We start from the raw sequence: 138938 nt of genomic DNA, 5'->3' as shown, positions 1-138938 counted from the left end.
GTTGGGGTTCTCGGTTACAAACTCGGCCATACGTGCTACGGCCTCTTCGTTTGCGGGCTGAGTCCTTGGGGGCTCTTGCCCTTCTGAAATATCTTCTTGTTGGGCTGCATTGCTTTGCTCAGCACCAATGGCGAGAGCTTTTCTGCTCTTCGAACGCGTAGGCTTCATATTTTGGTATCTTTACGTTCCCACAGACGGCGCCAATTGAAGAAGTCGTTTTTGTCCTGCTGGAGTGGATAACCCGAGCCGGAGAAGACCTCTTATCCTAGGTGGTTGACTCAGACGAGGTCACCTGCTCAAATTGTAAGAGGGACTAAAGTCCCCGGTGTAACTCCGAAGCTTAAGTCAGTTCGGGAGTGAAGTAGTAATGAGTATAGAGAAGACTAGTATGCCTTTACCAGAAATTTGGCCGTCCCCTCTTCTTAGTAGATACTCGGGGGTATTTATAGGGGGTTCTTTGGGAAGAGGGACTGTCATCATGGGTCCCTCAAGATCTGAGACGGTCAGTGCATCTGGTGGATTGGACGGCTCTCTACGAGAAGGTTCGATGGGACATCCGCCAGTTTCAGGCGGCGTGTGTCAGAGTAGCTGTCCATCAGATGTCAGGCGTATCAGGTGTCAGCTCCCATCTTTCGTAGGCGTCCATCAATCAGATGTCACCTCGGCTAATGACCTGAAGACTTAGCCCGAAGTGGTACACATGCTTTGACGTCCTCAATGAGCATTGTGCCGAGGTGGGACCTCGGGAGGAATCAGAGCACGAGGCTCTGGTTATCCGAGCCGAAATGACCATCTTCAGATACCAAAGCCAAAAAAAAAAAAATGACATTAATAAAACTGGCACTTGTTTTTCTTTCTTTCCTTTTTTTTTTGGGGGCCCGTTAGGATAAAACTTGGACTGCTTCAAGTTGAGAAGATTTACTCCGACTACAGTATCGCTTTTGGAGTTAAAAAAGAATAAAAGAGAGAGAAGAGGAGGGGGGAGGGGGGAAGAAGGATAATTAAATTTTATCCATCCAAGAGAACATCAGAAACCAGATATCTGCTGCTGCTGAGTTTAGTGTTAAAGACGAATAGAAGAAGAAGATGATGATGATGAGGCAAGGGCTTGTGGCATGGAGCCCTTATCCTCGGTCTATGTGTTCTCCCTCATCTTTGCAGACAACTAAAGCCCACCGTTTGCAGCCTACTTTCTTGACTGTCTCAGCAAGATTGCAAGATGGGGTTGCCCAGCACCAAATCACCTGCAAGTACGACATCAACATTGCTCGCCAGCTGCTCACTATCAGTCACAGGGTAGTTATCCCTTTTTTAATCCCAATAAAACTCTTCATTTAGGAGCCATTGATGAGCATTTCTTACCCTGGACCAGTCTTTACTTAGTATTAGCAGCTCAAGCACACAAACACACTGCCAGAATCATTACCGGAACCTCGCCGAGTCCGAATTGCTGATATAGCGTAAAGGAACTAAGAAAGATTTAAGGGATTACAAGTACTAGCACTATATGGTGCAGATACCATCCAAATTTAAGCGACAATATTTTTATTTCTAGAGTTGAGACCCACTCTGTTGTGCGAAAATCTTTAGGTTCCGTACGAAAGATCGGTTCTTGGGAAACATTTCCTTGTACTACTAGATTGCATACCACAGGGCAGAGAGGTCTTGTGATATTTAATACGGTATAATTGGTCGCAGGACTTCCTCTGAATCCACTTTTTTACTACTTGTGTTGGATTATGCGCTTTCACCTTTTTGTATATTCACAATTCTTATGTTCTCTAGGAATTGATAAGTTTCCCCGAGCAAATACTGCAAGCTCACATTCTTTGTTAACGAAAAAAATTCACATTATGACCCACATCTGTAAAAATGCAAAAGGTTTCATCGCCTATTCAGTTTCTTGAGTAAATCTGCCGTCTTTCCTCAGACTTGTGGCGTGAAGCTCTGATCCCAACATTTTAGGTTTGGTTCAATATTGTGGAGAACTCATAATGAAAATGACTCAGTCTTCTTCAAGAGACTGCATATAAACGGTTGCAGCATCAGATTGTGCAATCTCTACCATATAAGGAACTCATTGCCTTTTTTGCCTTTAGGGATGAAATGCAAATCAATGTGCACCTTGCTGAACATGGTATTACCCTGGTGTTCCCTGCTTAGTCTCACCAAGCTGCAATTTGCAATTTGAAATTGTAGATGCGAATCATAAGAAAGAGCCTTCTTTGGCAATGATGATTTTGTAAACGTACTCATTTGTTATCGATTTGGCAGGAAATGATGTTTCTAAGAGTCCCAGTGATGGCCCTTATTGCCACTGATGCCTTGATGTACTTTGCACCTTTGGAAGCTATCGCAGAAACTTGTGAGGCAGACAATTCAATACTCAATATGAATATGCCCTTGCTGCTTTTTGTTGCCCTTATCGGTGCCACAGTTGGAGGTAAGTTGCCCTTGCTGCTTTTTGTTGCAGATTCTAGTTTTATCCTTCACTTGATTACCTGTTAGGTGGAAATTTTTATGGTCTTAGGAATCTCTGCAGTACTTCTCTTAACATCTACACTTCCAAACTGTAAGCATTTTTTAGGCACTCAAACTTGAGGTCTAAAACTGTGGCTATGTTGATTAAAATGGGCTTAGGATTCTAGAATAGCATCCGAAAAGCATGGAAATGGGCTGCTAGGTGAGCGCCAAGGGAGGCTTTGGAGACTGCTAATTTCCTAACCTGCCCAGTCCTCATCACAGTTCCACACATAATTTGTTGATTTGGAAGTTCTTTTAGTTCATTCTGCATAATTTTCCAGGATTACTTGCGCGACAAAGGAGAGGAGAATTACAGCGCCTGAACGAACAGCTCCGGCAGATTAATGCAGCTTTAAGAAGGCAGGCTAAGATTGAATCATATGCGCCCAATTTGAGTTATGCTCCTGTTGGTGGAAGGATACCAGAGAGTGAAGTTATTGTTGACTCAAGGAAGCAGGAGCTGATCGCCTGCCTGAAAAATGGGAAGAATTTTTTGAGAAATCAAGATCCAGATAAGGCATTTGCAGAGTTTAAGTCTGCTCTTGAGCTTGCTCAGAATCTGAAGGACCCAATAGAGGAAAAGAAGGCTGCTAGAGGCTTAGGTATACCATCTTCATATTTTTTTGAATCAATATTTTGTCCCAAGAATGATTAGTGGCAAGACATTCCATGGGATAACATACAGGTATATATACTGTTTGTCTTGCATCTTAACTGAAACTAACACAGCATGCATGGATGCACCTCATCCCTTTGGCTGAGAATTCAGTGTAGGCATTCAATTAATGCATATACTTCGTGCATGTATGGTAATAATTCTATGCCAAAATTTTACCTTTAATCTTCCATTAATCTGGATTACCCATTTCAGACATGGGCTGATTAGTGATCTTTTGATGTGACAATTGGTTTATATCCCAACATCTCCCACCCCCAAAGGAAAAAGTCATTTGAGGCCTGTCCAAATGGAATGCTGCTCGTGTTCTTCACATTTTCTTGTATGTGTTTTTTAGGGGCATCATTGCAAAGGCAGGGTAAGTACCGGGAAGCAATCAAATATCATTCTATGGTTCTGGCCATTTCGCACAGAGAAGGTGAGGAATCTGGAAACACAGAAGCTTATGGAGCCATAGCTGATTGTTACACTGAGCTTGGTGATTTGGAGAGAGCCGCAAAATTCTATGACCAATACATAGCGAGGCTAGAAACGGACTGAATGTCCACATTTGTTCAGATGATGTTGGATATTCATTCAGTGATCACCATTTTCCTAGTAGCGTGATCCTTTGAAATTTACATAGAATTTATGGCTAGGCAATTGATGGTGAGAAAAAATGGTTAGCCAAGGTGACTTTGTTTTAGACATCTGCAGACTCTAGAGCTTGAAAAACAGACTGGAGTAAAATCACCCAACAAATAATGATGCAGGTAGAGAAAAGTATCTCGTAAATTGTAATCCTTCCCTGATGAGGATTGGTGAAATAATTTTGTATCTATGTTCATCATTCCTGTCCACTGATAGACCCCTCTCCCGCCGGAATTGGCAAATTAAACACTTTTGATAAAGATCTCTTTATAAAGTATTCAAGAAAAATTTTAAATTTTTCAAAAAGGTCTTGTCATTAATCAAAATTGGTCTTCATGCGAAAACTTGATTCTACGAAGTTCCCCTCGTGTCGGTTGTAGACAGCAGAATTCCGCTTGTTTTGTGGACTTATTTATTCAAGCCCGGACCAAAATAATGATTGGCAATGAAATGCGGATTGAAAAATAATTTTGCTCAACAAATTTAGATTTTTCATAAACACCTTCTGAACGAACTTGTTAGACTCCATAGATAATTGGCGACTTTAAATAAAATTAGCTGTAAATGGAAAATCCTTCAGTATAAAGCTACGGGTCTGCCTCGTTGATCTCAAACCCAAACCAAGAAAACGAGAGAGCGAGAGAGAGAGTCCAGTGGTCGGATGCATGGTTTCGGCTATTGGGCTATGTGACCATTGTGATTGTTACGCGGTCAGAAACGCCAACCAGGTGAACGCAACTGCCTGAAGAAAGATTTTTTTCCCATGCTCGCGTGATTTTTTTTTTTTTTTTGTTGACACGATAGTTTCTAGGGATAATTTCAGATACCTCCCCTAAGGTTTCTGACAGTTTCACTCCCTTCCCCTGTGGTTTCAATAATACCACAAACCTCCCTTAAAACTAGATAGGCAATGCCAAAATAGGCCCAATTTAAAAATACAAACAATAAAAAATTAGTAGCTGGAGAGAGAAACAAGTGTATACCACAAATGCCCTCATTATCTTGCATTAATGAACTAATCTCATGTGAAGAAAAAACAGGGAAAAGAATGAAACTTGAGGGGGTGTAAGTGAGACCAATGCATTCATTAAGGTCTGAACGTTAGTAGTGAACAAAATGGAAGGCAATGGCTCTTTCTGGCAGAGCATGTTGTTTTGTCAAGCGAGCACATAATTGAAGAACGACCTGCATAACCAAAGCTGGTACATGCTGTTTTATCAAGTCACAAGCAATAATCAATACATTACCACAATCTTCCATCGTCAAAAAGCCTGTAGGTTTTCCAAATGTTTTCTCAAAGATGGTGCTACTTTCTTTATCCTGCAAAAGAGGAGTGGATTTTTTCTCAGCAACATCTTCCAGAACTGGAGATGCAACATGTTCCTCTGATGAGTCAGGTATTGGTCCTGCTGCAGTCTCTTCTGTACTTTCACGAGAGATTCTGGGCCTGGATTGCAACAAATTATCCAGGATTAGAAGTAAAGCACTAATACATTTCGGGCTCAAAATCTCATTTCCTGAAGTAGTCCTTGCTTTGAAGTTCATCAAGATATCAATTGCCAATGGGACAATGCCACTCTGCACAGCAATTTGTCGAGCATTTTCATCTTCAGATAAAATCAATGCTAAAGTATGTGAAACCATGCACAATGCACTATTATCCTTTGAGAATTCCATGGGGCACTGCTTTAGCTGCTTTACAAGATAAGGAATCACCCGATCACGGTCTTCTCCTTTGTTCCTATTGCAAAGAGTCACAAGCAAATCTGTCAACTGGAAAGCCATTGAATCACTACTGTGAAACAACTTCATTGTTGCAGCAAGGATGTCATCAACAGAAGGGGTCTTAATTTGTTCCTCTTCTGCCAAAACATCCACTGATTTTTCAGTGTTATCGACTTTAGATGCTTTTGAGGAATTTCCTAGAGATAAAGCAAGTGCACGAGCCAATTCATCATCCTCCAGCACAGGATCTTCAGCATGACTAAATAACCATTCCATAGCCATTTCGACACTATTAGTTTCCACTCTTCTTAATGTCTCCTCAGCTCTTGCTCTTAAGAACCCCATCTTAACAATGGTAGCAATGGTAGCTTCATCAGGTGGTGGAGCCACCAAACGTTGGTTTGTATTCCCTAACAACCCACTACGATTTTGTTTAACATCAGCAACACCAAAATATACATGAGTGATTAGTGAAATAATAGAAGTTATAAAAACTGGATTACAATTTGGAAACAAAGGGTGATTCCAGATAGGAACTATCGCATCCAGAACCTGAGACTGCAGCATACGAACAAACACTTCAGGGTCCTTAGGAACAGGAAACAACCCAATAGACATACCAACTGCAACAGGTTGCACAAGCAGCTGTGCCTGGGATGCTGAGGTTGGAGACAACAGCAAAGAAGAATTGATAAAATATTCAAGAAGGCGACAATAACTCTGCAATGTATCAAGCAGCCATGAACTGTGAGACAATTTGCCTTCCTCCTGTAAGACAATCATAAAAAGTTACAAGTAACTCTTGGGATCTACCTTAGCCACTCTTGCTTTTCTTCCCATAAAATGGAGCACAATATCATGAACATCAGTGATAACCATCCTACAATAAACAATCATAAGCTACTGAAGTTACTGAAGTTACAATATTAGTTATTGAAGTTACAGAAAATATTAGCTACAATATTAACCATCTTGCAACATTGGTTGCTGAAGTTACAGAGCAAGCATAAGCTTTCTAAGTACTAAGGTTTGGCATCTAACTATATCAAACAACCCAAGTCAGACGAGAAATTTAGAATCAAGTAAGCATAATCTGGTAGAGGCTTAGCAAACCAAGTCACATGACAAACCAGAAAATCATAAGCAAACATGTATCAAGCTTACACAAACAACAACCAAATCATCATAAGCTGCCAATATCATATTGAAACAGAGTACGAAATCTTAAACACTTACCTAGTAAAATTTTCTTAATGAGCTAAGAGACTCTTCAGTTTGTTTGCCAAGACCTTTGTTTGCCAAGAGCTTTCTTAACGAGAATCAAGAGCTTTGTTTGCCAACCTTCAACCTCAGTTGCTATATCTCAATAATGGCGGGAACAAAGTAAGTTTCTTGCTTCTATATGCACCGTGCCTATCAAGCTGTTATGTCTGATAATGGCGCCTAAGTTTGGCACCATTTTGCTGAAGGGCCCTTTCTATATTGGTTGTTAGGACTCTAATTTTTCGTTAATTACATTAATTGTGTTTATAACTAACTTAACTAAATTTTTCTAGATAATCACGAAATATTAACAAACTTGTGAGGGTATTTAAGTCTTTTTGGCACCAATGACGTAAGAAATGGGACCTCACAATCTGACAAGGGAGGTTTGTGATATTATTGAAACCACAGGGGAGGGGAGTGAAACTGTCAGAAACCTCAGGGGAGGTATATGAAATTATCCCTAGTTTCTATATCATACTTACTCCTACTCTATTCTAAAGGGGAGGGGTGGGCTTAAATGGACCAAGAAAGATTCTAAAAGGAATTGAACCACTATTGAATCCAATCGGTGTCTTTGCACTCGTTGATAAAATTTTTAGAAAATTAATGTAAGTCAAGGGATTTGATGTCTTGACCTGCATTTGAGGGGTGGCCAACTACTCTAAGGATCCGTTTGGTTGGACTGAAAATATTTTCCCTAGGAAAATATTTTCTGTGAGGACCCGCAAATTTTCTACATTTTTCCTCAAAAATGCCTTTTATTTGAAAATTATTATTTATTAAAGCTCTACTATCTAATTGTTCAACTATAAGTGCAGATGAACCTAGAAAATAGGGTTTTCCGCTTCGGTTTCATGACTTGAGCAAAATTAGGGTTTTTCGATTTTTCCGCCGGATGAATTTTCGGTACTGGCCGAGGATCAATTTGATGATTAAAAGTGACTTTTAAGTGAGAAATAATATGTGATTAGGAGCAATGATAAAAAGTTAGTGAGTTGAAAGTAAAAAACCCTGGTACGCGCGATTTAAGAGAAAACGCGTCACACCGACGTGTACCGCGTACTACCGATTGAACCACCACTTGATCACCACTTTCTTGCCATACAAGTTTATCATTAATGGAGCAAAATATCTTCCCCCTCTTAGCCCTCCTATTGGCCGAAAATTAGAGATTAGAAATGCAACAAGAGAGAGAAAAATTTGTGGTCAAGATTAGTCCAAGTGTTAGCCAAACTTGTGGCTAGAATTAATCCTTAGCTTTCCAACCTTCTTATAACACAAGCTTAGCTTAATTCCCTCCATTAATTCTGCATCTTGGCCGAAATAAGAGAGAGAGAGAGAGAGACAAAGAGAGTTCATCTCATTCTCCTTCATTTCTTCTCCAAATCTTGAAAAGTTTCTTCTATTCGCGCAAATCTACTCCGATTAAGTTGTTATCTAGCACAAAGGCTACCTACCGGTGTAATTTTCTTGAGGAACAAAGGCCTTGAACACTTGTTTCTAGTCTCCTTGGAAAGGTATACATGCTGGAACCTTGACTCTCCGATTAAATTCACGATTAGTCGCTAAATATGTCACATATGGTTGTATTATTGAGGTATGTGGTGAAATAGAGGCTTGGGTCATGATTTTCCATTTTATTGGAATATTTTTCAGCTTTCCTATGATTTTTCTAGTGCTTAAAATTTGGGGCTTTGATGTTTAAAGTTTAATATGGGAAGTTAAGATGGTGAAGCAAGCCAAAAATAAAGAAATTAGCATTTGATTTCAAGAATTTCCAGATTTCAGGGACTTGAAAATTCAGTTCTGCCCGTTTCTATATCACCTAGTTAGAGGCCGATTTTGGCTTGGAATAAAACATGAAAGTTGTAGAGAATGATATTTTATAGTTGCCCACAAAATTTCAGCTCAATCGGAGCAACGTAGGTTGTGAAAAGTCCAAAATACCCTCACTGTTTTAAAAATTTCCCAGCAGTCCGTTTCATCAGTTAAGTCCAGTTTATCACGTTTTTTGACTAGTATTCATTCTGATTTAGCTTTTTGCCAAAACATGAAAGTTGTAGTATTCTGAATTATCTTTCAAATGCCTCTAAGAAAACCTGATTCGGACTTATGTACTCTGAGATATGTCCATTACAGTGTAATGTATTTAAACAGCCGACGAATTGATTTCTGGTTTAGTAATTTGAGAATTTGACCAAGTTACATTAGAAACTGGACTAAGTGACCTTCATGAACATTTTAGCCCTGTGTCTTAGCTTCGAAACGGCATAAGTTGCGTCTTAATCCGATAAGCGTAGCCTCGGATAAGTTATTTCCGCTTTCATACGTCAAATCTGTCTTTTGCTAAATTGAATTTCTGCACTTGTTATTTCTGTATTTCTTATTCTTATGATATTGTGAGCCTATGGAACGGCTCTTGACTTGAATTGCTTATGTGTGATGTTGGGTTGTGGTTGAGGAAAAATAATGAAGCCAAAATGGCTGGAAAATTAGGTAAAAACAAAGGGCATGCTGCCCAAATTTTCGCCCGAAAGCTAAGGTTTATTTGAACTTGTAAAATACTATGACCGTTTTTCCATCTTAAAAACATGATCCTTCTTCAATTGGAAACTCCAAATGTTTACTTACTCTTACCAAATAAAGAGGAGTAGTTTAGGATTTTCTTGAGTATTTTGTCCTCTCTTTTTCATGAATTTCATTAAGACAATTAGTCTATAATATCTACTTGAATATAAGATAAGTTTCAACCACATAAACGATTCCGAAAACGGTATTTCCTAGTCTATCTAGTTGGATTTTGATTTGTCTTTAGTTCAAGTGTTTCCATTAGAAAATTTTATAACCCTTTTGAGTTGGTTTTATGTGTGGTCTATGAAACCCTAGTTATTTTTATCCACGAGTCCAAATGTCCACGTTCTACTTTAAAGTCTTTTTATACGTTCTACTCATCATGCGACGAGTCTCTTTGATTGCACCTAATTGGTTGTGACAAATGAGTGGTAATATTCTTTTCATTTAATCTTAGGTTTTCTCGGTGACTAAAGATAATATCCGGAAGGATATTTTGCACGTTGTTGTGCGTAAATAGGTGAGTGTTCTATATACCCATTGTTTTCTGTGACTACCTGATTACTTGACTATCTGTTTACTCGATTTCCAATTTATGTGATTACGTGATATCCGTGAATTACATGCTCCCATGAAATCAATTTGTATTGCTTACGTGCTAAGTGTCCACTTGATTACTTAATTATCATGAATCACATGCTATATGAAGTTGTCCATCATTGTTAGGCGAGTGTGTACTTTACCTCATTCGACCTATTCAATTGATGAATTTTACCATTTACCGTTTACCGATTTACTTGGTTAGTTGTGCATGTTGTAAGCTCTAAGCTGAACTTGGGCCCCGCCTCGGTTACCGACCTACTCGAGCCAGGACTGGGCTCGGTCGGGTAGGTTGGAACCCTGGACAACCGTCGGTATACTCGAGTATTACCACTGGAGGGATAAGGTGATGGCCAGTCAACCGTGGGGATTCGGAAGTTATAAGGTGCAGAGGACCGACAAAGTTCCACCGGAACACCGTATCCTTCAGTATATGGTTACCGTGTATCACGATAATTGTTCCATGCTAAAATGCCAACATGAAATCATGTGTTATACCTGTGATATGCTCCATACCTGTAATAAGTCCCAACCACTCATGAACTATACATAAGGTTTTCTGGATTAATTGTTATTACATGACTAATGTTCCTTGTTTAATTACTTGTTTATGTATATAGAACCTCACTGGGCTTTTTAGCTCATACCACGTCAATTGTTTTCCTTAGCAGGGGAAGGCGAGCAAGGACGAGAGTTCTGTATAGTCTAGTTGATCTAGTTCTTTGGCCTTGTAATGGTTCTCGCCCTAGTGCTTGGCACGGGCTGGTTGTATGAGGAATGAGAACCCTTGTATATTCGATGGTTGTACTTGAATGGTAAAAACTTTGAAGACTTCTGGTGAGTAGAAGTTTCTTATCTTTTACTTGAGCATCTATGTATATATTAAGTTGAAGTGGATGGGTTACTTATTGTCTATGGATGTACGCACGTGATACGAGTGACTGAGTCCTGGCGAGAGCTGGGCAGGCGACCCGCCGAACCCTGGGGTACGCCCTAGGGGGAGGTGGGGCCGTCACAGGTGGTATCAGAGCTTAGGCTTCAGATTTTTGTAGTGTATCCTAGGCTTAAAGTTTGGGATGCCGGACTGTGGGATTTGATTTGATTTGAAAGGTAAGCAATTGAGGGATAAAACCTATAGCTGCTTCGCGTGGTCTTTGCGCGGAGTGAGCCTGGACTAAGTGGTGAATAAGTATGAAGGATTAAGTGTCCGTTCGAGCATAAGTTATGGATCATAAATGTTATCGGCCTTAAATCTTTCTCATGGTATCTGAGGACCATAGATAGGTACGTCAGGTAGGAATTTCGATTGTAGATAGTTTACTCTTGGGACTGCAGCTCGAGATGTGAATTATCTTATTTCGGATTCTCGTGCCCGAGTACTCCAGAGTTGAGGCGATGCTAGCTACTAGGTACTTGAGACTTGTATTTTGGAATATGAACAGGCTTTGTCCGACCAAAATGAATATAAGAAATCTACGGACATCTAGTGACTAGGAAGTGACGTGAGAGACCGGACGGGGTCATCTTAGCTGAGTCTGGAAAATATTGTAACCCAAAAGATCCTTGTGGTGAGATTGAAATGATTCTTAGTACGTGATCAACTTTTGAGAACTATTTTTGATCTGATTAGTGCGAGTTGGAATTTCGAGGTCGAAATTCTTTTAAGGGGGAGAGGGTGTGAGGACCCGCAAATTTTCTACATTTTTCCTCAAAAATGCCTTTTATTTGAAAATTATTATTTATTAAAGCTCTACTATCTAATTGTTCAACTATAAGTGCAGATGAACCTAGAAAATAGGGTTTTCCGCTTCGGTTTCATGACTTGAGCAAAATTAGGGTTTTTCGATTTTTCCGCCGGATGAATTTTCGGTACTGGCCGAGGATCAATTTGATGATTAAAAGTGACTTTTAAGTGAGAAATAATATGTGATTAGGAGCAATGATAAAAAGTTAGTGAGTTGAAAGTAAAAAAACCTGGTACGCGCGATTTAAGAGAAAACGCGTCACACCGACGTGTACCGCGTACTACCGATTGAACCACCACTTGATCACCACTTTCTTGCCATACAAGTTTATCATTAATGGAGCAAAATATCTTCCCCCTCTTAGCCCTCCTATTGGCCGAAAATTAGAGATTAGAAATGCAACAAGAGAGAGAAAAAATTTGTGGTCAAGATTAGTCCAAGTGTTAGCCAAACTTGTGGCTAGAATTAATCCTTAGCTTTCCAACCTTCTTATAACACAAGCTTAGCTTAATTCCCTCCATTAATTCTGCATCTTGGCCGAAATAAGAGAGAGAGAGAGAGAGACAAAGAGAGTTCATCTCATTCTCCTTCATTTCTTCTCCAAATCTTGAAAAGTTTCTTCTATTCGCGCAAATCTACTCCGATTAAGTTGTTATCTAGCACAAAGGCTACCTACCGGTGTAATTTTCTTGAGGAACAAAGGCCTTGAACACTTGTTTCTAGTCTCCTTGGAAAGGTATACATGCTGGAACCTTGACTCTCCGATTAAATTCACGATTAGTCGCTAAATATGTCACATATGGTTGTATTATTGAGGTATGTGGTGAAATAGAGGCTTGGGTCATGATTTTCCATTTTATTGGAATATTTTTCAGCTTTCCTATGATTTTTCTAGTGCTTAAAATTTGGGGCTTTGATGTTTAAAGTTTAATATGGGAAGTTAAGATGGTGAAGCAAGCCAAAAATAAAGAAATTAGCATTTGATTTCAAGAATTTCCAGATTTCAGGGACTTGAAAATTCAGTTCTGCCCGTTTCTATATCACCTAGTTAGAGGCCGATTTTGGCTTGGCATAAAACATGAAAGTTGTAGAGAATGATATTTTATAGTTGCCCACAAAATTTCAGCTCAATCGGAGCAACGTAGGTTGTGAAAAGTCCAAAATACCCTCACTGTTTTAAAAATTTCCCAGCAGTCCGTTTCATCAGTTAAGTCCAGTTTATCACGTTTTTTGACTAGTATTCATTCTGATTTAGCTTTTTGCCAAAACATGAAAGTTGTAGTATTCTGAATTATCTTTCAAATGCCTCTAAGAAAACCTGATTCGGACTTATGTACTCTGAGATATGTCCATTACAGTGTAATGTATTTAAACAGCCGACGAATTGATTTCTGGTTTAGTAATTTGAGAATTTGACCAAGTTACATTAGAAACTGGACTAAGTGACCTTCATGAACATTTTAGCCCTGTGTCTTAGCTTCGAAACGGCATAAGTTGCGTCTTAATCCGATAAGCGTAGCCTCGGATAAGTTATTTCCGCTTTCATACGTCAAATCTGTCTTTTGCTAAATTGAATTTCTGCACTTGTTATTTCTGTATTTCTTATTCTTATGATATTGTGAGCCTATGGAACGGCTCTTGACTTGAATTGCTTATGTGTGATGTTGGGTTGTGGTTGAGGAAAAATAATGAAGCCAAAATGGCTGGAAAATTAGGTAAAAACAAAGGGCATGCTGCCCAAATTTTCGCCCGAAAGCTAAGGTTTATTTGAACTTGTAAAATACTATGACCGTTTTTCCATCTTAAAAACATGATCCTTCTTCAATTGGAAACTCCAAATGTTTACTTACTCTTACCAAATAAAGAGGAGTAGTTTAGGATTTTCTTGAGTATTTTGTCCTCTCTTTTTCATGAATTTCATTAAGACAATTAGTCTATAATATCTACTTGAATATAAGATAAGTTTCAACCACATAAACGATTCCGAAAACGGTATTTCCTAGTCTATCTAGTTGGATTTTGATTTGTCTTTAGTTCAAGTGTTTCCATTAGAAAATTTTATAACCCTTTTGAGTTGGTTTTATGTGTGGTCTATGAAACCCTAGTTATTTTTATCCACGAGTCCAAATGTCCACATTCTACTTTAAAGTCTTTTTATACGTTTTACTCATCATGCGACGAGTCTCTTTGATTGCACCTAATTGGTTGTGACAAATGAGTGGTAATATTCTTTTCATTTAATCTTAGGTTTTCTCGGTGACTAAAGATAATATCCGGAAGGATATTTTGCACGTTGTTGTGCGTAAATAGGTGAGTGTTCTATATACCCATTGTTTTCTGTGACTACCTGATTACTTGACTATCTGTTTACTCGATTTCCAATTTATGTGATTACGTGATATCCGTGAATTACATGCTCCCATGAAATCAATCTGTATTGCTTACGTGCTAAGTGTCCACTTGATTACTTAATTATCATGAATCACATGCTATATGAAGTTGTCCATCATTGTTAGGCGAGTGTGTACTTTACCTCATTCGACCTATTCAATTGATGAATTTTACCATTTACCGTTTACCGATTTACTTGGTTAGTTGTGCATGTTGTAAGCTCTAAGCTGAACTTGGGCCCCGCCTCGGTTACCGACCTACTCGAGCCAGGACTGGGCTCGGTCGGGTAGGTTGGAACCCTGGACAACCGTCGGTATACTCGAGTATTACCACTGGAGGGATAAGGTGATGGCCAGTCAACCGTGGGGATTCGGAAGTTATAAGGTGCAGAGGACCGACAAAGTTCCACCGGAACACCGTATCCTTCAGTATATGGTTACCGTGTATCACGATAATTGTTCCATGCTAAAATGCCAACATGAAATCATGTGTTATACCTGTGATATGCTCCATACCTGTAATAAGTCCCAACCACTCATGAACTATACATAAGGTTTTCTGGATTAATTGTTATTACATGACTAATGTTCCTTGTTTAATTACTTGTTTATGTATATAGAACCTCACTGGGCTTTTTAGCTCATACCACGTCAATTGTTTTCCTTAGCAGGGGAAGGCGAGCAAGGACGAGAGTTCTGTATAGTCTAGTTGATCTAGTTCTTTGGCCTTGTAATGGTTCTCACCCTAGTGCTTGGCACGGGCTGGTTGTATGAGGAATGAGAACCCTTGTATATTCGATGGTTGTATTTGAATGGTAAAAACTTTGAAGACTTCTGGTGAGTAGAAGTTTCTTATCTTTTACTTGAGCATCTATGTATATATTAAGTTGAAGTGGATGGGTTACTTATTGTCTATGGATGTACGCACGTGATACGAGTGACTGAGTCCTGGCGAGAGCTGGGCAGGCGACCCGCCGAACCCTGGGGTACGCCCTAGGGGGAGGTGGGGCCGTCACATTTTCCATCGAAGTCATTTTTCTGGAAAATCACTTCCTTCCCCATAATTTTCCAGTGTTTGGTTATTAAGTGAAAATATTTTCCGAATTCATTTTTTTATAATTTTCCGGTGTTTGGTTTGCCAATGAAAATATTTTTTGATATGTTTGTTGATATATTGCAAATATTTTTCTACTCTCAAAACATTCATTTCATTACATTACAATTTAATTTTAGTTTCTATCCATTATAATCATATTATCATTTTTATAAAATATTTATTCATATTACACCATGAATTCTTAAATTTTCCAACTCGAATTGGTAATAATCTGGAACAATTCAATATATACAGAGGCAAATATATGCCAAAATATAAAATATTGCTCAACAAAAACGAAAATCACATCTCCAAATGGAAAACGGTCCCAAAAATAGCAAAAGAACCAATTTTTCTCCAAAAAAACTTCTAAAAAGCAAGACTCACTGTATATCTAGATTTTTCTGTATCTTCATAGATGTTTTTGTGTGAGAATGTAGAGAAAAGGAATAAGATAGCAAAAGATAAAAAAGAGGGAAAGGTCGCCAACCATTATTACTTAAATTCTTGGCGGTTCACCGTTCACGCAAGGCATTATACGATTCATACTCCAGAAATATCAGTAGACTTGTGCCAAAGGAAAATCCTTCGTCGTTACATGATGCTTCCTGCTGATGATGGCATTGATGCAAAGGAGCAAACTGATCACCTGTTGGCTTCCCGAATGTGGAAGCATGGAAAGAAGCAACGAAACAAATGAGCCCCGAAGGCAAACATGCATCCAAAAGTTCCACCCCTCATTTCTCTTCGAACTTGAGGTAGAAGTAGAACACCGTAAGCAGGATTTGGCACCATGTATTGCTGATAGGAAGTAGTGCTAGCAGCAGCTAGAATTGTAGGATCTTGCGGTCTGGGTTGTGGAACCGAATCGAAGTCTTGTGAACCAAATGTGGGATCTTGAACTTGAGCTGGGTTTGATGAGGTAAATGAGATAAACTCAGAGTTTGCATAGACGGTGTCTTGAGCGTCGTGATCGTACTCAACCCATGATGATGAAGATGATGATGTTGGTAATAGTGGGGCAGAGGGCTCATACGGCGGACAGTAATATTGGTACTGACAATGGCATGGTGGTGGTGGTGGGTTATCAATGAACAATGCCTTCTTCTTCTTCTTCTTCTGCTTTCTTGACCAGAACTTGAGCTTCTTCACGGCCTTCATCATCTTCATGGCTGGCCTTCTTGTTTTTCGTGGAGAAAATGAAAAAAGTCCACTGGTGCTGTATTGTTCAGCGGAATCTTATAAGTTGATTTATTCAAATAGAAGAGATAATTTGGCTGTGGCAAAGTACGGATCTGGAAGTGGAAGCGAGATTTGATAGTCACTTGACAAAGCATTCAAAGACAGAGAAGTTAAAAAACTTCTACAACTCTCACCAGCTCCTTTTTCATGAGTCATGAAGCCGTCGGAAATTAACTTCAGGAAAATTGTTGTGGAACTCATTTTCCACCCGGTGGCGTGAAAACATTTTCCAGCTGAAATAATTTTCCAACCTCTTTTGCTTCCAAACACCAGAAATTCTGGAAAACTTTTTCAGGAAAATATTTTCAGTCTAAACAAACATACCCTAAAAGTAGTTGGTTTTCCATACTCGAGTGATCAATCAAGGAGGGTTGTCAAGTCTTCTTTACTGTCAAAGTACAAATTTAAGTTGAGAGTGGAAACAGTGCGAAAGGATAAAAAGAAAAAAGAGAAATAGTTCAAGATCTATATTAATTAATTCAATCAGTCTTGATTAATCAATAATGAGATTAGTATCTTTAACGATTGTATTGTAGCCATAGCGCAAAGGTACTGATATTAGATACAGTTTTAATATAGATGCAGCATTCGAAAATGAACAAGTATCTAAAATATTGTGAGCATACATGCATTTCAAGTCAACCATTTACCTTAAATGGCCATTTCAAGATTTTTCAAGTCTGACAGCAATTTACCTGACAAATGATGAATTACAAGGCTTTGGGGCAGGGTTACAACGTCCTGAGCGAATATTAATGTGCTGGTTGTCCTTTTCCGCATTAATTCTACATTGACTATAACGGGTGAGTTATTTATCGATTTTGATAAAAAAGACTATAACCCGGGGGGAGGGGGTGTTCGGCTCTGGCATCAACCGTTGATCGTTTCATCTGTGTCCATTCTATACAGAAGGTCAAAATTGGAGTTCTCTACCGGGTTCCGACCCACAACAGATCTTCTGTCCCACATTTTGTGCCACTTTTTATTATATTGTTGTTTCTCCTACATAAACATCATGTTTTAGTTCTTTTTGTTTCCTAAAAATCCAATAACTATTAATTGAGTAATATACAAAATTTAACAAATTCAAAATATCAAAATGCATAAAAAATGAGATTTTTTATGAATTTTCTGCTGTATTTTTAAATTTTCTATTATATATTGCTTTTTGAAGGTGTTGTATTTATTTTTTACTTAATTAATAGTTATTGGATCTTTAGGAAACAAAAAGGAACTAAAACATGATGTTTATGTTGGAGAAATAGCAATATACTAAAAAGTGGCACAGAGTGTGAGACAGAAGATCCGTTGCGATCCCGATCCGCGACCGCAGAGGATTGGTTGATAGATCGAGCGGCCAAGATCAACTCATTCAAAGTCAACGATCAAGATCAACTTGAGTTCGAATGGATCAAGATCAGCTATTATAACCGTCCTCCTGCAGGTGGACTTGTCATTGGTAGAGTATCACATCCTTCCTTCTCCACCTTTTATCAACACGATTTGCCATAATCTGGTTGCATGCTGCGAATTACAAAAAAAAAAAAAAAAAAAAAAAAGGAAAAGAAAAAAGAGGAAAAGGATTTATGGACTTAACAGATGTTTGACAAAGCAGAAGACGTGGCTCTAAGCTTTACAAGTTCGCTTACCGAGTTTTGTATGCTTCGGAGTAGGTTTTCATTATAGGTGGCAAAGAACCTAAATTGTTCTCAAACATACAGATATTTATACTCTAAGCTGACTCATTATTAAGTGTATCTCTTACCTCTTACATTCTTAAAAAAATAATATTCAAACCTTTTTCCTGAATTTCAATCCTAAACTCCAATAGGACCTGCCACAAAAGGATGTAGTTTTCATGCTATTATTGCTAGCTTTAATAGCCCAAATGGACGAAAAGGCTATATGTGGAGTATATACTTTTAGAAGTTTTAAAATGAGACCATACATTTAGCTGTTGGGAGGACGAATAAAATACAGATACGAAAGATAAATTGAGAGCAACATGTAATTTTCTGTGGGGGTGGAGAGACACTAGTACTAAGAGCAAGAGGGAAGTTGTTGGTTCCAGCCAAAAGAAGTTGCCAGTTCCCACAAGATAGCCGCGGTAATTTCATGCCCTCAAGTTTCATTTTGTCAAACTGTACATAATGAGTAGTAACTTTTACAGAAGTGGGGAAAAAAAAGAGAAAAAGAAAAGAAAACTTAGTACATAAAAGTAAAAGGAAGAGATCCAGCCCCCACGCCATATCCCTCCAGGGCCTCCACTCAAATTCAAAGCAGATTCTCTCACACAGACGCAAATAACAAAAATTAAGATTCCTGAATGAAATTAAAAGATGGTCAAGGCTAGCGAATAAAAGACGTACGAGCACCTCTCTAAAGAAAACCAGAGAAAGCAAAAGCTGATAAGAAGAGTATCTGTTTTGGTCTCTTTTATGTTCCCCCTCCTCTTATGCATTTGGGTCTCAATTAATGTCTTGTTCCCTTTTCTTTTTTTTTTTTGTTTATTTCTTTCTTTGTTTTTTCACCACGGTATCAGTTACCACCTCCATATGGGCCTACCACTTCCGTCTCCCCTTTTGACTGAAAACAATCGCTGAATTTTGGTACAGCAGTAGTATGTATGTATCTGGTTCTGGTCTCATTTTAAAACTCTCTAAGCCAGGGTCCCACTGTCCCGTACGTTTTTTCAGGTTAATTCATATTTGCCTCGTACCATGACAGCTGAAAATGTGAACGGCAGACATTCCTACTTCACTTTATGTTGTGGCTTTTTCTGCTTCTGCATCCGTTACAGAGTACATAATTTGGGCACCACAGGATTGGTGATTTGCTTATATGACTGGTGAAGACTGAAGAGGAGGAGCAGAAGAAAATTATTACAGGATCTGCTTGAACTGAAAGCCTTCTTGGTCACCACGGTCAATTTGGTTGAACCAACCAAGGCGAGCATGTGGGCATGGTATTGGTAGGAAAAGATCATTTCCCCCAACGCCTGATGTATTGCTAGCATAAGATTAGTATGGTATGACCAATGGGGAAAAAGTTTAAAACGGAAGTCCCAGAACCATCTCTTTCTCTTGGTCTTGCTTACCTTTTCTTTTTCCGTCTCCTCAATAAATAATCAGCAACTGCCTTTTCTCTGTCTTCCTGCTCTTTCTGTCTATCTCTCTCTCTCTCTCCTCGTCGAGCGATCCATGTCAATCGGGAACATGAATAAGAGAGTTGGTTTCAGCCCTGATGTCAACGATAAGCAACCGGTAATCAGGAAGCAGTACTCTAACAAAGAACGCTCTGGATACCGCAGTATTAAAGTTAGCGGGGGGAGCAAGGAGAGAGTCCATGCTGCTACTCAGGGGACCTGGACTAGTTTCAGAGTTCCCGAAAGCTCTTCGTCATCAGGATTCTCAGCCGTGAGATTTGCAAAGCGCGTTGGAGCCAACGTTGCCCAGGCTCTTCGTTTCATCTCCTGCCGGAAGAAGTGTTCGTGCAAAGTGTCTTCGGCGGCTAGTTTAACTTTAGCAAGATCACGGTCCTATGCAGAGACACTTGATGATTCTCAGCGGGCTGAAGCTATTGAGGACTGCATTGAGTTCTTCAATTCATCATCTTCCTTGCAAAGATCCAATTCAGTTGCAAGCTCTTGCTAAATACTTTTGTCTGCTTTAATTGCGCGCGCTCTAGTATTGTGGATGAAACTGATTTGTTTGTATGAGTAGGAAAGCTGCCCGTTTTACCAGTTACCACCTGAAAAGGGTTAATGTATAGAAAAACCAGGACATAGTCATAGAAAGATCATCCTCACATCGACTAGTGCCAATTCCAGTGTTCTTGTTGTAAACAGATTTTCCAGCTAGAAATGGCTCAGATGATGGTTCGTTTGCGCACAGGCCACAGGTAACGAGCTAGAGCCTAGAGGTAGGAGGTAGGAGGTAGGAGATATATTTGTCAGATACATACGTGCATTTACTGAAAACCATGATTGTCATTAGGCGAACTTTCCTCTGCTTTTGTCTTATAAATTCTTCGTCTTTGATGAAACCTTTTCCCAGATTTTAATGCTTATTTGTTCATCTTTCACCTTAAATGTACGGATAAACCCCATATCTAGGCCAATTGAGATCCTCCATTTTCTTCTTAGTGGTAACTCAGTGCCGCTCGTAAAATTATATTAAGTATCTAATTAATTTAAATTACCACGTAATATTTAATTTCAACTTAAATTAATTGAACACTTGCATCGAATGAAAGAGTGACACCTAATGAGCTGACGCTGATTAACTGGCACCGAGCATCTAATTTGTATCTAGGCAGCTTTGATGAATATTTGCATCCGGTGGGGAAAGCAAACATTCCTCCGGAGCAACTTTCTCAGGAGTCCCCTAAGCTGTGTCATATTCAGCAATAATTTAGTCCAGTTGCCCAGACACACATCCTCCATATATTCATCCCAAAAGGAAAAGGAATCACTCGATTGCTGCAATTGCCTATCCCACGGCTGGTACCTCGGTTAATCTTCGCTATGTTCCTCGTTACTCTTTAGTTGTGGGATGCCTTCAGTAAAGGTCAAGACTGCAATTTACAAATCCATTCTGGGAAATGCAGCAGCTCACTGACGATGACAAATCTAGCCCAATATTGTCTCGTGTTCATGTCTGGTCCGGTTAAAAATTGACGTATCACTGGTGGTATTAAATTATTAATCTTACGTTTTAGCTATTGAAAAGTTAAACTGGAAAATCGAATCAACCTTCTGAGTCCCGACCCAGCAGAAGAAAAAGAAATAATCAAATCAATCATCCGCAGCCAGTCAAAATTAAAAAGGGAGAAGAACTAAACAAACCCATATTTCACCATTTACCCACTACCACCATACTTGCCAATACCTCGATAAACAATCTCAAACCGATGCGCATCTTACTGACTTTTGTTTAGACTCTGAAGCAGGAATACGTATAATTTCCAACAGAAGTCTTCAATTATCTCGCTGCAGTAGACACATCTCCAGATCAAAACAGTACTTTTTTTTTGGGAGGGGGGCAAAAAAATTGAGCTTACACAAGAATTCCGTAAATTCCTATAACCTACTTGTTAAACAAGTTTGAGTTTAACAGTCATGCATCACGTTGAGTTTCTCCATGTCTCGAATTCCCTGACTTAAAGCTTTCTTCATGTCAAGCGCTCTCTTGTATGGTGGTGCTATGGGAGGTTGTACAGGATCCAAACTCCGATACTTTCCATCTGCAACTTTGGGCAGTGGATAAGAACGATCCGAGTCGTACCCATTTAGGTCTCCACATGCCAGAAACGGGATGTACACCTTGTTTGGACCTTCCAACCATCCACTGCTGCAATCTGTAAAGCAACATGCATTAATAAAAGAATCTGTAATACCCACAAAATCGCATTTGCAACCAGTATTTCCATCTAGGGCCGAGACAAGGGGATGTCTAAGGAGGCATCTACTATTCCTGAAACAATAGAGAGTTTGCCACAAGGAATAACGTCCTTCAGCCCGCTTTCAGTTAAAAGCACCCCAACTACATTTAGAGTAACAAAACTAGCAGCAACATATGGAAAAGAACAAGACGAAAATATTCACTCCCACACACACAGATCCACAAATGCCCAAGTGCACACAAATGGCCAAGCCAATTGATTATATACTCTTTTTTTTTTTTTCATTTTGAGCAATTGATTTGATACAGGAGCTCTGTAACAGCTCAAGTACATGTACACAGACAGAATAGTAAGCAAAAATGGTTATGTTAATCAAGTCATGATTACCTAGATCATCCGCACCAGATGGACTCCCAACCTTTTCAAGGAGGCGATGCAGATCCTTCTCATTAAATCCTTCAGGAGGAGAGTAATTCTCACAAACAGCAAATGCCTCTGCGTTCAACCAAACACAAGCACAATTCAGTTCTTTTCTTCACACAGCTTTTGTCTTGTGAATTTAACCTCATAAATACTACCTTCCCTGTAACCGTTGATTGCTTGGACAACACTTAATAACTGATAAACCACCAAATCTTAAGATACATGACAAAACCCACATAATGAAAGGTCCCAAAAAATCACAAGGACCATAAAAGTTGACAGCACGAATGTTTGCCAGAGAACATATATTGGAAGGCTAACTGTTTGAAATTCTAACCAAATGGTATAGTTTATCAAGCTACAGCTTATATTGTCTATAAAGCTTGTGATGATATTTTCACAAAATATTTGAAAGTTATCTGCTCTCACCAACAGTGATCATAACTCTATGGTGGTACATGCTGATACAGAATATCAAAGAAATACAAAAGAACAAAGTTAAACATCTACCTATACTTGAGTTCCGGCTACTTTTTGGTTTTGCAAAGGTCACTTCAGTGAAAAAAAGTTTTAACTGACAATAGAGCAGGCTTGTGTCCTTTCCTCGAAATATCTTGGCAATGAACTTTCCACCTTCCTTCAGTATGTGGGTTACAATTGTCAGACCCTGCAAACAAGTTTTGACACCTCATGTTGTCACTGTGAACACAAAGTGAGAAACAAAAGAAAAAGAGAAAAGCATCTGCAAATATCCACAAATAATGGTCAAAACAACTAATTGTTAGTATAGTAATACAACAAACCAAAGTTTCAAAATTTTTCAGTAAGGATAAAAGTAAAGATCCATAGTCTGGAAAAGCAATTCAAGACTAACTGCAAGTATGAGTTGAGACTGAACGAATTCATCCATGTCGTGAAGACCAGTAACTGCAACATATGAAACAGAACACTTAGATATATGACAATACACGACATAGCAAAGAAGACAGCAGCCCACAAGTTAAAATCGCTTTTTTATGCTCACCATCAGGGGCACCATCACAGACAACCAGGTCAGCTTTGCATCCATCAAAATGTCTGATAACCTAAAGAGAAAAAATAAATGTTGTTGGTGATGCCTGCCTACCTTAACTCTCTTCATAAATAATATAACAAAGGATCAGATGCTAGCATTCAAAGAGACTGAATGAACACATCTTGCCGTGAATGGACAATGACAGCAAGCAAGAAAAAATTGACTCTCTATTCAATTAAAATTATAAAAACACATTTATTTAAGACAACTGTGAAGTTAACACAACCAGAAAGGGGTGGACAGAGGATTAGAATATTAATCCAGGTCACAGGTGTATTTACTTGAGAAGACTCTGAACTTAACACTGTCGGAAGGAGATCAAAGAGGAGATCTGTAATGACAAGATGTGGACTTTCTTGGCATGTTCAGATATCATTTTCAATCAATGGTCAAACATACACAAGATAAGAAGCCAGTGCACAAAATTATACCACTTCAGCTGTTCTTGCATTTGTTATATCACCCTGAACTTGAATAACACCCTCGATTGGAGCCATAGGCTGCAAATCAATTGCCACAATAAGTGGAAGGTCGCTATCCCTACCAATTATAACTTGAATATGGTTAATATGCAGCAGGGAAGCACCATAACTGGGAAAATGCTAACGAAAGCTCATACAGAAAATTAAGCAAAAAGTAAAATACTTTACGCCACAGGCAGTTTGAAGCTAGCAAATCTGTGATTAGATTCTACTCCTACACATAACATTCTCTATCTCTATAATCTGCAAATTTAATTGTTCATATTCCTTGAACTAAATAATGCAGTCTTTCAAATTCCATGTGATCCCAATGCAATACTGCCAATAATGCAAAAAACAACAGATAAGATCTTTCCTATTTCATCAGCTGCCTTCCTTCCAAGTATGCAAGTCTGAAAAATTAATCAACAGATAATATTCAAATAGCTCAGAAGCACCAAGATATAGATTGCCAAGATTATGGGCCATTAGAAAACTCAAGTCTTTTGTAAAATAGATTTATAAAAAAACAACTTGAAAATGAAGGAAAACTTTGTTAAGGGAGATAAATTTGTAATAAAACAACACCAATGTACAGCATGAATAAATGAAGGAAAATTGACGGTTGGTAGCAAACTAGTAATACAGGTTTTAACATGATTCTCAGAAAAATATGTTAAGACAGAACATCAAAAGTGAAGTTGTGGGAGGCAGCGGTCATGGCAGCTATACTAGAGGGAACTAAACAAGCACACATACTTTGCATTAGGATCCAGCTTGACAGGGAGGTACAATTTGCGACTCAAAACCTGTGCAGAAGATAGAAAACAACTGAAACATAAGAGAATGGCGCATCAGCAATCAATTGAAGATTAAGGCGAAAATATACTCTGCTTAGAAATCTATTTTGTCTCCCATGTAGTCAATTTCTCCTATCTTCATTTCATTTAAGGGCATGTAACATGTATAATCGTGGTCCAGCAAGAAGCAACAAAAGCTTTCCAGGTTAAAACAATGTCAACAAGGTTAAAAGAATAGAGCCGATATTACAGGAAGTAATATTATGAACTCCAGAAGTGACACTGACTCCAACCATTCAGTATAATTTGCTTGTGGGAAGCAAAATGCAACTAACTACTGAAATGAGATCTATTATATCTCTGATTACAGATTCTTATTCACATTTAATTAGTTATCCTATAAAGATCGAAAAACATTTACATAGGGTTGAGTGAAACAAACCTTTTTGCAGGTATAAAAATCTAACTTAACGGAAGATAGATAAAACCACAGTGTGGTGTTATGTGTATTTATATGCAGGAACTGACCTAATCATCTACTTTTCTAGAAACAATGAATAAGCAACCAATACCTGACTCCAGCTACCAGGAGCTGCACATAAATCAACCACACGCCTCACTCCTATAAGGAATTTAAAAAAAAAAAAAAATTATCAGCAATTGATGATTATGAGAAAGGCAGTCTTGCTCTGACATTAAACTTGAAGATGCAGCAGCAACAGCAGAACCTTCAAAAATGTTGAATTCTTCATCAATCTGGAGGAGCTTGAAGGCACTTCGAGCACGCCATCCTTCCTCCTTCGCTTTCCGATAGTAGATATCCTGTGAGTGAGTGAGAGATCAAATAGGGAAAGGGACGATACTGCTACATGCTCAATGTAGCCAACCAAAAAAAAAAAGAGAAGCAAAATCTAGCAAGTCAGGAGATCAAAACCCGTTTATCTCTTGAAGCCTTTCCCATTTCTCAGAAAAAAGGAAAGAAAAAGGGAAAACTCCTGCTTGTTCTGTGGAAATAAACTGGTAGATAGGTGGATTCCCTCGGCTGGTTGGGGACACCAGAGAGGGGCGAAACAACGGCGGTTAGGGAGACCCAGAGGCCGGCGTCCTAAGGAGATTTTGGTTGGCGGTACAGCTGCGAGTGCGAGGACCAGACTTGCCTCTAATTGGGCTTTTTCCCAATTAAAATTATTAAAAAAAAATTTCCTTTTTGAGGTCTTGGTTATAATTTCCATGCACTAATTAACCCGCACAACGTCAGAGTTGTAATTTGAATGGCCCGTTTTTAATTGTTGTTGGGCACCAGTTCATTACCCAATGGGCCGCCTATTCCATTTACCTTTTTTTTTTTTAAACCTGCTCCGGAGCTGGGGCCTGGAAGCAAAGAAATTGGAAAAAAAAAGAAAAGAAAAGTCCTATTCCATTTAACTTTTTTTTTTGGATTAATTTTTTTTACGCTGACAATAATATATACATTATCAGCGTTAAATGAATGATAATTATGCAAAATTTGAATTTAAAATTCAACTTTTGTACATATGTAATAAATCAAACGGTGATTATGTATACATTGTCAGTGTATAGGATTTACTCTTTTTTTTTTTTTTTTACGCAGGAAGCAAGAGCAAGAGAACAGAGAGCAAGAACGAAAAAAGTCTTCAAACGAATATAGTACAGTACATACAATCAATCATCTAACAACAGCAGCAACAACAACTAGAATCCTCGGAATCATCTTGGTCTTGTTGCATCTGTACTCCTCCAGGCATACCAAAACCTCATTACCACATACATGACGAGGTTTATGGCGCAGAGGCAGCACAGAAACCAGTAGTAATTATCGAGCCTACTCTTATTGAGGGTATCCTGGAACCAACTCGGCATTCCTCCCCTTTCACTCACCTTACCCACTGCGTAGACCGAAAGTATACTGCCTATGCATCCCAGCCCATGCACAACACAGCCAAAAAGGAGCATGTACCTGTTCAAGGCGGGAGTGAAATAAAGATCGAAGAAAGCAGCTGCACTGATTTCAAACATGCCCTCTACAGCACCAAGGAGGATAAATTGAGGAAGTAACCAGAAGACGGACAAAGGAATTCTCTCATCGGGCTTATCCAGTAAACCATGGCTTTTAACCACATGAAGCCTATGGGATTCGACCTTTGCAGCAGTAACACAGCATAGTGCACCTAGTACCATTGATACCATTATTCCAATTACGGGAGCCACAGTTCGAGTATTAAATCCACAAAACAACCCGGAAACACTGAAGTACAATGCTGGAAAATACATTTTTGCTTGAATATAGAACCAAAAAAAGATTGTTAATGGTATTGTAAGGCTTCCAACCTTGTGGTTCATATTTTTTGCTTGCTCAATAAAGTAGGTATACCCTAGTGAAGACAGCAAACCCAAAAAAATAAAAGATATTGCCATCGGAATCAAGTCTATTATGAGTTTGGTAGCTTCGACTTCTGTGACGGTGCAAAGCCTCCATCTATTATTTTGTTGTTGTTCAAATGACTGATCCGGCAGTACAAGCGCAGCCTTGTCTAGGCACCTGCATCTCAGGAAGCCATGCATGTGAGGAAAAGCTATCTAAATTGATAGCTTAACAATGCAATTTCCATGTGCTATCATTCTTAAAAGGCAAAAGTAAACAAACTTTTTGGATCAGATTTCACAGCCAAAATGCCGTTTTCTGCACTGACTTAAACATGGTGGTAACATCAAAACAGGCAACTTGCTAAAGAACAATCGACTAAACCATCAATTTGGTTGCTGGCTTTTTTACTTTCTAAAAGCTTAAAAACATGAAAGAAACCAAAAAAGATATGAAACTAAATCAGCCATTATTGAGGATCTCTGATATCAATAATCTTCACTTTTATGTGAAAAATATCATCATTTTTCTTATTCTTTTTGGTAGTAACCTCAACATTAGGAATGAATGAGGATAAGTGCTTATTCCCTTTTTTTTTTGGTTTCATTAATACCTTTTGCACTTGACAATGCAATCATGGTATAGAGTAAATATTTTATCATGAAGAGTTAACAAATGGACAAGGACAAGAGGCCAAAACCTGAGAAAACGTGTGCGAGGGAGAGGACAATCACTCATTCCATGGAGCTGATATCTATCCGCTGGGTGTCTTCTGAATAACTTGGATGCAGCAGCTACAAGGACCCTAAGCACCATTGTTAGATGGCTACCTTGGGGTCCAACATATGCATATGTACGAGATCCGCTAAGGAATATTATTGTTGCAACCAGGATACATATGGTTGGAATCCCAAAATGAAGTGACCATGGCTTTATATATGGTAATCCAAGAACTGCAACCACGCTGACAAAAAATGTTACAATATTTCCAATATAAGCAGAGATGATTGATCTGGTGGAGATATTCTCAATGGCATCCATTAATTGTTCACCAAGGAAACTAGCTAAAGAAGTCACATGTCCAGCTGTTCCCACAGCTATTAGAGCTAGTGCAGCGTAAAAGAGTATATGTTGAGTGTCACCAATGCATTCAGGCTCATAGGAACCACATGTTCCGGTAAGCTTAGAAAGTACGGGTGGTGTTGACATTGTCAAGAAGCCCATTCCCTGCTCACAGAATAAGTGTTAGAAGAGGGCTTTTATTTTCTTGTCAGGTGTTCTTCTTGCTTAACAAGAAAAATAGACTATTTACTCGTGACAGGTCAGATGGAAACAGAATCATATATAGCTTGCGGGGGAACATATACAATGTAAAGACGAAGGGTTTTGCAAGGTAAAAAGTGCAAAAGATTTGGAGTGTTTAAAGATGCAATCACCAATTTTGCAAATTGATATAATGAGTATTTAATCAGTGTGATGTAGGAGCAATTCAAGATCCGGTACGTTCACAAGTCGTCAAGAGATACATTGTTTTCAACAAGCTATTTCCATTAACTCTTGACGTAATGGCATGCTTATCCTGATTGTCCCGGACTACTAGGACTAAAAATCCATTCAAGCCATCCTCGAGTAGTTTCTAGTTTCTTATCAACCTGATTATCCTGAATTTGTGGCGAGACAGCACGAAAATAGCAAAAGTCTGACCTGCATTCATTCAAGCCATCCTCGAGTAGTTTCTAGTTTCTTATCAACCTAGCATGCGGCAAAGTTTAATATTGTATTCACTCAGGCTTCAGTTTAATCTTCAATAATAATCCAAGTAAAGATGCAAATACATAGCTCAATCTACAGCAACAGTAATAGCACAAATGAAGACATCTGCAACGCTTCTGATCAGAATACTGTCAAGGTAAATAAAGAAGAATCCGGAAGAGGAAATACCGCGCAATATGCAAGAGAGGAAAACAGGAGCATCCAATAGTTCCCCATTACTGTATCGGCAATGAATTGCATAAATAGGGGCATAATGCCAGTTAGACCCATGTATACATTGATAATGCCAGCAGAGTATGTGAAAGCAAGCTTCCATACATCTGTTAAATAGATCATGAGCATCCACATGGCGTACGCAATTAATATGTCTGCCCATGCCAGAGCTACAAGATTCAAAACACTTCTGATCAGTGGATTTAACACCATCATTCAGACATAACAATGTCTCTTAATCTCAACATAGCATCCCCAATTTAGTAAAGAGAAACAGGAAAAAAAGGGAGGTGGAATGGCTAAAACCGGTGCTTTATGGATGCTCATTCCCAAATAATAATGAAAACTCTTTTACCAAAGAACTAGGGAAATAGAGGAATCTTTGCAGCGAAATGAAAAATTAGCAAAATCAGCAGATTAATAGTCAAAGGGAAAAGCATAATTACTTTGGATTCTCGTGAACATCGTTTCAGGTGAACTGTTCGTTGCCCCAGGGGAATGCAAATAAATGCAAAACAAATGTAGAAAATGAAAAGCAATATATATCTACAGATAAAGAGAGAAAGGGACGAGGGGGAAAGATGCAGCTGCAATGTGAGAACAAGAAATTGGCTTCTAGCTATGTAAATAAATATCTAGTTAGTTGACCGAGTATAGTGCCAGCCTGCTTAAAAGACAACCCCATGTACGTGTTTTCTGAGTTTGAAACTTGAGCAAAGTCCAACTCTGCAACTCTGGGACAAGATTTCTATAAACTAAAAGGAAGGCCATTGACCTGGAAGCTAGGAGGTAGGGAAAAAATGGAAAAAAAAAAAAACTCAATAAGAAATGCATAAGAAACTTAGCTGTAATTCAAGCGGAAATCTCAGTGACCAACTTGTCAAAGCTCAATAAGAATAAGATGGGGATTGACTATTTCCATAAAATAATTATAGGCACATTCTCTTTGCATTTAACATCCAGTTTCTGAGCAGCTGCGAATAAGCATTAGGTAGAGGTAAACCCCGGTTGCGAAGCCGCCGAGCTACATGTAGCATCGAATGTCAACTAGTCCAGATTTATGCACACAGGTTTATTCGCTGAGTCGAAGATTGAGAGAATCAAGTTACGATGGCCAAAGTCAACCTTGTTCGCAGGACCTAATGATAATCCTTAAATTAAAATGGGAGTGTTTCACGAAAGCGATGGTCTGTATCACTATCACCCGATTTTCGTCTCATTCCGTAACGTACGTCAACTCTGTCGGTTGACCATTTCCCACGTTGACACTATGAACTCTGATTACACCAAAACTTCCCAGCTCCTGAACAAGGTATGATTATTTTATATTATTTTGTGGAATAGAAATACCATCTCACTCGATGAAAATACTATTTTAATGGCCATTGGACTGAATAGTTATCAAAAATACAAAATAAAAGGAGGTCGGTGTAATTTTTGAAACGTTTAAAGGATGTATCTGAAATTATCCCTAAATCAGGAGTCTAAAATTCGCTAGCATGATAATTCGAAGATCATCTTAACCTTAAGAATTGGTGGTAAAGATGTGATAAACACACCAAGACTTTCGTCAAGTGTTTTTACATCAACCGAATTCTAAAACTTGGTTGCCAAAAGATAGTTAAAGTTTAGCGAGTATTTCCTCCTGTCCCTTTATTTTGAGAAATAAAAAAAAAAAATTGTGCCTTTTCCTTTCTCACTTGAAAACTACTTTACAAAAAAAAAAAAAAAAAAAGCAGGAAAAGGTTATGTGTTTGAAGAATCACACTGCTGCTGATTTAATAGACCATCTGTATAATCGAAGTCGAATTTATCCAAACTTTTATCTACCAATTAAAAAAAAAACTAAGGTGCAACTTTGAAAGTGAAACTTTGAAGAAGGTGCAATCAAGCAAAATGATAGAATCGATAATATTGGGCTATGAAGTGATATAATTTGGGCTTCAATCCAAAGAGCAACTCAGCAGGTGGTTGTTAAACCGAAACGCCCCTGAGCATCTCAAGTCTCAACATGCGTCAGCGTATGTTCTTTGGGCATTTGGATGCCAATAGGCCCATTATACATTCCAAAGATTTTGTCCCCTGAGTGTCTTCGCATTTGAACGGCTGTGCAAGTTGTAAAGGAAGGCGATGCTTCATTCATCTGGTAAGGTGTGATTTTGCGGACCCATTTTAGTCCTTTGAATAAATCGAATTAAGATGAAAACGTACAATTTGCTCTACGTCTAGACTCTCTCTATCGATCGAGGGATGGATCGACTCATATTCTTCTTAAATCCAAAAATAGAGATATGCCACCTATACAAAAACAGATCACCATTGCGGTTACCATTTTAAGCAAAAATAGAAATTTTAACTGGATGGATTAACATTATTCATAACCTAAATTAAAAAAAAAAAAAAGGAACGTGAGAAACAAATAAGAAGCACAATAGAGTAAGAAGGGATGAATTACATGATACGAGACGAGAGAATAGAGTAAGAAGGAATAAATTACATAATACGAGACGAGAGAGAACGTAAGTAACAAGTTCTGAATTTAAAATTTTTCACCTACGCTGTAAAAGAAAAAAACAAAAACCTAAAAAAGCACAACAGCCGGTACAATTTTGCACGTGGCTATCTTTAACTTAGCTATTTCCTAAAGGAGACTTCCATTAGTTAGTGTAGGACGACTGACAAATGCAACCAGTACAGCTGTCGTCTGAGGGGGAGTCTTTATCCTGAAGCTGGGCTAGAAGGCCCAGAACTCGACAAATCTTTAATTTTTTTTAACCCACAATTAGCACGCCGCTAATGTGGTTCAGACATTGAGAATTGTCATCAGTTGGTATAATCAGGTAAGAATAGCGTCTCTCCTAAGTCAAAACGCAGTATTAATTGTCAATGTGTTCTTTTTAAAAAAAAAAAAAAAGTTTCCCTCTTTAGGTTATGAAACAAAATGATATTGCTTGTAAAATATCCTTTTTCAACGAGCATTGAGTTTCTTTTGTTTTCAATTTAGAAAATGATCATTCGATAATAAGATTCAGATGCACATGGCTGAACAAGAAACCCTCTCCCTCTCTCTAATTTTCTAGTTGCCGGAATCTTTTAATCTTTGACTATAAAGATGAATATACCCTCAAATCTATATTTGCAAATAACTCGATTTGCATTTGGTAAAGAAGAAACCTCAACAATTCTCTTTCTTTTTTTTTTTTTCAATTATTTCTCGAATAAGTTACAGGAGATCCTAAGATGGCAATCAATGAATGCCCTCAAATCACGATTTCTAAATCACTCAAAACACGCTTGCCATGGAAAACCATTGACTTGAGATTACATCCCCAGTCTAACTCTACCCGAGAAGCTTTATGGCGTAAATTGTACTAAAAAAAGACCAATGACCATGAGACTTCCTCCGTTAAAATTGAAAAAATTTGCAATTTTATTTTACACACATATTTACATATTATGAATTAAAATTCTCAAAACTTAGGGGGGGATGGCCCCCCTCTGCCCCCCTTGGCTCCGTCATTGCGCACCATACAACTGTCAAATGGCCATAACAATAGTATCATTTAATTTGTACGCTGGAAGTTTTTTTTTTTTTTTTTTCCTTTTGGGGCACAGTTGAAGTAGTTAAAAACATTGAAAATGACTTGCTTGCTGCAGCTTGATGAAAAAAAAAAAAAAATTTTGCATGACTAGATAATTCCCGTCGTTTCTTCCCCCTTTTTTCTTAACATAATAGGGTTAAAAAAAAAAAATCCCTTGTGGTATATCTAATATACAGAAAAACTCCCGTAGTTTCAAAACATACAAAACGACACTTTATGTTTTGAATTAAATTGTAAACTAACAGAATTCGTTAGTTTTAACGGAATCCGATAAATTTAATGAAAAATTTAATGAAATCCGGTAAACTTAACGAAATCCGACAAGTTTAACAGTCGAGACCGTCATTTTCGTTAAGTTTAACGAATTCTATTAGTTTACAATTTAATTCAAACATGAGATATCGTTTTGTATGTTTTGAAACTATAGGGGATTTTTCTGTATATTAGATATATCACAGGGAATTTTTTTGTTTTTAATCCAATATAATATGACAAAAAGGATATGAAGAAGTCTAAGGCACTGCATGCTAAGCAAGACTGGGACGTAGACTTTATGCATGTAATGTAATCCAGAAAGCATATACGTGGTGCGTTATACCATATGAAGATCTTAATCATAACGATCAACAATTATTTTGTTCTCGTTTTTCTTTTCCCCTCTTTTGCTTGAATACGACGAAAAAGGTTCGAAAACATTATACTACTTGGGGAAACAAATGGAGGACTCAGGACTGCTCATTTCTTTTCATGGGAATTGTCCTCCTTGTTTTCAACACGGCCATCTGTTCCGGCCATCATGGCATACTTGTCTTTCCTGGTCAAGCTAGTGCACTCGAAGCCTAGCGTGCCGGCGAGCACCCTTTGGATGTAGTTGGCAACTTCAATAGCAGATTTTCCACCACCTCGGCGAGTCAGTTCCGGGGGCAGTTGATTCAAGAAGGTGATCTCGTAGGTGGGCCTGGGATTCATGAAAACGAAGTAGGGATCCAAAAACTTGTGCCCACGCACAGTTGTCCCATAAAATACGGACTGTTTAGTGTTAATGGCGACGGGGACAATTCTGTCTGTCAACTCGGCAAAGAGTGCGCTAAATCTCAACAGAAATGGCTCCCTGCACGTAGTCCCCTCGGGGCAGATAACCAAGTCACCTTCTTGAAGCAAACGCTTGATGTTCTCTGCATCCCTTTCTCGTTCTCGAGATAATGCCACGGCTTTGATCGGTGAAATCAGTTCTGAGAATTTACTTATGCTGTATGTCACGCAACTGATCTTCCTTCTCAGTGCCACCGCCGTAACAACGGGGTCTAGGATCGTGCGGTGGTTGCAGACGAATAGGACCCCGCTATGGCCTTCCTTCGGAGGTGGGGGTGGGTTGCCCTTCACAACGAGTTTGATTCCCAGAATCATGTAGTTGTACCGAACAATTCTTTCGGGCAGGGGAATGTTGAGGTAAACACGAAGGATGGAGAGGACAATCCCAATCGGCATCCACAAGAAGGTCAACAGGGCCACAAGAGGTGTAGGCCTTTGTACCAGACGACCTTCGTGAAAAATGACTGGGCTTAGCAGCTTATTTCTTGGTAGGGGTTCGCATTTTGCTCCTGGTGCCATGTAACCTTCCTGCACGATCAGTAAAGACGTAATTCTTCATGCACAACCCAAACCCCCCCCCCCCAAAAAAAATCTTTATGCATATATGTCAGTATTTGCATGGAAAACTGCCTGTCACCCATAAGCCAAAAAAAGAAGAAGAAGAAGAAGAAGAACTGCCTATCACCAAATATTGCATTTATTATTCTTCCAAGTTTTGTTTTTTCGTGAATTTTATTGGAGATAAGACAGGGGAGTTTGTTACGAGAGTACAGCGCCGGCAGCTGTAACATTCTAATGAGAAGCGGATATCATATCTACTCTGGTACTTGGTAGCGTCCAAGCAATGAATAGCATTGACTCTTGCCAGATTGGACCTTCCTGGAACTTGCTATTTACTGAGAAAATGAAAGGCCCATGTCCTTTTTTTTTTTTCTCTCTCTCTCTCTCTCTCTATCTATATATATACACACACACACGTATAAAGTGCGAGCGGGGTTTGATCTTTTTTTTTCATTTTTTTTGAATTACCAATTTTATCCTTATCATTTAGGGTAAAATGATCGCAATAATATTTACAATTAAAAACTTAGAACCACGCTGTCCTCTTCCCATGTCAATACAATTGCTCTGATTTGAATTCTCCATGTTTATCTAAACCTTGGTGCCGATATACTTGCCTTTGGTATTTATAGTTTTCCTAAAATATGCACACTCATATGCCTCACCCACTAGTATATATAAAGTATGAGGCATGATTTAGGTGTTAAAATATTTTATTTTTTAAAATTTTACTCTCATAAAAAATAAAAATATACTAAAGATAACTTCTAAACTCCATAACTTCCACTATTTTAACATTCAATAACTTCTTTTTTTTTTTACAACAAAAAAAATTCTAATAACTTTCATTTGTTTGAATAAAAAAAACATAATCTGCATACTCATAGGGTGCGTGCATCTCCCATTAGTATTTAATATTTGAGTTTATCTACAAAAACAATTAAAATGATGAGATGCATGAGTAATAGACACAAATGTAGGAATTTTTAAAATTAAAGAGGTGGGTCATCTTTACTGCAACCATAATTGGATCCCACCACAGCTGGTAATGAAACAAATAAAACAATTTTACGTAGAAATGGTTTGGAAATATTCAAACGTGGAACATGCCCATCAAAATTTTTAAATATAGAGATATCGTTCATTTTCCATTTGGAATATAAATTCGTTTCCGTTGCTTAGATGTCAGCTGAGCAGGGTCACTTTACGGGAGTAAAGGTTTACTACTTTACCAAAAGATGCATGGTGGTGCGTGGATGTGTACTGTGTACGGTCTTGGATGTCTGTTCACCTTCTCCTTGAAAACCAAATTTCACGCTTTTACAAATTTTCAGGATTTTATAGAAGAAACTCGAGGATTTTCAAGTAATATGAGACGAGAATGCTAACTAAAAGGACAATAAAAGTTTATAGAAGAAACTCGAGGATTTTCAAGTAATATGAGACGAGAATGCTAACTAAAAGGACAATAAAAGTAAAAAAAAAAAAATTACCATAGCAAACGAGATAAGGAAAAAAAAAAAACTGATCCATACGACATAGATACTAGTGGGATTTTAGCTGAGAGACACGTAGAAAAAAGTTTTCTCACACCATGAAAAAGCGAGTGGCTATTGCAGTTAATCATGATATAGGAACTAATAACAATAGAAACCAACCCCCTATGAAACTGTTGCCTTCAGCTACAGAAAAAGTGAATCGATAAGCAAAGGCAAGGACGCTCATGAGGAGGGAATTATATATATATATATATTAAAAAAAACAATCAAAGTATCGGGAAAAAAAAAAAAGAAGAAGAAGTTGAAGTTTACCTTGCATATGGACATGAAATCATGGTCTGTCTCTCGATCTCCTAGACCTAAATCAGGCACGTCAGTACCAAACTCTTGAATGAGTGCTGCTTTCTTGCGTTCGCCGACAAGAACACCAGGCTTCTTCAAGAATCCCGTAGCACGTCCAGATTTTGACACTTGCAGCTCTGTCCCCAGAACCTTGTCGGCCCCAAGGAAATTCTTGGCAAAAGGTTCCACCATGATTCTGGGAGTTGCGGTTATAATGTATCTCCTTCCAAAAGCATTGAACACCCTCCAGGTCTCGGGGTGCACATCTTCCGCATAAAACTTGGGCAATACGGACTTCGAAACGAGTTCGATATCCCGCAGTTTGAGTCCAGCAAGGGCGATGTATGCCCAAGTATGGATGGCTGCAGATTCGGATAGGAAAATGTATGTGAAGTACACAAAGGGAACAGAGGCCAGGAGGAGTAATGCCCTTGGAAGGCTGCCGGCTTCTAAAGCAACAAGCATGTAGTAGGGAAAAGCACTTGTGGATACCAAAAGGGTGCCATCTAGGTCTGCTGCCACGGTCTGATTCGACCGTCCCTCCGAGCTACATTTCGAGATTGGTTCAAAGTGCGGATGAGCACCCATTGATCAGAGCGTGGGAGAGGATATGTATATGACTGTGTAATTACGATGAGATGGATGGAGTGGGATTTTAGTAGTTGTACTACATATATGTGTTCCGAGTTTCTTGCTGTTTTTTCTATCGCTATGTACAAATAGATGCTGCGGGAGGAGGTGAAGAGGAGGGAGACCGGGGGGGTTTAAAAAGAAAGGAGAAAGTGGGGGAGGGACACGAATATGAAGTCTAGCTGCTACTAGTCTACACGTTAAGTATTTGCGGAGTAGTCTTTACAACCAAAATTTTGTGTGGCTGAGAAGGCAAGTCAGGAGTGGAGGGAGGAAGAATTATTATATTGGTCAGTATAATGGTAGTATTTGTTATTGAGAATTTGAGAAAAATACAAGTATAGATACCATAGAGACAGAGGGAAAGGGGATTGATTTCCTAAGCTTAAATTAGGGCGGTTGTGAAGACGGGTCTGGGTGGTTGGAAAGTCCATACCCAGCGCCAACGTTAACATTCAATTAGCCTACTTTATAGTTTTTAGCTGCCGTCTTCGCCGCGCCATTATAATTTCAGCCGCCGTGACTCCCCGTTCCCCTGAACTTGGCTAAAAGGTCTTTCTTCTTCTTGAGGTTTGATCAAGTTATAGAACGAACCTTATAGTTTAACTAAATTATAGTTATCCATTTATGAGTGATGATGTCCAAACCCAATTAACTGAAATACAAAATGACAAAGCAGCCCTTCGCAATAAAATTACAATTATCTTCCTTAAAAATTATCTAAATTGTAAAAAAGGACCGTATAATTTGACCCGTAATATAATTCAACCTTTGGATAACCAATTATTTATATGAAATTTCCTTAACATGATCCGAGAAAAAATGAGACCCATATTAGAAGAAAACAGTGAAAAAAATAGAGTTTGATTATTCTTTAACCAGTTGAAAAATAGAGTTTGATTATTTGCACATTGACATGGAAAATGTTTTTTATCTAAAAAAAAAATTGTAACCATGGTGGTTAAAGAAACTACGCCAATGAGCAAAAAACTATTGTGTGTGCTGTCATATGATTAGAGTTTTGGTTACATTAATTGTATTCTATAAGGAGACAAAAGAATAACTGGGAAAGAGATTAGTCATTAATGCTCTATCTTGACTAGTGAAAATGTTGATTTGATAGGAGTTGCTTTAATTAAAGTATTGAACTAATTTGGACAAACTATGAAGTTGATATTAATTGTCATTTGGACAAACTTCAGGAGAGATAAATATAATGCACACAAACCTTAAGCGATGCAAATGTAATGAACTCAATTTACAAATAGGTATTTTGGGGGCTTTTATGCATGTATTTCGCTGATACATGCATTATTTCTAACGGCAATTAATTTAAAGAGGGTATTTGATAAAAGTCTTGGCATTCAATGGGTTTGATTGTAATATAGCCAAATCACTGAGTAAATTTTATAATTTGATCAAAACTCAGATGAGGTAAATGTAATTAACCCTTCTAGTTATTAGTTATTTGCGAGCAAAGATGCGAAGTAAACCCACTGAAGCAGCTTAGGTAGTTATAAGGCAAACAATAATTGTGTTAATAGCAAGAGGCTTAATTATCTGTCCTCACAAACTTTTCAAAGAGCAAATCGAAAAAAGAAAAAAGAAAGCCATCCTTAATTTGAATGGTAAGAAAGCTATCCTCAATAAGAGTAAGGTTCCGTTTGATAAAACTGAATTTGAATTTTGAAATCTGAATACTAAAACAATTAATTTGCTGAATTTTAAGCATTGAAAAGAAACATATGAATGTCTGAATTTTACTGCTAAATTTATTTATACTGTTTGATAAACATTTATAACTGAATACTTAATAAGTTAAATTTGATAATTTTGCCCTTATATCTTTTCATCCAAAAAAGAAATAGAACATATGATTTAATTAGTTAAAAATGTTAGGTATGAAAATGACAATATTTATTTTTAAGTCAAATTAATATAAAAGATGAATTATATTATATGAGGAATATGGAGAAGAAATGAAAGTCATTCAAAAGGGAGAAAAGAGAAATAGAAAATCATTAGATAGAGAATATTAGGTTGTTTAATTATATAAGAATTTTGAACATAATTAATAAACAAGGGTAGATTTGGTAGATAAGATAAGGTAGTTGAAATAATTCTATTGATTCTTATCAGAATTAAGCATTCAGTTAGGATTCTTGTGCTGAAAAAAATACAAACAAGTTCAGCATTACTTAACAAGTTCAGCAAATGGATTTTCATTTATCAAACACTCAAAACATCTGAATGTCTGAAAAAGTTCAGATTCAGCACTTTTTTATGTTATCAAATAGACCCTAACTCTTCAATTAAGACTAGAGTTTGTTTGGATTGATGAATTATTTCAAATAATATTTCGTTTGTATTATAAATATATTTTTTAATTTATTTTTAATTATTTTTTTATTTTACGTATATCACATTATTAAAATTGTTATAATAATTATTTTAAATAATACACTATCCAAACAAACCCACTAGTGCACTGTTACGTAGCTTTGTGGTACTAAGGTCCATACAACTACAAAATGTCCGCTCGATGCCGACAGAACAGTAAATAGTAAATACTAAAATCAGCACTCAAAGTCGAGGACGGACGTACATCACATGCAACTCTTAACCGGTACCCGTATAGGGGGGAAAATCTCTGACGCTACCGCTACTGCATTCAATAAAAGAGTTAAAAGCTCCACCACGACGTAGTACTACTACTACTGCGTAGCATCAGACCCTCCCCCCTCGTATGGACTATTTTGGCTATGATTACATACTGGCAGTGTTGGTGTAATTATTTTTTGTCTCTTCTGCTTTTATCTATTTTGGGATAACGCCATAGAGAATTTTTAACTTCAACCACCGGCTTAAACGAGAGAAAAAAAAAAAAAACAATCACCGACTCTTCCCCGGGGTTGCCTTTTGTCCTAATTGTCCAACCTACGGGCTTGCTTAACTCCTATGGCGTCGAGTCTAGGGGTGGCAATGGGCGAGGATGGGGCGGGGGTGTTGCCTATTAATTCCCTCCACCCCGCCCCCGTCCCGCCCCGCTTCCTTTGCGGGAGTACTCGTGGGGGTTAAAAAATTTTGTTATATAATTTTATTATAATTAAATTTTAGTAAATAATCAAGTACTAAAATATCAACACATTATCAAATTATTATTCATTGTAACTTCACAATTGAAACTCATAAAAATAATTAAATAAAAGTTATTTGAATACAATCTAATACGATATAACAAATATAACTAAAATAATCAAATTTTCACTTTTGATACAAATGCAATCACTAAATTATTATTATATTTTTTTTAGAAAAAATATTATTGTATTAAGTGTAATTAGAAATTTAATATAAATATATTAATAAATTTAATATAAATAATTAATAATTTTTATTAATAGATATGTATAATTAGTAGTATAATTGATAATATCAATTATATTCATATACTAATATACATTAAATGATACATATAACTAATAATATCATTATTATAAAATTATAACTAATTAAATTAAATATTATATATAATTATGTATATATATATTTATTTTTTTTAAACGGGTGTCCCCTGCCCCTGTCCCATTTCTAAACGGGGGAAAAATTTCCCCCGTCCCCATTGCCATCCTTAGACTCGAGTTGATTAGCACACCCTGTTTTGGATTTTTACTCACAATTTCGAAAATGCTTCCAAAATCGGCTACGACTTTGGCGTTTCCTCGGGTTTCCTTCTATTATCACTGAAAATCGAAATCTTTTGGCTTCCCAAACAGGGAATGAAGATTCAAGAAATATCTTTTATACCAACATTTTAATTTTGTAATTTGCTATTCCAGTCCAAGAAAGAAACAATAATGTTGTGGATTCTTTGTTTTCTAATCTTGCCCAGTTACCCCTCTCATTTGTCAATGCACCACCCACATGGTCAAACAAAAAGGTACCTTTTCTAGTTCTTCTTTAGCTCCGTGTGTGTGTGTGTGGGTGGTTTTTTTTTTTTGGTAAACGTCCTACGAAGTTGGACGGGAGTTGTAAAAACTTAATTAATAGTATAGGTGGACATTTACTACAGTAGCAACCACATTGGACCATCTCCCTCGACGTCATCGAAGTTCAATGGGAAAATACAAAAAATTAATTAATTAATTAATTAAATTTCATCAAACTCTCCATGCTGTCGTGAGATAAAGCAAATCGACGCTCAACTAAAAGTTGAAGGATATAAAGTTGGCCCAAAGCAAAGCCACAAACTGTCCATCTCTCATTGCCAATTCCATCCGCTCCTTGGCTTCCAATTGCTTCACTTTTATTTACTTTTGCCACCAAATCGAGATTTACGGATAAAACAATTTTGCCGGCTCAAGTTTTAAAATAGAGATAATTTTAGAAACCTCTCTTAACTTAAGTGGTAAATAGAGCTGTTAATCGAACAGGGTAGCTCACGAGCCGAGCTCGACCCGGCTGGATAAGGGCTCGACTCGTTTAGGCTCGAATAGTAGCGTCATTAGCGTCATTTCATTGTGTATTTGATACTTTTACCTAATTCATTCTCCCGTTTCTAGCCCTAATTTTTTCTTTCCTCTTTCGGTCTTACCCTAATGTTCATCACCCAAACGAACTCGAGCTCGATAAACTCGGCTCGATTTTGAACTCGATAAGCTCGGCTCGATTTTGAACTCGAACTCGAGCTCGAGTTTTCGATGGAGTACACTGAGTTGATCTCGAACAGCTTGTGAATCTCGAATTACTAATTGAGCGAGTTCGAGTTAGCTCGAGTTCGACTCGGCTCGATTAACAGTTATAGTGGTAAATACATGACAGTTTCATCCCAATATCGGTCTTGTTTCGTTCAAATATTACACATACCTCTCCTACTTTTATTGTTTGAGTAACAAAACCTTTTGCTAAAGAATAAAGAAAAAGAAGAACAAAACAAGCTATTCTAATGTGTTTTTGTCTAAATGTCGTAAAAAACCAGCACCATCACCAAAACCACAAATGCCACTGTTGCCAATTTTGTTGCCACCATACTAATTATGGACCATAACTTGAAAGCAAAATTAAGAGGAGCATTAGGCGGAATTATCATAAATCTCCGGGGAAGCATCTAAAATTACTCCTCGAAGACATCACATCAGTTGAGAAGAACTAAAGACAAAACGTTCGTTTTCTTTTACTACCTGTTACGAAAGTCGGGCGGTCGTCATACGGGAACACTTTCTGCCAACTGAAATAGTTGTACGGAATGGGCAGGGTGACATTTGCATACATGAATATTAATTATTAATATTTAATTCCGTGAACTACAGATTTCCCAGTAGTTTGAATTGTGGATACATTCGCTTAATTAGTGCACGTGTATCGGTTAAAGTTTTAGATCATCACAAAGCGCTTTTGAAGCATCCAGAAATTGGTTAAGAAAGTTTTACAGGCAGGAAAAAAAAAAGCTAACTTTAATTTAATCCGTGGTTAGCTCGCCAAACACCGACAGGCCTTGTCGCTCAGCCAAAATCAACCATGAAATTTTGGCTTTGCTTCTTGTACAAGGAAACTTAAATAGGTTTGTTTCTTGGACCAAAAGAAATTGTACCTGTACCATATTACCATCGTGACAACAAAATTTTAAAAAGAAAAAATTAATACTATCCCAACGAATACGTATATAAAGTGAAGCCTGCCCCAGATGGGGAGTTTGGTTTTAAATTAAATGATCTATATGTATTTCCAAATTCCCATATACTACGTGAGATTGGGATATATAGAGACCCGTGACTTTGAAGATTGCTGAATATCATTGTACCTTACAGAAAATGGCAGTACTTAGTACCTGGTTGTAGCACCAAAAAAGTGCATGCGCTGCATATGTCTAATCCATCACACAAATTCAGTTGATTGACTGGACGCCATAGGCATGGTGGCTTCATCACGTACGTATTTGTTCTGCTATCATCATGTAATACTACTAGACAATTTCTTTTCTTTTCTTTTCTTTTCTGTCGTTGATAATTACTCCACATGGTGGTACGACTGCAATTAAGATTTGTGTGGGGGGGGGGGGTTTCGGTTTCCAGCTTTAGTGTGTTTGAGATCCCAGCTTGATTGAGAGGCGTACATATTAATGAACATGAGAATAGTTACCCTCCTTTTGGTAATTGGTAGTAGTAGTAGTACTACTACTACTCGGTTTACTTGCCAGCCCTATGGCTTTTCGCTCGTTTAGCCAGCCAGCCGCTTCTAAAATAACTTGGTGCTGGACAAACTAATTAAACTCGAAAGTACCACTAGTTTTGATTAACAAGCTGCAGAGGAGAGGAGTGCCACTTCCTTCTTCAAGTTATATTATTGATTATTATATATCTGTGGACTGCTGCGTTGACTTGAACTTGATTGTGGTAGGAAATTTAACTCGTTCGTTTGACCGGTTGCCGAATTAACTCGGACGTGCTCGTTTGCTGATTAGAAGAAAGAAGAAGAAACCGGTAGCTGAGCCATGAATGATGATGAAACCTTCAGAATCTACCTCTCGATCTTCCCACGCTTTCCCTCTGTATAATGCAGTAGGCACACCGCTTTTGAGAAAAACAGAGAGATAACTAGCTTAGCTAGCTGTGGGTTCCATGAGAATGGGGGGAGAGGAAAGAAGAAATCTAAATGGTTGGTTGGATATTAAAATGATCGTGGTATGGGTCCACATTATTATTGCAAGTGATTATGTCGACAGAGAGAGTTTTTGACATTCATGTCAAAGCCAATCAGCAATAATGCCACCAATTTCTTTATCCATTCCTTAATAGGGAGGGACCTCATATTTTAGACTTTGAGATTAGTAGTCTCTCATACTTTATTATTTTTATTTTAGTGAAGGAATTGGAAGGCAAGAAGAGATTGAGATTATTTTGGACAGGCGAATGTCATTTCCCTTCAATAAATGGTGTCCGTAATAAAAAAAAAATAAAAAAATACTACTACTACTACTTGATGATAACCAAAAATGTGGATACGTTTTTAATTAGTAGGAAAGGAAGGGAGAGCATTGAATAGATAGATGCAAAGATTGCAATTTTAATGTGAAAGTGATGCCGGGATGCAGGGGAGTCTGTGACGTCGCTTTAGCGAAAGAGTAAAAACCAACCATTGGGACGTTGCCTAACGTAACAGCACATGGGTTTGCCGTCGGTCTCTCACCTACTTTGACGGTTTTGTCTCTCAGACTTTCTGCAATCCAACCATTTCGTCATAGTATACCAGTAATAATCTTCATCCGAAGGTTTTATTTTCTTCGCCTTTATTAAAAGAAATTCATACAAAAAATAATAACAAGATAGAGAGAAAGAGTGGTTTTTTTTTTTTTTTTTTTTTGAGATTTAGTGAGTGGGTCCTTCAAAACGGATTGCATTTAATCACTTGATTTCACGGCTAATAAATAACCGATTGGCACCATTATCAGCCGCCACTAATATCATGTCCTCATGTTCTTTCTCTCTCTCTCTATCTATCTCATGTGCTCCTCGTTGGAGATGGAAACTTAAATACTCCTACCACTAATAAATAACATTGGGGTGGCAAGTAGTTTACGAAGCTTTTTATGTTTTTATGTGTTTGGCAAACCATTTTTTTAATTTGTTTTCTCTGCCAATGCGGCGTTGCATGATTTCATCCCCTTTCGAAGAGATGTTTTAGTCGTTTGACTGAAATTTTCAATGACAAAATTATTTGATTCACTTCTAGTTGAACCGTCAGATTTCACCCTTGCCCCCACGAGTTAGTTAGTTAGCACAAACTTGCTCAATTCAATTTTACGTCGACAGAGTGAAGTGCACGGCAGAAGCATATAATAAGAAGACTATAGACATCCGTACAATAAGTTACTGGCAAAGATCAAATATTTTTATCACTAGAGAAGCAAACGGAATCGAGTCTAGTCGAATTTTGACTTAATCGAATCGAGCCTTCAGTTAATTTTATGAAACTCAAAGTCGAGCTCGAACTTGACGAGTTCAAAATATCAAGCTCGAGTTCGAGTATAAAAAATAAAAAAAAATTATTATTTTATTTTTTAAAAAAAATATATATATGTAATTTTACATATATATTAGAGATAATAAAAATAAATAAAATAATAAATTTTTATCAAATAATGAAATATTACAGATATATATGTAATTTTACTATTAAAATAAAAAATATATATATATAATCGAGCTCGCGAGCAATGTTTTTGAGCTCGAGCTCGACTTGATTAGCTCGACTCGAGCTCAATATTGACCGAGCTTGAGTCGAGTCGCTCGCGATTCGATTCGTGAACAGCCCTAATAATCACATTCATATGTCAAAGGTAAAATGAGTTTTAAGAAAATATGGTAGTACTACTACACTACTGTTGTTGCCAATAATAATAATAGAGCATTGATACATTTTAAATTGATAACTTAAGGAGAATTTTCATCAACTAACTAATGAAATTTATAGATCATAACCCATAACCATCATTTGAAGGGAGCATAAACCTTTTTTTTTGTTTTTTTTTGGAGATATTCCGTGTTGTGACGAAATCTACCCACCTCTTCCACTTTTCCGGTAGGGAAAACAACAAATAATCATATTAGAAGGAACATCTAATCCTTTTGGAATAACCTAGTAAATTTCTAGAGGGCCATGAATGTTTTACTATATTTTTTTCTACAAATAAGGTAAGACCTTGGGAATTAACATGACCACTATCCAAAACCATATACCGATGTTTTTAAAGTCGAATCGAAAATGAACCAGAAGAGCTTTCAATTTGCAATTCGATCGTTCAATCTCGATTCAAAGGTTTAATAATTTTTTATCTACTTTAATATTAAATAATGCGAGTAAAGCTGAAATATTTATTCTAAAAAAAAAAAAGTTTGTATATCTGATTGAATCGTCCAATTTTTACTGGTTCAACCAATTTTTGATCTGTTCAATTGAACTATTGAATGGGACCAGAGATATGGTCAGTTAACGATTTGATCGCTGGAATCAGACAATTCGATCTAGTTTTCAAAACACTGCCATATACGACACGTCTACTTTTTCCAAAGCTTGGAATTTTCTTCTTATTCTATTAAGGATCGGAGAGGTTAGATGACCAACGCGAGAAAGTTCAGCCTATGCCGAACTCAAACGGTTGGCTATTCCAATGATAAATCTTCAATATTCTTTTGCCAAATATTTATATTTGTGAAACCAGAATTTTTCTGTCCGACACATGCACTGACTTTGGTTGCGTATTCTAGCATGTAAATTTCTTTGTGAAACTTGGATGATATTATCTAAAACACTTATCATTAATCCCAATAAAGAATGGCATACCCAAATAAGTACTTCAGTTATAACCCCAGTAAATAAGTACTTTAGTCATTACCACGTCCTGATACACGTAACACGATTAACTTCATTTTTTTTTTAACCAAATTTTGTGTATGAAGAACGTAATTTTTTATACAAGTTCTTCTCGGCAAAAACCAGGGATTTTTTGTCCATGGGCTCAAGATCCAAGTGTATGTAAAATTTCTCAGTCAACTTCTTCACGGTTTTACAAGTTTGGGTAGAGGAGCCCAGCTTGATTTGGTGCATGTGGTCCATATTTCAACGAGACATTACCATCTTTATACATGTTAAGCAAGCCCAATGATTCTTTTTGGGTCTTTTGTGACAAAGATTTGCGTACACGGTTACACGATCCAAGGAGCTGCGCGGAACAAATGCTGGAAGATAAACCAAACCCAGACGCAAAAAAAAGTCAGTAAACCCATAAACTTAAATGTAAATTATTGGGATGACTAATGGGTTTTGAGTACCGGGAAACATTGTCCCACTCTCGTGTGGGATTTCAATTTTAAGGTTTTATTTGATGAAGTTGTAATCTAAAATTTAAATTTGAAAGTATTTAAGTTGCCGAATTCCTAATGTTATGTCTGTTTCATAAGTAATAGAATCTAGGTATTAAAGTGAAAAGTTGCAAGACATGATAATTTTATCTTTAACAAAAAATTTTGCCTTTTCTTGGTCGTAGACAAGAAAGAAAGAAAAGTGTGTGTGTGAGAGCAAAATTAGAAAACAATGGAGATGTGGTGTTAAGTGTGTGCGCAAGAGAGAAATAGAGAAAAAATGTGTGTATTTGTGTGTCAAAGAAAGAGAGAAATAGTATGTGCGCATGTGGCAGATTTCACCAAAGTACAAAAAACGTAACCTAACTATATGTTTGCCGATTACATTGAGAGAAAGAATGTCCTCATTTTTCTGTGTGTGATTGGATTGCCTATGTATTTTCTTAGGGATAATTTCACAAATCTTCCCTAAAGTTTCTGACACTTGCATTGACACCCTCTGAGGTTTTAAAAATTTCACTGACCACCCTTACTTTTGAGATTTTGGTAGCAATTCAGTACAAATAGGATTAAAATATTATTTTCATGAGTGAGATGAGATTTTTATTCCATTAATGCCCTCTTGGTCCCTGTATTAGTAGAAGATTGCAAGTTATTAAAAGGTTGAAATGATTAGTAGATTTGAGGGGGTCTAAATGCAATTCAAGAACTTTCAAGCACCACATGAAAACATAAGCAAGTTCCAACCGCTAGATTTTTTATTCAACAGCAAGTGTATATAAACATCACAACTGGATCTACACCTTCAAGATTATGATTGTGAGCAGCAAGAGTTTGGGTGCATATAAAAATATTGTTTTGTGCTGCATTTAGAGTTCATAGTGAAAATATTTAGTAGAAATTATGCCCTCTTCAAGCCATAGGGGAGAATCATGGAATTCACCCACATCTTTCAATAGTAAAATACAACTTTTACTTGACATAAAATTCAGAACAACACACAAACATTTACATCAACTCTTAATGTCTTTCTATTATTCCTTCCTCAATGTATAAATTTACACATAACAACAAGTTACGTAAAATATAGGAATTTAGCTTTATTACTAACTCAAAAATCTATTGATCAAGCAAAACAATTCATAATATAACATACTAGTTTTCTTGAAATTGATTCACAAGAACATTTTATAATAGTAGGCTAAGATGAAAAGGAAATTCATACCTTGATTTTTGTTTTAAATCACCTTCACTCCCAACAGATGAACAATATCTTCACTTTGTCCCCATTTTCTTTTTCCTTTGTTTTTTTCTTCTCTATTTCTTCCCTTCTAGTTTTATGGCTACAATATCAAAAACTTGTTCAATCATCCTTGTCAAATCATACCAGTCACAAATATGGTGCCAAAATTCTTCCTCAATTGGTGCCTTTATGTAATGGAGTTTTAATCAACTTAATTAGACATAAAATTTCAGTTATTCTAATTAAGTATAATTAACTAATTCAAATGCATTTGTTTCCCAAATTTACGTTAGTTATTAGTCCCAACTTTATAAGACAAAGTGGTAATTTCAACTATCATAACATAAGCAAATTGGTAATTTCCCTTCTCTACCAAGGGAGGTCGATAAAATTTTTAAAACCTCAAGGAGTGTCAATGCAAGTATCAGAAGCCTCAGGGGAGGTTTGTGCAATTATCCCATTTTCTTATGTATGCTAGAAGAAAAATGTGTATTCATGTGTGTGAAAGAAATAGTGTGTGAGAGAAAAAGTTGTTTCCGTGTAACAGAGAAAGAGTGTATGAGAAAGAGCACTAAAAAAAGTCTTACTTTGTGGGTTAATTCAGCAAATTCAATAAAAATATTTTTTCTAAAAAATTGAACAAAAATTCTGCATTGCTTAATGTATTAAGTGGTAATGTACTTCCATTATTAAACATGTCGAATTTAAAAATCTCTTAATAAATTAATTTTCAGCATAATTAAGTCAGGTTATCAGATATTAGGTCCGAAGACTACGTATAGATTTCATATTTTGAGAAGTACACTTTGACGGCCTTTAAACGGATTTTCTTTTTCTCGTCCAACTTTCTCTTTCTAGCTCTATTAAACCCAAAAAAGGGAAAAAAAGACAAAAAAAAGAACCAGAAATAGATTCATTTTGTCTACTCTCCGTGCTAAAGCTAAATCGATTCAGTAGTAGTTTGATTTGATTCTTCACGATCAAATGTACAGGAATAGGAGATTCCACTAAGCGTAATATGTTTGACTCGATCTGTTGGGAATCTCTTTTCGTGTGTGTGCGGCAAAGCACTTACAATGGAGTTTCGTGTAGGATTTCTCAATGTCTGTCTGCCACGAGCTCTACAAGCCACTCGTGCTAGAGCCTAAAGGAAGAAAATGCCTCCGGAAGATGCAAAACGACCCAAAAAAAAACACACACACTAAACAAACTCAAAGTCTGAAGAGTACATGCCACTTTTGAGATTGAGTTTTGTTATAATAAAACAAATAAATGAATAGATTGTCATTCCTCTGAGTGAGGATCACAATTAAAAATGATTTGCAAGCACCGAGGAGAATAAGCATATGTAAATTGCAGAATGACGAGTTGGGAGCAAGCAGTGCAACTCAGAAATTGGGTGGCGGATCAGCGGCCACTTCTTTTTGGTTTGTCAAAAGACACAGCAAGAAGAATGGTCTGCATCCAATTGGGTGATTGATTCACATGCACATGCACGAACCATCTAATGCGATGCTTTGCTTTGTAGGCCATCTAGGTCATTCCATAATGTTTAAATTCATATCATCCGTGAAACTGATCTTACTGGGGAACCACCTCAACTTCCTAGTCCCATTTTGTCCCAAAAACCCTCTTACAAAACCCTGTTCTTCGAAGAAGCTAATAATAATGATAATCCAAGGCAATTAGCATTTGCGATTCAGAAGGGAATCTGAAGTCAAGCCCGCCAAATGGAATTAGAGTTCACATTCATAATCCCGCCTAATTACTCCTTTTGGACGACCAAGGCAAGACAGTCAGGCGATCCCCTTTAGCTTGGTGGCCATCAGGTTAAATTGACCAGATTCTTTGTGCCCGTAATATATTGTGCATTGTATTTAACAATCTCCACTTACGATTGGTTCTACCCTCTCCCAGTGGATGTATATTCCTTTTGCCTTACCATTTAGGAACCCATCAATTACGAGTACAAATCTGGTTATCGGATGTGGAAGCTATGTCGGAGCCACTTTGATAGTTTCTTTCGAGTCAGCTACCTTAATTTGCAGACTCCATCAACTATGCGCTGCAATGCATGTTCAAAGACATGACTAAACTGATGGTAACGATTGTTGTGGGACTCACTGCTGCTCCATTTCATAATACATCATCATGGTAAGCATGTCTTTCATGTCTAATGGCTTCCTCCACCCATTGCCCCGGGCATCAAATCTTCAAAAAATAAATAGACGGTGGATTCACGGCATCAGAACCTCCTGCTGACAAACTACCATACCATCTTGGTGGGAGGTCAGGGGCTTCCAAAGGATCATTTTCTCACCAAGCAGAAATAGATGGGCCATTTCGACTAGTTAATTATTCATCTTGACTCCAAGCTCTCTTCTATTGTGGAAAGCTTCAACGTGGCGCCTTGCTGCTGATTTCTTTACCCACAGCTTGCAAGCGTGGTACAATTTTCGCGGAGCACATAATTGTTTACTACATGTGGTCATGTTAAGTTCAGTGCGAGAATACCTGCCTTGAGCGCCTCGCTAAACAAAATGATTTGACAATTGTATACCCAACCTTCTTTACCCGCTTGGCATGGTCGCAGTAGAAGAATTTGAAATGATTTGACATTTTTTTGTTTATCCCAATTCCTCTCCTCTCCCTTTATTTATATATATATATAATTATAAATTATAGATATTGTTATATATATTATATTCACATATGGATCAGACTTTAATCGGATTTGAATATAATATGATTCAAACTCGACTCACATTTAGTTCGCGCTTATTATTTAAGCTCAAACTCTGTTCGATTCAATTAAAGTTTAAACTCAATGAATATTTTTTGGGTCGAGTTCGAGCTAATATGACCCATTGACAGTCCTATTTGGAAGGAGTTATTATAGATTCTTTCAATTTGAGGGATCATGGCGAGATTTTATGTTACCTAGTGGATGAAAAGGAGACTCTTCCAGTTTCAGTGACCAAATTGATATGTTTTGGTAGTTTAAAAGACTAGATTGAATTCACTCATGCACTAATTTGGAGAACTATTATTACAAAAATGGAAAATATATATAGCAGTAGTATAAAACTATAAATGTGCAATGTCCTACCACCACATTAGCCAATTTCCGATAAAAGATGGTTGGTTTGGTGAGGTGGGAGGAGGGTGGAAAAGGGGGGTTGAGGTTGGAGTTAGTCTATGTCACGAGAGCAGTACGAGGTCACGTGATTGAGTTAGGACTTAGGAGAAAGCTAATAATATTATATTATTAATAAAGCTAGGAACTAAGAGGAGTGGAGAAGGTCTTAAGATTTTTTGCTGTCTTTCGTCTTAGGAAGGCCTCGAATGTCTGTCTTCTATCGCTTCCAGTTTCAAACGTTGATCCATCAACAATATCCCTCCCTCCCTCCCTCCCTCCCTCCCTCCCTTTTAATTAATTAATTAATTAATTTTTTTAAAGTTTATTTCATCAATTTATTAATCATGCTGCATGGCCTCGAGAGTAAATGCTTGATGACGAGATGTCCAGCTACTTTAGATCCTCCAACAAAGCACACAAAAAGAGATTTTCTCAAGGTTCAGTTGGCCGTTAATTTTATTATTTTGTATCACAGGGGCTGGAGGAGAAATAAGTACTATCTCGAATTTGGTTCAGACTAAAATGGTACAGTCCTGGCTGGGCTAAATTATGGGTGTAACATAACACATAACATGGGCACTAAACGACGGGTGACTGAGATTGGGAACTAGGCTGAACCTAAACCTTGTAGGCAGAAAGCAAAAGATGTGGTCACTATATGATGGGCCAGGATGGGCAATCTGTCGAAGTTGTAGGCTAGGAAGCATTTAAAGCCTGAATGTCCCTTATCCTCCCATGTCTATCTGGGCCCGCAACTTCAACTTGGGTTATCCAATCTAAATTTCGTGGGTCCTACCCAACACCCTCCTCTGTCACCATTGGCCTTCACTTGACAAAGGTCCCACCACCCCCCTTGGTCCGGTCCCTTCCTTCTTTGACCATAAAAATTTCCCAACTTAATCATCTTCAAACCCAATCCATTGGCAGTCCTCCTTTTTCTTTTTTTTAATCTTTTTTTTTTTTTTTGAGTAAGCAAATCATTGGTGACGTACTAGTTGTTGTCAGCACGGTAAAATAGTAACCAAAGGGTACCGTCACCTTCGTAACTCGAACAAAATTAAATTAGTACAGTTTACCTAATTAACATGCAAAAGTGACAGGGATTGGATGGTACGGAAAAGGACAATAATCTCGTATTCGAATTCTCTTACTTACATTTGCCATAAATTTAAAAGAAAAAAAAGGAGTACTCTGTAGTTTCCAAGTCCTTGATCAAGATCACTAACGTGCGCATGCTTCTTTTTGTATCGGCTTCTACTTAAATCAGGCAATTTGGACCAACTTTTTAATTGTTTAACCTTCACACATCTACTCCTCAACGAAAAATTGGAAACAATCAGACTGGTGGCCCTTTATATGACCGCGATTGATGAACAAGGTCACGGTAGCAGGTACAAATTTAACTTAAGAGACAGATTGAAAAGATTGATGGGAAATGCGATCTGAATACATATATGCATGTCTCAATTAAGCCTGGAGAAGATTGGAGCATCACAACCTCTCCTCTACGTTACTAGTCGGTCTATCGTCTACACCAGCAGCACCAGCTGTTGTTTCACAATATAGACAACGATGGGCAATGAATTCTCCCCCAAGCGGACAGCTGAGAGACAATCCCTGTTGTCATTGCATTTCCCTTTTCTTTTTTTCTCTTCCTCCAGCCCCCCCTACTCTAGTAGAAGAAAGTAGAATCCACCCCATTCATTCCTACTGCTACCACCACTTATTGTTGTATTATCCTCGCTACTATGTACACTCTTGTTTCAGGGAGTTTCCACCTACTACTCATTATTTTCTTCTGTCTCCGCAAGCCAGCTTACTCATATGACCACGACGGATGGTGGCATTTTTACTCCCCTGCCGGAGATTAAAACGAGTAACCCTACGGCTACTTTCTGCTGCATTCACTTCAAGGCATTTTTTTGTTCAATAATTATTTCACATCCGCGTTAAGCTAGATAGAAAATTGCTACAGCAAAATTTTACTTGATCAAAATTTCACGTCGACCCTTTAACTTATTGGCAATGGAAACAGTACGTGCAAGCAAAAATTAGACATTTGATAATAGAAAATCACAATGACGGTTGGTCATCACTATAGCCTTTAAAGTTTGTTGGGGTAGGAGGTTAAGAGTTCAAATCTTACTTTCCACCAATTGTTACTATATGTGGTTTGTCACTCTAAGTAGCTTAAATTCATACTAGTACGTAGTGTACTTGTCTGATTTGATGGTGGTTCAGCTTCCGTTAATAGGCTAATTCAATTAGAACTTCTAGAGTTGTTCACTTTAGAAACATAAGAAGCTTTTTTTATATATATATAAAAAAAATTATTTGGTGCGCTAGCGGTTAGCTTAGCTGTTGTAATGCTGTGAAAAAGGATATTAAGACCGCGGTGATGGAATTTTGCATTTCTCTGTATAATATATATATACATGACAATCAGTAGTTTAGTGTTAACTGGAATCTGTCAATTTATGTACTAGTATTACTGCTATATATCATCTACTTATTCGTGCCTAAGAATAAGGTCGAAGCTCTGACTGCGCACAGGATATCCTAATTCTCTTCCCCCGGCGTCCGTCTGCAGTGATGATTGTGGAGAGAGAGACCCATGATGACCGACGCAAACCAAGAGTTAGTTGAATATTTTGGGAATCAGAAGCAAAAAGGAGAGAGAAGAAAAGTACTACTAATATAACCGACTCTGGAGGAAGTAGGGATGACAACGGGATAGGGAAGGGGCGGCCTCTTCTTTCGCATAATTAATAAAAATTTGTTATGTAATTTTATTATAGTTAAATTTTAATAAATTATTAACTACTAAAATATCAGCACATTACAAAGTTATTATTTATTATAATTTCAAAATTGAAACTTATAAAAATAATCAAATAAAAGTTATTTGAATACAATTCAATATGACGAAACAAATACAACTAAAGTAGTGAAGTTTTCACTTGTGATACAAATACAATCACTAAATTATTATTGTATTTTTTTTTAGAAAAAAATATTATTGTATCAAGTGTAATTAGGAATTTAGTATAAATGTATTAATAAATTTATTATAAGTAATTAATATTGTATATTAATAGACATATATAATTAGTAATATAATTGATAATCATATGCTAATATACAATAAATAATATCATTATTATAGGTTTATAATTAATTAAATTAAATATTATATATAATTATATACATATACATATTTATTAATTTTTTTAACGGATAGCCGAGCGAGGGATTGAGCGGGGTTATACTCCCCTACTCCCGCCCGATTTCTAAATTAGGGGGAAAAGATTCCTCTTGCTCCGCCCAAACCCCCGTTTCATTAGCCTCCGTAGACATCCATCCCAATTGCCATCCCAGCAGAAAGTGGGCTGGAGATATATAAACATGTGCGAAGTGTACGTAGGAAAAGGCGGACAGATTTGTAACCTGACACAGGTTCAGTCAATAGTGTACTGCTCACTAGAAGGTCAGATTCCTAATATAATAGTATCATACGAAATCCGATTTCAATCATCGATAGCATCATGTGCATCTATACTCTCTATATGCTCAATTAATTGCCAACTCGTAGGGTGTAGCCGATCAATACATATATATGTATGTATGTTTATTGAAACATACGTTTTATGCATGTTAGTGCCATAATTATAGTGCAGCCAATTAAAGGCACTTGCAGTTTTAACATTAACGTATTCTCCTTTTCAACTGTATAAAAATTCCCCACTAGTTCATTTTGAATAGACCGTAGTGACTCAGCAAAGTGGACTGTCTTGCTTTGCCAGTTTGTCGGAGAGAAACTGGGAAGCTGCATCTTGTGGCTCGATTTTGTTCCACTTGTGAAAAGATTTTCAAAATGATGCCTTCTGATGAATTGTAGAATTTGGAGCCTAGTTTCCAACGCCATAAACCAATCTCAATTTGGAGTTGTAAAGAGTTAGATATGGTTTGGTTTTGAAAATGCGACAAAGCTAGAAACTAGAAACTTTTCCCTTCCTTGCTGACCGAATGGTCAAATCTGTTTTGGGATGTTATATTTCAAAAATTTTAGTGTCATTTAACCATCAATTGCTTATTAAATGGTTCTGGAATCTTGGTTGCAAAAATGGAGCCAACTAGGGCTGATTTCGTTGGACAAAACGTTTGAAAAAGAAAGAGAAGCCTCTGGTAAATGACTGAAAAATATTTAGTAACAGCAAAGATGGTGCAGTTAGAGGTTAAGGGTCAGACAGGTTTTGCTAGGAAATGAGCATTGTGTCAGATCACTCACATGCTAATGAACCCTTCTTTTCTGCAAGTATTCGTCGGGTTTCAAAACAGAGAAGAGAAGCGCTGGCGATTCATATTTCCAACTGATCAAATTACTAATATATACTAGTACAGTCGAACTAGTCGAACTAGTCACTGGGAGACTTGAGACTGTGAGTAGAGTAGAGAACAAAAGCAGAGACCAGAAAAGGGAAGGAATAATTACTTTCATTCCACAATAATTTATTACTTACATTACAATACATCCCTCTCGACTCAGAAACAGAAACAGTCGGTTGGTGGTGATGAAACTTGGGCAAAGGCAAGCGAAGCTGGGTAGTGGGTGTTACTATTTACTACTATTGTGTTGCAGCCTCTTTTTCGGCGTGTAATGTAACTAATACTGCTTAGGGCCCTTCATGAATCTGTTTGTTTGTTTTTCACTGCTGCTTACTTACTAAGTAAGTGAAATCACCAACATCGAATTTGGATTCAATGGCACAATCAGTTTGTCTCTGAAGCCCACATCCATCGATTGAAATAGCAGAGGGATCCCCAGCAATTCCAAAAATATCCACATGCCAATGTAACCATAAAGCCAGGCATCTCATACATACCTATATCCAATGTTATTATTGTCAACTTTTACAATGATCCACTTTTTTTTTTTTCTACCAACCTAAAGCTAGGCACAATATATTTCCGCCTCGTCACTCTCATCAATGGGGAAGCAATTAATTGAGCAGCGGTTATGGATTAGAGGTAGCTTTTCTCCACCCCCCCAAACCATTAATTATAGCGTTAAACTCAACAACATATTCAAGTTCCTTTTTTTTTTATTTGTTAATGGAGTACTTATCAGATAGAATAGGGTCAAAGACATCTCCTTTCGGGTATAAATTACTCCATTAAATTGGCCTTCTTATTAATGTATCCGTGAATTCAGAGTTTAATTGTGTTAATCATGCGAGGAATGTGGTGGCCGGCATTTGTATCATCGACTGGGTCAAAGATCTTCATCTCCTAATATATCTCAAGCAATGGGGGATAGAATCCATGCGGAGTTTAACATAAAGTTCACGAACGGAGCAAGTTTTAGTAAACGACTGTAACGAGTTGAAAGTCAAAGGGACTACCCTCCGTCGATTAATCGATGATTTTGCCATGATACAGGATGTCTCAGTAACACCATTAAATCATTAATCCGTTAAAACCATTCAACGTTGCCAAATGTACAAGTAACTTTTCTTTTTCTTTCTTTTTTTTTAAAAAAAAAAAAAATTTGACCCTATTTGACAAATGAATTTTTTGAGCATTTGTCTAAAATTTTACTGTAGAAATTGTAGAAAAAATTTTTGAAATGTATAAATTTTTTGATATTTTCAAATGTATAGTTTAAAAACTTTGAGAAATTTTTTTAATTACTGTAGTTAAAGTTGTAAAAAAACTTGTTACAGACAAATTTAGCCAAAAACTTGCTTGCCAAACAAACCCTGGGTTTGTTTTCTTACGGGAGTTGGGGGAGTCAATACTCATGTTGGCTTAAAAGACTGAAAAGCCCCTTATTACTAGCACTACAAGTTTATCTGCCCTTCTTACCCCAAAAAGATATGAATTAATCGCTTTATCGTGTATGGTACCGTATCTTGCAAAACCAAGCAACTGAAAGATGATTCGTTCTTGTGTTTAATTCTTCACAAAACAAAGAATACATTTTCTATTTTTTTTTTCTAAGTACATAATTGGATTGTCATGCAAAGCTCGATTGCCTATACAGGTCAAAAATGAAATGTTTGCACTTAGTTACATTTTCTTTTTTTCTTGGGTTTGCACTTAGTTCGAGACATCTTGAGTTCATAATTAAAGCCAAAATAAGGGGCCGGAAGGCCGGGGGAAATGATGATTCGACCATGCTTTCCGTCCCTTAGTTATTTGAGCTAAATGGGACATAACCTTTTTTTCTTTTTTTTAAAATTTAGCGCAGCGAGAAGATGTTTAGTAGCCGATTGATACTCCAGAACCAGTTCCACCCACCAACACCACCAATCCCACAGTGCAAGTGTGCAACAGATTCTAAAGAGGAAAAAGAAAGGCGAAAAACAAAGCGAAGCACATTAAAGGAGAAGAAGCCTAAGACTTCACTTTTTCGACTCTTTACTTATCTAAGAAACCATCCATCATGTAGTGTGACTTTATTTAGCCACTGGCCATTTGGTCCAGTGGTCATCCCTTTCTTTGGGATGCTGGAGGTCAGGGGTTGACCTCTGCCTCCCACAACTTGCCACTTTACGTGGCTGGTCTTTGCCCCCACGGGGTAGCTCGAGCGGTCCGCTCCCCCTCCTTAGGGTATGGCGACCTTCCTGGCTTGTTCAGGATTCGAGTCCCGCTATTAACGTGTTCGGTGTGGAGTGGGGCCTCCTCTCCCGGACCGCAGGGGATTAGTCGGGCCCCGTAAGGATTGACCCGGACACCCCTGTGTCGAAAAAAAAAAAAAAATGTAGTGTGACTTTATTTCTCCTTCATTACGTGATAGCTTTTGGAGATAGATAAAATAAATAAAGCACACAACTTCCACCTTTTTAGTCCCACTCTGCACTGCTAATCTTCTTCGTTTAGCCAATTTCCATTGTTTTGTAGTATCCTACAAACTTTCAGGGTATTGCTTCTTGTTGATTTCACAATTTCCTGAGATGTCGACCAATTGGTGTGTAAAAAAGCTCTTGAATCCGGGTCTCACAGGTTCCATTTTACCATATTTCAGGATAAAATAGTCACTTAAGTTGTTTTTTTTTTTTTTTTGATCATACCATATTGCAACTTATATTATATATATCCTACCGATAACTCACTTATACTATATGGAAAATGTTATTTTCACTCTATTTTTTGTTATTTGCACTCACATAATTTGTTTTATCTTATAGTTTAATAAATAAAATATATATTATTAAAATGAAAGTGCAAATAACATCTCCAATAGTATATTTCAACTCATTTACATTAACGGACAACCTTATTTGAAATCGAACTTGTGAGGACCCATATGCTCTCGATGATAGGTTTGAATTTCCAAGTTACAAATCGTTCATCAAGCTAATCTGGATTGATCTTTCTAATCCATTATCCACGTTGTTGTTGGATTCACATCCTAAACTTAATTTTGGTATAATGATAAGAAGGCGCCCTTCTTTGCGGTAACGTGGCATCTTTTTTTTCCTTTTCCTTTTCGTCCATTTGATACAGATCAAGCATGTAGAGCCTTTGTAATTGCGGCTTGCGTCCCCTTTTATCGCCTTTGCCGCTATAGTTGAACGCTTAGGACATAATTTGATTTAAACTCGTTTTTCCTTTCGCATGGAGGATACCTCTATCGAGCTTGTTTGAAGGTCCCGACACCATTTGGAGCCCGAATTTTTGCAGTTGTAAGACTTGATTTGCAACCCCCCCACCCCCCCCCCCAAGTTAGCAGACTCTTTTTTTTATTGTAACAATAACATTTGTATAATTTAATCTATCATATTTTACAGGGAAGAAGAGTCTAAAGATACTATATAAGGGGTTAGCAGGTTTACGAACCTGACTAAATCAAATGGGTGATCTGGTATCTTATTTGAATTTTTTTCACTACAAGTAGAATTTGAATTCCCAACTTACAGTCTAAAATGGGGATTAATCCATTTTTGGTGGTCACTAAGTTAAAACTTGGTGGTTCCCAAAAAATTAGCAAATTCAATGTGCTCTTATTTTGCATATGAGTCGTTGCTTGTCAGATAAGTTGCAGTATATCACCCCGAGAGAAGTCGAGATTAGGTGTACTAAAGGTGATGAGAAAAATTGGACTCAGCACATGGAGAAATTCTTGCGTTCTCAGTATCACGACGTAGTCTCATTTTCGACTCAGGAATATCAAGCATTCTTCAAGTCTAGCATGGTGGTGTCCTTTCCAACTCAGTTGGATTACATTAACGGTGCGTTTGATAGAACTGAAATTTCAAATTAAATTTTGAATGCATTAAAGTATTCAATTGTTAAGTACTAAATCTGAAACACTTGAATATGTATATATCACATTAAGTAATAAATGAATAACTTATAATTCAATTTTTAGAACAATTTTTGTTAAGAAAATTTAGTACCGCTCAATTAATTCAAATATTCTATTTTGATTATCAAACGCATTTAAACATGTTAAGATCTGAAACCGTTAAATTTAAGTGTTGAATTGAATTATCAAACACGAGCTAAAATTTGAACCCACTGAGTTGTTAAAATTAACGAGTCAAGTGATTTTCTATTAAGTATGTTTAATGATAACAATTTGCTTCTAATCCTATGCATATGAATATATCTCGCAATTAGACATTCAATGGAAACAAAAACAAGATTCACTCGTGGAATAACTAATTATGTCCTAAACATATTTTAACATATTACTAACTAATGTTATCGTTGTTTAGAAGATCTGGAGATTAATAGAAAGAAGATATAAGTTGAAAGTTTAAAAAAGACAGGATTGGTGTTGGTACTTCAAGATTTGAGCGATAAGATATTACATTAATGTAGATAGTGAAATTTTTTGAATTTACTAATGCTGCTTTTTTTTTTCTTTTCTTAAATTGAAATTTTAGAATTTAGGGAACTAATGATAGTGACAATCATGATGATAATGACACTGATTTGAGATAAGAAAATATGAAAGATTTAAAATAATAGAGACGATGATTGAAAGTGAATTTGAAATATTGTGTGAAATTGTTGATTAATTTCATACTCTCACACCATTTGACGAGTACTCTCTCTCTCTCTTTCACACACATACGCACAAACATATACATTTTCTTATATGACACACACTTTCAAGCCCCTTTTGTCTCTCGCACACCATGGAAACACACAGATTTCTCTTCACTTAAAACATGCTCATGTATTATTTACACTTTCGCACATAAAAACATGCTCTCACCCCTCTCTTTCCATATTAGTATGCGATTTATTCCTCCTAACGAAAATAAAATATTCACACGCAGCATGCTACTCTAATTCCATTTTACCGATATCCTAGTTCCTATCTAACACCCCTATTCATGAATATGTGAGGGCAAGGGCATGGGGGTGCCTACGTAGAACAGTGTTAATGGTTTGATGTTATGAGTCTTGGAAGTGGGGTCCTTAATTAGACAGTTTGGCACAGATAATGTATTCGGACCCTATGGAAGGTCGATTTCACGGGGGCGGGGGGCCCCAAAAACCCCCCACTGGTTCATCTCTTATCCGAACGCGCTTTATTTGTCTGGTCATTTATCATCAATAATCAGAGAGGGCATAATATTCTGCCTGCGGCGCAAACTGTACAGGACTTTTGGATTATTTATCCTTCCTGCTCACAAGTCACACCCGACTCCCCTCCCCAACTTCAAAAAACTTCTCCGCCTCCGGGGTTTGCTCGCCCCTCATTATTCATTGTTGGATTGATTGAAATTCCATTATTGTTATTGTTGTTGTTGTTTTCAAGTCACTCCAATTCCTAAAGCGTGTTCAATATGCAGGTTTCTCATAATTGAATGTCATTTTTATTAGAGACAAGATTCACTCACGTTGGATAATACTACTCTAATATAGTTTAAAAAATTGTTCGAGTTAATGGAAATTTCTTGCCCATGCCTGCTTCAACAACACGTCCACGTAAGAAATGATAATCAGGGAGGGATTCGGGGTCCCATTGAGGACATGCGATGGATTGAAAACAAGAATAAAGCTGAAAACAGTAGTAGTGTGCAATGAAAAATCATTCTACTTAGTAAAATAACTTGTACAAGCTAGAGCACAAAAGAAACTGTGGAATGGTAGAAAAACGGTACGGGTCCTAATGGACATCATTTTCGATAATAACTACTCCAACTCCAAAGTGAGAGAATAAAGCTAAAATCGAGATTCATATAATACTTTTTTTTTTTTTTTGGTCGACATAAGGGATATCTAAGCCTTCGACCCGATTATTTTCTCTGCGGTCCGAGAGGAGAGGCTCAATCCCCTCGAACGCGTTATCCCCGAAACTCGAACCGTGATCGCCATATCCTAAAGAAGAGCAACAAATCACTCAGGTTACCCCGGATTGGCCGAGATTCATATAATACACTAGCGCATGTCTTATGGTAGTATCTATGTACGAGCACAAATTTGGTTGAAAAAAACACACACACACACATATGGAGAAGTACATGCAAGAGTACTTAATAAGTTTTTCTTTTTTCTTTTTGGGGGAGGGGGGAAGATGAGAATGCAAAATTTAGCAAACTTGTGCTTAATTGGACGTGCAAAAAGGCAAAAGCAAAAGGCATTTTCCGTCTTTGGACTGTCAATTCCACACTTAACTCAGACCCTATTCCATCTAGGATCCTGATTAGTTGTCAATACCAACAGGACCATATAATTGAACGATTCCTTATTCTTAAATGTGCACGTTGAAGCCCGAAAGCTTGCTGATTGAAGAGAGCAATAAAGTATTTGATGATTGCTCGTCATGTTATATCATATATGCTGGGTGATCGCATCACTTAGCTAAGATACACGCAATAATTCCATGTATGTTTTTTTTTTTTCCCCCGAAAATTTTAAGTCAGAAATTCCCCCCCCCCCCCGGCCCCCCAAAAAAAAGAAAGAAAAAACCAGAAACGAAAACACAGACAAAACTGATGGATCAGGGATCAAGAACACAGAACTTTGATTCCGACATACACAACTCCAATAAAAATAAAGCAGCTAACGTAGTACTTATATTAACATAACTCGAAAACAACATAGTATGATACTAGTAGTTTTTGTCATGATCTTTGGATGGTAGAGTGATTAGAGCTTGGAAGCTAAGCATATGTTGTAGTAGTTGGTAAGGCGCCAACTTTTCATGAGTGAAAGTGACCACGAGCACCGTTCCCCGTCACCCACTGGAGAAGAAAATACCACCAGCATCCAAGGCCTAACCCATTCAAAATTTTAGCTTGTTTTAGATTAGGTGATCGACAATAACCGGACAATCGATCCAGCTCTCAATAATGTCTCGCCACAATCATAGAGAGGTATATATATATATATATAATACACAGGCAGAGAAGACTCGTGTCTTTGTTTCAGCTACTTCCTACTTGCATAATAGATGAAAAATTCACGCCTTTCATTATCATTTTCAGCATGTCCGACACCAAGAAGCATTGCACCCTCTTTTTCTTTTCTTTTTTTTTTTTAAAAAAAAAAAAAAAAAAGTATGACACACCGGTCTCAAAAGGTATCCTAGGATCGTTATGTCTTATGAAATTCAAATATTGCAATCTTACCCTTTTGAATTTTTTTATGGAACCAAATTAATCACGATTAATCAACGATATATGTTACGAAGGAAAAAACGATTAAGAGATTAAAAAAAGAAGAGACGGATAGGGTTTGAGGAAAGAAAACCCGTGCATTGATTCATACATGCTAGAAGATATCTTCCTAAAAGTAAAATGAAACTAATCAACAAATTAAAGCCTTTAACATCAGATGTATAGGAAGTAAAGTAGGGAACAATCCTATGCAACGCTACGAACCAAAGATCATGGCACTTGCACATGATTAATGAAACTTAAACTAAAACCACGATTGGTCTATTTTTGTCTACAGCGCTTCCTTATTTATTAATAACATTTCCTTCGCCCTTTTTGATCATGTGAGTTGAGACAAAACATGGTCCGTGCTCGTCACTAAAATTACAACTATTCCTTTGTTATATATATATATAATAGACATAATGACTATAGTCTTCATCTAAGTAAAAATAAATACTCCCTCCATTCCATATATTTAGTCATGTTTTGAGATATGTGCTTTTTATGCATAGTACCCTCTACTAAAAAGTTTTTTCTTTTGTTTCACTTTTACCTTTAATCATTTACCGGTCAAAGTAAAAAGTAGAAAATAACCCCATCATATTTGTCTTTATGCATCATTAATGAAGGATGTAAGGGAGATTTCAGAGTATAAAGTTGTTAGAAATATCAAACATGATAAACATTTTGGGACAGCCAAAAAAGAAAAGTATGGCACTTTCAACGAGACGAAGGGAGTAATTGATTGTTTTTATATTCGAACTCTTCTCCGTTACTTCTTTTTTCCCGGTGTTTGAAAGAAGGGAGGGTGTCTTCGAAAGGAGGGGGGGGGGGGAGGTCTTTTTCCTCAAAAGAAGGAATAGCAGGATAATGCAAGAAGATTGATCTAATACGGTCTGACCGTGACATCCAATGTGTTTCTTGGAGCAGGGGAAGTGGTAACGTTTGATTGCTCAAGTAAGGTGAAGATCTAAAACAAACAAAATTTAGAAGGATAAAAGAGCATCTTGATAGGAGTGGAGTGATTGGAATAAGAAACCACTCGTAATGCTAACTAATAAATACTACCGGAAGTGAAAGAGACCACAGAAATACTAGTCCAAAAATAAAGGGGCCGGGCCGGGCCGGGAGTGGAAAATATTAAAGGAAGAATTTAAGCACTAAGTGGGGGACCCGTGTGAAGGGCAACTATGGAACATGATCCCGAATATTTATCCTCGCCTCGTGGGCTAAAATGCATTCGTTAATCATTGCTTCCCCCACTAATGCTTTAAAATCGTCAAAATTTTCATGCCTGACAGAGTCTTAAGCGGCTCTCCTTCCTTCCTTAAACCCTTGCTTTACCCATATCCATCGGCATGTAAACGGTTGAGTGGACAGCCTCCCAATGAAGTGTGAATATCCCCCCAAAAAAAAAAAAAGGGGGAGGGATTGGGAGAAAGATAAAAGAACAATAATGTCGTGAATAATAGAGCATTAAAATTGGGAAAAGAGATGACCGGATGGGGGATTGCAAAAAATTTTGCAAATGTGAAATGGGGGGAAGCCGAAGGATTCGGTTTTGGTTTTGGGCCGAGTGGCCGGCCGACAAATCCCCGTCGAAGGGGGGCAACGCTGGGGGTTGTGTAACAATTATGTGCAGCAGATTTTCCATTTTCACATGATTTCTAATCCTTTTTTCAGACCCAGGAACTTGTGTAAATTCCATTCCTGTCATGCATCTTTAAAGGGTTCTAGCATTTGCTTGGCTGCTGGGCCACTTGCGCCGCCGCACTCGCAGTCTATCACCACCGCTCTTTATCGTTATCATTATTATTATTATTATTATTATTATTATTATTATTATTATTATGATTCATGACCATTACTTAAGACAGAACTAAATTGAAACCATACTCGGGTTGAGTAATTGAGAAACCTTACTTTCGATACTGATCATCTTTTCTTCTCGTTCTTTTCCATTAATTTTCCGCTGAATAAAAACCAGATACGCTTTATTTTATTGCCTTGATTTTAGGCTCGTGGTCCTAAACTAATTCAAATTTTTTACCTGAACCTTGCGCCTTCTTGTGCTGAACTAATGCTAGTGTGTGAAATGAAGCAAAGACCAAAAAAGCAGAAGTGCGTGGAATTGACCAATTAATCTTCTTGGATCAAAGCAATAGTACAACTGCTTTTATGATATATATATGTATATATAAACAAGGAAATAGATAGAACGATTAAAGATTTAAAGTCCCAACTCGCATACAATTCTTTTGCCGTTGCTTTCCTTTAATTATCATTCGAAGCAGCAGCGAGGGTTGAAAGTTTAAAGGTAATAGTAACTAATAGTAATAAGTACTACTAGTATACAGTGGAAGTTGGGTGAGTGGGTCCAAACGCCGATACTGGGCCAGGACAAGCCGTCAGGTGGTAAAGAAGAGAAAAGAAAAGGAGCATCTTTCATTCTATATTGCGAGCCGGCGGAGAAGTGGGGCTGGGGCTTGATGATCCGCATGTTTCAACTTTTACCTTTTAAGGCGTGGCTGGCTGGCTGGCTGGCTGGCTGGCGTGCTTCACCCACGGCTTGCGCCTGTGAGAAGCCTATTCCACTCCATCCTTAGCCGACTCGGCCCATTGGCGTTGGGCCTCCTCATGCATGTTGAGATTGAGAGCAGAGCGGCTGCTTTGATTGGACAACCGACCATTAGCCAGGAGATGGCAAATTTCTTCCACCCCCCAAAGGAAAAAAAAAAAAAAACCTATTAGGATTATAAATAGGATTGTTGCCGCGGATGGATACAGCTAAAACTTTTAAATCGCATCTGGCAGTATTCAGATGAAGTAACTGACTTAATTGATGTAAATACACGAAGAAAAAGAATTAGTATACGAACTGCACCCAACAAATACGCATTTTGTTCGAGAGATGGAAAATGCAAAATATTGCCAGCTCTTCACAAAGAGAACAAGATATGCCTGTGGTCCTATCGAGTCTATGCATCTTGAAAGGGTCATTGAAGTATGGACAAATTCGAAAGGGAAACAGATCCTTCATTCATTGCGCACACTTAGAGAAAATCTGCATGGATTTTGTGTATCTTTATTAAATTGAATGCAGTTTAAAAGGGCAAAGATTAATGAGTACTTGTATGCTTTAATGTATGTACAGACACAATAACATGTAACAAATATAATTAGTATTTTTTTTTATCAACCTAAGTAAGGCATAAACTTTCCAAGTTCATGAAAAAACATGTTATATCCCCACGTGAAAATATATAGCTCAAAAATGCCATTCCATAACGATAATACATCAAAATAAAAATTTAACACAAATGGTCGGTGATCTTTTCTAGGTCACTTATAATTGTGTCAGCATTGAACACAATTAAAGATAGTAAATTCTCGTGATATAATGTAATGCATTCAGGATAGATATAATGCAGAATAAAGAACGTATGTAGAGGGCATTTCTCAAAATTTTTTTTTTTAAAAAAAAATTCACACACGCATATATAGCTCATATGCATGTATATATGTGTGTGAGTGTGTGTACATGTATAAGGGATAGTTTCAGAAATCTCCCTTGACATTTTTTATAATACCGTTTAGTGCTCGTTAAGTTTTCAAAATCTCGCCTACCTTCCTTAAATTAATATTTTAACTCTTTTGAAGGAAATGCAAGAAAAATAATTTTTTTTTGTTCCAATACTATCATTATGTAATCTTATAACAATAACAAGGGACGTTTAGAATTGTCAAGTTAATAAGGAAGGTAAGCGAGGTTTTAAAAACTTTAACATAAATTGAGTGATATTATGAGAAATTTCAGGAGAGGTTTCCAAAATTAACGCCACACACAATATTTGGATTTAATTATAAAGATTCTACTTACTAATTCACATAATAATTGGGGTTTCACATAATAATCAGAATCCACTTAAACATGTCAAATTAAATTAAATGAGACCCTTATATATTTACTAGTATTAGACATGTCTAGTAATTAATTTGAACCAACATAAAAGTTTCCTTGATGACTGAAATGTTAGGACTTGGGGCCGAGGAATGCTATTGGCGGCCTGGCATGGGCTATATCTTCTACAACCAGCAGCCGAGGCTAAATGCGTTTTTAAGTCTTTTGCTGATGAGAGCGAAGTAAGACTTAAAAGGAATCGAATCGGAAGTGGAATACAGTAAAAGGAGAATTTCAAAGCCAAAAGAAAAGAAAAAGTTCAAATACACACGCATTAAATACTCTCCCCCAACCCAGCCCCAGTCGCTGTTTATCTTTTCTTTTGGTTTTTATATATATGTGCGTACTTGTTGCACATAGTAGCAAAAAAGGTTCTTTTCATATAGTTACCAGTACTTGTTTCTGCCGGTACTCCTCCTAGTCCTCCTGCATTAAGAAGAGTTGCAGGAGCTAATAGCCTCCGCTGCTGCTGCTGTTTCTGTTTCTTTCTGGGACTTTTTGCTGCTTTTGAGGACTCTCTCTAGCCGCCTTTCTGTTTCTGCCGCGCGCTCCAGAAAATTTTGCAAGACGTTTTTTGCTGTTTCAGCAGCATTTAAGTTGGCTCCGCGGATTCTCAGATTTTCTTTGAAGTTTTCAATTATTTCTGGAAGAGCATTTAAGTCTTTCTCAGCCTTTTATTTATTGTCTTCCTTGTAACCTACTAGTAGTGTACTTTACCACTCTAGTACACTATTATTCTTGCCAGTTCTTGGAAAGGAGGATTCCTAAACCAGCCACTAGTGTTTTTTTTTCCCGGGCTTCAAGTGTTTTCTTTGTATCAGTAAATAAAGTAGTACTCTTATCTCATTTGCACACAAGTAAATTCTTGCTGCTGCACCTCTCCCGGCCGCCGGGCAAATAAAAAAAAAGAGGGAAAAACACAGAAGGAGAGGTCAAAAACTGGCACGTACCCAATCCACGGAGCCTATCTCTAAGATCTGGGTTCCAGAAAGAGACATCTCAAGACAAGGTATATCAGAAAAAGTGGAAAAAAATGGTGACCTCCGTCCCTTTTCGTTTTTGGGTTTATTAGAATTGTTTAGGAGGAGGGGTGGGCTAGGGGACTTTGTAATTTGGATCTGGGGAATTTTTTGGCTTTCGTTTTCTGGGGAAGAGGATTGGGTAGCTGGGTTTAGTGTGTAGTGGTAGTAGGATTTGTATTCTTTTGTCTCATTGAGTGTCCCTTTTTATGTTTCAGATCTGCCAGAATATTAGTACACGCTTCTCTTTTTAGGGGAAATCGAAGGCAAAATGTTGCCTCAGAAGCAAGCAGAGGAAGCAATTGTCTCCAACTTCAACGAGACCGACCCCGAAGGCAAAGAGGAACAACAACCCATAGAGGATGACCAATCCATTTTTAACGTAAAGAACCTTCTCTGGCACGGTGGCTCCGCTTGGGATGCTTGGTTCAGCTGTTCTTCAAATCAAGTACGCCGCGCATACTCCTTTTTATTTATTTATTTATTATTTCTATATCCACTCACTCTTTAGTAGTAATTCAAAGTAGCATGTGAAATCAAAACTATTCTCCTCCGTATACTTGTTGTTGATATGGGCTTTTCAAAAAACCGCCGAGTGTAACACCAGTACTCTCTCTATATTAACAGGTGGCACAAGTGCTGCTGACTCTGCCGTATTCTTTCTCTCAATTGGGTTTGCTATCAGGCGTAATTCTGCAAATATTCTACGGTCTGGTTGGTAGCTGGACAGCATACCTCATTAGTGTGCTGTATGTGGAATATCGTAGCCGCAAGGAGAAAGAAGGCGTTAGCTTCAAAAACCATGTCATTCAGGTTCCGGCTTTTTTTTTTTTTAACGATTACTGATTTGATTCATCAACACAAGAAAATAGTAGTAGTAGTAGTAACAACCGGTTTTCTCATCTTCTGCTGCTACTGCAGTGGTATGAAGTCCTTGATGGGTTACTGGGTCCTTACTGGAAAGCAGCGGGCCTAGCCTTCAACTGTACTTTCCTCCTGTTTGGGTCTGTCATACAGCTGATAGCCTGTGCAAGGTAAATTAAGTCAGATTTTACCATATGTATGCTACTTACTGTCTGGACTGGACTGGATTGGATATCATCATTAACACCCTTCAGAAGAAAGAAAAGAAAAAACTGTGGACTGGGTTTAATCCAATCTTGCTGACCGTTTTTTTGGTGGTTTTTTTTTTTAATTGGGTGCGCAGTAATATATACTACATCAACGACCGACTGGACAAGAGGACGTGGACATACATATTTGGAGCATGCTGTGCCACCACTGTATTCATTCCCTCGTTCCATAACTACCGGATTTGGTCGTTTCTGGGACTAGGGATGACCACGTATACCGCATGGTACCTCACCATAGCAGCCCTTGTTCATGGCCAGGTACTCTGCTAGCTATATAGCTACTGCCACCCTACATCCTGCTTCTATTCATACCCACCAGTATTTTTTCCATAAGCAGTAATTCGTGTTACATGGAAGGTTTCGGCCTCATACCCGCCCGGGTTTTGGTTGTTTTGGGCAGGTTGACGGCGTGCAACACTCGGCTCCAAAAAAGCTAGTGCTGTACTTCACCGGTGCCACCAATATCCTGTACACCTTCGGCGGACATGCTGTCACTGTGTAAGCCTCCTTTCTCTATTTCCCCCCCCCCCTGTGCTTTTGCTGATCAGCTCTCATCCACATAGTAGTACTACTTTTCCATATTATTTAATTATTCTGTCCGTTCTTCTTCTTCTTCTCTTGTTCCTACGCGGCTTCTCTTTGCAGCTTTTTGCCGGCCAACTTGGGCTTTGAGACTACAGACAGAATAATGGCAGCTACTTTTTCCTTGTTCGCTAAATAGTGAACAACAATAACGTTTCCCCTTCATTTTCCCATTCACGTAAAATAGACCCATAGATTAATACTCTACTGTCCTTTATCTCCAATATCAATTCTGATCTTGATCGTCTTGTCTCCTGGGATTTTCACTGGTGCTCTTAGAAGCTAGGGCATTTTAGTAATTGGCGTCTTCTACCCCGAAATAATACGGTACAACTAAAGCTGCTGGTTTCTTATTTGTTCTTTTGCATTTTAAAGAAACATTTCAAAGTAGAATAAAGTGAATTATAATGATCATAATCTTCAAGTACGGTGAACTGTCATTCGACTGATTCTCAGCTTTTTGTGTTTTTATTCTCGCAAGGAAAACGATGGAAATTCGACAAAATCTGACCTGATCATTGAAAACGTTTAATTACAGAGAAATCATGCATGCAATGTGGAAGCCCCAGAAGTTCAAATACATTTACTTGCTGGCCACCCTTTACGTGTTCACTTTGACCCTTCCGTCAGCTTCTGCCGTGTACTGGGCATTCGGCGATCAGCTCCTCAACCATTCAAATGCTTTCTCCCTCCTTCCCAAGTCAGGCTGGCGTGATGGCGCAGTCATCCTCATGCTCATCCATCAGGTTAGCAGCTTCCTCTCGTCTCGTTCTACTAGATTACATACCCAACGTTTAAAAAAAAAAAAAAAAAAAAAAAGGTTCTGAGGTTAATTCTAATCTTTTATTTGGAAAAAAAATGAATAAATGAACGCAGTTTATCACATTCGGGTTCGCGTGTACACCGTTATACTTCGTGTGGGAGAAGGTGATAGGGATGCATGACACCAGAAGCATTTGTTTGAGGGCACTCGCAAGGTTGCCGGTAGTAATACCGATATGGTTCTTGGCCATCATCTTCCCATTCTTTGGGCCCATTAACTCCGCAGTTGGGGCACTTTTGGTTAGTTTCACCGTCTACATCATCCCGTCTTTAGCACACATGCTTACTTACAGGAAGGCCTCTGCCCGCCAGGTAGAATTTCTCTCTTTAAAGAAAAAAAAAAAAACCACCCGTTCTATATATATATGTGTGTATCTATATGTACATGCCTTGTTATTATTTGACTTAGTCCTATACCTGCACTTGTTGCTCCTTACAAATTTTAATTTACCGTTGACCTCTTTTCTGTTACTTCGCAATTACTACTTCCTATCAAATGTGGCTATATTATGCTCCTTGCTTTTTTGGGCATACGTACCTACATTTGTACATGTATGTATGTGTGTGGGGATGAAAATTTGGTTCGACTCGATTTTGTAGACTCAGTGATCTAAATTTTTTCACATTTTTAATATTTGAATTTGTGAAAGAGTGTGAGAAATTTTGAACCACAAGATTTATATATATATATAGGCAGGGTGTACCGGTGTGTATGCGCCAGGAAAATTGTTCTTGGTTAATGAGCTAATAAAAAGAAAAAGTCAGCTTAAAAAATGTCCTTGGATGCTGCCTCTCTTTTTTAACTCGAGTATTTATTTATTTATTTACGAGGGAAAAGGTGGGGGGTGTTTTTGGTCATTCGAATGGGAGAAGGGTGCGGGGTCCTACTCCCGGTTTTGATGGGGAATCCCATTATTGGCAAGTGGGAATAGTAGTTACTGATGGTACTAGCCAGGGGATGACGATGATGACCATGGGTGGACTGTGAAGAGAGAGAGAGAGAGCAGGAGGAGAAAGCTACAAGGATGGCATTTAAGGCTTTGATTTGGAAATATTTGCTGCCAGCCGGGACGAGATAGGTGGCTGGTCATTTTCATTTAGTTATATGCTACAGTGCTGTGTTGCATTATGTCCGAATGAGATCAGCTGAGCTGGCTCAATTTGTTGACTCTTTTCTTACTACACTCCACCACCGGGATTTTGGACCTTTTCTCTTTTTCCTTTTCTTTTCTTCTTCTTTTTTTTTTTTTTTTATATATTCAGTTGTCCCCTTTTCTCCCGGTGATAGTAGAGATACATATAATACAGGCAGAAGGTGTTAATTAATTATTAGTAAATGAAAGCATTGTGAGTGAATGGCTCTTGACGCATTTTTTGGGATATAATTGCAGAACGCGGCCGAGAAGCCTCCGTTCTTTCTGCCAAGTTGGACGGCCATGTATGCAATCAACACCTTCGTGGTAGTTTGGGTATTCGTAGTCGGGTTCGGGTTCGGAGGTTGGGCCAGCGTGACCAACTTTGTGAGGCAAGTGGCCACATTTGGGCTCTTTGCCAAGTGCTACCAATGCAAGCCTCCTCCGCCAACAGCGGCGCACCAGCCTGCAATTGCCCCGCCGCATCACTGAGTCCGACGAATCGATCACGCGTCTCTTTGCCTCGCCATCGCCGATTGAGGGAGAATTCAGTCATCGAAGGTCAAGTGCGTGCCTTTTTCTGGCCAGCCCTCTTATATAAATTCTGTATCATACAACCGGGGGGAGGCAGAGCAATATTTACCCACCCCCCTATAATGGCTTGTGCTCTCTTTTCTTTTCCTAATATATTTTTTTTAATGGTTTAGTAGTAGATTAAAACAGTGTGTTGAATGTTGATGATTCCTTTGCTACAAAAGCATAGGCTAATTAATTCCAATTGTGGTGGTGTTCATCTTATTTTTTTTTTTTATGGTCTTCATCCACTTTTGTTGGAGTAGAGAATACGTTGCACCATCCTTGTTGGATGCAATTATTACTTGGCATGTTTCCGAATAATATATAGTATTTAATTTTTTGTTACATCTTTTTTAAAAAAAAAAAAAAGAAAAAAGAAAAAGGCATACCATACATACTAATTAAGGTGAGGGAGGGAGTGGGGAATGAGTTAATTAAATGCAATGTGGGCTTTGATCTTTAAAGTTGGATGTAGACATATCCTAATAAATCCCTGCCTTTTGACCTAGCTAGATTCTCAATGTGGGGAAGCGTGGGCCGTGGACCCGAAACCCGCTCACATGGGCTGCACGTTGAACTTCAACCCCCTTGTCACGTGCTGTTCGTTGCCGCTGTAATCCTTCTTTCTTTCTTTTTTTTTGTTATAAATAAATGCAAAAGCTTGACCCAAACCAAAGCTTCTTAGTTGCATCGCAGCGTACACACGTCATACATGTAGCCGGGCCGGGCCTACACGCCACGTATGATGCATGTACGTACCTCCCCTCCGCCTCTTTCATTCTTGATTAATTATCTCCTCCATTCTTTCTTTTTTTTTTTATTTATCTTTTTAAGTAAACATAGATATATATATATGTAGTTTCGTCAGATTTCCGGGTTTAAGGCGTCGTCTTGCTGTCGCCACACAGTCACTTACCATTTTCAAAATTAATCTTCTTCTTAATTTTGAAGGTTGCTGACAGACTTAAAGGTGGTTAGGTACTTTTGACCATCCATCAAACACGTTGTTATTGTTCAGCGAGCATTGCAGAATTATTATATACTACTAGTAGTATCTAGTATTAAGTGTAGTATAATATGCAAGCAACCGTTTGAGTGAAGTGGGAGTGGGGTTCCAATTTTATTACTACTACTTACTAGTATATATATATATATACACACAGCATTCCACCACGATTTGACGATGGGCTTCCACCAGAAAATAAAATTACTACTCTCCTCTCTATGGTTTTAAAATTTCATGTCACTAATGTTAAATCTGTTGGAAGAATTAAAATTTTTTTTTGCTTTTTTTGAGGGAGGAGGGGGTGGGGATCTTGCAGAGTAGGGGGGGGGGGGAATGAATGAATAATAAGCACTATCATATCACCATTACAATGATTTGCATGTGAGGATTATGTAATGAGAGAATACTGCCACAAATCAATAATAATCATACAGGTAGTAATGGAGTACACGCATCAGCATGTGCGAGACCTCTCGATTCCCAGAGAATGCCATGTTATGATGCTAGTAAAGTAATGTCGTGGTGCACTGCAAGGAAGGAAGGAGATCTGAACTAGAAAAAAACCTAACTGTTAATCCACTCACAAATTAACCTAACTTGTATTTGCATCCTCTCTTATTACGCTAATCCACTCGTCGGAGACACCCTCTACCTTCTGTTCTGTACATTTTAGATGCATCGGAGGAGGTCACCATTCCTCATTTATTTGACTTTTAAAGTCTGCCACAATTCAGATTGTCAGCCGTCGCAGTTAACCGTAGAAAAAGTTCGTACTTAGTAGTAACTAAAAAAAACACTCGTCAATAATAATAATAATGTATCCAAACGAACCCATTAATATTAATACCAAGTGACGGTGGGGGGGACGCCAGATCCAAGATTAAGAAAAAGGGGTCAGTGAAATCATACTTGACCTTCTTCTTTTTCTTTAACTTTGGGGTCGCATCTTGATTTTTCCGTTCACATTAAATTGTTAAGACAAAGGTAGTAGTCAAGAAACTGACGACATTTTAATGCAATGCAATGCAATGAAGACAGAGAAATTTGCAATCAAGAAAAGCAACGGGTGCAATCATCACATGCTACCTTACCTAAGCTTCTGATGAGATCAGACCTGAACTCGTACTCTGAATCGGCACTCCAAAATCTTGGTTTTGCCCATTTTGATTTTGTAGGCTGAAAGAGGAAATTGGTTTTAAAATTTTGGGAGCTTTTCCTCCAAAAAAAAAAGTTCTTTTTTTGGGAGTTTTTCGCGGACGGGACGAATTTTGGGCTGAGATTCATGTTTATTAACGGACGTAAGTTTATTAAGATCCAAACTTTGTTATGAGGTGTCTATCAAGTCCGCCATTGGGCTTCTCGGCCTTTTATTGTGATTGGACTGCAGGGCATTTGGGCAGTCCGGTGTCCACATCCGCTGATGTTTGCACAGCTAAGAGATAGCGCTGCTGGAAACCGACTGATGACATCTTTCAGGATGGTTAACGTCCATGAGCTTGTTAAGAGCGCTTTAGCTGGGCAAGTCGTCCAGATTATGTGTCCATGTTTGGATTTTAGCCCAAGAAAAGAGGCGAAAAGATCAGCTTGAGTCTAGTGAAATGGAAATTCTTACCAATGATTAATTTGTTGCAAAACTGCACAGGTGGGAGTCTGGATGGACTGTTTGATTTCATTACCGAGAATTGGACTCTCATGTTTAGGGTGCTATCGAGTCGAGTCTGGTTCGAGTAGCACTATACTTGAGCTCAGATGAGTATATAAATTTTAGTTCGAACTCGACTCGACATAATGGAAATCAAACTCAACTCGACTCGTTTGAGTTTGAGTAAATTGCAAGTCTTATCGAGCTCGAACTCGAGTTTTTCTTTTCTTGTTTTTAATTTTTTACATTTTAGATTTATCAAATTACCATTTTGCCACCTATTACTTTTTTCTTTTACTGGACATTACATCACGTAATTTTATTAAAATATGAACCCATAATACTCATTCCATAATTAAAATATATAATACATAAATATTCGATTAAACTCGTCGAGTACTCAAGTATTTACTTCTGATGATCAAACTCGACTCGTTACAATTAACTTGAGTTTGTACTCGATTTGATTGAGTTTGAGCCAAACTTTTGATCAATCCACTCGCAAGCTACTCACGAGCGGCATCACTTTATAGCAGCACCAGTCATGTTCCAACTTGTCTCCTATGCATGGAATGCCGATGACCATAGTTATGATGTGAACAAAATGCCGCAGGACATCAGTGACCTATGCTCGATTGAAGAAGAAAAGCAGGAATGAAGATACCAGATATTCATTTTTGATCGTTTCGTCTTTTTGGGTACCGCAATATGGTAATGGTAGGAAGTGTGAAAAGCTTCTACTGCCTTTCTTTTGTACTACAGCCATATCCGCTTGAAATGCTGTTCTCTGGGATTCTGTTTTTGTATACCCTGAATATGTAATGAATTGTTTGCCAGGCAAGTTTTTTGCCAAATTTATTTGCTACAAGTTTTTAAAAAACTTTAACTACAGTAATGTCAAAAAACTTCTCAAAATTTTTAAACTATACATTTCAAAATATTCAAAAATTTACACATTTCAAATTTTTTTTTAAAAACTTCTATAGTAAAGTTTTAGATAAACATCCAAAAGACTCACTTGCCAAACGGGTCAATATTACGTTAAAATAAATGTATGTCTAGAAGTTTTCAAAAAATATTATAGTACTTGAACACTTAGATACATTAATTTTTTAACATAAATGTTCATGCATATTTATTACTTTTAAAAATAAATATGTGTTGACGAATATTATTTTATCGTTTCTTAAATTATTCATACATGGATAAATTCACCAATAATACTAATATAAAAAAGCACTGGGCTAATGAGAGGAAATAACATGCACTAATACTCATCAATTGGCTGTCCTTTAGGGATCACGGTCAAGAACGGTTGCAGGTGCAACTGTTCTTAGCGGTTTTGTGCATTTTGCACATTGCGTAACTTTACTTGCACAACGTATCACTTTAGAACAAAATTTTGTGGGCCCCATATACATTGTGAAAATTGAGATACAAGACGTGATTTGGACCACACAATTTTTTGTAATCTTGGCCATGAATTGTGCAGGGACCGTCCCTGTCCCTTATCCGTCTTGTAGGCTTAGAAGTAACATGTACTACTCATCAATGGCAAAGCCAAGCTTTCGAACCCACGAACACAACTGTGTCTAACAATATTAGTGTGTTTGGATAGTAAATTATTTGAAATAATTTTATGAAAAAAATACGTGATGTATGTGAAAAATGTGTCGATGATACAAGCAAGTTAGTGTGTGTAAATAAGATGTAATAATTTACAATCCAAACACATAGAATGAAGTTAACAATGCCCACAGAAGAGCTTGTTTGGGTTCATCTCATTACATCTGATGCAAAATTTTTTAGTTTTTTAATCTAAAAAATTTCTTGTTTTTACTAGTTAATTATTTAGCACATGAGTTATTAATTCTTAATTTTTTTTGTTTAAGTTAACTACTATTTTTTTTTATTTTTGCTTTGAAATTTAATTTAACGGATGTATGATTGGACGTGACTAAATTTTGCTTGTTATTGGAAAAAATTCTTCAAATGTTCTAAATTTGTTTTAATTTGTATACAGTGGGGGTCAAGTATACACTTGCCAAAAGTTTAGAACTAAATTTATTTTTGATAAAAATTTTAAGAACTGAAATTGCACAAAAACTGAACATTAAGGACTAAAACTGCATTTTCCCCAATCTCAAGGAGTTTGTTGAGATTCTAACGTTGTTTAGATACTATTTTGCGCCCTCGAAATCAGCAGAATTCCGCATGAGGGATGACTGGTGACACTACACAGTTACTTTTAGTATCGGATTCATTTACCATAAGCCACCTGGCTCACGATCCGTGCCCCCCTTCCTATTCTCTAATCTCTCTCTCTCTCTCTCTCTCAGTGTAATCTGTGAAGACTGGGGGGTGAAGTCTGTTGGCAGTTTCCAGTGCCCCACACCACACAACCCCTCACTAGTAGCCACCAGTTCTCCTCCAGTCCCCACATATATATGTTCCTCTGGCACTGGCTGACAAAAAGCCCAGGCCCAGAAGCTGATCTCTACCAGTTTGTTCACGAATTATCACCCACCCTTTTTGGGAAATACTTTTGTGGTAGTACCCCTGCTACCTAGTGCGATAGCCTTTGTTTTCTCAGCGGTGATGGAAACTCTGGCAGCTTCATCGGCGAAGCTACTTGTATATGTGGAGAATCAGAATCCGAGAGACAAGCAGACCGGTACCGGTTTTTCGTGCCAAGCTCCGACAACAAGAGCTGCTGCTGCTGCTGCCCGGAGTAGACCAGAAATTCGTTTTCTTGGATACCTGAACAAGCATGCCAACTTTGGTTATTCATCTTCACTTTCACTTTCCTTTCATCGGAAAACCATTCACCCCATTTCTTCTGTCCCTGCACTGTCACAGGTGATCTCCCTTTCGCTTGCTCAACTATTTGTCATCAACTTTCCGTACTATTTATTGCCAACATGTGTTTTGCTAGCACCCTCTCCTAACGGATTTACTAATGCCTTTTCTTGGTTCCTTATCAATCCTCGTTTAAAGTTTCTTTTACTTGATTATATTGTCGCTTTTATTTTCATCTTTTCCTTTTTTTTTTCTCTCGCTTCGACTTGTTCGTGTTACTTTCACGTTATTTATACCTGATCATGTTGATTTTCTAGCTATTATCCAACAATTCTGAAGATTTCTTTTTTCAGAATAACTTTATACCACTCTTCAATTTATCAACCAAAAGGTTTGGTAAAGATTGTTGCTTAACATGGACGATGTGAAGAAATTCGAGACTTTCACTTAAAAAAAAAATCTCTCTGTTACCTTCAAGATAATAGATTCGTAACAATAATTCTTAGTAGGAATCCCCAATTGGAAATCTGACCTTGGCTTAATAGAGTTCCCCCGGAAATTTGGAAACTAGCCTGAAATTTGAATATATTCTGCCATGTAAATTTTAGATACTGGTTCAAAACAATGGAGGGGGAGGGGGGGGGGAGCAAAGCATGGGATAGGAGGAGGAGTGGAGTTGGTAGAAAGGGATGGGCTTTCGGCTCAAAGGAAAAGGGAAGAAGGGAGTGGGAATCAATTTCAGTGGTTTTAATACAAGATCGAGTTCCAGGAAATATATTTCACTTTCTTTGTCGTTCTTGTATGTTTAAACTAAAGTGGATTTCCAGGAAATCGGCTTCGGTGCATCTTTTTATTAATGTCAAACGGCAGATGTTTTGTATAACTAAAAGTTCTTTGTTCCACTATGTACTAAAATGGACTCAGTCACGGTTTCAATATTTTTATGGTATCGTAGTAAATTTTCTGTTCCTCTAATCCCCTCTATGACTCAGCTAAAATACTCTCGGTTCCGTGGAAAAAATTTGACCAAATTACATGCATTTATACGTATGGCATATTAAAAGATGTTCTGATCCCACCAAATCTTCCCATTATGCAGACTCGTGCTGGAATTGAAGAAATTCAGACAAAAGATACAAGTGAGTGAATTTAACTTCTTGGCAGACCTTGTTATCCCCTCTATATTTAAGGGGTAGACCTTTGTCACCGGAATATGTTTCTGTCTAACAGCTCAGTTCAAAAGTGTTCACGTGAAGTTTCAATTAAAGAGGGAATGCTTATTCGGCCAGCAATTTCTAATCGTTGGGGATGATCCTATGTTTGGATTGTGGGAGCCATCAAATGCAATTCCGTTAAACTGGTCCGAGGGGCATGTATGGACTGTTGAAATGGTAAAAAAGAATGTGTATATATGTTCATTTTCTTTTGGCAGTGAATTAGAGGTATGCCTTGATTTGTTAAGACTGAATAGTTAAAGGCTTTATAATCTTTTCATGGACTAGGATATACCTTGTGACAAAGTGATGAAGTACAAATTCATCCTGAAAAGAGGTGATAATACCATCTTGTGGCAACCAGGCCCTGATCGAATTCTGAGGACATCGGAAACCTGGAAAACAATTACTGTTTGTGAAGATTGGGACAATGCGGAACTCCAAACCCTTGTTGAGGAGGACCCTGTTGCACATCAAGAACTACAAACCCTTATTGAGGAGGACCCTGTTGCACATCAACTTATGGAATCAAGAGAGAATTCAGAAAAACTGACAGTCGTAGGGAATCTGCTTCAGCCAAGTGGAGACCCTGAGGCACTGGCCAGCACAAATGGCTATGCACAACCGGCAAAAAAACCACTGTCTGAGAAACCTATGACTGTTCCTGTTGAAAATAAAATTGAACAACATGAAGAAAAAGCGGTTGAATTTAATGAATTTGCTGGTGTAAGCTTTAGTCCTAATCCAAACGAGATTGTAAGTTTAGGAGTAAATGATCACCCGAATTTTAGGAGGTCAGAAAGCACTGAGAATTTTATAGTGCCGAAGGATGAGAAAAAACTTGATACCAGTGCTGCTATGCCTGTTTTAGTACCGGGTTTGACTCCAAAACCAACAGCAGATATTGAAGAATCATCTGCCAGTAAAGCAGATCCACACATCGGTGCTGCTTCATCGGTGGGATCCTACAAGTCTCAGGATTTCAGTGTGCCAGAGGTAACTGCTTAGTGTCAGTCACATTCTTTCTTTGAATTTCATCCTCTTTCACCAAACATGAAGTGATCCTCTTTTGCATCTTCTAGCAATTGGAAATAGAGTAGAGGCCTTATGCTAAGGCAGTTGGTTACGCATTGTGTCTTCTTATTTTAAAAAATAAATACCAGGATGATGCGTTGCAGTCTTATCAACTGATGTTCAAAGCTTGCACCTGCGCTCTGAGAGCGGCAATAGCTTCAATTACTATTATAATAAGCCAAATAAGTATCTGAACATCTGCAGCTAAAATTTTTCCTTTTCATTGCCAAAGGTGTTTATTGATCAATATAGATGGTCAGCAATAAACTGTCTAACCAATAATTCGATTTTTATGGCACAACGGTTTCTATAGATACAAGCAGACATAGACTTGATGGGAAAGAATCGCCGAAAAGGATAACAATCACAAGAAATTATTTGACGGATATGTTAAGGAATAGAAAAAGTTTGGAAAAAAAAAAAGAATAACAAAATCGTCGTTTTTATTCTATTTTTATTTGAGTTATTGATTCAATTTTCACATATCTTTACCCTATCGAAATTTCTTTTTGTAAAGAGAATATTATTTCGTAATCGACATGCAATCTATATCTGCAGAATAATGCACCTTGATTTCATGTATAGCCTGTCATATTTAGTTTGTTGCATCTCCATTGTACTAGCAACATCCTTGTGAAGATTTGTTGCTTCTGACTTGATGGGATGAGTCTAAGCTAGAAAGCTAATATCAAATACAATCTCATTGAGCACCATCTTGCAGATTAACCTTGTTGTCTGACGCATATGATGACATTTTGCTCATCTGAACAACTGAAATTGCAGCTAAATTTGAAGGAAGAGCCTGATATTCACTACCCAATTTCTGAGGAAGAAACTGAGACGTTATTGTTAAATGACAACCTTGAAATGCATGGCAAAGGACATCTGCAAATGCCGCAGTTATCTGAAGAAAAAGACCAGCCTGACTGTACTGGGGAAAAAGACCGTGTCCTGGATAATGACATTCAATGGGGTCGAAGAACTCTCCAACAATTCCTTATGAATTTGGGCTTGTTATGAGTTGTAACGTATTGGTGGAGCTACAATAAGGTAAAATATGTAACAAAGCCTATTAGTTAGAAATTATTGTTATCCCATATGAAGGGATGCATGTAGTAGTCATTGTGTGTATAGGGACTTAATATATGGTCCCAGACTCCCACGGATGATTTCTAGTGTAGCTCATGGAATGGGCTGGGTTGATGAATTGTGATTCCAGTTTGTATACGAATGAAAGGTCCTATTGCTAGTTACACATACATGCCTCTTTTCATTAAGGCTCAGATGTTGATGCTGGGATGCAAACTGCAAGTGGAGCAAGAAAATGCATACTTCCTTAACTGCATTACTTTTTAGAGCCATTCGTATACCCCCGTCATGTTAGCCATACGGGCATGGCACTCATCAGCCAATCGGTCTCAAGAAATTTCAGGGCCTCGCGGTTTCTCTCCGCCTGTTAAAGATTTTTGGATGTTTCTTTCCACCGCCTATCAGGTGAAGACCCAGTCCTTTTAGGTTCTTTTGCAGGACTACTCTTTAGAACTTGCATCCGAAGGATACAAGCAGTCCTTTGAGGTTTGACTTCATCATGAAATGGAGAGTGCAAATGCAAGTGCAACTGTGTAAGAATTACTCGAACCGAAGATCCTCCTCCAAGCTACTTTTCCTAACCTAGGTCTTTTAAGGGAATCTAGTCCGTTAATTGTTGGTGCGTACTAGGAACGTTCTTCTTAATTTATGTATCAGCATTATAATTGGAGATAATTTCATAAACCTACCCTGAGGTATCTGACAATTTCACTGAGTTCCTTTGAGATTTTAAAAATTACACACATCTCTCCAGATTTGACACTTTTGTTAGCCAAACCTTAGATTTGGTCGATTTTAAATGAATATCCCGAAATACCGACCATATAAAGCTCAATTACTTTCTAAAGCAATAATAATATATTTAGCATTTATCTAAGATAAGATTATCAAGTTTTCAATATTAAATTTATTATTTGATAAGCAATTGTCTACCAATTATGATAAATCACTTTTAATTATGCTTTATTGGGGATACATATTTTTCCTAAATTGGAGAACAAACTACCATCATAATTATTTTAGAATTTGTGCATTTTTGGATTAGTGAAACTACCATAGTTTGATAGTACTTTTGGCACTTTTTTTTTTCTTGAGTTATTGTTGCTTTTGATATAAAACAAAAAAAGATTGACAAATAAAAATCCTAAACTAGCCTTTTACTTACTAAAAAAAATATTCTTAAACTACTTTTTTTACTTCAAGAAAACCATCATAACTTAAAATACAATTTCTAGTAGTACCACCACATCATACTGCTATAACTCATAAACATAAAAAAGATATTTATAAAGAAATACACTTGCACTAGTTTAACTCTATATGCTTATGACCGATTTCTTATAAACTTTATATATTTTTTAAGTTCTTCTCAATCTGTGCCCAAACTTTTAAATTGTACTGATTATTATAAAAATCAATTCAAAATAAGCAAATAAATCATACTCTACTATATCACAATTAGAAAATGTAAAAGATAAATACAATTAAATTTATTATAATTTATAGATAAAATATTGCATAGTCATCCAAAAAATAAGTAAGAGAGAATATTGGAGAAAATGGAGAGAGAAGAAAGTGACTTTTGTTTATTTTTTAAAAATTTTTGAATTTCATTTATTTGATATGTCAATTATGTATCAAGTGAGGGTTAATATAATCTTTTTACAATTATTAGGGGAGATAAGTGATATTTTTAAAATTTCAAGGGTGCTAAATGATATTAGGAGAAACCTCAAGGGAGGTTTTTGATATTATCCCTTAAATGTATTATCAAAAAAATTATTTTTTTTTAGAGAATATGTCTTCATTCCAATATTGCGCTTTTTTTTATGTACCTTTTTGTTTTCATAACAAATCTAGTTAATCCCTTGCACTTTTGAGAACTTGGCCAACATAGTTTTGTAGTCAAGAATTGTGGGATGTTAACAAGATTGAAAGACCTTTTAATAGTTTTCATATCATTAGCCAGCACAATAAGCATAAAATTTAGAAATTCACAGACACTTTGGTCTTTGAAAACATTTCATATGAGTTTGTAAACAAAATTTTAAATATGTTTTTTTCCTACTTTAAGAAATTCTAACAATTTGAAAAACTCCTCAAGTTGGCTATAAACACTTTATAGTAAATTAATACATTATTTTGGCTTCAAAGCACCATAACTATACTCTTAAAAATAAATTATTTATACCTTAAAGCACATACTATTATATTATAACCCACTAAAATTGCGCATTCACACAATTGGTCTATTGATTTCAAGCTTTTCTTAATATACTTTTAATTTTGAAAAAAAAAAAGTAGAACAACAAAGGGCACTTTTGTATTGAAAATATCTTCTCTACCCAAAAATGAGGCTTTTTTTAAAGTGATATATCGAAATGGGTTAACAATGTTACAAAAGGTCCAGTAATATTTTTTAGAAGTTCAGATGTGATAGGTGAAATTGTTAGAAACCTCAAGGGAGGTTTTGAAATTATCCCTTACCAAAAAAAAAAATGATGGTAAAATAACAAGAATGAGCTTCGTTTGAATTAAACTACAAACTTGGTAAGATTTCAAGGCTATAATTAGGATTGCAAATATATGGAACCGCTTGCGAGCAACTCGAGTTTAAATTCGATTCGGGCTCGGGTCGAAATTAAGTTGATCATGTCAAAATCAAATTGAAAAATACTAAACTCGTTAGCTCGTTGACTTGAGTTCGATTTTATATATATAAATATATATATATATATAATTTTTTATCTTAATAATAAAATTACATATATATATCCCTAATATTTTATTATATATTAAAAAATTATTATTTGAATTATTTTTTAAAATAAAATAATTATTTTTTTTATTTTTTTAAGCTCGAACTCGAGCTTTACATTTTGAATTGATCGAGTTCGAGCTTCATAAACCTAGAATGAGACTCAACTTAATTAGGCCAAAACTCGTCTTAGGTCAGCTCGTTTGCATCGGTAGCTATGATCATGCAATGTCAGTTATGATTAACCAATGAAAAAGAACAATAGGGAAATCTCTCTGAACAGGTTAATCCCCCTTGTAGATTTATGATTTTTGAGTACCAGAGAGTACAAAATGATCTGCACATACTTCAGAAGTTGACAAACTGATTGACTTAGACTACTGATGGGGACAAGTAGTATTTAAACCCTCCAGCCTGAAAAGACAAATGAAAAAATAATAACAATTTTTTTTTCCCGTTTTGGTGCAAACCTAAGATACAAGACTCCCGCTGTACATGATCCTCATCTCTCAGAAGACCTCAAGACTGCAACCTGAAAGCTGCAATTTCAGTCAGCAGCCCAGCCCAGCAACTATCCAATTTTCAAGTTCCTTCTCGAGACGACCTCAATTAAGCGGATTTAACACCGTTTTGATGCTCTGAAGTTATTGCAAGTCGCAAATCATGAATAATTCTTCCTTCAAGCTTTCTTTCTTTGACTTGGGGGCAACCTATATATGCAAATACAGATGCAAGTAAATACCTGTACTTCCCCAAGAAACCCAAGCTACAGAGACTCTGTCCACTCTACAAGTCTGTTGAATGTTCTTAGGACATGCACCAACATGATTATGACGCTAGCCCATTATAAGCATCCGCCTAAAATTGACAAAGACAATCACTAGAGGTACAATAAGATATCCACATTTTACCAAAATTCATGATCTCCAATGACTGTTTTATGTACACTGTTATGGATTATAAACACATTAGAAGCATTAGCTTTATTTAGCCAGTCATTTCTCACAATTAAAGACACTATCAAGTAGAAAATTTATCTGATAGAAAATGGACAAATCAATAGTTCAACATCCAAGGCTTACATCCTCTCCCCCAGCCAAAACCCAGCCTCTTGTCCACTGACCTAATACCAAAATAATTGTCCCCTTCAAGTAAAAGAGATGATAATCAAACCACAAGAACGTGAACTTAGAACCTTACTAGGATATTGGCTCATTTATCCAATTGGCAATTGACTGCAGACGAACAAGCACTCCCCTGTGACAAATCAGCAACTCATAAGACATTTTCAGTATGTAGATGACAAAAAATAGCCCACTAGGAATTAAAGTAAATAAGGGGAATTATAACTTGAACAGAAATGATGCAACTTTCACCATGTTTTCAGTGTATTCCAACAAAAAGAATAGGTAGAAAAGAGAGTACTGCTAATTTCAGTTTTGTCTAATACAATGTACTACTATATGTCACCACAAACTAGTTACTTAGGAAACAATAACACATTGGTCAGCCACCTCTTAGTCAAGATTGTTATAATGAAAGCAAAGCTCATAAAATGCATTTGCTTGATAATCTGGATAGACAGAACACAAAGGAGAAGCACCACGATAATCAAGAAAGCAACCAATACCACTGTTCCATACAGGACAAATCATAGGCTGACAGCAAAAGAGAATAGGGAAAACACCCACAAACAAAAAGGACAATTTTTTCCCCCTGCAGAGAGCAAGAGAGGAGGGGGGCAGTGGAAGTATATTACCACCATATGAATTCTTGGATAATGGGCAGAACATAAGGACTCACCAACAAGTCCTTACCTCTAAAACAGGAAGGATGAAGTATAGCCAAGATGCAGTAGTGAACACCAAGCCAGTTCACTCCACTTCCACAGTAGTTTGCTCAACTTTTGGAGCGACCCAAGATCCAAGAAAGGAGTGGTTTATCTTCAGATAATCACAACTTGTCCTCTTGCAATTTTAGCATATCCCCTATCCAAGCATTGCCTATGTTTCCAACCGATAAATGACATCAATCATAAGTAATATCATCAGAAATTCCCACCTCTGATGTATTTTGTTTGATGCCATTTTGGACTGGCCGTTGCTCATCAGATCCAGGATTAACTACATCCCATATGAAACCATTCTCATTTAGTGGCGATAGCTTATCAGATTCTTTATCCACAGCTCGAGAATGACTTGCATTGTATGATATGTATTTATCTGCAAATACCACACCAAGAATACATCATCAAATCTCCCATACATTTTATAATGTAACTGGAAAATTAAAACTGTGTACTTCAAGCTTCTATATCCCATGGTGTGCTCCAGACAAGAAATTTCATCTTATTCAGATATTAGATGCTATGAAGCCACAAGTGCTGTAAAACCAATAATTATGATGAAGGCAAGAAGAGTGCTCAGCAAAAGAAGACATCACTTTGTTCAGTTAATGGATGGTGTGATATGCAAGTGCCAATAGGGCTAAGAATCGACACCAATAATGTTACAAATGAAAGCCCATGGTAACATCTGTAACAGAATCATATATAGTCATTCAATTACAGCATATTTAGGTTTTGAAGAAGCTGTTATTCTTGTGTTGACCTCATGACTTTTCAGGTCATAATCCTAGGAAAAAAAAATTATTTGCACCATTATTGAATAATCACATGGCGATTTTGACCACCAAGAGATCAGAAAACTGTACTTATTCCCAAAAGTCAGTGCACATTTCTGACAACCAGGTTAAAGTATTCCATGTAATATACACCAACTCTCTCGCACAGAGATAAAGCATGTTTTAACTGGTTGCTTCAGAATTGGAGAATGTGAATCCCCCGGCTGACTTGGTGGTTGCCTGCATCTTTGTTATTTTCTAAGATAAAGATGAACGGATACAAGGAAAAAATGGAGGTGTAAATTTTAGGTGCATAATAACCTACTGCTCATAACAGGCCACTGAGACTACCAAAGAATGAGATCCCAAATATTTGAGCCATGTATTTATGTTTACAATAAAAAACTAAAAATGCATTAGAAAATAAATATGTACTGCTGTCAAGAGAATCCAAGAAAGCAAGGAATATATAAATGGGCCATTACCAGCCAAATTACGAAGAGCATTCTCTGCAGCCTGTTGCTGAGCATCCTTCCTCGTCTTACCCATTCCAAAACCAATCTTTTCACCAGTAAACAGGACCTACAAGAGTATTCAGCTGCTGAGCTTAGCCTAAAGTATCTCTTGAGATGTAATATGCTACAAAAGCTATATACCTAGAGAATTTCATATAACATTCACCTTAATTAACAGTTTAGTTTTCACCAACTCAACAGGACTTTAGGTTCCTAATATCCATAGTGGTAAAGTAACAAAAGAAACATCTCTACGATTTAAATTTGTAACTGCAGATAACCCAATTGTGGGGAAACAACATTCCAATTCCATTTCAACAAGATAGACAAGCATCTATCCACCGCCGCTCCAGATTAGTGTTAAAAAGCAATTTAAGTAGATACTTGTTGAAGAATATATCCATATCCAACTCACTCACAAAAGAACATAATTATGACCCAGTCTACTTACCTCAAATGAGAATCTTAAATCCTCACTGGTGCTCACTAGAGTCCTGAATTCAACCTAAAGAACAATAAGACAACATGCATTGTCATACGTACAGAGCAACAACTGAAGTACCTGCAACTAGGGAAAAGAACAAGCAAAATTATTAGTGTAGCGATTCAGACACCTTAGAGTTGCATCTTCTTCCAATTTCTTGCAGGACACCGATAGAGAGAGATGGTAAGCTGTTCCACTTTGCACTTTCAGGTTGTTGATCACTGACATTTCCAGATGATTGATTTTGAGAGCCAACAACCCCTAAAAAAGAAGAGGATTATATTCTATTTCAGACACTTTATCACAATATTCTTTCAGTTCAAGACAAGAAGCAGATCATAAAGTTCAGCTTACCTATGAAAATGGTGACTACTTAACTAACCCGCTAAACCTTAAATGAAATCTTGTGATGAGAAAAAGCTGAAAATCTCTAGAAAAATGCATAGCCACATCTTGTATTGACAGAACCTCAACTATCACACAGATACAATAAAATAGACTCTCTATTCCCTCTTTCTATGATTCACCTCCACCTCCCTTATTTGTTGCATTAAATGAATAATAACTACATGCACTGAATCCATGTCATCAGAAGTATGAGGAGAGAAAGAAGACCTAGTACTTGCATACATTATTCCAACAATAGAAGGAACTTTCTCATTTGGATGGCTCAAACCAACCTAACTTCCCTTGTACAACACCCCAAACTGCAGTAATAGACAATAATTCTGGGCTTTATTATATTTGGAGTAGTGGTAAGCCCCTATCTAATACAATACACTTCTAAATATCAACAGCAAAAGAAAATCACAAGAACGTCAATAAGAAAATCCAAAGGCATTGGATAAGATTTCAGCTACCTGTGGAATGGTTGGACAATTGAAAATTCTGTCTCTGCCCTTCTTGTCTCGAGCTCAACTGTTAACATTGTCACCTTTACCCCCAAATTGAATGCACAAAACTTGGAAGATAATATGGACATAAGGTAAGAGAACAAGGAACCAACCTCTTCATTCTTCACTTGCGCTAGATGTGTATGCAATCCTGTGGCATTTGATGCTGAAGGGCCATGGGTATGTAAATAATGACGGCCATGATGTCTATCATGTTTGAGTTCATCAGATTCTTCAAGAAATCCAGAGGATCGACCATTAGGATGTCCAATATTGCCATCTTCTTCCCCTAACCATCCTCCCTGTGAAGGCAGGGCAGGATGTTGTCCCGCTAACCTAGATAAAATGGGAGGTTCAGCTGAATTTTGATACTTCGCATCTTGGCCACGACTTAAGATGGGGAATCTTCTGTTCACATCAGGATCAGATTCGGACATACTGCTATCCAGCCTCAATGGAGCTCCAAGCAAACTAGGTTCTGCAAAGCAATCCAATAAGAATTGGCTTCACAAATACACAAATCAACAGCATTACAGTTCATGCTTTTAGAACTGAAAGCCACACGATTTTATAAATTAAACAAATACTTTCAGAAGGTGGCACTGCTCTAGTAGAGGCTGGACCGACAACATTTGGAATTGATTCAGCAGGTAGCTGATGGTTCCCAGGTTTCAGCTCGACACTGTTGTTTACAGGATAACCACCAGAATTCAAAAAGCTCTTCTCATCCTGGAATTTTAGAATAGGGAAAGAATAAAATAAAAGTTAGACTCTGAAAGAAAAAATCAACCACAAGATGATTGGAATATACTATTTCTCAAGCTCAGAGGGATCATTTTTGCAAAACTAGCTTAAAAGATCATGGAGGAATTATCCCATGCGTACTTAAAAACTTTTCATGAATAAAAGTATTGCAAAACATGCACTCATTTTCTTATATCAATCTTTACAACATAATTAAGTAAAATGTATCTGGACAGACTTTTTTTATATAGCAATAAAGTTTTCTACAGCATGAGATTCTTCCAAGCAGAGAGAAGCATGTAATTAGACAACGCTGTATTAACTACTGACCAAGTAGTTTAATCTTTGTGCAACTTCAGGACCACTGATTCCCTCAGAAAAGGGGGCACTTGGATTGCCATTTGATGCAAAACCAGCATCCTGCCAGCAAAACAGCATTCTAAATAAAAATCAACCTTCATCCAACAAAGAAAAATCATGAATAGAAAGTTTTACAGATTAAATACCTCTGACATCAAATAGTTGCTCACATCAGGTGCAGAAGGTAAAGTTACAACCTCGTCTTCATAGTAGACTTCAGAAATTTTTTGCAGTAAATTTTCATCAAACTCTCTGATTAAAGGGCACATAATGAACTTTAGAATGGACGTCCACATCACTGGTATATCATTAAGCAAGTTACAGTTCAAGAGACACATACTTAAAAAAGCCACCTCTGACATTGCATGCAACATTCCTTGCGACACACAAGACTGGAACTGCATTTGCCATCTATCAAAATAATTTCCGTTAGCATTGCCTCTCCAGGATCACATTTTTAATTGACATCATCTGAAGAAAACAGAAATGCAGTACCTCTGCTTGTGGAGCATAATATGGAGTAAAAGCAGGCACTACATGAACACGAGGTTGGTCTTTATCCTCCCATACCTTCAGACGGTCATCAATCACCATTGCCATTTTCGGATGACAATTTCCTCCTTGGAAAACATTGACTAGAGATTTCCTGGCACCTGTAAGATAGAAATATATTCCTCAAACAAAATTGAAAATGAAAAAAGAGGGCACCATAGAGAATTTGAAAAAAGCAAGAATAAGCTTCACATGACAAAGATCAATAGTAGTTTGTAAAACCATTTAGTCTGCTGTGATGAAAAGAATGTACATCATAATGGAGATATCAATATAAACTTCACCCGAAAACCAACAATGACTACCACTAGTTTCACCAGGCACTAAATTGAAAATCCCACCAAAAAACGAAAAATAGGAGCAGAAAAAGAAGCATCTAATCCTTGAAGTCTAAAAGCTCTTGCCAATAATTCTCTCACAAAATGGCAATGTACTAACCTGATTTGACGCATACAACACGATCCAACAGTTGCTTTGAGCTAATCAAGTGTGCCTCTGGATCAAGCAACCTCCACATCTCCAAGGCATAATCTCTTTCCGCCATAGTACAAACATACACTTCAAACCTTTTGCGACCTTTTGCTGTCAAGTAACTTTTCAAATCTTCCCAAGCAGGTCGCAGTCTAACAAGGACACTAGTATCACGGATCTGCAGAAGGAAACAGCCAAATCCGGATAAGGTAATAACAAGACCCGATCCAAAGATACCAAAAACAGGTAAAACATAAATGGTATTACATCATATCAGCAAGATCATCACCTAGAATTGCTATTTACAAACGGTCTCACATCATGTCAACAAAATTATCCCCTAAAATTGCAACCAGAGGTGATGGTTGACATTTGGCAGAGGCCTGGCACTATACTTAAACTAGGAAGCATGATGCCCATGTACAGCAATCCTTATTTGCCAAGATCTCAGCTGCATGCCCAAGACATAACTTTCTGATAATTTTATACACTTTGAAGTAAGAATGATGTATGTTAATGAAAGAAATATCAAATTTCAGAACAACATTTTTTAACCATCCAGACGTATGAATTTGATATATAGCAAAGAGGCAAAAAAATAAAATTCACACTAACAATCTTTCAAATGATTTGCATAAACCTATAAGTTACTAAAATTAGGGAAACTAATTAAAACATTTAAACCTTATTCTATCACGAGAAAAGTTTTGAATTAAACCATGGAAAAAGAACAAAGCTCCTACAATATGGCTGAGAGACCATAATTAAATTTGTTTTTGTCTTTAAACATTATTAAGTTACCTAGTATTAAAATATGACAATATCAAACTTCCAATTGGAACACTGTCTCGCTACTGTTCCAAGATATGCAAGAAAAATGGCCAAAAATATTTAGAAAAATAATCTAGTTCACATTTTACTAAACCAAAATTTTCTTTCACCATTTTTTTCCCGGTTGGTTTCTTATTTGAAAGGAAATTACACTATGATTCAAGAGAGCACAATTTGATGACATTACCCATGCATAATCAAGTAAATGGTTATCCAAGCATTAAAACAACAATGTGCAACCTGACGCTAAAGTTCTACTTTAGTACTTGTACTTGAAAGGTTTTAGCTCCCTGAGTTACTAAAGACTTAAGCAACAAGAATTAGGCATTAAGCTATCTTGATAGGTCTCCTATAAAAGAATGAAACTCCCTAAAGGCCATTAAGGGGAGTACTAATCACAAACTACGTCTCTGATCAGGAAATCTGGGCCTTGTTAACCAGTGGTAGAGGTCTGGCTAATGAATCACTAATTATGGTTAACAAAGAAATTGAATCTTGAAAATCCTCGAATAATAAAGACACTCCTTCAATTTAGTAAGTTACATCGGCATCATTGTACTCTATACTTATGGTCAAACTAAGCATTCAATGCAGCATTTGATTATCAATTCTATAAGCAAACAAATCAGTGATATCACCAAAACATTAAAAACATGAAGCATTAAGTTTGATGCTATCACCAACTCTAACCTCTGGATTAATGCGAGTAAGAACAATATTCTTCTCTGGCAGTCTAATAATTGGCCGAACAACTTGCTGCTCATGACCATCAGATAACTGGGGCACCTCTTCTTGCTGAGCTTTATATACTTTCCCACCATCAACAACAGAATCATTCTCCGTGTACTGCTTCAACAATGCCCTGTCCTCTATGTACCGCTTCATCTCAGCAGACATCCCTGATGAACGAATTGGGTCTATTTCACGTGCAATCCAACCCCGCAAAGCTTCAATTCTGTCTTCGAAAGACTTCATTGTGTTAGCGACAATGAGAGTCTCATCAAGATCGAATACGATTGCTAGACACCGTAGATTCAACATCCCTAAACAAGCGTTGTATAAACCACATGGCACTGAATAGCACCAAAAGCAAGGAAACTTCTTCAGCTTGCTTGGCATTGCCACTAAATGCACCTCTTCATTCCCAGCCACAACCACTGCTGTCTGAGATATCAAGAAAGCGAGTAAAATTTGATCAACACTAGCAATAAATAAGAAACAGAAGTCCCTCATAAATACAGCTTTAAGGTGTCTGGTCATGATACATGAAAGTATGACCAGACCAACTGACCCAAAAATCATCCAACATAAAAAAAAAAGGAAGGAAAGCCGCACAAACAATGTCATATCACAATATGAGCAAAAAATTATTGATGATAAATAGAATAACTGGTACAAATTGACAAACAAACGACAAATCACAAACTTATTCTTCATGACACAGGCCAAAGGAAATATGAAACCGGGAAACATCAAAGTGTGATAAGCAGCATAACAACCTCCAGGAATTAAAAACCTATGCGGCACAAATTCAGATATGGATATGGAATTATCTGGTTTTCTCCTCGACGATCAGTACATCAATAATTTTTGCCAAAATGATGACCAATACAACAATGTGACATGTACTAACATTAGATACAGTCAAGATTTCACCAGTGCAGAAACATAAGTAGGAAATTAGGTAGAGATGATATGAATGTGGAAGATAACGTAGAAAGACATAGTAGCTTGGAGTGACCTTCAGTTCGTAGAAGCAAGAGGCGTGAAGATTGATCAACTGAGACTGATCGGATGTGGGAATTGAGCTGGGGGGTTCAAGTTTGCAGCGAACAGGTGAACCAGAGATTGTCTGGAGAACAGAGAGCGGATGGCAGCGCTCGCTGTTGGGGGAGATGTGGTGAATGCGTATCTCGTTGTTTGGGAACTGGAAACTCTCATCCTTCACTGCAACACTATCCAGCTCTCCCAGGCACGCCTCCCCATCATACACCACCACCCTTCTTATAAACCCTAAACGGCTCATTTCTTTTTTTCTTTTTTCTTTGCAAAAACAACAAAACTTTCCAATCCACGACCAATTTTATCAATCCTGATTGAATTTCTGCGAATGCCGTGACTGACTTTTGGGAGCTATACCTTGTTAACTCTTTCTCCCTCTAGGTTTCCCTCTCAAGAGAAACACACACACACTCTCTCTCTCTCTCTGTGGCAACCCCCTCCCAGTGTCCCTCCTCTACCAAAGGTTTCAAAATGAGGCAAGGATTGGGGATTTATAGTGGGGGTAAGAGGGCTGGGTATATATAGAGTACTGGCTTTTGACATATTTACGGAAATGCCTAGGTGTGAGTTTGTACGGATTTTATCCAGTGCAGCGGCAACAAATAACTAAAAGTGGGGAATGAGGCAAATTTTTTTTGTTGGGAGCCTTGTTGCCATAGGGCGTGGGGATTAGGTGCGAGTGAGAGTTTGTGCGCGTGGCTCTTGTTAAGACTTCACGATAAACCATGATGCATCGACCCGTCCATCGCTCAATTGAATTCTTAGATTTATGTGTAAGAGGTTGTGATCCGCTCGCCACCAAAGTTTATTTGCGTGGGTTTGTATCAGATTATCCTATTGACTAACGCCACTCAGTAACATCAAGGGATACATCTTGTGGTACGTCGCATCACAACGGTCCCACCAAGTTTATAGTAACGAGAAGAGCAAAAAATCTGAGTAGCCACTAAATTTTGTGAGTAACGATGATTTGGCCATTCAACTATTATTAATGATACGTTTTCACTCACTAAATTGTAGTATAAAAATAAACCATTTCGTCTGATTCTATCATTAATTTTGTTAGATATAAGAGTTCACACGATTCACGAAACATACTATTAACAGTTATATATATGACAGAATCAACGGTAAAATTAGACAGAATGAATCAAAATTTACACTTTTAATAATTTAGTGGATACAAACGTACTGCTAATAATTGAGTGGCCAAAACTCCACTGTTTGAAAAGTAAGGTGACTAATGACTAAATAAGATGCTCTAACGAACGAAATATCATGGGCAACGAGATCAGGCCAAATCTCGTGGACTGTATTCCTTTTTTTTTTTTCTCTTTTTTAACCTCCTTATTTTTTTTGGCTGATTATGAATAGGTGATTCGAATGTAAAAACTATAAAGCTTTGTTTGGATCTAAAAATTTGATGAATGATTTGAAATTTATCCAAATCGCTTTAATAGTTTGGATTGCTTACGAGATATTTAGGTTTGTAATTCATTAATTATCAAAATATATTTTAAACACTAGAACAATTAATGATTTATAAATTAAAATACCTTCTAAATAATCTAAACAATTAAAGGAATTTGAAAAGATTTCAAATCCTTTGTTAAATCCTTCAATCCAAATGCAGACTAAATGTTTTTCACTTTTCCAAACTTAAGGATGGGAGCGGATCAGATACCTTAAAAAATATCTCTTATCGAACCCTAGTCTACCTATCTAAATATTTTATCAAATCTTATTGAGTAACCCTACGGATTTTAATTCCCTCTACCAAACTCTCCTACTTGCATGTTCAGATTACCATCTGGTACCCTCTACCCACTAAGCTGAATAGTTTAAAAAAAGGAAAATTAACTTTTATCGAACTAAAATCAATATATACATCATATTGAATTAACACACTGCATTGAGTTTTAAACTTGGGTAAAGCCATAAAGTTTGCAGGAGAAAAATCTAAACATTTAATGAATAGTTGAATCAATATTATTATGTTTTTATTCATAATTGCTTTCATTTGTGCTAGGTTAGAGTTATATACTATTGGGTTATACAGTTAAGAAACATGTCATCGGACTATTGAATTGGAACCTAAGAATATATGTACATACACATATATATAAATATATAGTCAGGTATTGGAATTTTAGGGTCCTCTTACCAAATCAATGAATGTAGTTCACGAGAAATATCTAGACGAAATGATGCTTGCAATAAAGTTGGGTTCATCAGCGACATTTGTTAGAATTTGATACGCAATTATTATATGTTCTAGTATAATTTTATCTCAGTTGATTCAAGGGAAAACCAAAAAAAAAAAAGTTAATTATTAATAGAGCGACAGTTTAGAAACTAATAGCAATTAGTTCCTATAAAGGCTATCGTATTATACACTCTTTAGTAAAGTTTAATCAGTATCACGCGCATAAAATCTCATGTAATTAGTAAAGTTTAATATTATTGTGTTTTTATGACATCAGATGGCAAGAACTTATATCGCCAACAAGTACAAAAATTGAGATTCATCACCGTCCACCAATATTCAAATTGTAGATCTCATTTTAAACATGCAAAACATATCTACCATGATTTTGTTCCTTCCATTCTAATTATCTACTTTAGTTGTCTATGATAATTTTAGAAAGTGCCACAAGTACCTTATATGGTTTTCAACTTATATAGATTAAAGTAGGAATAGTTTAAAGGTTGTCGATAAAAGAAAGGAAATTTATGGCTTTTCAAATTGTAATATGACACCTTTTTGTAATTCATTTGGACATCTTCGGTTACCCTCTTACGCTTACCCACCATTTTTTATCCTACATAACTCACTATTTGTTTGGTTCACCAAAAATGAAGACAACCAACCGAACCCTATTCCAATTAAGACGACGAAACAAATTCCTCCACATCAAGATAATTCATAACTTCTAAGCTACAAAGTACATATATTTGCTTTTGGCAACGCGACCAAAAGATTTTGCAACAAACAACTACTCTCCCTGTCCCTGTTGATAGTTTTAGTGTTTTTTTTCATACAGTTTAAGAAAAATTAGTTGGCTTTGTTGGAAAAGTATTTAGCCTACTATTTTCCTAATGCCCTTAAGTTAATATTAATAGTATGACCAATCATTATACTTTTACACTAATTTTCGAATTCAGATTTCAAACTTCAACTTTATAAAATAGGCTCCAGCTCTGCAAACCACTTGAAGACATCACAAGCGGAAATGACGCGAAAATCCTTGAGCAGAGAGGAAAACAAACGTTTGGATCCGTAGTCTTTGTTCACCACGTTTAGTGTCGGGTATAAGCCACGCAGAAATCCACTGATTAGATTTCCAAATAGGAGACCGGTAGAACAAGTCGTCAAGATCAGGCGAGCAGAAGATACAACTTTTAGCCATTCTCAAGGAGGATCAACACAAGACCAACAATTGGGAATTTTGGACTCTTGGCTTCATCTGGGAAGCATTTGTGTCACACTTTGAGAAGTATCCAACCCAGCTGACATCGCAAAATATGCTGACATCTTGCCCTTGTCCGACCGTGAGGATGTTATTTGCAAGCCACCACCGCCTGATTGCCTAGAGGTATGCGGTCTATAGACTCCCGGAGCATCAAGTAACTGCTCATTAAGGTTAACCTCCTCAGAGAGCATCTTAAGCACTTGCTTCATTCCAGGCCTTTGATGAGCAGCTGCTTGGGTACAGAAGAGTGCAACTTGGATGAAGCGTATAACTTCCTCTTCTGGATATTCTCCCAATTCTGGATCAACAATCTCTAAAATCCTACCTTCTTCTCTTAGTTTCCAGGTCTGAAAGACGTGTTGGCAATCTAGTCAATATACAAGAACATTGATGCGTACACTATTATTCTAGCAAAACCCCTTGCACAGATTCAGCAACCAACATTACAACAGACTTGTGTCTATGAGATGAAAAGCGCAATAACTGATGCTAATAAACAACATCTCAATTGTAGTTTTCAAAAAAAGTAAAGGTTCTGCATGGTTGCAACTTACCCATTCCACTAGAACCAACAGATCCTCCCCGAATGCCGCCTTACTACTACTTCTGCCACTTACCAGCTCGAGTACAAGCACCCCGAAGCTATAGACATCTGCCTTCTTACTAAGCTGTCCTAGCAAGGCATACTCTGGAGCTAGATATCCACTGCAGAAACATATTAAGACAAATGAGATTTTTTCTTTTTCTTTTTTTTCCCTATCTTCTTCTTCCTTCTGGTTGTGCAGGCCGATTGTGCATTAGATTGCTCATGCTAAACTTATAGTACTCACCCCAAATTAGAACTAATTTTTTTTTTCTCTGGATGAAATTGTACTCCTTTCAAGCATGGTTCAATATTTTTGAAGCATAAAATCAACATCATCAGTCAAGTGACTGTCCAAACTGGGCAGCTAGAGGCAGGAAAGGGAAAGATACATTCAATTCAAATGCACATTGAGACAACTTCCACCAGCAAAATGAGGCCAGAAGATAAACGTTTTATGCATTTCAGATCTAAATTTAAGCATTTGCGAGAAATGCAACCCTCTTAACACCGATTAAAGCACTCATAGACAAACTTCCTTGGACTCCCTCATGGCTGTGACACTAAAGGTAAGTAATCTTAAGTCGTCAATGTCAGAATGTCAAAAGATCTTTTAAACAATTTGAGCCAGACAGCAAATCTGGATGCTTTCCATAAGTTAAGACCAAACCATCCAACTCCGTTCTCTTAAATAAATGAAAAATCATACAACAACATGCATGTTATCAATACAAAATAATCAGTTGTAAGAAAGCCATAGAGAAGTAAAAGTCACACTTACACTGTTCCTGCCACCCTAGTACTAACATGAGTGACGTTGTCGGGGAAAAGCTTTGCTAGCCCAAAATCACCAATTTTGGGATGAAGGTTCTCATCAAGAAGAACGTTGCTGGCTTTTATATCACGGTGGACAATACTTGGGTCAGCTTCCTCATGCAGAAAAGCAAGGCCAGAAGCTGTACCCCTACATATGTTAGCTCTCTTGGACCAATCCATCTCAAGCCTTTTAACTTTTGAACCTGAAGTAGAACCAGCAAAAAAATTTTAGCTTGAAACTTGGTAATGGAACGTCTAATTTTGCATCTTATCTCCTTTTTGAATCATGGGATCCCATAAATTGGAACATTTGCATCAAAGAATCAGAAAATTACCGAGTAGAGAACTTGCAAGGCTGTTATTCTCCATATATTCATATACCAATATCCGATAACTGCCCTCGATGCCACAACCAATCAACTGAACAAGGTTTGGATGTCTAATATTTGAAATCATATTAATCTCTGTTAAGAATTCAGTGGTCCCTTGCTTCGAATCAGCAGATAGACACTTGATGGCAACTTGAGTTCCATCCCTCAAAACACCCTGCAATAGTACAAGAAGCTAGATAAGAGCCTCTATGAAGAGCTAACAAATTCAGAAGGATCGAGCATAAGAACGATATTGGCAAGGTACCAGAATAGCTTAGTTCCACGTTTCTCTCCTCTCTATTTCTCTCTCAAGCAAGGCTGCAATAACTGGAAAACTCATGGAGACACACAAACTAAGATTGATCATACCCTGTATACTACTCCAAAACCGCCGCTTCCTATTCTGTTTGATGGGTGAAAGTGTCCTGTTGCTGACCGCAAAGAGTTGTATGAGAACAGCCTGACATTGCTTGTAGCGAGCTCTAACCATGCAGAAGCAGATAGAAAACCAGAGAATGAGAAGTGATCAAATAGAAAATCATGGAAAAGAGTTGTACATCAGTATACGCATTAGTCAGATAAGACCATAACTTCGACCCTAAAATATGCAGCAGGTTATAAATCTCGTAAAACAAGTTTAGGCTCTTGTATCTTTGAACTGAAACTGTTCTCTAAGTTGTAAGCAGCTGAAGGCACTTATGTCCCGCTTAGATTAAGCTCAAACTGAAACCTGACTATGGAGCTTTATTTGTTAGCACGTAATGCTAAATTTTTCTGAACCAAACAACTCTAAACTGGGTAACATAGCTACCTTAAGAACACTTGGATCGACTCCACTCATCAAGGTCAAAAACAGATGTTTCCTAAAGACGCAACATTATGATGAGAAGCTTGAAGGTTGTGATTGCCTGGGGAATGTCTAGAGTTGGGAATTAGAAATCGGGAAAGATAAATTCAGGTTTGATTACTTATTCGTATGTCTAAATAGTTAAAGTTTTGAGCATGACATTAACAGCCTAATTTGTAGGTCAAGTTCGGAGACATTTGCTTTAGCAGATGATAACTAACGAAAAATTTCATGGCAAATCTCTTGACTCGTTAATATCTCTTCTTTTCATGCGTACAACACGCAAACCCCTTTAAGAAAACGGAAATGGCCTATAGAATGTTTCACTTCAACAAGAATGTTAATTCCAATCAACAAAATTATCACCATGCTCAAATTCAGCAATAATTAGAAGGAACTTCCATTCAAGCCAAAACTAAGAATTGAAATATTTTTGGCTCTTACCTCGTGGCCTCTGTGTTTTACTTGTTTCCTTGCAAGTAGAACCGACTGCACCGAAACAGCTACTAAACCCCATCCCTCCTTTTACTCATCTGACAAGACCCCACCAAGAAAAATCCAATCTTACATCACATCCCTTCCTCGTTACAATCATTGATGCACCTGCTTCAAATCCAGACCCATTATCTAGTAAGACAACAGAGTATGAAAACCCCATTGAGAAAAAGAAAATGGCAAACCTTTACCCAACTTCCGCAGGTTGTCTTGGACGGCAGAGGTAGATTATACCCGAATTCGGGTCTTGTTCGTATGATATAGATATCCATACAAACAGGTACATGTGTATGCATCCATTTTCAATTATAGTAACGTAATTAATTATTTCAGTGCGACCAAAAAGATTAATAATCCAGCTAAAGATATGGGTTGGGTTGATTTCTTGTGATATGGGGAAGTTTATCTTTTGATAATGACAAGTGAAATATAGGGATTTGACACAGGATTGAGTGGCGAAGAAAATCAGAGAAAACAAACACGAGGAAGAGTGCAAAAGCCAACCATAGTGCGTTGTTGTGGTCTAGTGACGAACTCCTGACTCTGTATACGCTGCTGAGTTGTAGTTTACTGCTTACTTTCGCCTTTTAGCATTTAGGTAGGTACTGCCTTCTTCTTGTGCTCGTAGTTGCATTAATGATTTTCGCTTCATCTTTATCGCTTACATAACCTCCTTTTCCCAGATGGATAAGTGTCGTGTGAATTTTGTAGTCTTAATTTTTCTTTTTTTATCGGTCCTAAATTATAATTATATTAACTGGTGGTTGGTGATCAATGCCATCTGCCATATGTTATTCTCTCTCTCTCTCTCTCTCTTAAGTTTAATGATGTATATAATGATTGTTTCTGTGTTGTACTTTACTGGGTAATTCTCCCCAAGAATTAAAAAAACATCATATATAATTAGTATGCATAGCTATCATAAGTTTGAAAAAATGGGACTTAAGTCGGTTCATGTTACTTTTCTTGCAAGTTTTATTAGTTGGTAGATTAGGAGAATTCGGTGAGCCCTGTGCAGCACACTCTGGATTTATGCTCTAGTTTACATTTGTTGTCCTTTCATTAGTTGGTTGGTCCGTGTGCTCAACGTTAGTGTTTTTGGAGGGCGTTGGGTAAATATAAAATTCTGAATTCAAAATTTTTTTACTAGAAAAAAAAAAATTCAAAGTTGCGGTACATGGGATAATATATGTAATTTAATAAGGAGCACAAGAAGGATTTTGACGTTACATACGTTTTGATTGCTTTGGAAATCAAAAAGCAGCCAACACTGCTGCAAGTTAAAACTTGGCTCGCCTTACCTTTTTTTTTTTTTTTTTTTTTAAACAAAAAAACTTCCAGTGGTATACTTAATATGCAGGAAAATCCCTTATAATTTCAAAACATACAAAACGACGTCTCATATTTTGAACTAAATTATAAAATTGACGGAATCTGATAAATTTAACGGAAATGACGGTCTTGACTGTTAAACTCATTGAATTCCGTTAAATTTACCGTTAAGTTTATCGAATTCCATTAAATTTTTCGTTGTGTTTACCAGATTTCGTTAAGTTTACTGAATTCCATTAATTTTATAATTTAGTTCAAAATATGAGGTATCGTTTTATACTTTTTGAAATCATGGGAGACTTTTATGTGTATTAGATATATCATAGAAATTTTTTTTTGTTTTTAACCCTTTTAAATTTTAATCAGGTACCAGGCTCTGCTTCGCCCTGGATTCAACATAGCCAATTATTTAAACAAGATGACGTCCATAACTATAAAGCGTTCCTTAAACGCCATATGCAGTTATGTAATGGGAGTAACGAAATCATAAATACTCGTCTTGCAACTCCCCTAAATTAGCTTGCACAAGCGACATGCTATTATATCGGTAATGAAATGCTACAGATGCTTCGAAAAATGAGCAATCTTTGCTACGGATAGGAACAGAATCAAATGAATACCTGAATCGAGAATGAGCAAAAAAAAAAAAAAAAAATTTTGAACTTACCAAAAAAATACGCCATCTCCTTTTTAGGCTTTAATATAAGTGTTGCCGAGAGGTATAGAATGCGTCCCAATTCCAAGAGTCTATTTTGACTACATTGAATATCTGGTGGAAATCGAACAAAACACAAAGACGAAAGCGGAAAGCATCCAAGACTCCGTTGAACCAACCATTGTCGTTCCACTTCGTTTTAGAAAATTTTAGTGAATTGGTATTAACTACTTATATTAAAGTAGAGGTCGGCTCATGGCACTAATAAATTAATAGTAATACAAGCTACATGTCATGTCTGCCATGTTTATGAGTTTGCAATTATGTCATTGCAAAATTGTAAAATGAGGCAAAAGGAAAGGAGCAATGTTTCAAAAAGAGACGGTACCCAAAAAAAAAAAAAAAACAAACTCCAAAGTCTAACAACTCCACTCTTTCCACAGAACCACTAAACAAGAAAACCAAAATCATACGCTTGGGAGTGACACTGACGCTGACGCCTAAACCTAGTTATGATTATATATCGGTAATCAAATACCATTAACTAGTTGCACATTTTAATTCTTTTTTATACGTCATATTTGTCTATACTAAATTGTAACTTGTCGACAAATTAATCTATTTAATCTGCAATTACATATCTAGTGTGCGTAGGGGTGGCAATGGGCCGGGGGACACCTCCCCCAACCCCCGCCCCCGTTGCATTTTAATTCCCCCCGTCCCTTGCTCCCGGCTTCCCCGCCTCGCTTCCCCGGCGGGGCACCCGTGGGGGTTAAAAAAATTTTATTATATAATTTTATTATAATTAAATTTGAACAAATAATCAAGTACTAAAATATTAACACATCATCAAATTATTATTTATTGTAATTGCACAATTGAAACTCATAAAAATAATTAAACAAAGGTTATTCGAATACAATCTAATATGATAAAACAAATATAACTAAAATAATCAAGTTTTCACTTTTGATACAAATACAATCACTAAATTATTATTGTGTTTTTTTTAGAAAAAAGTGTTATTGTATTAAGTGTACTTAGGAATTTAACATAAATGTATTAATAAATTTAGTATAAATAATTAATAATTTTTATTAATAGACATATATAATTAATAGTATAATTTATAATATCATTATATATATAATTATATACATATATATATTTTTTCAAACAGGTGACAGGGCAGAGGTGGAGGGAATTTTCCCCCCGTTTAGAAACGGGCCCCGCCCCACCCCGCCGCCCCCCATTGACCCCCGCGGGGCATGTGTTCGCGGGTGCCCGCCCCGTTGCGATCCCTGCGATCCCTAGGAGTGCGTCAATCAGTAGTTGATGTATAGAGCATTAGCCCTTTTTTTTTTGTTAAGTAAACTCTATCCCTCCTAATTTACCACAACAAAAAAATCATTAAGCTCAAATTAACGACCTTATTCCAGCTGAAATGCCCAAAAAATAAAAAACCCCCCCTCTATATTAGTAGTACGTAGTTCTCTTATGATAAATAATTACCCACCCCATTTAATTAATCAATTTTCCTGAATTTAAGATCATTCCAAGGGACGTGCCTTTTCCCAGAGCATCACCGCTGCGCGCGCGCGCGTATGTGTGACTGTGTGTCTATATATGGTACGCTATGCTAACGGGAATATAGAGGGATAGTAGCAATATGCTGCTCAATTAAGCTGTCAAATTACACAGTTCTTTAAATTACACAGTTCTTTACATAATGAGAACGGATGTAAGAATCCATTAAGGTGTTCTCAACTTGGAGGCGGATGTTCAAGGATGAGCAGGTTGGCGTTCTAAGAGAAAAGTCCAAAGGTGTCCATTCAAGGATGAGCAGGTTGGCGTTCTAAGAGAAAAGTCCAAAGGTGTCAAAAATGGTCGTGTGGAGAGGGTCGCTCAAGTGGGTAGCCCAGTTGTTAAGCGGGCCTTTGCCAGTCGCGGCGGCTTGGACGGCAAAGCCGAGGGCGGCAACCATGGCAAGGCGGGCATGCTTGATCTCGGCAAGTTGAAGGGTAGCCTTCTTCTCAGGGTCAGCAGCCAACCCGAGCGGGTCAAAGAAACTTCCGCCAGGGTACAGCCTCTTTTCGGGGTCAAGCTCGGCATTCCTTTGGAACTCAATGTATCCAATGAGCAGCACCTCAATCCAGATCAATGTGCTCATGGAGAATGGAAGTGGTTGACCCAGGTATGATGATCCTTCCACAAGCTCAACCTGTTCAAATTAATGTAGAATCTTTTTAGCTCAATAGAATAGATGCGCTGAAAATTACTTCACTTCACTGCATACGTTTCGTACGTTACTAAAGCCAACATCGATTGGAATCCGCACTGAAAAATTATGTGTCAACGGCTTATTTCCTACTCGCAGTATAGGTTCTAGCCAGGCGCAGGCAACTAAGAAATACGACACGACTAATGCATTTGTATTGTATACATATGCAGGTAAAGGTACCTTTCCGGCATCCTGCCAGGTAACTCCGGTTAGCCACTCGACAGCCAAGGCGCCAAGAGTAGCCAACATAGCCCACCTTCCGTGGATCAACTCACATTCTCTGAACCGCTGCAAGCCAAAGACTTCGTTGTAGGGCTGAAATGGAGTTGATTTCACGTCCGCGACTTCAGTCCTGGTTCCGATGATGTCACCGGCAACGTTTTTAGCCAAGTTCTGGTCCAAGGAGTCCAACTCAAATTGCAAGTACTCGGCCGGCTTGCCTAGTCCGAAGGGATCGAACCCATAGTCACCCACGAGGCTGCCGTCCAGATAGTCTGGTGCTATGGCTCCTGGATACCACAATGGACGGTCTGAGGTGCGCTTTGCGATCTTTTTAGGAGCTTTCTTGGGTCCGAAACCAAACCTTGCCTGGACACGACCGGAGCTGGAGTGGACCTCCGGAAGACGGGTTCCGAGGAAGGAGGATGTAGCTGCCGCTGTGGTGGTGGTGGCCATGTCGACGAATGTGAAGCTAGAGGATCTGAGAGAGTAGGAGGCAGGGAGGGAGGCGTGTGGTGTGATAAGGTGGTGTTTTTCTTGGCAGGGTTATAGAGCCCGCAAATGCAATTGCTGGTGGAGAAATAGATTTTGGGGTGCAAGGGATTATCTCTTGTGGGGATCTGTGTCCGTTGGATTGATTGATGAATCCATCTGAGGGTTGTCAAGCTCTGTGCCTTATCGATTTCTTATCCCGTCGCGGCCATCGATTGCTTTAACTGGTCTTATTGTAGGCCACGTAGGATGATGCTCTGTGGCTGACAAACAACTGGGGATTGGGAAAATATCTCTCTCCCTTTCTCCGTCGTATCAGGGACATTGCTATGAGCAAAGAGGATAGCGCGTGTATTTTTATTATGGCCCATGTTAGGCACGAAAGTTAAATCTTCTGCTTAGTTTTATACGTTAAACAGGTGTATTTATTGTACCACTAATGTTGAAAAGCGGAAAAAGAGAAACCCCACCTTTTCTTGTTTTGCCTCTACAGAACATATTCCGAGTTCCAAAAGCAAATACCTAATCAAAACAATCCCATTCTATTTGCGAATAGGTAACTCACATCTTTACGTGTTACAATCCACACTTTGTCCATTTCCTTCACGCTTGCTTTGTGCGGTGAAAATTCACAAGTGCGTGCAAATTTGATGGGCTCTTCTATTCATGACAAGTAAACGTATATTTAGTTGAAAAGCAACGAAATTGTTGGGAGGGTAAATGAGCATCAAACAACTGGAATGGCATCTGAGTTCCTTTTATAAGGTAGCTTGTGTCATTTGATACATAGACGGCTAAAAATTTAAGGAGTGTCTCATGACTTAATCGTGTGGTTTGATCAGTAATGGATAGGCCATTGGCATGCATGGTATGAAACATTAACTCAGATACACACAAATGATGACAATATTCCTAGCTGGTCAGCGTTTGTTTCAACATACATGGATTTCCAAACGAGAACATTAGTGGGATGAATTCACTTAACTTCTGCACTAACTCTATGATCGCTTTTATTAGTATTAGTTATCAGTCTTACCATGTTCACAATTACTACCATTTTCTAAATTTAACTCGGATACAACAAACGAAAAGGCAACTCTTCTTGTGAAAATTTACATTTAGGGTCTGTTTGTTTTGACTAAAAATATTTTCCAGAAAATATTTTCCGTGATTTCCGTTGTTTGGTTCAATTTAGCGCTAAGAAAATGATTTCTGTTGTAAAATCTTTTCCATAAGTGGGTGTAAAATAACTTCACTTAAAAACTTACTGAAGTTATTTTCAACCCTCTAATCCTGTCCCTTTTGTCCTTAGTTACACATTCATCAACATAAGAAGTAAAAAAGCCATAGGAAATAGTTCCAGTAAACATCATCGATCCCTCTATTCATTCCATGCTATTCCTCCTCTCACAGAAACACAATCCAACATATCGCACATCCCATTGCATATGTGTCAGATTTACAGAAACAATTAAGATCTACAGAAATATGAAGGATCTAGAGAGACAAAACAAGGAGATTGGTAGCATAAAGAAAGAAGAGATCTCAGAGGAACTTTTACAGGACGAAGAAAGTCTTTTAAGATTGGCCACGGAGGAGAGAAATGAACTAATTCTATATATCACCAACAATGTCCAACTTTTGCTTTGGAAATTTCAATCCGAGATCTTCTAGATCTTTGAAAGAATTTTAGCAGTAAAAATATTATTGTGAGAGTTGGTTTTATTTCATTGTCATCTTCAATGTCTTATGACTGATTATGGTTGAGTTGGAAAATTGATATCGATCATTCATGTGTCTATTGCTTTAATCTCTTCTCAGTCAAAGAATGATGGCAGGGGTGGTGTATGTGTTGGAGGAAAGTTTTTTGTGATGGAGACGAGAGTGGAATGGCGGAGACGGCCGATGGGAGAGAATTTATTGATATGGTGAGGAATTGAATTAATTATTCATGAGGATAAATGTTTTCCAAAAGTAACCAAACAGATGAAAATTAGAATGTAAACAAAACTTTTTCCAGAAAAAGACTTCCAATGAAAATATTTTACATCCTACCAAACAGACCCTTAGTGAAGCACATTCTTGCACGATTAGGTTTATACACATGGTAATTACGGAAGTAATCACATGTAGCTCCATATGGTGCACCACCCAAAGTAATTCTTTGTTGTATTTTTGGAATTCAAAATATAGTAACAAGGGAGAACGTTAATCTATCTTTTGAGACTTGTGTAACGTATTAAATTGTCAATATATAAGTAAGATGTTGGAATAAATGGATTTGGAATTCAAGCTATACTTTTGCAATTGAAAAAAAAAAAGAAAATTGATATTGGGGGTACAAATTGATATTGCCAATATATATATGAACATTAAAAGGTATAGATGATTGGGATATTGGACCTGATAGTTGGGCATAAAAAGGATGTGGGGAGTGTCGGTATAAATTAATCAAACTACTTGACCCGGATTTGTGAGTAGTTCGATTTAAGGTTCGACTCGAATTCGGTTCGAGTTACTTGAGGAGGTAATCGAGTAAAGTTCGAATAGAAAATGTCAAAACTTGAATATTCGTTGAGCCATTATCGAGTATATTATTTATAATATAAATTTTAATTATTTATTATAAAATGATACAATTTACGGAAAAATCAAAATTGAAACCTTAATTGAACTCGATTTGGTGACTTCGACTTAGTGAAAAAAAGTTCAAACTCAACTTTGAAGAATTTGACGAAATTGTATCCAAATATTTTTACTCGAGCAGAATTTGAGGAGTGCATTATTCAACCTTGACTTGATTAGTGGGAAAGGGTTGGAAGGGTAAAAAATATAAATAAAGGCATAAAAACGATAATCTTTCTGAATATTGGCATGAGAAATAATAAATGAATCTGAAACCTTCGAGATGCTTTAAAATCTGGAGTATGGGTAAAATCCTCACAAATGGTGATGAAGGTCAATTAAGACCGCCACAAATTGTGACAAATATGTGGGAGACAGGGATTAAATCCCTGACCTTCAGCATCACCTTTAACGGTGATGACCACCGGACCAAATGGCCAGTGGCGTTGATAGGTTGGTTCACAAGGCCCAAGATGGCAAGATGAATGGATTGTCATAAAACTCGTAACTCTCAGATCACTGACGTAAGTGTCCAGCTGCGATGCATGACACGGAATATCTTCCTTGTCATTGCATGATTTTAGTAGTACCTATTTCACTACTACTGCCACTTTAAGAGAAACCGGCCACTTCCCGTGACTCCTACTCTTTTTAGCTTTTAATCCTCCTCCTCCAGCTATAAAATCGTGTTTTGGATTGATCAAAATTACAAAAATCACGAAAATAGAGCCCTCAAGTCTACGTATTTTTAACTGACTAAAATTCAAAAAAAAAAAAAATTTTGCTAACGGTGTCTCTGGAACATTCGTAAGAGAAATCTCAATTTGTTAATTTTTTTTACAAAAGTCAAATTAAAATTTTCTAAATATAAGAATGCATTAGATGTAGTAAATTATGTGTAATTTAAATGTACCAACAAATATTTACTCAAATAAAAAAATCCTTAAAAAATTAACAAATAGAAGAGAAAAATTAAAGAAAATGATCCAAACTCTTCAAATCATTTCTTAAAAATTAGAGAGGGAATCTTTTCTAATTATTATTATTGCGAGACAAAAATGGTTAGAATAAGCTGGAAGGACTATATAGTTTGAACACAATCCTCAAATTTCGCTGAAAACGATAGTAAATGTTATCTAAAGCAACCTCCATAGTGTATTTCCTTCACAAAACAAACAAAAAAAAAAAAATCCTCTTTAGTGTATTTTATTTTGTTGCTATTTTTCTGCTTCCGGTCTGAACCCTTGTATTGCGATTTTGTACATAGATCCTTCCCTCGTCAGCTGCGTCATAATTACCGACTAGCCCGGTCACCAACATTTGCGACGTCGTATTGTCCCACTCAAAAGTCGCTTGATTATTCTGCCAAGTTCCAACCACTACTAGACTACTCGTGCTCTGTTTTGCTCCGTTTACCATCCGGCGACACCTGATCGCTTCTTATCTTTTATTTCTCCAAAGGTAATTCTTCCCTTTTCCCCTGCAATTGTTGTTTCCATCTTCTTACTTTGTTCGGCAATAGTCAATACTACTTTTCATTATTGAATTTTGTAGGAAAAATGTTTGTGCATAAAATTTATTTCGGACCATCTTATGGATGATTATTTTTTTTTTCTTTTACGTTTTAAATTCACATGAAATTCTTTACTCGAATCAAATACCGAAAACTACGAATAGCTGAACCAATATATCTGGTTCAAATAATACATCTATCAGTATTCCTTGTAGCAAATTTTGTTTTATTTTTTATTTTTCATTTTTGCACCGCTGCGGTTCTCTGCCTCTTTGAAATTCTTGTTTGCGTCAGAATCACACATGTTTTGAGTATGTTAGAAATACGAATAATCTATTTTCTGTTATCAAAATTTTGATGTCGCTCTGAGTTTGACCTGTCAATATCATCAAATCGTAGTTTCAGTTGCTAAAATAGTAATTTGTAATTTATATTATATCTTCACTGGCAACTTCGTGTACCTTAAATTTTTGGTATTTTCTTATATTTTACTTGTAAGTGTTTTTGTGTATATCATGCTACTGTATAAGATGGATAGGGATTTTGTCAGGCGATAATTGCTTTTTTTTTTTTCCCACGTGAAAATTCGAGAACTCTGAAAATATGGAAGATTTATGTTTGGAAGTCATCGTTAATTTATTTATGTATCTACCTTTATGATATATTATATTACCTGTGTTTTTGGTTCTGGAACTCAGTTTGTCACAATGAAGACTGGGAAGGGCAAGGGGGCAGTGAAAAAGGACACAAAAGAAGCATTGAAGCCTGTCCATGATAGGTTCTTCTTCTTCTTCCTCCCACCCCACCCCACCCCCCCAAAACAAAAAAAAGCATACAATTTCTAGTATTTATATTGTTTATTGTTGACGTTATGAATAGCTATGTTCTAACTAAATGCGTCTAATACATCTGACATGTACATTTAGCTGGCCAAGAACACTAAATTTTATTTTGTTGGATTAAATTTTTCTTATGTTTGATGTTGGATATAGAGGCAACACATATTATAGTGATGGATCGTGTATATATGTGGTTTTTACAGAGGAGTTGGGAAGAGAAAGGCAGTCTTCAAGGCAGATCAGAGTAGTAAAAGGAAGGCTAAGAAGGAGAAAATAGCCAAGAAAGATCCCAATAAGCCTAAGAGGCCCCCTAGTGCCTTCTTTTTATTCCTGTATGTGCCTTGATTTTCCCCAAATAAGAACTCGTTATACTTGCAGCTTAATCTAATTGACTTCGTTTTGCAGTGAAGAGTTCAGAAATACATTTAAGAAGGAACATCCTGATGTTAAGGCCGTCTCAGCTGTAAGTGTTTGTGAACATTTTCATATGCTTTAGTTCTTGCGCACATCGATTCTCAATGTTGTTGATGGTCTCTTGGTCTCTAATATATATGCCATATTTCAAGGTTGGGAAAGCTGGAGGGGCAAAGTGGAAATCCATGACTCCAGCGGTGAGTGTTCAGATGTGTATCTAATATCTATGGTATACACTAACCTGAACAACAGTCTTAATTGTGGTTTTGGTTGTCTGGCTAACACTTTGCTATTACCGACTAAAATATTGCAACTATGGCACAACTATGGTGACTGGGTTAAGACATTAGGACATTTTTCAATTAGCATTCCTTAGAATGTGAGTTAATTCTTGAAGGCAGACATAAACAGGCTCTTGTATTTTGAAGGAGATATGTAATAGGAGATCCATTATGCTCTGTAACTGACAAGGATGTCCTTTCTCTTTGGAAGGATAAAGCTCCATATGAAGCTAAAGCTGCAAAGAGGAAGTCTGAGTATGAGAGGCTTATAAATGCCTACAACAAGAAGCAGGTGAAACAATTCATGCGTTTTTGCTATGGTATCACAGAGCACATTTTACCAGTAGAATAATGTTATTAATACTTTTATCAATTTAATGTCGTTGTGAAAGGGCTTCTACATTAGGGTTTGTAATGCCTTAAGTTTCTGTATATGACTGGCAGGAAAGCTCAGCTGATGAGGGTGAGGAGGAATCTGAGAAGTCCAAGTCTGAAATTCAGGATGCCGAAGAAGAGAGTGGGCAGGTATATATGCTTCTATATCTATGTTATTTTTTTCTTCTTTGGTCTTTAGATGCAGGATAGCCTGGGATGAAGTTGCTCTGCTGGTTCACTTTCTGTTTGCTTTATATTCGCCAGTAGTTTTTAGTTAATTTTCAATTATTAGGTGATAGTTGATGTTTTGTTATGATTTAGATCTAATCTTTGAGGCACCAAGTCGAAGTCTCCAAGCATTGGGACCACAATTCCACATCATTTTGCTCTTTTTATTATTCTTTTTCCAGATGCTTTAGTTGAAATATATTGTTATCTTGACTATCAATAGTGCAGGTTAAAATCAAGAAATACTTGGTTTTGAAACTATATAGGACCAGACAGAAAAATTAGACGTCGTCTACTAAAAAAATGTTACATTTATAGTTTACAGCCTGGTAGAGGATGAAGGATTCTCTGTGGAGTTGAGGTTATTCTAAATTTCGTTTTAAACCATCCAGAATTCTAATGGAAATGGTTTAAAATTTTCCTCTGAATAACATTCGACAGTATAATCGTAATAAGATGAACCTCTCAAGTTTACCTTCTTCGGGCTCCTTGTTATCTGAATGCAAGAGTGGTGCCTTTGTAATTGTTGGTATATCCCACAAGAAATGTAGCTGTAGTTACAGCCACTGGATGCATTGAGACAAATACTCGTGCATGTGTATCTGTTCTATGCCAAGCTAATCTGGTAACCTTTGGACAGGATGAGGAGGACGAAGAAGAAGAAGAAGATGACGACGAAGACGATGACTGAATCAGAAAGGGGGTGTTTTTGGTGTTTTGAAATAAATATAATGTACTATATCTTTTGTCCTTTGCTTTTGTCATGCTAGATTACCCGACTGAGAGTATAGGTTGGTATACAAATGAATTGATCATAAGGGGAACCGGGCCTCATGAAATTGCCTACGCTACTAGCAGGATGCATGTGTATATATGTACACAAACATACAAGTCGACACCTTATTGGCAGTATTTTTTTTTGCCTTTTTTTTTTTGGGGGTACAATGTCAGTGTGTAATTTACTTGGCTTCGCCTACTAATGCAAGAGTTATTTATTTCTTGGGTTGACCGTTGACCGCATTCTACTTACCATCCAAAGCTGCAAATTCGATCTTTGGTGAAACCTATCAATTTGTGTCCTGGATTTGTCGACCCTGTTATAGATCTATACTGATTTCAGTTGATGCCGGAGGCCATCTTAGCAAATTTAAATTAGACTCGGTTATGAGCAAGATGTTTATTTATTGAGGGTTTCTTTTTGACTGCTTTGATTTTATTGAATTGATTTGTGAAAATTAGATTAATCATGTATTCTTGCTTGCTGTTGAAAGCTCTATTTAGATGCGTCCATGTTCTAGGAAAAAAAAAGTTTTGAAAGTTGAGTTTGACTAATTAATGATTGACGTCGTTTTGGAAAAAAGTTTGGAAAGCTGATTTAACTAATTAGCGATCAGGGGAGGGTTGGGTTGGGTGGTAGGGGAGGGAGTGTAAGCAAGAGGTCTCGAGTTCGAGTCCTTCCGCTTGCACTAAAAAAAAGCTTAAAAAAAAACTAATTAGCGATCAAATTGTCCTCCTATGCTACAAGAATGGACTTTAGAAGTATTTCATAGTTATTTTACAATTCTGAGGGTACAAGTAGCCCATAATGAGAATCCAAAAGCAATATGTAAAACTTCAAAAAATGTACAATTACAATGCCGAAAATAGCTGAAGATAAATAAAAAAACGTTTAAGAATCAAAAGATAAAATTAGTTTGAGAACAAGGCCTCGTACGCTCGAAAAGCTATTGATGGAAGTATCAAGTGAAAATATTTCAAGTTCGTAGGTATAGAGACATATTGTGATAAGGCATTCCTCAATGCGCCTTCACGTCAAACATGATCTTCAGGGACGCAACTAGAAATAAAACTTGAGAGGAACCGGATACGATTGAAATATCAGATTCACCATATGCAGTACATGGCAAATCTAGATGGTACCAATTACTCACAATTCTATATCTAAAAGTATTAGAGAAATAATGACCGCAGTTGATTGCCATTAGTACATGGCATGCGGTGCAAATGGTATGCGAATACCGACTTTGAAATATTCTTTTTACTAAAAGAGGTTGCTTGCAGGGTGATTTTAATTTTATATTCCAAACGAAAAATGTAAGGGGAAAAAAAAAAAATCAAAAAGCTCCACAGCAGGGCTGCTCCAAAAGAAACACTGGCTTGGCCTTGCGAGTCATTACTTCCATCCTCCTAGAACTATATATAGGACACCCTTGACAGATGGACGGACGCGGGACGCCAGACTCGAAAGACTTGAACTCATAGACAGGAAAAGAAGACTTGGTAATCTTACAGGAAAGTCATCAATTCAAGTTGCGAACTGCAGCGCTTCTGGAAAAATGACCAACTCGACTCGTCATCTGTATCAAGCTGCTGATCATGATCGTCGACCTAATACAAGGCATAAGGTGTTCTATATCTTCAATCAAGACCAACCTTTTGCTCCTTGGATGTTACTTTAGCAACTTCTTTCTTTTAGGTAGCAACTTCAATAAACCCAAAATTGTGTACGAACATTACATGTTATACTAGTGGCCTAATGGGTGGGTGCATAATCCCCAACTCAAGCACTAGCAGGTAATCGACGTAAAATCGACAGGACCCAAAGCCCCAAGTACAAGTAAGAGAAGACGAAGAAGGGCTGGAATGCAATTGCGCTGAGACCTTTTCCTTAGAATGCCTCGGATCTCATAACAAGCAGCATAGGAAAAGTGGAAAACCGCTTTCACATATTTACGCCGACCTCGGGAAAATCTTCGAGTTCCCAGCAATATGCAGCCAATGTATTTCTCAACATCTCTATTTCTGTCTTGGCACAATAATAATAATATCTTTTGGAGTCAGTCGATTTTATCATTACAATTCAAATTCAAAATGATAGCTACTGCAGCAACACAAAAGAAACTAAAAGAATGAATTTCATGTTTGCATCTTGAATGTGTGATAAATACAGTGCAGACATCACCTCTAACGCTAGCTCACAATTGCCAAACGTCTGTTTATAGTTCTAAAACTTGTTTATATAAACAACTACACAAAAGCATATGTACATATGTACAACAATTTCAATTTAATGAACACTATAACTGTACCCCAAGAATTCTTTCATCTGAATTGAGGATCATAAGAGACCAGCACTGCATCTGGAACTAGCAGAGGTAGTTTCTCAATGTACATGAAAAGTCTCTTCAAGTTTTCCTTTGCAATTGCTGACAACTCTATAATTTCACAACTGCTAGTGTAAATCCAAAGGTCTCCAGAATTTACTCTTTTGAGACTATCCCGACAGAAAGGGCATGATTGAGACCTTGCACGCCTAAGTCAAACAAATAATAACCCAGCATTAAGAAACATTACCTTGTTTGACTTTAGTAGAGGTTTCCATCTAAAACAGATAGACAGAAATAAGGCACAGCTCAAATATCAGTTCGGAAACACAGGGAGAATGAAGGGTAACAGACACAATACCCTGAGGTCATAGAAACAAATCAAACTGGTCATCTGCATCCAATAATTTATTAAACTTTAGTTCTTTCACTGATAACAACAGGACGAGGATTTTTAAAAATTCCATTCCTTTTCTAATCTGTTTGAAGCTCTTGCCTTGCAGAAATCAGCAGACGCACTAGGACCAAAGATTACCTGGAAATGCTACAAATTCAGACTTGAGGATTTTTAACTGAGCCTGAGATCAGATTTACTATATTGTAACTCGAGTGGGTACCATACGACTAGATAGAGATGCCACACCAGGAGCAAGCGATTGCAATGTAGCCCTTGGCTGGTTTTAAGTGATCTACAGAACTAAAGCTCAATATATCACAAGAATCAAAATGAAGGGCATGGGACTAATTAGGCTTCTGTAATTACATGCTGCATGGCTGCATCACATTGAGATATCTAGACACTGGTGCTCAATGGCCATCCTATTCGCAAAGGAATACAACAGCAAAAAGATCATAAAAGGTAAAAGAAATGTCCAAATTCATAGTAAAACCAAGAGCGGAATAATTACCAGTCCCTATAACACTTCAAGCAGAGAGAGTGGTTGCAGCTGGGGAGAACAACCTTAGATTTCATCTCCATGCAAATTCCACATTCTTCTTCTCTCTCAATTTCGATTTCAGACAACTTACCTTTGCCCATTTCATAACTTCTAGTGTACTTCTTGGCACAGATTTCTCTCTGTTTTCTTTCTTCAACTTCAGTGATTCCCCTTTGAAGTTGCAACAAGGAGGGGAATATCACACCTGGTCCAATTTCAGTCCTTGTCAGAACTCGCATTGTGAAAACGACCAAAATTTTTCCTCACCAAGAACTACAATATAGAAGCCTCAGCAAGACTTTTTTTTTTAAAAGAAAAGAAAAGAACCCAAAGATTGGCTCACCATAAAATTCCTTTATAGTAGCTTTCCTTTCATGAACGGACATGGATGTCCTACCATCTTCGTATGCCTGCAATTGCAAAATCATCTTATTGACTATCATTAACTGAGGAAGGAAAGAAACAAGAGCAACAGTGTAGCAGCAGGAACGAGATCAAGAAGATAGGAAATGACCTTATAAATAAGGATCCTGAGAAAGCCAAGAATTCCAGCAAGGTGACAATCCGTCCACTGGACGAGAAAGAGAAAAATGTGGGCACAAGGACTATATGATAGTCTCATCTGGAGGCAAGCTCCATCATATTCTCTAGGATAATCAGAAGCCCTGTGTTCCAGACAAAAAATCAAATATTACTGTTGTGTTTGGATTGCATTTTTCTAGATTTTTTGTAGAAAAATTATTGTGGCGATTTGATATATGTAAGGTAAAAAGGTGATTGGAAAATGTGCTCACGGAAAACATAGCAATTTTTCCATTCCTTGATATATGTAACGTAAAAAGGTCTTTTCTATATTGCACCTTGTTTCTGATCCTAATCTTTATTGACTAAATTTAGAAAATGGACCAATAATCAGCAGAAAGGACAATGACTTTAAGGGAGATAAATGAGGGAGGATGTGAAAACGGGGCTAATTTGTTGGAAGTCTTTAATGCCTCAACCGTTCAATTAACTCTTGATTACTCAGATTCTACAGGAACTTTTGAATCCAGAAAAATAGGAAGAAAGAATTTTTGCCAACTGGGATTATCAAAATATGTTTGTGGCTCAAAATTCATCAGACACGGCAGACAGCAATAAAATGGAATGGAATCAATCAAGGAGGATAAAAACACAGATGGAAAAACGAGCACGAGCACAATAACACGGGAAATCCATTCCCCAAATAATGTTAAAAAAAAAAAAGAGAGTAGGAAACATAAAAGGAAAAACGAAAGGTAATTGAACCATCAGGTTTTATCATAAAGAACTACTTAGTACCAGTAAGAATTTTCAGGAAAGACGGTGAGGTGGGTTAACTGATAGAATAATAAGTTAGCAGTAATGGAATAAGGGTAAGCCATTCAAACCCCAAACCCTGCTTCGAGCTACGGCAGACAACACAAAAATAAAAATATATACTACTATTTTGTGGTGAAATCAGGAGTTGGTTTGAATCAGGAGCTAAACAAATTGTAACCTTAAATATTTCTTTTCTGGTAAAAGGAAGAAAAAAAAAAAGAGAGAGAGTAGCAAAAACGGTTCCATGGTTTAGGAAATTAAACAATCTAAAAAAGCACAGAAAAACAGGGAGAAGAAGGGGTGAAAGCAAAGCAGGCAGAAGTGTTTCGGGGAATTGTCGGTTGAGGGTACAGCTTACATACAAGGTATTGGCATGTTGGATGTCAGCTTCAAGGGCTTTGAGAGAATCCTTAAAAGACTTCCTCATCATCACTTCTTTTTTCTCCAGCACCTCTTCCTCCTCCTAATTTCCTCAATTCCCATCCAACTCCAACACCAATGTCCCTGAAAACCTTTCTTTGATCCTCCGCAAGCCCAAAGTCGGATATTACTGTACAAAATAAATTAATAATCGTCCACTAAATAATAATACTACTGTGAAGATAAGGAACAATGATTCATTACAACAACCCTCCTGCTCAGCAAAGAATGAATGAATGAATAATCTATCGTAAATAATAACCCAAAAAAGAGAGAGAGAGAGGTAGAGAGAGAACCGCTTAGGATGTAGTCACGTAGTAGTGTCTGTCTGGAGAAGCCTGGATTTGGAGGGAGCAGAGAGATGAGAGAACTAAGGGAACAGAGTTGGAGAGAGAGCGGCGTCACGTCGACGTCGTCGAATTTACGCAGCGGAGTAGTAGCTAATCTTGCCTCTAGTAATTGGACTTTTTTTTTTTTTTTTTGGGGGGTTTGGAGTAAAGAAATCCTGGAAACTTGAAGAAAGATTACCAGTGGGACCGACCCTAAATGATGATTTGGCTGGCCGTATCCTATTCTTGTGGAAATGGGTTGGACAACCCGAAAGGAAATTGGCCAAATAATCCGACAACTGGCTGTATTTGCTAGCATCCGCACGCTTTTATGCAAATGGGGAAAAAAATGTTCGAGAAAATACGTGAGTTTGTTTGGATAGAGTATTATTTGAAATAATTACTGTAATATTTTTTTGTGATATGATATATGTGAGATAAAAAAATGATTGAAAATATAAAAGAGTAAATTAAAAAATATGTTTATGATGCTAGCGAAAATTTATTTAAAAAAAAATTATCTATCCAAACATAACCAGATCTGTTAGTTACTAGCGAAACAACTAGTAAGTTAATTCAGAGGTGGATTGGGTGATTTAGATGAGTAACTATAAGTGAAATATCCAAGAGTTTTTGCCCTTCCACTTATATTTAAAAAAAAAAAAAATTAATTACCAGTGAAAGTGAGAGTGGTAAGCACCTTTCACTGGTATGATACTCGGGACGTCGTCGTGACTTGTGATGTATGGGTTCGATTTGGCTTGCGCCGCACGCTTCTGTTTCTTGAATCTACGCTTTGATTATTTCATTCCTTTTCCCACTGTTGCGGTTAATGTATGAGCGGCGATCCAAAATCCACATCCCACCCCCACACTCTCATAGCCTGTAAGGGTGTAACCGCAGGAGAGGTCACCCACCCCAATGCGGTTGAACACTTGAAACTAACCATGAGATACAAATTTCTTAGTCCCTTTCCCACCCAATTCATGGACTCACTCAATGATGCATGCATGCGTTTCAAATTGCGTGAAGTGGACCTCTTCTTTTTTTCCTCTTAAAGCAAAGAAAACTTGTATGCAGATTTTCAACTGGCTACCACCAATTCTTTTGCATCTACCCGTAGTACTACTTATTATTATAAATAGTTTGGATGCTGAGTTTTTTAGATGCTTGTACAATAATTTGTTGTAGAACTTGTGAAAAAAATTTTCCGTCTTTGAAGATTTAAAAAAAAAAAAATTTAAATTTTTTCCTCTTCTTTACTTTTTCCCATTTTGTTTCTCATTTCTTCTTCCTCATTACTTCTCCAACCACACACTACTGTCGCCACTGGCATTTTTTTTTTCCTTTTTTCTCTTTCTCTGCTTCCATCTCCTACTCCTTCCTATTTTCTCTTCTCCTTCCTCCTCTCCTTTTCCCCCCACTACTCCCCCTTGTTCTCACCCATCTCTCGTGACTCTCGACCTCTGCCCCCGAAAAGAGGAGGAGGAGGAGGGAGACGGTGGCGAGAGAAGGGGGAAGAAAGGTAGGAAGAGAAGAGAATGAGGAAGGGATGAAGAGAGGGGACATATAGAAAGAGAGGGAAGAAAAGGTAGAGGGTAACTAGTGCTGGCGATGGTATTGGGCTGAGGTGGGTGTGACGATGGTATAAGTAGAAATGGTTAGGGATGATGGTGGTAAAAGAGGGATTGGGTGTGTGTTGGATGTTTTGAAATATGAATTTAAAAACTTGGTGTGTTTTTTTGAGAGTTCTTGCACATTATTGTTAAAAAAAAAACCTCATCTAATAAAAATGAGGGAAAAAGAGTGCTAAACAAGCCTCTATTTTTCAAGAATAAATTTTACCAACATTAATGGACAATGATCGCGTCAAACGCGGCCATCCCTTGCTAATATATACCGTATGTACAGAGTACTACGGTATTCTTAAAACAATGGCAAATAGCATCTCGTGGTGGATAACGTCGTGTTGCTTTAAATCAATGACCATTAGGCTAACGAAGAGCTCACTCCCCTGTGCGTAGTTTTGTTTCTAGCCTTTCGTAAGAAACTAATGCCATCTAGAGCTTAACTCGAGTCTGTTTCGTCCGGTCCATAAAACAGCTCGATGAGTCTTATATTTGATAGGATTGGGCAGAGTTTGAGACTAAATAATAGATTTGAATTAAATATGAATTGAGTTTGCGTCTCATTAGACTCAAATCTGATTAAGAATTGATCCATTCATATGTATAATTATATGTATAATTGCATATTAAATGATATATATAAAATATATAATTATACATACTATAACATATTAATAACTTATATTCAAATCTATAATAATTTATAAATATTAATATATTTTACATAATTATGAAGTTAATTATGAGTTTGAACCGAATCCAATATGAGTTGAGTCCAAAACAACTCATATTATATGATAAGCCAAGTTTGAACCTTCTAACCTAGGCTCGAACCCTAAAAGTTTCATTTATTTTTTGAGTCGAATTTGAACTTAACCCAATTGACCAATAATGGCGCCCACTCCAGTTGCTAGTCAGTGGAACATTTGCCGGAGATGAAGCCAGAACACCAACCACACTCAACTTACACTATGGTTCTGGACCCCGGTCCCTTGATAGATGGTATTCAAATCCAATTGACCGTGTCAAAGTTTAATTACAAGTTTTCTTTTCTCATTAATAATAACGGGAAAGGAAAAACAAATTGCCGGAGTTCCTTTTCCCTTGCCTCCAGCTCTCTGCGTAATTGGCAAAAAATAAAAATAAATAACAGGCAAACAAATTGGATAGGTCCAATTTCTCAAGGACAAAGTCCATTCCAAATCCATCCATCTAAACATTAAATAACTGCTCCAGGGCCCGGGGATTGGTTTGCCATGACCCATGATTAAAAACGCCCAAACGTCTTACGTACTCAATTGCTACTATTAATAGCAAGTAAATACACAAAGACCAAGAGGGGAGGCGACGTTGTTTGAACTTTGAAGGCGCAACTCAATAATATAACATCAGGGCTGGGCGGGCCGGGCTTGCAAAACGTCAAAATCTAACCACGACGAATGAGACATCAACAGTAGACCATATGTGTGTAGAGTGACAAGCGAACCAACCCTTTGCTTGCAAAACACAGACATTAATCGTATTTCATCACAAAGGAATTATTACTCTTTATCGGGATCAAATAAAACCAAAAAAAGAAAAAAAAAATCCATGCACGACGGTAATATCAGGCCTCTTCAAATTTGCCACTTTGGCACGATTGACTGTAATTTGATACTCCCTCCGTTCCACTTTAATAGTTCTGTTTTTTTTTTCTTCTGTTCCAAATTATAGTTCACTTTCCAATTGAATAATGTAATTATCTTTTAATTTTTCTAAAATATCCATTATTTAATGTAAGTTGTTATTACTATAAACGACCTTATTTAATATAGATTGTTAGTATTGAATACAACCTACCCCATTTAATGCATTTAGATTTTCTAAAACATATTGATATATAAAAAGGCAACTTTATTTAATGTAAGGATATTTTAGGAAAATAACAATCTAAATTTGTTTTTTCAATAAAGTTAACTGCTTTTTTATTAAACTGTGTGAAAAAAAATTAGAACTATTGAAATGGGACAGAGGGAGTATCTATTAATATATACTACTATTAATACGAGGGAGGGGAGGTGGATCATGGATGGTAATGATTCCACCGAAACACATACTTCATCTTCACGCTAGTGTTCCTCCAACCACGAACTACCTTCAACAAGATACTGATCCATGCAGCTCATTCTACAAGTTTGATTATTGATCAGCTAACATATTAATCTGCTATTTAGTTCACCAATTCAAGATATAAAAAGATTTGTTTCTATTAAAAATGAACAAAACACGTGGCACTTGTTTCCTGGAAGAAGTCCAAACGTTCCCAAGTTCAGGGACCATTAAAAATGTGTGACTATAAACCTTCAGCAGCATTGTCGGTTTAAGACTGATGTCTGAGGATGAGACTAGGAACGTAGGCAAACTATCGGATTACAGATTCCAAAACTTCTTAGAAGCAACCTCTTTTTATGACAGCATGGATAGATATCTTGAGGAACGATGATTATCTTATTTATCTTCTGAATGGTACAACAAACCATCCCGATTCTCCAGAGTTGTCCTTAAAAAACAGCTGGAGTTTCGCATTAAAACTGATTGTCCTCGCTGCCTCACTCCTTAATATCCTTAATGAAAACCTGTCACACATACCAAGGAGATAATGTATCAGCAGTTAAACTAGCTATGATTTTTTTCCCGGTCTTATTTTTTCCCTTTTTCTGTCCTTGACCCCAAAACCAAGAAACACTTTAGCATAGCAATAAGAATGGGAAAGGATGAGGAAACAGGTTAATGGAGCTGCAAATAAATTAATCTCCAGACACAGATAAGCCTGATTACCTTAGAAGACAAGATCATCCACCACATCTTTACACGCTATGGATGATTATATGTTCAGCAGAAATACCTAAACACTTTCTGCAGTACATATAAAATAGAATTGCAAATACTTCAAAGACATAACGAACGTACATAATTGGCTCAAACCAGCTTTGCACTCTTGCAAGTAGATTTGATAATCCAACATCCGTCAAATTGCACTCGTGGTACATAAGCTTTTCCAACTAGCGCACAACCTTGTAAGCTTTCCTGATCTTAATTGCCTTCCTCTTTAATCCAAGGTAGGATGTGTAATATTTATATCTCTTCTGGTAATCAGACGGCTGTTTAGTAATATAAGATCTTGTCAACTTAAACCAACAAATGTTCCAATGCCTGTTGTCCAAAGTTTGCAATCAGGTTGGGGACACACCATCTGATAATGTCAACAACTTTAAATATGATAGCAGGCACAGGAGAAGTTCAAAGATCTTCTACCATCTGGGACACACAAGAGTGAACCTTGAGGAGCGTGGGCAGCAAATATGCACTGTGGCTACCATTACCGGAGTTATGTGTAATGAGTATCCTCAAGAACACCACTGCTCTCTCCTTCCCACTACCAAAACCCAGAAGACATAACAACTGTTTCGTTGAGGTTTCTGATGCCTTGAAAGCAAATAATTGGTTAGCAGACAGAATCTGCAGATGTTTTTTAATCTTGAAAGGTATCACTCTGTGGAGGAACTGCAGCACAGGCTGGGGGTTTTATAGCTCACTCTGCCCATCAGCCTACACTTGCTCCTGAATGCAAGCAGAATCCTGAATAATCCAACAAAATCTAGAAAACATCTTCGAAGTTAGATAATCTGTCCACCATATCGCCTCTGTCTTTGTTGAAAAGAAGATAGAGCTTCAATAAACTCTACTTCTCCAAAATCAGGCCAATATGATTCTGCGAAAAAAAGTTCAGTATAGGCCAACTGCCACAGCAAGAAATTACTAATCCTAAGCTCACCACTAGTTCGTATAAGTAGATCAGGGCAAGGAAACTCTGCACATTTCTAAGTCTTGCTCGACTAGAACCTCATCAATATCTTCAGGTACAATCAGACCATCCTTTACCTTTTGAGATATCCTCCTACAAGCTTGCACTACATCATGCTTTCCACTATAATTTACTGCCACAACAACATGTAGTCTTGGATTATTCATTGTGGTTTTCTCCACATGTGCTATGGATTCATCTAAATTCCTTGGAAGCTTAGAAGTATCTCCAATCACAGAATTTCGAATATCCTCTCTGCCACCAAAAAAAAAAAAAAAGGCGATGTCTTACTGTGCCTTTTCCTTCAAACTGAACGGCAAATGACAATTTGAATATTCATTATGAGGAACAAGCATAAGAGTAACTACTAAAACACTGGAAAAAAAAAAGACATAAAATATCACTCAGCCGTCTAATAGAAAGAATTGGTAAAAAAATTTCAGAGAAAAACTTGGCCACCAGTCAGAAACCTACTAGGGCAAATACCGATGATACTATGCCTTCTAGGCCTCAGTTGGGAGCAGCAGCATAGGTGGCATAGTGCTTTTGGTACTTGGGTACCACTTGTCTTATCTGATAGATAGCCAAGAACTACACAAAAATATTGGATTTCTTAAGACCTGCCTAATTCTTGTTTTATTTCTTGCGCAACTTTGAAAACTTTACTGTAGTAGTTTAATACTAGTACTACGTTTTCGACTAATAATGAGCTCTCAGTCAGAATTTGGTGCTACCTCAGAAGAAGAACTTTCAAGTCATCTTTCAATCCCTTCTCAAACAAGCCCATCAAGAAATCAACCTCCGCCTTCACCATGCTCAAACCAAGAAAAGACAATCAAAGAAATTTAATTATGTATAGCCAGATACAGAGAACAAAGTTATTACACCAAAGAGAGAGAGAGAGAGAGAATCAACGTTAACGTGAAGAAGTAATTGATGAAGTGACTAACTGACTTGGGGTCGAAACCAATTATCGGCTGAGAAGGCGAAAGCGGTAAGAACCTTAATCCCCCATTTGCAGCAGAGCTCCACAAGCCCTCTGAGTGCCCGAACACCCGCTTCGTGACCCAAGCAGACGGGCAACCCTCCCATCCTGGCCCATCTCCGGTTCCCGTCCATGATGACCGCCAAGAGGTTGGGCATCAACTCTCTGAGGAGTCCCTGAGGGAGGGAAGCAGTGGGCGGCAGAGCAGCTTCGGTAGCGGTAGCATTTCCTACAGAGGCATATAAGGGCGGCGGAGCAGCTTCGGAGGTGCAGAGTGAGGAGTCCCGTGGGAGAGGAGCTTAACGGGGGTTTTGGAGGCGTGAGAGGCAAAGATTCAGCTGCTGAAGTTGTTGGAGTGACCACATTACTCTTCACTCGAAACTCTCCAGTGTGTGCCCGTGTCGTGGACTCCTACTATTACTACTGCTGTACTGATTAGGGCTTCCCCCAACAGATATTGGAGGGAGAACAGATGTTTCAAAAAGGTCTTGTTACGGAAATTCCAAAAAAAACACCATAAATATATATATATATATATATGATACAAATATACAATTAAAATTTCTTTTGTACATAAAACTCTATCTAAATGCATTTTTTTTTTATAAATAATAATGTTCTATCCAAACAGAATTTTTGTATTACTTACATTAACGACTCCACTTGAATTAGCTGTTTTTTAGGGTGTTTTTAAACTATTTTACTATAACAATATACATAAACAACTTTCACTGTAGTTGTTTTTAATGATGTTTTTGAAATATTTTTAAGATTTAAAAATTTAATGAGGTATTTTTCAAATAACTCTTCAGCTCAAAGTAATGACATGTTGACAAATTTAAAATATTTTGGGAAATTTTTAAGATTTTTCAAATAAGTTTAGAATAGAAGTAATGTGACATATTTTAATTCTCTTGTGCATTCTATTCCTGACCTACTTTCCTTTTTATTTTGTTTTCCCTCATTTCTTGCGTTTGTCTCCTCCTCTCGCCAGTCCTTGAACTTCTCAAGGAATTACCATTCAGCCTCTCGCGCGTCACTGTCGTTCCCAAAATAAATATGCACACTTTTGCTGTCAATTAGGAAAAGCCAAATATACGTTGGAGAAATAACCGAGAATATTAATGGATAGTAGAGCATCTCCTCCTCTGCTCAGGGGAAAGCCTTCCCTGCTTTAACGAAGCTAAGCATATTATTAGACAGCAGCAGGTTCCTCGATAGATATTTCTTTAGGGACCTTCAAGTTTAATTGGCTTGGATCCCATCCCGAGCTCTCCAGTTGTTCCATAAAATCATCAAACCTTTCCTCCAGCTTACTTAAGCTTTGTTCCACTTGGTCTTGCACATTATTTGACCAGCCCCAATTCTGATAAAGCCAGTAGGCCTGCCACACACTCCGCAGCACTGATAAACTTGTTGCTCCCTCCTGCAGGCCAGCAAGTCATAAAGCCTGAAAGGCTTATTATTTTGTTCAAGATTATGAATAACACAGCGATTCATACCTTGAAGGTAATGAAGACTTCTAATTCTCTTAACTGCATTTGGTTCACCACAAGAATGTGTTTCTCCTTTGCGTACAATTTAAGAAGAAATCTCACCTGTGCAAAGAAATTAGGACCAGTTTAGCCATGTTGTTGCTCATGGATACCTCATTTAGGCAAATAGATAACCATGTTGTTGCTTGTCGTTATTACTCACATTTAAGATCCAGTGCATACCTGGTTTAATCTATGGATCCTAAGAACTTGTTCTTGACTTATAGTGTATTAACCGGTTTCTATTGGTGAGAAGAACCTAGAGGCTTAGAAACTTCTTTTACCAGGAACATCCATGGGAGCTTGCAGGATTTTTAAATTCTAATCATCATATCAAGGCGCACACAAGAAGTATTGTAAGTTCAGATCCCTCAAAATATATGCATTAGAAAAGCCATAAAATGGAACAATAAGAAAGCTGATACAATACCATGGAGCTGCATCTCTCACCGCCAACCAACTCTTCCAAAGACGCACCAAATCGGAGACGTGGTTTTGAGAACTTTTGCCACACTAAGATATTCTCCATCCTATTGCATTCACGAAATCCTAATTCAAGCAAAATAAATAAGCACCTAGAAAAAAAAAACAAATGTTAATTTGGATTAAGCCCATAGGAAAGAGGCAAACCTGGAATGGTAGAGTGCACAACATGTGAGTTTACTAGTATACAAGCACGTTTAAGGTTTATCTGTCAACAAATACAAGCAACGAAAAAGTCAGCCTCTTGATAGTTGTAAGTTCCACAAGAGCATCCTATCATAATAAATTAGTTACTAAAATTGATGACAGATAGCACCTGTTTTCCAGTAGGAGGAGTCAATGCCTAATATCTTACTGTATTGAATTGCAGGGCCGAGAGAGACTGATAGCGTAACCAAAGATGCAGAACCCGCACACTCAGCCATGTTAAAGTCAATGAGGAATATGACGATGAAAAACCCGGTGTATCCTGCAATATGATATTTTATTCTAGCCATAACTTCAGTAAGTAATCATGTGTGATACATCAAAGGGCACATTCCAAGATAAATCTTCTCACGTACCAGGGCAAGTATACCAATAGCAAGACCGAGCAGCTCCGCAGCCACTTCCCATACTTCCTCCTAGCATATGGTAGTACAAATTTCAGGAATCTTTACAAAGACAGAATCATATTCTAGAAAAGGTTGTAAGTTACCTAACATGCACTATAACGAAGAAGACAGAAAGTACATAAACCCGTTCACTCAGTCCTAAAGCAAATCTCTCCCAAAAATATAAACAGAAGTCATTGAAGGAAAAAATTCAATATGCATGAAGTCAGTTGATACAAGACCCACAGTGCCACATTCAATTTTCTCTTTAATTGGTGCTTAAACACTGTGTCATTAGTCAGTTGCAACTAGATGACGTCACCTATCAGCTGTAGAAAGATTCTGGATACACCCCTATCTCTACCTTCATTCTTAAATCCACAACATATAACCATAACTTCCAGAGTCTCTTCTAACCTTCACACTCTCATGAAAGTAAGTGCTACCTTTCAACACAAGGATGGCATATCAACCATAATAACATGGGGAAAACTTAATGCATTCAAACCTAGACTGAATTTGACAACATAAACAGCAATATACCTTGGCTGCGATCTCACCAAGATTTCCTGCGATTGCAAAGTGATTTTGTATCACCCTGAAAGAAGGATCTTTAAGTCCCCTGGCAACAGCCTGTCAAAATAATTACCTCAGTTCAAATGCCAGCCAACAGTTCATTTGACATCATATATGCTACAAGGATAAGACTTTACAACAAAACAAAATTGTATTACAGCTTGACTGGATGCATGGTAAATATCATTTCCTCCTACAACCTAGTAAAGTATCGAATTGTTGTCCTTCAAATAAGTTTAGAATAGGTGAGAAGTGGTAAAGAGAATTGCGATATGTTAAATACCTTAGCTAGATTTCCAAGTGAAGCCAGTGGCAAGAAGTAAGCAGGATATAATTCAGTTGTGAGATCAAATATACTGCATAAGCAGATAAATTAAATATACTGCATAAGTAGATAAATTAACTGAACCTATTCACTGAAAGAATATAATATGATAAAAATAATGTATAAAAGTGAAGGATGTCAAGCTTACCTTCCTGCACTTCCAATGAAGTCTGCATACATGCGCCACTGTTTAGGGTCATCATCAAAAAGACTACCAAACCTACCACCTGGAAAATATGCTATCATCAAGTTTACAAACATTATAATTGCCTTTTTTGAATAAACCTGACTTCATGCAGCCTGACCAACAAATAAGCGCCCTACAGCACCAATGCCATCCTTTGATACCCATCTGCAGGTTCAAATGTGAAAAACCAATGTATTATCAAATAGTCAAATAATTCTCTATTTATCATGTCAATAACATATTGGGTGGGCAAGCCAAATGTAAAGGATTCTGTACCTGATGGCAGCAGCAGAAGCAGCTGCAGTAGTTCCTGAGAAGGAACCCACTCCAACAGCCTACATGCAAGCTTAATAGTATTACAACCATAACTATTATGATTGAACTGAACTACGTGCATATCCACACAAGCAACTCATGTGAACAAGAACAATGCAAATTCTTGAGTTCTGGGTGGCTGAACTGTATGTTTTTGGCAATTCCCATATAAGTTCCAACAGCGTATATGCAAGCTTAATAGTATTACGACCATATCTATCATGATTGAACTGAACTACGTGCATATCCACACAAGCAACTGATGTGAACAAGAACGATGCAAAATATTGAGTTCTGGGTGGTCGAACTGCATGTTTTTGGCAATTCCTATATAAAGAAAATTCCCGTTGTAAGTTATTATCATCAGAAGGAAAGATGAGAAAACAATCAAAATCTTAAAGTACCGTCCCATTTTTTAAGAAAGCTGAACATTGAAAGAGTCAGGTCAAGTACAGTAATGTTGTACGGGCAATGACTGAAAAGCTTTGTGAATAATCAGATACTAATATAATAACAAGAATCTTAGAAAATGGGACACAGAAAATCATTTGGCCAAGTTTCTTGGTATTTAGCACACATACCCAGATAGAATTAATGGCCAGAGTTAGATTGACGTGCCTTTAGGAGACTTGAAGTGACAAACGTGTGACAGATCCACCCAGTGACATTGGTAGGGAACTGTAGCAACATGTAGGCTAAATAGTCATCTGAAACTGATCCTGCATCAAGTGTGGAGAAATTGTTCAAAATTAGGCAATACTTACAGATGCATTGAGATTGCAAAGAGAGGGGAAAAAAATTTATGAGAGCTTGACTACATTCCCCAACTGCTTACATTAGATGCTCTTACAGAAAGAGCAGCAACTTGCAGTTTCTTGGAGGTTGAGAGGGCACAACAAGTAGGCAACTGCTCAGAAAATGGTTCAAGGGTATTGAAGTATAACATATATTACCGGGAAACCCAGTAGGAAGCCAAAAATCTTTGACAATCTGGGGAAGCCAAGGTAATTCCATGTCAGAGGTTTGTGAACCATGGGATCCATTACTCTGAGAGACTTGTTCCTCAATAAATGTCCTAATTCCTGAGTCATCGTCTAAAATGTACCTGTTGACTCGTGGCAAACCAGAATCGGAAGAAACATCATCACAGTGTTCAATATGCAAGGACTTAGTATATTCCACCCGAAACACATTATCTCAATTAAAGGAACAGTAAACCACAAACTCATAACTGGAAATCAAGCGTGGCATATTGGCAGCTTAGAAGACTGATTGAAGTTCCCTTTATTTGTTTAGTGATTCAAGTTGCATGTTGGTTTAAATACACGTCTAATTGGTTATGTTATGGGGAATTACTGAAGTAAGGAACCCATCTACCACTAATACTAGAAAAATTATGAGCAAAACGAGTACCTCTTGGAAGTCCCGTTCCCGTATCTTTCAACCAGAATCACATTTCTCTGGCCTCTTCTATCCTTCCTCCTGTTGCATATAACTTCAAAATACCAAAAAAAGAAAAAAAGAAAAGAAAAAGATAATAACAATAATAATAATAATAATAAGCAGAAATAGTGAATTTTGAGAGAAACGACAACCTGGGAGGCTCAGATTCTTGGTCCTCATCTGGTCGGCCTCCACGGATATCTGAATGCGGGGAAGTGCAGAGGATCTGAAGATTGGGATGCAGTTTAACTCGGGGACGTAGGGGAAAGGAACGCTGCCACGATTCAGACCTAACTTTCGGCAAGGATAGATGCAGAGACCGAGATGACATTATTGGTCTTCAAAATCTGCCCCCAACCTTTTGCTCCAAAAACAAAAAAGATGTAAAACGAAAAACCGCCAGATGCCCACGCGTACGATAACAGGATTATTCATTATAGCACCAAGAAACAAAATGTAAAGGTGGGTATGCTAATACGCTACTTACTGAACCGAGGATAATTATCCGTCTACCGTTGGAGTTCGTTTTGTCGTACCTTCCCAATTTTTTCTACCGGAAAAATCAACCAACAAACAATGACGATGAAATATGAATATTCAATACCTGTAACTGTAAGGCCGTATATGAAATTATGAATTGCGCTGAGCAATTTCAAAATGTGGATCATCAAACAACATTAATTATTGACTTGCGGTAATATCGTTGAGAAAGTTTGAAAATAATAACTACTCCTACTTGCATAACAAGCCCTTGGCCTCGTACGCAAGTCTACTCAAAAATTTTTACCCCAAAACCAATATTTTCTCTCTTCTAATAGCAATCATGGCATTCCAGTTCAGGGGCGGAGAACAGCTTAGTAATGGTCACCAGTTCACGATTCATTAGCTAGCGAATCCTCATAGGCATGCACATCATACTGCCACAATTGAACGAAACTGAAAACAAGCTTTCAAGATTCTATAGTATAACAAGAATTAAATTACAAGCCAACTAGACAACTTTTAATAAGTGAAAGTTGTCTTGTTACAAAAATTGGTGCTGCAGGATGACAAAGTAAAAGTTCCTGACAGCCAAGCCCTCTCAGATACCAGCAGAGTCGTGTTTATCCTGCTGCAAGTACTTGTAAGAGTGCAAATAATTGGGAAGATCAATATCAATCTTGGCTAACAAATTATCTAACTGTGCCCTCACTAGTACTCTGTCCTTCTTTGTTGCGATTCTCCAGTATAATCTTTTGAAGCTCTTTTTCACTCGCTACAATTAAACGCTTAACAGTGTCAAAGGTGGTAAGCCGTATGCTGCAACAGGAAAATCACAGAGAAGTAGTCAATCAAGTGCCATGATAATAATTACTCGCTAAAAAGGGAAAATAGTCCTAATTGACTTCCAATATTGGCCAAAATTGATGAATACCACTCATTTCTTCGCAGCCAATGAACGAAAAACTCAAGGCAGGTTAGCCAAGAATAAATTAGAGATTACCTCAAGAAGTTATAGTAGCAATACTTTCACTGGTATTGTCAGATTCATTTTCAACAAACCAATGAACAAGATAGCTACAAGAAGTTAAGAGACATGAACCTGCTATTAGGTAGTGTTTTCAATGCATTGGGCACAAAACCCCTATACAATCCAACTAGCCCATCACGTTCCAGAATACCTGATTTGTATTTATATATAAGAAGCGGAGTCAAAGTCTAATAATCATACACTTGCTGACTTCAAGCAGTTAAAGTTTCAAACAAGATAGAAACAGGATTTCATAATAGAAGGTAACTCAATTCAAGAGATTGTTGCAATATTATCATATTATCACCAAAGTGAAAATGAACCTGAACATAGACAAAGGTCAAGCATGGGTTAGATGATGGTTAAACTTAACTGATGCGTTGAGAATTTTACAGCTACAAAAGGCCCAATTTGTCCATTTCCCAGGCTAAAATAACAAATCAAGACTTGGAAAGTCCTCCAAGAAGGCTCACTCATGGAAGGTAATTGGCAAAAATGTTGTATGTAGTTAAGAGAATCGTAAAGACAAAGCACCTATCCAGAGTCAGATTTTCAGAAACGGGCTTGTGGCCCTCCCATAACTACAAAACTAATAACAAAAGTATAACAAGTTTTACAGGAATATCACCAAAGACAAGTAGAGTTCAGGGTAAAATGTGCTATAACCCATTCTGCATGTGTTCACTTAATTGGGCATTTGTCCCCCTAAACTAGACAAGCTTGCTAGATTTGTTTCCGATGCTCCACACATTGCAATCATCTTCAAACTTTAGTCAAGTAGTTTTTAAGAAGTTTCTTCACCAGCAAATCTGCAGTGCATGGATCACGAAATCTAGGTACATTTTCATAAATAAGCATTTGAAGGACTTTTCGGGTTAAATTTGATGAAAATGTAACATCTTTCTCTTGAATCACATCAACATGGGGAAATGGTTGGCAGACACTGTATGAGATCAAATCCCACAATTTTTTAGCACGGTTTCTGATTGTCTATTTACCTGGAAAGGCATCCAAAACTGTCTTGTAAGGTGTGCCTCTCATTTGCAGTTGTCTTCTGACAGTGTCCAGGGGATAACACATGACAGTAGCAACAGTGGCTGATATTAGACCCGTTATTAGGGATGTTTCAGTTCTTTTCTGATACTCTTCGGGAAGAGCTTTCTTCACCCTGACATTCACAACATTTTAGATTCAAGATACATATACTTCCCCTTCCTCCATTGACAAACAATCAGAAAGCAAAATTTCCAAAGAGAAAGCTCACAAGTCAAACACACAAAAGTTTACTGCAATATAAGGTGCTATTCCAATAAGGGAAGGTCCTAGACCACTATAAAATGATGCAACTCCTTCCTCTTTCAACATATTGAAGGCAACCTGAAATGAACGAACAAAATCATAAATCATAACTGCAAGTCTGTCTACCACTATAATGAGGCGGAAGTAGTTTACCTGTGTCATAGTTTTATACCCTGGTTCAACAGCTAGTCTCAGCCTAAGGACATCTAACGGATATGTAACCTGGTCAAGAACCAAAAATCTAAAATGTAAGATAAACAGTAACAGTCGAATAGAACACCTACAAAATCCATTAAGATAGCTGTCAATTTCACAAAACACAAGCCAGTATTTAATATCATTCTCTAATCTTTTTGATAAGAAGAAATGTATTGAGAGGTTAAGAGAGAGTAATAGTAGCTAAGAAACTAATGAGACGACTGACCAAAAACACCACAGAAATATCCAAAAAAGAAACATCACTTAATGCTGGTACCCAGCTAGAGCTTTTCAGTTGTAAGATTAATTATCTGTGTATTTAAGTAAAAACATTTTCATTTGCAAAGCAACTTTCCATTACATTATAATTTTTACAAGGCATTCTAACTTAGGGAAATACCCTACTTACACACAAGCGCATTACACCACTTGACATCAAATATAACCAGAAGGATATTTTTCTGAACACAAAATTACAGACAGTACCAAGCTAATATATGACTTACAAAAGTTGATGTCATGCCAGCACAAGCACCTGCTGCTAGTCTTCCAATAACAGAAAGCGTCCCATCCTTTCCACTAAATAGTTTCTAAAAAATCAAACATCAAAATCACAATAATTCCAAAAATGTATGCCGTATCATAGAATGCTAAGATTTCCTTTCATTTCATAAAAAAGTTGGGTGAATATTTCTTTTTCTTTATTACCTTGTAGGTTTCATAAGCAAACAGCTGCACTGCACTGTAAGGTATAATCCGTATCACCTAGACGTGGATTCAATAAAGGTCGAATTAACACTCTTTCCCAAGTTCAAAATGACTGGGGAGGGAATGCAATGCTACTGGTCTTTCAGCCCCCAAAATTCACCAATTCCAAAGAAGGAAAGAGTACCTGAGGAAGGTTGCCTTTCCAGTACCCTTTGATCCCTTCTTCCTTTCCAATCAATGTTATTGCCTACAGATAAGTACTTCAATATACAAGACAAAGACAGAAATATTCTGTACAATATAAACTAAATATCTCAAACAAGAAGTCACAAAGGCTTAAGACGAATAACCCCAAAATGTAACATGTAAAGAACATCAAAGGTTCTGGTGAGTGCTGAGAAAAGTAACTAACAAGAACATAAAATTGCAGTCAATTACTATACTGATCTTCATATCATCCCAAATAATTCCATCACTAAACTTCCAAATGTCAAGGGCTGCTATATTTCTACAGCCACAATTCTAATTCTGTTGAAGATTCTGGGAGAAAAGGGAGCAAAAACCCACTATTGTAGATAGACAGGGAAAAGGAAACAGAAAACAAATCCAATGAAGAAAATATAAAAGGGGAAATCACATCTAATGTAGTCTTGGTATGTTGCCAAATTCACAAGCATTCATTAGGTGGGAAACATATAGTTAACTCCATCTTCACTGAAAACAAAAAGATGATCAATCATATAATTCACACCATAAGTTACTCAATGGGTGATGCAATATTTAATTACGTAATCTGCAAAAGGTGGTATCTTAAACAACGACCATGAAATACTGCTCCCCATCCCCTCTGTTCTCCCAACACAAAAACAAAAGAAATGAAGAAACATAAAAAACAATGAGGTGCACAAGTCACCAGGCATAGTAGAAATACTTACCTCAATAAATCCAATACCCTTTCTAACACCTTCTTGCCCAACTCTTACTCCGTGAGTCTGCAAGCAAATGCCACAGAGGAAGAAATAACTGGTGAACATTCTTATTACTTGTGAGAAGGCGTTCAGTCGAATACACTATTCCTTTTAATAGAGGAGTAGAAGTTCGCTTTTATACTAATAGCTACATCGATAATTTCAAATAAAGAAACAAAGAAATATACATCCCCCCCCCCCCTCAACAGTATCCAACTTATTTCACAGATAAACCCAATTCCTGAAAAAGATTAGTTAAGAAAATCCGAAGCCCAAAACCATGGAAAAAAAAAATTGTGTTATTAGAAGAACACAGTAGTATCTACTTAACACAGAAAGCATACAGGTGCATCTCACGAAACAAAAAAAAAAAGAAAAAAAAAAAGAAAATTACATGTCTATCACCAAATTTGAAACATTATACCCGTAATTGGTGTCATTGACATTATTACGATTAGAAATTACACACATAACAGATAGCAGGTTGCATGACAAACAGACTAAATTGACCATTGTAATCCAATCAACCGAACAAATATTCTGAACCAGAAAACTAGGGGCGGAAGAGAATAAGAGAGGGAAATGAAGCAACAGAAACATATGCACCTGCATAAGGAGCTTAATGCGGTCGAGTGGCGCCGTAACGGTCTTGGCAGCGGCGCCAGCAATAGCCCCTGCAGCGAAAAGCGCGGCGTCCTTAGGAACCAAGGCCAGCAAGGCCAAGGGACGCTTCAGTAACTGATTCGACGTCGGATAGAATTCTCTCTCCTCTTTCTTTTCCTCCATCGATAGTGATGCAAAATTAGAGACATTGCCACGAAGCCTCGTGCTGGTACCAGCATGACTAGAGCGGTTGGTTTGCAGTAGGTAAAATTCTGGTTCGACGATTGAAGAACTGATGGGGACATTTGATGATTTGAGAGCTGGAATTTCTCGGCAGCTCAAGGAGACCTGGCTTTTTTTCATATTGCTCACTTAAAACAGAGGAAAATTAAAAGGGTTTTCCTCCGTTATGGATAAGGTAAAACGACAAGTTCCAGGGAGAAGAGAAGAAGAAGAGGGGAACAGTGCGAGGGGAAGGGGAAGGGAGAGGGAGGGAAAAGGAAACGAAATAGGACTGGAAAATTATTGGGAAATGAATAATCTAATTTTGATCTGTTTTATCATAGTTATTAAATCTAACCTGGGAAGGAACCGGCAAAGGAGGTGGGTCAACGGGTTACTGATTTAACCGGTGGGTCACTACATATATTTAAATATTATATTTTATAATTATTTATATAAGATATATGATATAAATTGTAATAAATAATGCTATAACAAAAGCTCATTTAATTTAATTTGTTATAAAATAATTAATTCATATAAGAATCAATCAAATATAAAATTATTTATTAATATACCAAACTTCAAGTGTAAAATTTTATCTATATTTAGTGTAATTATCTAGCTTATTTATGAATTTTAAGTGTAAAAAATTATTAAAAATAATATTTGTCTTTAAATGAATTATGTAATATGTTATTTTTTAAATCCATTTTATAACTTATAGAATTTGGAGGGTAATAAATTTTTATTAAAAGATTCCAAATAAATTTGTTTTAGAGAAAAAAAGATAGAATTGAAAAAACATTTATATATCATAATAAAGCTACCATATTATCATATTTGGAAGTAGTTTGGTGGTAAGTAGGCGATAGTGTTGGGGCGGAGGTCCGAAGTTCGAGTTCCAGCAACAGCAATATAATTTTTCCACAAAATCCCGTTAGTGTCAAAACCGGCCGGGTTTCCGGTTCGACCGTCGTTGACTAAGTCAACGGCCTCTTTGCACAGACGATCTGATTCCAAATCCGGCCCGGTCCAATGACCAGTCCACCGGTTCGACCGCCGCCGGGCCGGGTTTATTAACTATGTGTTTTATGCACCAGCGTGAGACTATTGATTTTTTTTTTTTTTTTCTAATGCCGTCCAACCTCTGCTATGGCCTTTTTTTTTTTTTTTCCCTTTTCTGCCAACTACGTAATAAATAATAATGGGTAATACCTGTAATAGGCTAACACTGGTGGGCTTTTTCCTTTTTTTTATTGCCTTTTTGGGTGGAGAAGGTCCAGAAGAAGGACGAAGCCCACACAAATATGGAAAACTTCGGAAACAAGATATTTTCCCAGGCTTATACCAACGGAATCAAGATATTTGTCAGGGTTGGTAGACAGATAAAATATACTCGCCTGAGTGATGACGCCCAAGAAACCAGTCACCAGGTAGATTTTCAGATATTTGATATGGAGCTGTTTAACCTTGAAATCCGATTATTAGGATCCGTAATTCAACTCCGGCCACTGGTTAGAGAAGTGAAAAAACCAAACATATTCGAATTGTGTGTGATGGCGGATCACGGGCTTACAAGTTTCCATTCAAATCAGTTAAAAATATGGTGATTTTTTTTTTTCAACATTACAATTCTACTTGTTTATACTCCCTCTAGAGTCTAGATTCATTTACGTTATACTCTGCTTATTTACAACTCAAGAATAAACTAGTTTGAACTGAAACTCGTGAGGCCCCTAATCCGTGTGATGCCATACCTAATCAATAATTTTCCATAAAAAAAAAAAAAATAAGAAGAGAAGATTTTCAACGAAAATCACACTTTACAAGCAGAGCATAATTGATGTTAGTTGGTTTTCATGTTTTCATTATTATTTCATAGAGGGGCTAGTGGACTAACTAGGACCATGAATAGCTCAAATTCGGCTGAAAAAAAAAATACTTTACCATATTATACTTCTGGGTCGAGCAAAGTTTTTGGGCCTTGATTTGAAGCTCGATTAAAATGTGAGCCAAGTTATGTCTTCATAGGCGCAGTCCAATTAAAGTTCGGCCTGTTATTATATATGTGCGTGCGCATGTGCACCCTAGTATATATGACTATAAATGTATTATTTTTAAATATGTAATGTATAATTAGACTTTTGTAATTAGTAGAAAAAGAATTAGATTCATTAAATAAATTATTAGTATTCTATTCATATATTATTATTATTTTTCATGTATTTTAAAAGAATTAGATATAATTATAGTTGAAAAACTATTGATTTATGTACTTTTAATGAACTTTTTACTGGTTTGTGTGTTGTTTTAATGCTGTAGATTTCAAATTAATTTTACTACTTAATGGTTTAGTAATTATATTAAGGAAATTAAGAAGTAATAAATGAGTTTGGACGGAGCCTAAATTAGGTTCAAAACCCAAATGTGTTAATGTTGTAACCCAAGCATGAGGTTCACATATATTAACTTAAAACTCATGACTCGAAACCTAAATGTCTTACTAGCTCTGTGAGCAAAGCATGTGTTTAATAAAATTTGACTCAAATAGTCCGATTGACAGTCTTATAATGAACTGCTCTCCTCTACACGTACCATGTAGTCTTCTCAATCTCAAGATGCAATAATATCTCTCAAAAAAAGGGATTAGACTAATAAAAAAATCAAATTGATGTGAGAGTCTATCAAAAATTTTAATTTAGCTAGAAAGTTGTGAAATTTAAAAAGTAAAGAGAAAGAATAGGTATATTGAATCCAAAATGTCGTTCTTATAACAAGTCTTAAGAATGAGATTAAAGTACCAGTAAGTGACTAACGACTAATATCATCCAATAAGCCCTGTGCAGTTACATTAGAACGTTATATGCTACGCAGTTTGTTCTTATTAATACAACAATTGCTAAATATTGCTCCATTAGTTTGTTCTTATTAATACAACAATTGCTAAATATTGCGCCAAATAATCTCTTATGGTTTAAAAACTTACATATAACTCATTCATGATTTGGGTTAAAGTGTCACCGTTAGTTTTTTCGATAAAAACTAATGGTTAATAGTAAAAAATTAAAGTCAAACTAATAAATTGACAAATTCACCCTTTCGCTATTTTTTTCTTTTTTCCTTTTCTTTCTCTCTCATTTTTTTGGGAAGAGAAAGGATGATTTTGAGAACCAATGCTTTAGCCTACAAAATCTTAATATTCTCCAAATACAAAAGAGATGGAAGGAAAACAAAAATAAATAAATAAGAAACAAAAAAAGATGGAAGGAAAATATATCAAAAAATTTTTTGACTACAAGTATCATTATAGGTTTTTAAATCAAATAGTTAATGGTATTTTATAGTTCTTATTTATTTTTAATTTCTTCTTTTTTATGTTTGGAGAAAAAAAAGAAGTAACGAAAGGGTAAATTTATCAATTTATTAGTTTAACTTTGATTTTTTATTATTAACTGTTAGTTTTAATGAAAAAAACAGTGGTGACACTTTAACTTAAACCATAAATAAGTTATGGATTAATCTTTCCTATACCGACAGTGTTTACACTATCAGCATTGGATGAATGATAACTATGCAAAATTTGAATTTGAAATTCAATTTTTGCACACATATCTGTTTGGATGGGACTGTTTTTCAAAAACTAGTTTTTCAAATACAATAAAAATTTTTAAAAAGTAATCTAAAAGGTAATCTAAAAATTAATTTAAATTTTTTTAAAATTTTAAAAAATATCTCAAAATATATTCTAGAAACTCTTATACACTTAAATATTCCAAAATATTTTTTGAAAATATCCCAAAATATAATCTTAAAACTCTGCTACAGCAAAATTTTTCTAAAACACTACCGTTAGTGTAAGAAAGATTTACTCATAAGTTATATGTATGTTTTTAAATCATAGTAAGTTATGTGGTAAAATACAAAATTACAGGGGATAAAATTTGATGTATCCAAAAATATATAAAGGTAAATCTGTCCTACTCCGTTAAAAGGGGAGCCGGCAATCATCTCTTATCATCAAGACTGCATCGTGACCGACTATCCGAACGCAAAGTTGGTAAGTTGGTTATTTATCGAATAGTTTGTTCGTGCGGCAGCGCAGGACGAGAGCTAACCAGCAATTCATAAAAGAAGCATCAGAACTGGGAAGCAAATTTATGAACAGGACCAACTGTTGTTTCTTAATTCGAAGGTCAACAAAACACAAAGGCAATGCACGCATTAAACGAAAAAATATATATCTTATTATAAGATAAGTAAAGGTCCAAAGTTATTATAACAACTCCCCTTGCTGACACGTGACACTATTAGTGAATTTTGAGCTTTCTTTTTTTGTTTTCTCTACGGATTTGACATTACTTTGTGAACTTTGCATATTGTTTTATAAGGTTGACCAGGGGAGTAAGGTCATCTGCCACAGTTATAAGGTTGAAATATTTTTAATAGACTTTTCAAACTCTAGATTTTGAAGAGATATAATTCCATTGGAATATCACTTACATGATCATTTCAACTTATATTTGATAAATTAATTTAAGTTTTAATTGGATTACAGCGTTATTATCATTATTATTATTTGAATTTATATTTATATTTAATTTATTTCAATATGAATTATCATTTAAAGTTATGTTTGACAAATTAAGTTGCATATGTTAACAATCGTCGAATTGCATGGATTTTTTCAAATTGTTATATTCTTTGACATTTTGTTATTTTGTTAATTTAGTGAAAAGATTATTTAAAACTAATTTCATCTTATTCTAAAGAAAAAGATTATTACTGTTGCTTAATGTAGTGTGCATTTTTCTGTTTCAAATTTATTTTAATTTGTTCATATTAAAATATTTGGTAGCATTTGAATCTATGTTCATATATTTTTGTTATCAATTCTAT

The 138938-nt window shown here is 37.1% G+C and overlaps 17 protein-coding genes across 29 annotated transcripts in view; 5 read left to right on the top strand and 12 right to left on the bottom strand.

The window, feature by feature from the left end:
* Positions 1 to 168, bottom strand: part of LOC113772850 — a 5966-nt gene extending 5798 nt beyond the window's left edge. Inside the window, exon 1 of the mRNA XM_027317339.1 lies at positions 19 to 168. Coding sequence (XP_027173140.1) covers positions 19 to 168 — 150 coding nt within the window. The remainder of the gene's footprint in view (positions 1 to 18) is intronic.
* Positions 169 to 980: 812 nt separating this feature from the next.
* Positions 981 to 4038, top strand: LOC113775955 (protein FLUORESCENT IN BLUE LIGHT, chloroplastic). Its single transcript, XM_027321013.1, has 4 exons — positions 981 to 1296; positions 2275 to 2443; positions 2805 to 3125; positions 3537 to 4038. Exons 1-4 carry the CDS (start codon positions 1087 to 1089, stop codon positions 3737 to 3739), a joined length of 903 nt encoding a protein of 300 aa, XP_027176814.1. The 5' UTR covers positions 981 to 1086; the 3' UTR covers positions 3740 to 4038.
* Positions 4039 to 15867: 11829 nt separating this feature from the next.
* LOC113772841 lies at positions 15868 to 16392 on the bottom strand. Its single transcript, XM_027317324.1, has one exon. The coding sequence runs from the start codon at positions 16390 to 16392 to the stop codon at positions 15868 to 15870; it is 525 nt and encodes a 174-aa protein (XP_027173125.1).
* A 2957-nt stretch (positions 16393 to 19349) lies between these two features.
* LOC113775830 (josephin-like protein) lies at positions 19350 to 20514 on the top strand. Its single transcript, XM_027320854.1, has one exon. It carries the CDS (start codon positions 19665 to 19667, stop codon positions 20115 to 20117), a length of 453 nt encoding a protein of 150 aa, XP_027176655.1. The 5' UTR covers positions 19350 to 19664; the 3' UTR covers positions 20118 to 20514.
* Positions 20515 to 21283: 769 nt separating this feature from the next.
* On the bottom strand, positions 21284 to 25773 carry LOC113776482 (putative tRNA (cytidine(32)/guanosine(34)-2'-O)-methyltransferase). Of its 2 annotated transcripts, XM_027321663.1 has the most exons (11): positions 25561 to 25773; positions 25355 to 25448; positions 25199 to 25248; positions 24586 to 24635; positions 23797 to 23905; positions 23315 to 23375; positions 23165 to 23217; positions 22801 to 22957; positions 22255 to 22362; positions 21556 to 21822; positions 21284 to 21454 (listed from the first exon to the last, which is right to left on the bottom strand). In XM_027321663.1, exons 1-10 carry the CDS (start codon positions 25585 to 25587, stop codon positions 21575 to 21577), a joined length of 957 nt encoding a protein of 318 aa, XP_027177464.1. In that variant the 5' UTR covers positions 25588 to 25773; the 3' UTR covers positions 21284 to 21454; positions 21556 to 21574. The 2 variants fall into 2 exon arrangements, with proteins under 2 accessions (XP_027177464.1, XP_027177463.1); XM_027321662.1 differs by having other exon boundaries at positions 21302 to 21822.
* A 581-nt stretch (positions 25774 to 26354) lies between these two features.
* On the bottom strand, positions 26355 to 29208 carry LOC113772839 (protein NRT1/ PTR FAMILY 5.5-like). The gene is made up of 3 exons (XM_027317317.1): positions 29002 to 29208; positions 27840 to 28236; positions 26355 to 26905 (listed from the first exon to the last, which is right to left on the bottom strand). The coding sequence occupies exons 1-3, from the start codon at positions 29206 to 29208 to the stop codon at positions 26355 to 26357; spliced, it is 1155 nt and encodes a 384-aa protein (XP_027173118.1).
* Positions 29209 to 33125: 3917 nt separating this feature from the next.
* LOC113775462 (glycerol-3-phosphate 2-O-acyltransferase 6) lies at positions 33126 to 36859 on the bottom strand. The gene is made up of 2 exons (XM_027320354.1): positions 36062 to 36859; positions 33126 to 34217 (listed from the first exon to the last, which is right to left on the bottom strand). The coding sequence occupies exons 1-2, from the start codon at positions 36677 to 36679 to the stop codon at positions 33333 to 33335; spliced, it is 1503 nt and encodes a 500-aa protein (XP_027176155.1). The 5' UTR covers positions 36680 to 36859; the 3' UTR covers positions 33126 to 33332.
* A 30045-nt stretch (positions 36860 to 66904) lies between these two features.
* Positions 66905 to 72045, top strand: LOC113775044 (auxin transporter-like protein 2). The gene is made up of 9 exons (XM_027319767.1): positions 66905 to 67554; positions 67783 to 68012; positions 68192 to 68377; positions 68486 to 68598; positions 68772 to 68955; positions 69098 to 69195; positions 69818 to 70025; positions 70156 to 70413; positions 71493 to 72045. Exons 2-9 carry the CDS (start codon positions 67836 to 67838, stop codon positions 71724 to 71726), a joined length of 1458 nt encoding a protein of 485 aa, XP_027175568.1. The 5' UTR covers positions 66905 to 67554; positions 67783 to 67835; the 3' UTR covers positions 71727 to 72045.
* A 4804-nt stretch (positions 72046 to 76849) lies between these two features.
* LOC113773423 lies at positions 76850 to 80804 on the top strand. 2 transcript variants are annotated; one of them, XM_027318071.1, is made up of 5 exons: positions 76850 to 77317; positions 78357 to 78396; positions 78488 to 78648; positions 78760 to 79467; positions 80267 to 80352. In XM_027318071.1, exons 1-5 carry the CDS (start codon positions 77057 to 77059, stop codon positions 80282 to 80284), a joined length of 1188 nt encoding a protein of 395 aa, XP_027173872.1. In that variant the 5' UTR covers positions 76850 to 77056; the 3' UTR covers positions 80285 to 80352. The 2 variants fall into 2 exon arrangements, with proteins under 2 accessions (XP_027173872.1, XP_027173871.1); XM_027318070.1 differs by having other exon boundaries at positions 76858 to 77317; positions 80329 to 80804.
* Positions 80805 to 83793: 2989 nt separating this feature from the next.
* Positions 83794 to 93077, bottom strand: LOC113776493 (RNA polymerase II C-terminal domain phosphatase-like 2). 2 transcript variants are annotated; one of them, XM_027321671.1, is made up of 16 exons: positions 92606 to 93077; positions 91555 to 92028; positions 90001 to 90211; positions 89506 to 89663; positions 89351 to 89421; positions 89157 to 89262; positions 88981 to 89070; positions 88494 to 88635; positions 88020 to 88384; positions 87874 to 87931; positions 87144 to 87274; positions 86981 to 87034; positions 86500 to 86596; positions 85210 to 85614; positions 84593 to 84649; positions 83794 to 84102 (listed from the first exon to the last, which is right to left on the bottom strand). In XM_027321671.1, exons 1-14 carry the CDS (start codon positions 92888 to 92890, stop codon positions 85421 to 85423), a joined length of 2436 nt encoding a protein of 811 aa, XP_027177472.1. In that variant the 5' UTR covers positions 92891 to 93077; the 3' UTR covers positions 83794 to 84102; positions 84593 to 84649; positions 85210 to 85420. The 2 variants fall into 2 exon arrangements, with proteins under 2 accessions (XP_027177472.1, XP_027177473.1); XM_027321672.1 differs by lacking the exons at positions 83794 to 84102; positions 84593 to 84649; positions 85210 to 85614; positions 87874 to 87931 and having other exon boundaries at positions 86515 to 86596.
* Positions 93078 to 95566: 2489 nt separating this feature from the next.
* On the bottom strand, positions 95567 to 99833 carry LOC113772840 (putative serine/threonine-protein kinase). Of its 5 annotated transcripts, none has more exons than XM_027317319.1 (7): positions 99736 to 99833; positions 99181 to 99339; positions 98259 to 98371; positions 97854 to 98064; positions 97484 to 97721; positions 96674 to 96824; positions 95567 to 96466 (listed from the first exon to the last, which is right to left on the bottom strand). In XM_027317319.1, the coding sequence occupies exons 2-7, from the start codon at positions 99251 to 99253 to the stop codon at positions 96110 to 96112; spliced, it is 1143 nt and encodes a 380-aa protein (XP_027173120.1). In that variant the 5' UTR covers positions 99254 to 99339; positions 99736 to 99833; the 3' UTR covers positions 95567 to 96109. The 5 variants fall into 5 exon arrangements, with proteins under 5 accessions (XP_027173120.1, XP_027173119.1, XP_027173123.1 ...); XM_027317318.1 differs by having other exon boundaries at positions 99417 to 99829; XM_027317322.1 differs by having other exon boundaries at positions 99181 to 99342; positions 99423 to 99829.
* A 3055-nt stretch (positions 99834 to 102888) lies between these two features.
* On the bottom strand, positions 102889 to 104283 carry LOC113776123 (chlorophyll a-b binding protein CP29.1, chloroplastic). Its single transcript, XM_027321208.1, has 2 exons — positions 103680 to 104283; positions 102889 to 103439 (listed from the first exon to the last, which is right to left on the bottom strand). Exons 1-2 carry the CDS (start codon positions 104172 to 104174, stop codon positions 103074 to 103076), a joined length of 861 nt encoding a protein of 286 aa, XP_027177009.1. The 5' UTR covers positions 104175 to 104283; the 3' UTR covers positions 102889 to 103073.
* A 3868-nt stretch (positions 104284 to 108151) lies between these two features.
* Positions 108152 to 111491, top strand: LOC113776342 (high mobility group B protein 1). The gene is made up of 8 exons (XM_027321475.1): positions 108152 to 108296; positions 109047 to 109126; positions 109391 to 109519; positions 109593 to 109650; positions 109754 to 109798; positions 110094 to 110174; positions 110327 to 110407; positions 111126 to 111491. Exons 2-8 carry the CDS (start codon positions 109056 to 109058, stop codon positions 111174 to 111176), a joined length of 516 nt encoding a protein of 171 aa, XP_027177276.1. The 5' UTR covers positions 108152 to 108296; positions 109047 to 109055; the 3' UTR covers positions 111177 to 111491.
* A 1250-nt stretch (positions 111492 to 112741) lies between these two features.
* Positions 112742 to 116723, bottom strand: LOC113776435 (E3 ubiquitin-protein ligase AIRP2). 5 transcript variants are annotated; one of them, XM_027321591.1, is made up of 7 exons: positions 116585 to 116723; positions 116231 to 116418; positions 115042 to 115192; positions 114871 to 114937; positions 114498 to 114732; positions 113575 to 113798; positions 112742 to 113291 (listed from the first exon to the last, which is right to left on the bottom strand). In XM_027321591.1, exons 2-6 carry the CDS (start codon positions 116296 to 116298, stop codon positions 113588 to 113590), a joined length of 732 nt encoding a protein of 243 aa, XP_027177392.1. In that variant the 5' UTR covers positions 116299 to 116418; positions 116585 to 116723; the 3' UTR covers positions 112742 to 113291; positions 113575 to 113587. The 5 variants fall into 5 exon arrangements, 4 of the variants coding, with proteins under 4 accessions (XP_027177392.1, XP_027177393.1, XP_027177391.1 ...); XM_027321592.1 differs by having other exon boundaries at positions 112742 to 113287; XR_003469016.1 differs by lacking the exon at positions 112742 to 113291 and adding an exon at positions 114207 to 114408 and having other exon boundaries at positions 113706 to 114124.
* A 4343-nt stretch (positions 116724 to 121066) lies between these two features.
* On the bottom strand, positions 121067 to 124039 carry LOC113772836 (dehydrodolichyl diphosphate synthase 2-like). Its single transcript, XM_027317315.1, is given in 5 exon segments — positions 121067 to 122103; positions 122105 to 122344; positions 122824 to 122894; positions 123044 to 123372; positions 124009 to 124039. Coding segments are annotated over 5 exon segments (873 nt in total). The 3' UTR covers positions 121067 to 121901.
* Positions 124040 to 124134: 95 nt separating this feature from the next.
* On the bottom strand, positions 124135 to 129144 carry LOC113773034 (protein root UVB sensitive 5). Of its 2 annotated transcripts, XM_027317552.1 has the most exons (16): positions 129019 to 129144; positions 128684 to 128889; positions 128502 to 128570; positions 128042 to 128193; positions 127707 to 127807; positions 127050 to 127108; positions 126892 to 126938; positions 126735 to 126813; positions 126545 to 126617; positions 126229 to 126318; positions 125656 to 125715; positions 125448 to 125561; positions 125240 to 125300; positions 125040 to 125158; positions 124577 to 124672; positions 124135 to 124500 (listed from the first exon to the last, which is right to left on the bottom strand). In XM_027317552.1, the coding sequence occupies exons 2-16, from the start codon at positions 128860 to 128862 to the stop codon at positions 124270 to 124272; spliced, it is 1530 nt and encodes a 509-aa protein (XP_027173353.1). In that variant the 5' UTR covers positions 128863 to 128889; positions 129019 to 129144; the 3' UTR covers positions 124135 to 124269. The 2 variants fall into 2 exon arrangements, with proteins under 2 accessions (XP_027173353.1, XP_027173352.1); XM_027317551.1 differs by lacking the exon at positions 129019 to 129144 and having other exon boundaries at positions 128684 to 128997.
* A 245-nt stretch (positions 129145 to 129389) lies between these two features.
* Positions 129390 to 134304, bottom strand: LOC113776502 (probable envelope ADP,ATP carrier protein, chloroplastic). The gene is made up of 10 exons (XM_027321681.1): positions 133821 to 134304; positions 133182 to 133238; positions 132431 to 132493; positions 132247 to 132303; positions 132045 to 132128; positions 131494 to 131562; positions 131306 to 131418; positions 131040 to 131209; positions 130114 to 130192; positions 129390 to 129830 (listed from the first exon to the last, which is right to left on the bottom strand). Exons 1-10 carry the CDS (start codon positions 134178 to 134180, stop codon positions 129704 to 129706), a joined length of 1179 nt encoding a protein of 392 aa, XP_027177482.1. The 5' UTR covers positions 134181 to 134304; the 3' UTR covers positions 129390 to 129703.
* Between the last annotated feature and the right edge of the window lie 4634 nt (positions 134305 to 138938).

This window comes from Coffea eugenioides, chromosome 6 (genome assembly GCF_003713205.1).
Source record: "Coffea eugenioides isolate CCC68of chromosome 6, Ceug_1.0, whole genome shotgun sequence".
Taxonomy (NCBI): Eukaryota; Viridiplantae; Streptophyta; class Magnoliopsida; order Gentianales; family Rubiaceae; genus Coffea; species Coffea eugenioides.
The sequence above is the reverse complement of the archived record's forward strand: the minus strand, read 5'-3'. Positions and strand labels throughout refer to the sequence as shown.

What these genes read in the sequence shown, in the direction of transcription:
- LOC113775830 (XM_027320854.1), top strand. Translation starts at nt 19,665, where the DNA reads ATGTCAATCGGGAACATGAATAAGAGAGTTGGTTTCAGCCCTGATGTC.
- LOC113776493 (XM_027321671.1), bottom strand. Translation starts at nt 92,890, where the DNA reads ATGAGCCGTTTAGGGTTTATAAGAAGGGTGGTGGTGTATGATGGGGAG. An exon ending in ATTATGCTCCACAAGCAGAG is followed by an intron (nt 89,422 to 89,505) that starts GTACTGCATTTC and finishes TTATTTTGATAG; the next exon opens with ATGGCAAATGCAGTTCCAGT. An exon ending in GAAGAAGATGCAACTCTAAG is followed by an intron (nt 87,035 to 87,143) that starts GTGTCTGAATCG and finishes ATTGTTCTTTAG; the next exon opens with GTTGAATTCAGGACTCTAGT.
- LOC113776482 (XM_027321663.1), bottom strand. Translation starts at nt 25,587, where the DNA reads ATGGGAAAGGCTTCAAGAGATAAACGG. An exon ending in ATGCAAGAACAGCTGAAGTG is followed by an intron (nt 23,376 to 23,796) that starts GTATAATTTTGT and finishes TTTTCTCTTTAG; the next exon opens with GTTATCAGACATTTTGATGG. An exon ending in CTGTGATGGTGCCCCTGATG is followed by an intron (nt 23,218 to 23,314) that starts GTGAGCATAAAA and finishes CATATGTTGCAG; the next exon opens with TTACTGGTCTTCACGACATG.
- LOC113776342 (XM_027321475.1), top strand. Translation starts at nt 109,056, where the DNA reads ATGAAGACTGGGAAGGGCAAGGGGGCAGTGAAAAAGGACACAAAAGAA. An exon ending in AGTGCCTTCTTTTTATTCCT is followed by an intron (nt 109,520 to 109,592) that starts GTATGTGCCTTG and finishes TTCGTTTTGCAG; the next exon opens with TGAAGAGTTCAGAAATACAT. An exon ending in CCGAAGAAGAGAGTGGGCAG is followed by an intron (nt 110,408 to 111,125) that starts GTATATATGCTT and finishes ACCTTTGGACAG; the next exon opens with GATGAGGAGGACGAAGAAGA.
- LOC113773423 (XM_027318070.1), top strand. Translation starts at nt 77,057, where the DNA reads ATGGAAACTCTGGCAGCTTCATCGGCGAAGCTACTTGTATATGTGGAG. An exon ending in CTGTCCCTGCACTGTCACAG is followed by an intron (nt 77,318 to 78,356) that starts GTGATCTCCCTT and finishes CCCATTATGCAG; the next exon opens with ACTCGTGCTGGAATTGAAGA. An exon ending in AGGATTTCAGTGTGCCAGAG is followed by an intron (nt 79,468 to 80,328) that starts GTAACTGCTTAG and finishes CTGAAATTGCAG; the next exon opens with CTAAATTTGAAGGAAGAGCC.
- LOC113772839 (XM_027317317.1), bottom strand. Translation starts at nt 29,208, where the DNA reads ATGGTGTTAAATCCACTGATCAGAAGTGTTTTGAATCTTGTAGCTCTG. An exon ending in TGCAATTCATTGCCGATACA is followed by an intron (nt 28,237 to 29,001) that starts GTAATGGGGAAC and finishes TTCTGTGAGCAG; the next exon opens with GGAATGGGCTTCTTGACAAT. An exon ending in TGCATATGTTGGACCCCAAG is followed by an intron (nt 26,906 to 27,839) that starts GTAGCCATCTAA and finishes TGTATTTTCCAG; the next exon opens with CATTGTACTTCAGTGTTTCC.
- LOC113775462 (XM_027320354.1), bottom strand. Translation starts at nt 36,679, where the DNA reads ATGGGTGCTCATCCGCACTTTGAACCAATCTCGAAATGTAGCTCGGAG. An exon ending in ATTTCATGTCCATATGCAAG is followed by an intron (nt 34,218 to 36,061) that starts GTAAACTTCAAC and finishes CTGATCGTGCAG; the next exon opens with GAAGGTTACATGGCACCAGG.
- LOC113775044 (XM_027319767.1), top strand. Translation starts at nt 67,836, where the DNA reads ATGTTGCCTCAGAAGCAAGCAGAGGAAGCAATTGTCTCCAACTTCAAC. An exon ending in CAGCTGATAGCCTGTGCAAG is followed by an intron (nt 68,599 to 68,771) that starts GTAAATTAAGTC and finishes TTGGGTGCGCAG; the next exon opens with TAATATATACTACATCAACG. An exon ending in CAGCCCTTGTTCATGGCCAG is followed by an intron (nt 68,956 to 69,097) that starts GTACTCTGCTAG and finishes TGTTTTGGGCAG; the next exon opens with GTTGACGGCGTGCAACACTC.
- LOC113776123 (XM_027321208.1), bottom strand. Translation starts at nt 104,174, where the DNA reads ATGGCCACCACCACCACAGCGGCAGCTACATCCTCCTTCCTCGGAACC. An exon ending in CCTGGCAGGATGCCGGAAAG is followed by an intron (nt 103,440 to 103,679) that starts GTACCTTTACCT and finishes TAATTTGAACAG; the next exon opens with GTTGAGCTTGTGGAAGGATC.
- LOC113773034 (XM_027317552.1), bottom strand. Translation starts at nt 128,862, where the DNA reads ATGTCATCTCGGTCTCTGCATCTATCCTTGCCGAAAGTTAGGTCTGAA. An exon ending in CAAGAATCTGAGCCTCCCAG is followed by an intron (nt 128,571 to 128,683) that starts GTTGTCGTTTCT and finishes TATATGCAACAG; the next exon opens with GAGGAAGGATAGAAGAGGCC. An exon ending in GCTTCTGCTGCTGCCATCAG is followed by an intron (nt 126,939 to 127,049) that starts GTACAGAATCCT and finishes TTGAACCTGCAG; the next exon opens with ATGGGTATCAAAGGATGGCA.
- LOC113772841 (XM_027317324.1), bottom strand. Translation starts at nt 16,392, where the DNA reads ATGAAGATGATGAAGGCCGTGAAGAAGCTCAAGTTCTGGTCAAGAAAG.
- LOC113776435 (XM_027321591.1), bottom strand. Translation starts at nt 116,298, where the DNA reads ATGATGAGGAAGTCTTTTAAGGATTCTCTCAAAGCCCTTGAAGCTGAC. An exon ending in ATCCAACATGCCAATACCTT is followed by an intron (nt 115,193 to 116,230) that starts GTATGTAAGCTG and finishes TCTGGAACACAG; the next exon opens with GGCTTCTGATTATCCTAGAG. An exon ending in TTGAAGTGTTATAGGGACTG is followed by an intron (nt 113,799 to 114,497) that starts GTAATTATTCCG and finishes TGTTTGACTTAG; the next exon opens with GCGTGCAAGGTCTCAATCAT.
- LOC113775955 (XM_027321013.1), top strand. Translation starts at nt 1,087, where the DNA reads ATGATGATGATGAGGCAAGGGCTTGTGGCATGGAGCCCTTATCCTCGG. An exon ending in TATCGGTGCCACAGTTGGAG is followed by an intron (nt 2,444 to 2,804) that starts GTAAGTTGCCCT and finishes ATAATTTTCCAG; the next exon opens with GATTACTTGCGCGACAAAGG. An exon ending in GAAGGCTGCTAGAGGCTTAG is followed by an intron (nt 3,126 to 3,536) that starts GTATACCATCTT and finishes TGTGTTTTTTAG; the next exon opens with GGGCATCATTGCAAAGGCAG.
- LOC113772840 (XM_027317319.1), bottom strand. Translation starts at nt 99,253, where the DNA reads ATGGGGTTTAGTAGCTGTTTCGGTGCAGTCGGTTCTACTTGCAAGGAA. An exon ending in TAAAACACAGAGGCCACGAG is followed by an intron (nt 98,372 to 99,180) that starts GTAAGAGCCAAA and finishes CTGCATGGTTAG; the next exon opens with AGCTCGCTACAAGCAATGTC. An exon ending in GTTTTGGAGTAGTATACAGG is followed by an intron (nt 98,065 to 98,258) that starts GTATGATCAATC and finishes GTACTATTGCAG; the next exon opens with GGTGTTTTGAGGGATGGAAC.
- LOC113776502 (XM_027321681.1), bottom strand. Translation starts at nt 134,180, where the DNA reads ATGAAAAAAAGCCAGGTCTCCTTGAGCTGCCGAGAAATTCCAGCTCTC. An exon ending in GCATTAAGCTCCTTATGCAG is followed by an intron (nt 133,239 to 133,820) that starts GTGCATATGTTT and finishes ATTTGCTTGCAG; the next exon opens with ACTCACGGAGTAAGAGTTGG. An exon ending in AACTTTTGTGTGTTTGACTT is followed by an intron (nt 131,210 to 131,305) that starts GTGAGCTTTCTC and finishes TGTGAATGTCAG; the next exon opens with GGTGAAGAAAGCTCTTCCCG.